The 144,179-nt window shown below is 41.8% G+C and overlaps 2 protein-coding genes and 1 non-coding gene across 6 annotated transcripts in view; all 3 read right to left on the bottom strand.

Annotated features, from left to right (window-relative positions):
- Positions 1–1,934: 1,934 nt before the first annotated feature.
- Positions 1,935–98,159, bottom strand: WDR19 (WD repeat domain 19). Of its 3 annotated transcripts, XM_089654041.1 has the most exons (37): positions 98,062–98,159; positions 92,244–92,335; positions 90,497–90,562; positions 89,094–89,219; positions 86,474–86,589; positions 85,843–85,958; positions 84,701–84,781; positions 83,139–83,251; positions 75,120–75,293; positions 73,771–73,841; positions 72,232–72,404; positions 71,352–71,466; positions 70,312–70,418; positions 69,115–69,237; positions 67,051–67,200; positions 62,341–62,488; positions 60,904–61,108; positions 56,424–56,583; positions 52,424–52,534; positions 51,961–52,070; positions 48,145–48,202; positions 45,141–45,287; positions 35,890–35,972; positions 35,292–35,375; positions 20,612–20,758; positions 20,269–20,393; positions 19,410–19,522; positions 18,817–18,885; positions 17,609–17,686; positions 17,395–17,491; positions 14,178–14,302; positions 12,724–12,805; positions 11,906–12,056; positions 11,707–11,830; positions 7,405–7,481; positions 4,587–4,702; positions 1,935–2,092 (listed from the first exon to the last, which is right to left on the bottom strand). In XM_089654041.1, exons 1-36 carry the CDS (start codon positions 98,065–98,067, stop codon positions 4,588–4,590), a joined length of 4,038 nt encoding a protein of 1,345 aa, XP_089510167.1. In that variant the 5' UTR covers positions 98,068–98,159; the 3' UTR covers positions 1,935–2,092; position 4,587. The 3 variants fall into 3 exon arrangements, with proteins under 3 accessions (XP_089510167.1, XP_089510168.1, XP_089510169.1); XM_089654042.1 differs by lacking the exon at positions 69,115–69,237; XM_089654043.1 differs by lacking the exons at positions 85,843–85,958; positions 86,474–86,589; positions 89,094–89,219; ... (1 more) ...; positions 92,244–92,335; positions 98,062–98,159 and adding an exon at positions 75,999–76,146.
- LOC149445266 (U2 spliceosomal RNA) lies at positions 47,416–47,615 on the bottom strand. Its single transcript, XR_016306426.1, has one exon. It is a non-coding gene; the product is annotated as a U2 spliceosomal RNA (small nuclear RNA).
- Positions 98,160–120,593: 22,434 nt separating the features above from the next.
- KLHL5 (kelch like family member 5) overlaps positions 120,594–144,179 on the bottom strand; it is a 122,945-nt gene continuing 99,359 nt past the window's right edge. For both annotated transcript variants that reach the window (XM_089654045.1, XM_089654044.1), the window contains exons 5-11: positions 136,037–136,249; positions 134,978–135,164; positions 134,321–134,545; positions 130,528–130,690; positions 128,000–128,212; positions 127,168–127,339; positions 120,594–125,488 (exon numbers count right to left, since the gene is read on the bottom strand). In XM_089654045.1, the coding sequence (XP_089510171.1) occupies positions 125,432–125,488; positions 127,168–127,339; positions 128,000–128,212; positions 130,528–130,690; positions 134,321–134,545; positions 134,978–135,164; positions 136,037–136,249 (1,230 nt within the window). In that variant the 3' untranslated portion in view covers positions 120,594–125,431. The remainder of the gene's footprint in view (positions 125,489–127,167; positions 127,340–127,999; positions 128,213–130,527; positions 130,691–134,320; positions 134,546–134,977; positions 135,165–136,036; positions 136,250–144,179) is intronic.

The following is a 144,179-nucleotide window of genomic DNA, read 5'->3' on the forward strand; positions in this document are numbered from 1 at the left end:
CAAGGCATTGAAGTTTCAATTGAAAGTCCCACTGGAAACTTAAGGAATGAATCCGAATGTTACGAAATAACTTATGAAAATACAAGCCGATTTGGAACAATGAATATAAAACAAATTTCAAAAACGAATTGCAGCAAAACAAATATGACGAAACAAAATGATTGACTTAATGGATGAATCTAAAATGAAACATTTTTTTCATCATGCACATCTCTAGTGCCTGGAGCCCATGCTGTGGGGATGGCTTGTAATGTTGCTTTGGATCATGCATGAGCGGTCACCTTGGCACCTGGTGCAACACATTGAGTAAGCTGCAGGGTGCTATGCAGGTCCATCAGTATGGAAAACCCAGTACACCACCAGAAATAGCTGTGTATGTGTTATACTTTTTTTTATTTTTTTTAAATATGCCCTTCATTTTCAAGTCCTCTGCTTTACTCTCATTGAAGGCTGTGAAAAATGCTGAGACGGGCCACTCCTCCTTGAGGTCGTGGAGGTGTTCACCTCAACTGTCATTTTGGTCTTACTGATATGGTTAATTGCAAGGACACTCCAAACAATATATAAAATGCTCAACTATGAGAGTTAAGTCCTTTTATTTCGGATTCCCTCCTTTTATTTCGGATTCCCTCCACATTGGTGAACAACTCCAATTGATCAGCAAAAGGACAGATCTAACAGAAAACCAAGGAGAACGTGGCTAACATCTTACCCTAGAAATAATGGTATGTTCTCTTGCAGGCACTAATATATTCAGACCGAAAGTATCCTTTGAGGGTATGCCCACCATGACAGGCGAAGCCTGGACTTTCTATACAGTCCAGTGTCATGGACAGGTAAGTCAGGTTCACCCTGTATCTCTGACCATTTGCTCTCTATAACAGCTATTACTGGTTTTTGTTCTATGACAGATTTTCAGATACCTTTATGCATCAATGATCACCTATGTATTATTTAAGGTGAACCATGCTTTACATATGCAGCACTGAGTTCACTGGTGTCCAAGCTCTAGCACTGTCACATGGGGAGAGGGTGATGCTCCTCCCTACATGAAAGTGCTGGAGTTTCACTTTGCTTCTCTGCCCATGCAAGTCAGAGCAGCAGATTCACTTTAATGCCAGCCTCATACATTTGTAAAGGGCAAAGTACTGCCTCATGTTAATGTGCCCTAAAATGATGGAAGCAGTATTAGGACAATCTCAGGATTTTACATCATTTGCAGTAACACAAATAAACATTTGGGGTTATTTACTAAAACTGGAGAGTGCATAATCTGGTGCAGCCCTGTGCAAAAACTAATCAGCTTCCAGGATTTATTGTCAACATTTAATTGAACAAGCTGAAGGTAGAAGCTGATTGGCTACCATGCACAGCTGTGCCAGATTCTGAGTGCTCCAGTTTTAGTAAATCCCCCCCCCACTTTCTGTAGGCAGAGTTAATGCAACATTTTCATATACAATTTTTCTCGGTTACTGTTGATACTAAATCTTATGTTTTTAGTATAGCCTTTTAGAGGCACTGAGGTGGGTTTGAAGCTTTCTGCTAAAAATGAAATGAGCTTTTGTGGGAGCTACTTTAGGTGAGGCTGTTTCTACTATTGCTTCACCTGTCTTGCTGCAGTATCTTACCCTATTACCTTTATACTCCTTTTATATTCACTCTTGTTCATCGGTATTCCAAGTATAATTCACACCAAGTCCACTGACTTGAGTTTATCCAGTGCAGAAAAATGGAAGTCCGTGCAGTCACAGAAAGCAATGCTACACCCATAAAAATGCATGCAAATGTGGCTTACTACATGTGCATTTTCAGTGTATTTGTTTTAGCGGTTTGATGTAAAAAGACCCTCGATGTACAGCTTGTCTGTCCCAACAAACTATGGAACGTACCATTTATTTGCAAGATGTCAAAGGAATGTGGATGCAAAATTGGGCTCATGTTTATTAGAAATCTTTATTTAAAATAAATGCCAAATCACAATAAGAAATATATACATTTCAAAGTTTTATACAAAGATGGAACAACTTTACAGTGGTTTTTTTATTTTTGTAGGTAAATGTTAACTCCATCATAAGTCAAAAAGCCGACATGCCTAGAACAGAAATAAAATATTTTAAAGTGCAGCAAATATGAATTGTTTTCAGTAACATATGTTATAGAACCTAAATTGGTGAGGCCAGAAAACATGGCCCCAAATGCAATTTGAAGTCAAACAGCCAAGAGAGGTGAGCTTTATTCCTTTTGAAATGGCTATTGGGCAGAACTGGGGCAGTTGGAGATTAAAGTGTATGTAAACCCTCACTTGGTAAAACAAACCATTCAGTTTAAAATAGAAATGAAGGCAAAACATTTCTGTATACAGTAATACCTCAGTTTATGAATTTAATTCGCTCTTCAGGACTTTTCGTATAGCGAAAAATTTGTAAACCGAAACGCCATTTCCCATAGGAACACATTGAAAACCAATTAATCTGTAACTGAGGTCAGAAAAAAGTAAACGCTAAAATACCACATGAGTTATTTTTATCAAGTCTTGCGGTATTTTAGTAGTGACAACCATGTGTTAATGTTTCAGCTGTCAGTGGGGTTCCCCACTGACAGCTGAATGTAAAAGAATAGCCGGCAATTAAAAAAAATTTAAACAACCGGTGTGGGGTCCCACCTCACATCCATAGTAAGCCCTTTAGGTCCGGTATGGATTTTGATGGGATCTCCCACTCCAAAATTTAAAAAAAAAAAAAAAAAAAGCGTGTGGGTCCCCCCCCAAATCCATACCAGACCCTTAGCTGAGCAGGCAGGTCAGGTAAGGGGGGGAAACGAGCAAGCGCCCCCCCCCTGAACCACATACGGGCCACATGCCCGTGTGAAAAAAGACAGGATATGGTCTTTGACAAGTCCTTTATTAAAAGAAAAAGCAAATAATGTCCCCCGCAGTAAATCCAATGTCAATCACGATGCCCACTGCCAACCCGAAAGAAGAAGAAAAAAAAAAGTTCCAGCCCTCTGCCCCTGAGCTGGCTTGACCATTCTTAAATATGTAAGGGGTGGGGCCAACCAAAGACATCACTTGAGTGACCCCGCCCCATGTGACATCATTGATATTAATTTCCTCTGCAGCTGAGCCTTTAAACTAGACCTTTATCATATTAAGAATGCACTCTAAAGGCAGTGTCTACTGCCCTCTGAAAAGTGATATGTGGTGGATGGCTTTTCAGAGGGTGGTAAAGCAGTAACTACCAGGCATTCGGGAGGCGATCCTGCAAGCAAGAGCCCATGAGTTTGGGGCTTGTACCCATTAACCTTAATGCCACATAGCAAACTCTGCAAGCTGAATTAAAATTGCCACAGCATTTGTACAATGCCAACGACAGAATTTAAGAAGGCTCACCTGCCTATTTTGCCACACCAAACATGAAAATAGTAAAAGTAAATTCTGATCACCCCACAGAACTTGTCACATGACTAGTCACACATCTCATATCTTGGAGGCTTCTGCTGACATCACAGGTTGCAGGAGATCTTTCACTACATGGAGACCTGCGTCACTCAAGCTGAGCACGGCTGTGTCAGGAAACAATCTACTGCCGCACACCAGTATGGTGCCCTGTATGTTCCAAAGAGGAGATGCAAACTGACCACGGATCTAGCGTCTAAGCTTGGTGTGGTCACAAACGGGCGGACTGCCAACTCATGGGGCTCCTATGTCCTCGCCCACACTCAAACCACACCCAAAAAAGCCTATGAAAGGTACCAGGGACATCTCATGGGGCCCACTACTGACCCCGGGCACTCAAGCAGTGCCCGGGCCCACTACTGACCCCGGGCACTCAAGCAGTGCCCATGTTCCCCAATGGTCAGTCCGCTCCTGGTCAGAAACATGCATGAAAGGTTTCTTTATCAAGCAGACAGGCTGCCATTTTAATATAAACTTTAAGACCTGGTCCACATATATGCAGTGCAGAAAAGGCAGCGAATCCTGAGCATTTTTGGTACTGCACTGAAACCACACTCCATGCATATGATCTGCCACGGGTGTCAATGTTAAATGAATGACACTCCAAAACAGGTCACAAACCACAGTGCGCTTGCAAGAATCGGATCACATGGGTGTAAACACCTATGCGATCTGATTCTGGTGAAGAAGAAAAAAAATGTCTGCACTTGTGATTTGAGCATGACTGCAGTGGGATTCCTGCCCAAATAACGTGACTTCCAGCACTGCTGTAATGTGAACCCAGGCTAAGGGAAACCTGTTATGAAGAAAACTGCACTGATTTCCTGGCTGTCATATTGATCCTCCTAGTTCAATATTTTAAATGAATGACCTTGAACAAATTTGCTGATAAGAACCTCCATACCAAGTCAGTGACTTCAAGTATTGAAGGCAGTGGGCATCACAACAGGCGGGTAAGCAAGTGGTTTTTACAAGTTGGTTAGTAATGGCAGCCCTTGTATTCCTCTCATGACAAGTTACTTTAACTACATAAGGGGAAAAATGGATATTCTGGCATTGCTTTCTTTAACATCCACATATCACAAACAGCTAATACACTATAATCACAGAGTAAAAGAACACGGCCCCTTACATTACTGATCATCCTGCTCCTGTCTGAGATACACAGAGCAGTCAGACACCTTCTTTAGCTGATCGGCTGTTACTCTTTCTGAACACATGGGACAGATGCTTTCTGATTCCAGCAGTCTGAAAGAAATAAGGAATTATGAAGGGCGTAAATAATCTCTTAGCAGCACATTTTCTCATAGCAATGCTAGTGATTACACCATCACACCAAAATGTCATGTACCAAAATAAATGCATGAATACTTTCAACATCTATATGAAATATACAAAATCATCAGCACCCAAATGTCCCTTCCCAAAAGTAATAGTCTATTTCTAAAGCTGCTTCACGTTATTGTTTCCAGTTTGCGCTTCAGCTTTGCCCTATTTCACTTATAGATCAATATGAAAATGGCAGAGTAAAGAAATGGTGCAAAAGAAAAAACACACTAAAAGTGTTACTAAACCTTGGACCCCGCATTCACTATATCTGGCCTCCCACAGTACACAGAACTGCAATTATTTTAGTAAATATAAAGTGCTAAATACCTTTTCTCATCAGCAGTATATAGCAGTCTCGTGACTTCTATCAGTGTCTGGCTGAATACTGGTTAAAGCTTGTAGGTGGAGTTCTCATTCTCCTCTGACTGTCCTATGAGGCAGCATGACCCCTGACCCTCTGGACAGTGCTGATTGGCCCTGTGCTGATTACATGCCCCCCCCCCCCCCAAAAAAAAACCTCTAGCAATACACACCATACTGAGCATGTGCAAAGTATCTCCTAGGGCTCTGCCCTATCAGTAGATGGATTGGGGACTATAGAAGAAGGGGAGGATCAGAGAGACAAGATCAAACATCCTTTTTACACAGTTCAGAGTAGTAACCCCTTAGGTTCCGCAGTGAGTATAACAAGCATGCTTTACTGCATATACAGACTGATTTTACTGTTGTGGGTTTAGTAACACTTTAACCGCTTGACCTCCAGAGGATTTACCCCCCTTAATGACCAGGCCTCTTTTTGCTACTCGGCGCTGCACTAATTCAACTGATAATTGCGCGGTCATGCAATGCTGCACCCAAACGAAAATTACGTCCTTTTTTTTTACACAAACAGAGCTTTCTTTCGGTGGTATTTGATCACCTGTGCGCTTTTTATTTTTCACGCTATAAACAAAAAAAGGCCAAAAATTTTGAAGAAAAACAATATTTTTTAATTTCAGCTATACAAAATATACAGTAAACTCAAAGTCAGTTATAAATTTAAGCCAAAATGTATTCTGCTCCATGTTTTTGGTAAAAAAAATCCCAATAAGTGTATATTGATTGCTTTGTGTGAAAGTTATAGCGTCTACAAACTATGGTATAGATACTGCAATTTACGCCATTTTTTTTGCTATACAGCGCTGCACTAGTTTAACGGACAATTGCGCGGTCATGCAATATGGTACATAAATTAAATTTACATCCTTTTTTTTCCCACAAATTGAGCTTTCTTTCTGTGGTATTTGATCGTCTGTGCGGTTTTTATTTTTTGCGCTATAAAAAAAAAGGCTGACAATTTTGAGTAAAAAAAAACAATATTTTGGACTTTTTGCTATAAAACATGTCCAGTAAAAAAAAAATGCAAAAATCAAATTTAGTCATAAATTTCTGCCAAAATGCGGCGATCAGTGACTTATGGCAGCGACCAGCGACTTATGGCGGGACTGTGGCGGACATTCTGACATTGGGGGGTACTGACTTGGGATCACTGACATCCCCAAAAACACTAATACAGTGATCAGTGCAAAAAAAAAAAAAAACACTGACACTGTACTAATGGCAATGGGGAGGAAGGGGTTAACTTTATTTTGCAGGGAAGGGTTATAGGAGTGAGGGGAGTGTTTTACTAGGGGGCGGGGGGGTGTACTGGACGGGACAAGGCTGATCGAGAAAGAGAAACTGTTCTTTCTCGATCAGCTCATCCTCGAGCTGACAGGGAAGTGACATAGACAGCACAGCTACTGCAGCTGTGCTGTCTGTCACTGTTTGTCGCCGATTGCCGGGAAACAGCCGCTAAGGAGCAGCTGTGACCCGGCGACTCAAATCTGCGGCGGTGATCGGCGGGACAGATAGGGCGGCGGCGCGCCCCCTATTTGTTTACAAAACACACGTTTTAAAATGTGGTTTTGCCTGCGAGTGCCGCCCTGCCGCCGTATATGTACAGTGACTGGGCAGCAAGTGGTTAATTTAGATTCCCACCTAATTCCCTTAACACCTTTTTAGTGCACCATCAGTGGTGAGTGCTCCTTACCACCACATTGGAGTATCTTTTTTTTTTTCTTCAAAAGATGGGGATTGGTAGGGCTTTTGGAATAAACACCTGATTCTAGAAGGATAAATATGGGGCCAATTCTTGTCAGATCTTGGATAAGGTACATCAGTTCGCTTTACTTAGTCCTGATTCCAGAGCCAGTTTATAAACCAGCAAAGCTGGTGAACTCCAACAGATGTGATCTATCGGTTTAGGGTCTACTGTATGCATTTACCATGGGTCAACCATTGTTTTATATGGTGCTATTTTACAGATGTGTGATGTGCTGACGTGTTATAGGGCACATTGTTGACTTTTATATAACTGTCACAGTTGCTTGTGCTCTCAACCAAATTGTCATTGGCTGCTGTTAAAACTGATCACATGTGCAGCACAATGGCAACTGCAGATAAGAGGCTTAGATGGCAGCTTCCTTGGCTGTAAAGGATAGGAGCGTTTAGTCCCCCTTTGTCAACTTAAAAGTGTTTTTGCAGCATCTGACATTAGCCAAAGCTCACAGGTTACTGCCCCCCGGACACACACAGCTTACATTTTAAACTCTGAACAAAGGGCTGGAAATTCACAATAGGGGCAGATACACCAGTCATCTTTCACCATGTGTCGGCCCTAAAAAAAAACAAAAACAAAATGTGAATTTAAATGCAGTAGCTGAAGTTTTACTGGCAAATATGTATAACAAATTCTGTACACTGAGACTTATTACATGTACTTAGATAGCGCCGTCAATTTACGCAGCACTTTACATATATATTGTACATTCACATCAGTCCCTAACCCTCCAGGGGCGTACAATCTAAGGTCCCTAACTTACATTCATATATGCACATACTAGGGTCAATCTAGACAGGAGCCAATTAACCTGTCTTTGAAGTGTGGGAGGAAACTGGAGTACCCGAAGGAAACCCACGCAAGCACAGGGAGAACATACAAACTCCAGGTAGGTGGTGCCATGGCTGAGATGCAAACCAACCTAATGCTGCCAGGCGGAAAGGCTAACCACTTATCCACAGCAGCTGAACCTCTAGTGTAGCGGTTCTCAACCTGGGGGTCGCGACCCCTTTGGGGGTCGAATGACACTTTCCCAGGGGTCACCTAAGACCATCGGAAAACACATATTTCCGATGGCCTTAGGAACCGAGACACCGCTCCTCTATCCGTCTCCAGGTGTGGGCGGGATGACATGCCGTCCCTGTCATCTGGACACACCCCCGGGATCAATCCTCGTCGGTGATTGGCCGCCGGAACTGTAGCTCAGGAGAGGCACACAGGCGGCCAATCACCGGCGAGGAGGTGGAGCTTGGAAAGGAGGAGCCGAGCGGCACCGCGAAGATCGAGCGAGTGAAGAGGAGGAGAGCGGCCGGAGAAGGAAGACATCTGACCGGTAAGTGTCTGTACCATGGGAGAGGGAGGGAGGGAGCGAGCCCAGGCTGGAGCAGGGGTCAGCAAGGTAAGTATCATTGGTGTCAGTGGGAGGAATAGTGCCCAATCATTGGTGTCACTAATACCAATGATGGGGCACTATTCCTCCCCCCACTGACACCAACGATGGGGCACTATTCCTCCCCCCACGGACACCAACAATGGGGCACTATTCCTCCCCCCACGGACACCAACGATGGGGCACTATTCCTCCCCCCACGGACACCAACGATGGGGCACTATTCCTCCCCCCACGGACACCAACGATGGGACACTATTCCTCCCCCCACTGACACCAACGATGGGACACTATTCCTCCCCCCACTGACACCAACGATGGGACACTATTCCTCCCCCCACTGACACCAACGATGGGGCACTATTCCTCCCCCCACTGACACCAACGATGGGGCACTATTCCTACCACTGACACCAATGATGGGGCACTATTCCTCCCACTGACACCAACGATGGGGCACTATTCCTCCCCCCACTGACACCAACGATGGGACACTATTCCTCCCACTGACACCAACGATGGGGCACTATTCCTACCACTGACACCAATGATGGGGCACTATTCCTCCACTGACACCTATGATGGGGCACTATTCCTCCCACTGACACCAATGATGGTGCACTATTCCTCCCCCCACTGACACCAACGATGGGGCACTATTCCTCCCCCCACGGACACCAACGATGGGGCACTATTCCTCCCCCCACTGACACCAACGATGGGACACTATTCCTCCCACTGACACCAACGATGGGGCACTATACTTCCCACTGACACCAACGATGGGGCACTATTCCTCCCACTGACACCAATGATGGGGCACTATTCCTCCACTGACACCAATGATGGGGCACTATTCCTACCACTGATACCAATGATGGGGCACTATTCCTCCCACTGATACCAATGATGGGGCACTATTCCTCCCACTGACACCAATGTTGGGGCACTATTGCTCCCCCTGATACCAATGATGGGGCACTATTCCTCCCACTGACACCAACGATGGGGCACTATACTTCCCACTGACACCAACGATGGGGCACTATTCCTCCCACTGACACCAACGATGGGGGCACTATTCCTCCCACTGATACCAACGATGGGGCACTATTCCTCCCACTGACACCAACGATGGGGCACTATTCCTCCCACTGACACCAACGATGGGGCACTATTCCTCCCACTGACACCAACGATGGGGCACTATTCCTCCCACTGACACCAACGATGGGGCACTATTCCTCCACTGACACCAATGATGGGGCACTATTCCTACCACTGATACCAATGATGGGGCACTATTCCTCCCATTGACATCAGTGATGGGACACTATTCCTCCCACTGACACCAATGATGTGGCACTACTCCTCCCACTGCAAAATTACAGTTATGAAGTAGCAACGAAAATAATGTTATGGTTGGGGGTCACCACAACATGAGGAACTGTATTAAGGGGTCGCGGCATTAGAAAGGTTGAGAACCACTGCTCTAGTGTTAATAACTCCATACAACTAGGTTATGTGAAATCTGTTACAAGAATTGCTTGGCTGTCATGTAAGATCTTTGTTTTCAGAGTCAGAATTGGAACAATTATGCAGGGGAGGAGTTCTGACTTCACTCTGAGTCACTAAGCTAGAATAAGTACAGTGAATGTTGTCAAACACTGAAACCATAGAGGCAAGCCTGGTAACTAGCTGGGAGGCTGTCAGAATGTTTGATACTGACAATTTGCAGTTACAAAGCAGGTATCTACTAAAATATATGTGAACATGCTATTAAAGTGCAATTACGGATCTTAAATCTGATCTACTCAGTGACGGGAGTAAATATCCACAGATCCCCTGAAACCGCCCTTTTCCAAACATTCCCTGATGTAGTTCCCAAGAGGTCAACGAAACGAATCGCATGTTTTTGGAAGCAAGAATTACTATTGCCAAGTATTGGAAGAAGCTGATGGTCCCCCTTGACTATGTGACGAGTAAACGTAACTGGATTATGGTCAATGACAGGCTCACCTGTATCCTTAATAACTACCCAGAGCTTTGATAAAACATACTCATGGGTCCCTTAAGGTTTACCCCAAAATATAATCAACAAAGTCTGCTGACTAAAATATCACATTAGTGTGACTTTAGTGTAGAGACCTGTATTGGAATAGTACATTTCACAGTGAACACGTGTTTTACTTTGGGAAAAATGTTTAGCTTAGTATTAAGGTAGGATTAGGTCTGATTATGCCACAAATTAGAACAGCAACTTTTTCACAGGCTTGTTATTAAAAACTTGGATGCTTGTGCAGTAAACACAAATGTTATGTAGATCAACCAACATCATTGTTCAAAGGCAATATTTTTAATATGTCTATGTGTGTGCGTGTGTGTGTGTGTATGTATATATATATATATATATATATATATATATATACACACACACATACATATATACACATACATACACACACATACTTTCCGTTTCTTCATGTAGGGTCTTGATTTCGTCAGTGGACACCAAATCCAGAACCCCCAAGCAGCTGATCACTTCTATAGCTATGTATTGCTGGTTGCAATTGGCCCTTTATCACCAATCTACTGCTGTAGGGAAAGGTTGGACAGAGCTGCAACACCTTTGCCCTGAGCCTCCAGTGACAGGGGAGTGCCATCACAATGCTCTCTCAATGTGGTAACATTGTGTTTGCAATCACCTCCACAGCACACTCCCTATTGAGCAATCTGTAGAAGTATCCGAAGCTCAGGAGATGATCTTTCATCGTTTAGTGCTGGATTCCAGCTGTCACTGACAGTCAGTGGTTCCAGTGCTTTGGGTACCAAGCTGAGTCTGATTGCTATTTTAAAATGGCGCCTGGGACAAACAGTTGCTGTCCCTGGCCTGTTTTGAAACAACACCTAGGAATCAAGTGGTTATCAGGTTCCAGTGATTTTAGTATTCTTTAAAACTCAGTCTTTTTCCAGACTAGTATTTGGATTATCTGCAATTTGTGCAGTGATGTCCTTAATCCCCAGAGGACTTTAATCTACATTCCTTATTTGATAGTCTGTTTGGTACCCAATTATGTGATCATCAGAGCAGACAATCGGAGTAGACAAGCTGTGTATGTGTTTTGCAAACACAATCACATTTTGTTTTTTTAACCATTCTCTGTTTTGTCAGCCTATAATATAAAACAAGTCCAAGGTACCTAATAAATCAGTGCACCAAATATAGGCCAGTTCAGTAAACACATTAGGTAGCTTAGTCACAGAGTAATTATGTTGACCGACATGTAGTAACACTGCTACATTTGGTGTTCAGTGACTTCTGGCCTTGAAAGGGGTAAAGATAATAATACTTTATTTGACATTGTAAGGCCCCATGAAGTTAGTTGTACTCACAGTGACTAGACAGTATGGTAGGTTATTCTTGCAGCCAGGGCAGAGAAGGTCACACTCTGGGAGTTTGAACTCACAAAATGGACAGGCAGTGCTCTCTTCTTCCACCTCAGAGGTGTCTGGACGCCTAACAGATAAACAAGTCACTAGTAAATATAAATGTTACAAATAAAACCACATACACAGCGTATCACCATATTACCTGACCATCGCTTCAATCTTTTTCTTGTATTTGACGTCTATTTTGTTGCGATACTCTGGTCGCATCAACATTGCAGCAAAACTGAAGGCAGAGTTCTTCAGACCAGCTCTATGACATTCAATCACTGTAGATGTCAAGATCGGGACTATGTCTACAAGGACAAAGAATGCGTTATCTCCACACAGCAGGAAATCAGAAGCCCCTGATTATTCTTGTTCTAAGGTTAACATAATATTGTCTAAATATAAAAGGCATGTGTATTATTATTTAAATCCAGGAGACCTTTGTGTATTTCTTCCAGACTAGTGCAGCAATCAAGCATGACACAACTGCACTGTCTCTGTCCAGAAGGTTCCTGTAATAAAGACCAGTTACAACTGCTCTCTCTCCTTGTGCAGAGTGACTGGTCTTGTATCCACCAGCCTGTAGTGGATGGGCCTGCTGGATCCCACCCATAGCTCTGCTCTTTGCACAGAAAATGTGCAGTGTGGTGGTGATGTCATCACTACATATACAAGGTAATCTCTCGGTATGTTAATGCATTTGGTATATACAAAGTGGATTTAATATCCTTTGTGGCTATTAGGAAATATATTTCAAATGAAGGGCTGTAATGGAGCTTCAAAGCACAACACTGTACAACAGCAAAAGTTTGCGGCTGAAAGCTGCATGGAGTCCAGAGCTTTTCAAAGCTTCAAGAAGTCCACACTTCACGCTACTCTGTCTGGACAAAGGAAATAAAGTTCAATGAACAGAAGAAAATACATACAATACAAACAGCTACCCCAATATCACAAAATTGCTCTCTTGGTACTTACGGGAAGGAAATTTACTAATGTTGTTAGCTACACGTATCAACATCCGGGCTCCTTTCATGTGGTCTCGACGTTTAACATGGATCTAAAATATATTTAAAAAGTACATTGTAATTAGGCTACATAATACAGTATTTATTTGTGTTACAACAGCTGGAGCCAAGACAGTCTGTCACCACATAGGGTCCACAAAGGTATTGGAAACCCTTGTCCCTGATATGAAATATTGAAAAAATGTAGGTAGAAAGATAAGGAAAATACGTGTAATCCAAAAGGGACTGTGTGGTGCAGCTAGGTGGAGATGTGCCAAGAGTAAAGTGGACCCCTTAGGAGCCACAGAAAACAGAACAGAAAAAAGCTATGATGTAACCGTTACATTGCTGGCTACTGAAAATAGGTATGTTAATTGTAAAGTCCTTGAGATTTCACATTTTAAAATGACGAGACTTTCAAAGAGGAATTTCAGTTTAATTTTTTTAAAAGTTAGCAGCTACAAATACTGTAGCTGCTGACTTTTAAAAATCAGGTACTCACCAGTGCCTGGGGTCTAGTGCTGTCTTCCTGCAGCCGGTTCTTCTTACCACTGCGGGTTGTCGTCCCCGCCATCTTGGATACAGGAGCCAGCTATGGCTCTCTGAGGAAGCACATCAAACTCCCCCCCTCCCACTGCACATGTGCGACCTTGCGCAGTGCTTTGTGTATGGGCTTAGGCGATGACTGTAGAAGTGGGAGAGGGGACTTGCTCTCCCCCCCCGAAAAAAAAACTATGACTCGGTAACCGGCTGAGGAGAGGGAGCAAATCAGCAGGACTTCACTTCTTGAGTGAAGTCCACTTTAAGGGCCACCAATTAATTTAAGTTTATGGCCAAAGTAATTATTTTTAAAAATCGCAGATATGATCTGTTTTTAATGCCCACAGACACTAATCAGTTTCAAATATTCCCCAAAAATAGCAATCTAGAAGTCTGAACTTGGTTGAGGGCAATGCAGATAAATTTAAAGGGGTTCTAAAGGCCGAAGGTTCTTTACCTTCGTGCATTCTATGCATGAAATTGAAAAACCTACAGTGTAAGAGTAGCAGCTCTCCCGGGTCTCTTCCAGCATATTGGCTTCTGCTGCTGTCAATCACAGCCAGTGAGGAGAGAGTGGGGGGCAGGGCCGAGTCACACTCTTGTGTGTTTAATAGACTCTGGAGCCAGCAAGCTAGAGTGCCCCAATACCAAGCGGCATGCTCTGGGGGAATTCAGCATTGTGGAAGGAGCCAGGAGCGTTGGCAGGGGACTGGAGAAGAGGAGGATCAGGGCTGCTTTGTGCAAAACAAGAGCACAGAGCAGGTAAGTATGACATGTTTGTTATTTTTAGAACAAAAAATCTGAAACTTTAGTATCACTTTCATTTAAGATGAGTATTCTAAATGAGAGTTGGTATTTGATGTGCAATAATATATGAAACAATACCTTAACCAGAATGTAGCTATGAAGTATCATTAAATTTGTAGCCATTTCTGCTGGGATCTTAATTTTCTGTGTTTTCAGTTCCATATACATGCTAAAGAGAACGTCATGTGCAGTCCGGTAGTTACCTTTCAATGTAAAAAAGAACAATGATAATACTTAGTAACTCCAGAAAATTAGACAAATATTTATTGTGTGAATGGACTTATTACAGCTGTTGGTGTAAAGAGTACTAACACTACCACTCACACTGCTGCCTTTCATGAAGTACTACAAAAGCATCTGAATCTGGTGCCCCTAGTGCTTGAGCATCGATCACTGTGTCCAACACACGGTCCGCAGTAAGCAGTGCGCCGAGAGTTTAGATCACTCTACTTACCAGCACTGATACAGTTGCAAGAAAAAGTATGTGAACCCCTTGGGATTACGTGGAGTTTTGCATGAATTGGGCATAAAATGTCCTCTGAACGTCATCTAAGTCACAACAATAGAAGAACACAGTCTGCTGAACATAATACTACACAAACATTAGATGTTGCCATGGTTTAATTGCACATAACATGTAAACATTCACAGTGCAGGGAGGAAAAAGTATGTGAACCTTTGGACTTAATAACTGGTTGACCCTCCTTTGGCAGCAATAACCTCAACCAAACGTTTCCTGTAGTTGCAGATCAGACCTTCACAACGATCTGTAATAATTTTGGACCACTCCTCTTCACAAAACTGTTTCAGTGTAGCAATATTCTTGGGATGTCTGGTGCGAATCGTTCTCTTAAGGTCATGCCACAGCATTTCAATTGGGTTGAGGTCAGGACTCTGACTGGGCCACTCCAGAAGGCGTATTCTGTGCTGTTGCAGCCATTGTTTTGTTGAATTACTTGTATGCTTTGGGTCATTGTCCTGTTGCATCACCCATCCTCTGCGGAGCTTCAGTTGGCGGACAGATGGTTGTACGTTTTCCTGCAAAATGTCTTGATAAACTCTGGAATTCATTTTCCCATCAATGACAACAATCCGTCCAGGCCCTGAGGCAACAAAGCAGCCCCAAACCATGATGCTCCCTCCACCATGTTTTAAAGTGGGGATGAGGTTTTGATGTTGGTGTGCTGTGCCTTTTTTTCTCACACATAGTGTTGTGTGTTCTTCCCAAACAACTCAATCTTGGTTTCATCTGTCCACAGTATATTTTGCCAGTAGCGCTGTGGAACATCTTTTGCAAACTTCAAACGTGCTGCAATATTATTTTTGGACAGCAATGGCTTCCTCCGTGGTGTCCTCCCGTGTACTTCATTCTTGTTTAATGTTTTTCTTATTGTAGATGTGTCAACAAAAATGTTAGCATGTGCCAGAGATTTCTGTAGGTCTTTAGCTGACACTCTGGGATTCTTCTTTACCTCATGCAGCATTCTGCGCTGTGCTCTTGCTTTCATTTTTACAGGACACCCACGCCTAGGGAGAGTAGCAACAGTGCTAAACTTTCTCCATTTGTAGACAGTCTGTCTTACCGTGGACACATGAACATCAAGGCTTTTGGAGATACTTTTGTAACCCTTTCCAACTTCATGCAAGTCAACAATTCTTGATCGTAGGTCTTTTGAGAGCTCTTTTCTGCGAGGCATGGTTCACATCAGACAGTCCTTCTTGAAACCAGTAAACCCAAAACAGGTGTGTGTTTTTTAAGGGCAGGACAGCTGTCAGCAACACATCCAATATCATCACACTGATTGGAGTCAAGGTTGGCTCACTCCTGGCTCCGATTAGCTCTGGGAGAAGTCATTAAGCTAGGGCCTCACATACTTTTTCCTCCCTGCACTGTGAATGTTTACATGTTATGTGCAATTAAACCATGGCAACATCTAATGTTTGTGTAGTATTATGTTCAGCAGACTGTGTTCTTCTATTGTTGTGACTTAAATGACATTCAGAGCACATTTTATGCCCAATTCATGCAAAACTCCACGTAATCCTAAGGGGTTCACATACTTTTTCTTGCAACTGTATAAAGACTATACTCCGCCCACAGTTAAAATCCCGACCTCAGGGAGGCACAGTGACATGGGAACGTATTATTAGGTACGTGATCACCAAAGCAAGGTGATCAAGTTGGGGTGGGGAGTGCTGTTGGGGAGCTGTTACAAATCAGCAGTGGGGTGGCTGGGGATCACTAATGTGGTGGAATTGGGGGGGGGTTAATAATGCTGACACCAATGTTGGGGGATATTTTGCAACCACTGATACCAATGCAGGGGATGATTATTGCAGTCTTTTACACCAATGCTGAGCTTTATAATTGCAATGTCTGACACTAATGAAGGGGGTTATTATTGCAGCTAATGACACCAATGCTGCAGGTTATTATTTCTGTCTCTGACACCAATGCTGAGGGTTATTACTGTGGTCTCTAACACCAATGCTGCAGGTTATTGCATCCACTGGCACCAACACTGGGGATTTTGATTGCGTGCACTGACATAAATGATGAGGCTTAATTTATTCCCAGTTACATCATTGTGCATTGTGATATGCTGCAAAAAATGAAGAGGCTGAAATTTCAAGGCCAGATTTTTAAGTGTCAAGGCGTGTTACAGCTCATTCATTTTGAAAAGGCTGCCTAACTTGACCCAATGCAGCTCAATGCACTACTATTGTGTGACCCTCTCAAAAGTGTCAGGGGCCACGCTTGAGGCCCTATAATTTTCAAGTTGACCATCACTAAGATTGTTTTGAGAAAAAAAATCTAAGACTACCCTATTGTTCTGAGATTTCACTTCAGAATAAACAGAATTATCAACCTGTTAAGAGAAGCTGGAAATAATGTACCCACTGGCAGGATCAACAGGCAGGAAAACTATGTTATGAGGAGCTCAGAAAAATGAAAACTGCTGTTATTGCTAATGACAATCGGGCCGGCATATATCATCAGACTGGTCACAATAGAAAGTCCATTATCACACAGAGTTTGAAACAATGTCACATTTTATAATATTTCAAATAACACAGATAAAGATAAATCCCTGGACACAGAAATATGCCTTTGGAGAGAAAGGCATCCTGAATAATGATTTATAAAGGTACTTGTATAAAAAAAGAAGGATATAGAAACCATATATTTTAGCAGTCATCTTTCTTCTCCAGGTTAGAATACCTAAGTAAGTACCTGACTGATAACTAAGAGTTTCAGTACTTTGCACCCTACATACAAAAAAACAGACATTACCTGCAGACTGTTCTTCCCTTGCAATAATGATTGCAGTGCGGGCAGCCTCTCGGTATTGATTTAGTGCCATGTACAAGCGGAACAAATATTGTGCATCCTGAAATAATAATAAATCATTTGCCATGTTATTCCACAAACTATTGCACATTTTCTTTGATGTGTCTAGTCATAAATGTTGGCCACTGATCATTTGTAACAGAATGGAAAACTCTACCTTAGGCATACCATCACTCTCCCCCATCAGATAGTCTATCAGCTGATTGGTCAAAAGCTCATCTTTGGCCTCTCCAACCTGTTCCGAGATTTAAAAAGTTGTGATGAGGAGATCAGCTAAAGATAAACATACCAATGAATAGGACAAGATAAAGAACACATATGTATCAAATAAAACCACAGTTGCTAATAGGAAACAAGATAAAGCTGATCTTCAGATTTTAATGAGGTTCAAATAGTTAATTTGAACAAAGCTGGTCCAAACAAACAATTTACTTCACTGCAGTGGCTCTCAGTATGGACTGTATGTAGCCTCAGCTACATACTGTATACAGTGTTGTGTTCTGGATGGTAACTTCTCTTCCTAATCCTGAAACAAGATTGAGTTGCTTTGTATTCTATGAATGAATACAATGCATTCTTCTGATTGGCTGAGGCAAAGATTTTTACATCATCTGCCTGCCTCTCTGATTCAGCCAATTAGAGGAAGCTTTGTATAAATTCCTATCCTATCCCATCCCACTGCTGCATACTGTATGTATCCAAGTCTACATACAGTCCATACAGCGCTGAGAGCCGCTGTATGTCTTAGTGAAGTAAAAAGTTTGTTTGGACCAGCTTGATCCAAACAGATATTTAAACTTCACAAAAAGCTGGGGATCAGCTTTAAAGCTGAACTCCAGCAAGGTAATAAAAAATACCAATGAATGCTTTATGTATTTATTTAAAAATGATTACATCTTCTTTGCATAAACTTGTATAGATGCCTAGACATGACTAGACTAGCCTGTACAGCAGCACTAGGAGAATAGGAGAAGTAGCAGCAGGACTTTGGCCAATCAAGTGTTCTGCATTCAGATGTGCTGACGAAGAACATGCTGAAAGGGAGGACCTCATCAATCCAATGCTGCTCCTTCAATATTTGGGATTTTCTTTTACTTTTACTTTAATTGATAATGGTAAACAAGACAAATAGATAAGGTGAATTTCACGAACAGGGACACGGATTGCAATATAAACTGACAGGGGTTCTAATCCTTCTCCACTCTATCCAACGCTACAAAAAAAGGTTTTTCCTTTAGTTATACTTTAAGTTAAATTTTGAAGAAAAAAAGAAAAGGGGCTATATAAGGCCATGTCAGATCTCATAACTTTCTGATGCTCTACTCATAGTCATATCCATTTTAACTATGTCCTGGATTTTCTTACCGTCTTGATGGCCATTTCTATAGCTGTGTTCTCATCTGCAGATGAGCATTTCAGGAAATGTTTCAGTGCCTAAAATATAAAATGAATAAACACAATTAGAAAAGTATTCACTAAGCTACAAATTAAGAAACATTAGGATAATATGAAAAAAAAAAATTTCAGTGAGCCGAAGAGAGCCAAATAAACTACAAATATCAACTCAATTTCCTGATGGCGTCAGTAAGTGGGTAGAGGTGATGCAGCAATAATATACAATGTGCAGATACCAAGGGGCATCAAACCAGCCCCAACTCCAATGGGAGGGAACTCCACTGCCTATGGCACAGTCCTGTGCCAATAAGTTTCAATTTCTTCAGCAAAATAAAGATGTAGGACATGGAATAGCAGATATTTTCATGCCCGCCCACAGACCTTTTTCCCTCTAGGTCCGGGGTGTTTATTGCTGCAAAAACCTTGGATTTGCTTCCTGCAGTAAGGATGAAAGCAGGCTGACAACTTACTCCGTTTTTTCTTTTGTGTTTAAATACATATTTTATGTATTTTTAAATTCATTACCTGTTTTTGATATAAACAATGTTATTTCATTGACCTACCCTTGCATGCTGACCACAAAGCAAGAAGAACTTCCCTGCTTGAAAGTGTTTCTTTTCCCCCTCAAAGTACAGAGCAATACTCTGATAATCTTCATTACTGGTGTTCTCAGATCCTGCAATATACAGATATTTTTCTGTGACGGACTGTTGGAGACATTAGTATTATGGGTAGCACATACATGAATACCTCTGTTATAAGACATCATTTGCAGTGAATAACTATGGGGAGAAGATTTCTAGCCCATGAGATCTACTACTTACTCAATATCTTTAATCCAGAAGAAAAAAATGACAGTGGATTTTTATGTAGATATGACATTTAAGAAGATTCAGATGTCTCAATCTGGCTCACTCCATCCCCATTCGTCATATATAAAAATACCCCTAGGCTGATTATTGGAGAAACAAGTGAATAAACCTATGTGCCTGGCTGCGGGACCAAGTAGAGGTATTTTGGGGAGGACCTGGACAGTAATCCAGCGGCTCCTATGGGAGTAGTGTTACACAAATACCAAATGCCTGCAGCTAATAGCAACTAAATAGAATTCATCTGTCACCTATACTGGCTTCAGTAAACAAAGCAGAACAGCTGTTGTGTGTTGCTGTACATTGGGGTTGATTTACTAAACTGGAGAGTGCAAAATCTGGTGCAGCTGTGCATGGAAACATTTCAGCTTCCAGTTTTTGTTTTTTTTGTCAAAGCTTAATTGAACAAAGCTGATTGGCTGCCATGCACAACTGCACCAGATTGCACTCTCCAGTTTTAGTAAATCAACCCCTATGTGTGCATTTATTGCTTATTGATTGTTTGTATTGAAGTATAGAAGTCTTTCAGTACATTGCGTTTGTCAGTATCTACCTATAACATCGGCATAGATTTCCATCTGGTTGTGTTGCTGGGCAAGCTGGAATGCTTCATTGTTACATTTAGACAGAACGAGGAACTGGATTGCTGATCCATAATCTCCAAGACGGAGAAAGAACCTACAAAGGAAAAATGTGTCTTATATCGTGACAATTAGAGTAACAATGAACATCAATCCATCAAAGATTGTTTCTAATATTACTAAACTTTTCTACAAAGATTCAGTTTGCAGTTTAGAGTTTACAGCCATTTAGGGAGTACTAATTTCCATTTTTTTCCCAAACCCCTTAGTTTTGAATATCTCTCAGAGCTGGATGCCCATAAAAAAAGAATTCACCTGGCTACCATCTTGGCTCCCTCCAGTGATTGTGTCTCTTTCACAATGGCAACAGCTTTTTCAGGGTTGTTTAGATGGTCCAGGTAGATGCGAATGACATTATCCCAGTCCTTGGCATTCTCATAGGCCAAAGCAGCATCTTTGTACCTGGAGTGAAGGAAATGTCAGCTAAAGAACACTGGAACACTTCACACTTCATTTAACAGCAGAAAATATTAACATCCTTTAAATTCCATATCCTAAAAAGCTATCTCCACCAAAAAACAATATTTTAGTCTTGCATGATTGCTTGCAATTTAACCACTTGCCTACCAGGCACTTATACCCCCTTATTTACCAGGCCAATTTTCAGCTTTCATCAATTTTGATCATTTTTTTCTCACAAATAGAGCTTTCTTTTGGTGGTATTTAATCACCACTGGGCACTTTACTTTTTGCGCTATAAATAAAAAATTGCCAAAAATTTGAAAAAAAAAAAAAGTTTCTTTGTTTCTATTATAAAATTTTTCAAACAGGTAATTTTTCTCCTTCACTGATGTGCGTTGATGAGGCAGCACTGATGGGCACTGATAGGCGGCACTCATGGGCACTGATAGGCAGCACTAAAGGGCACTGATAGGCAGTACTAATGAGGTGGCACGGATAGGCGGCACTGATAGACAGCACTAATGAGGTGTCACGGATAGGCGGCACTAATATGCAGCACTGATAGGTGACACTGATGATGGGTACTGATAGACGGCACTGACTGGCATCACTGCTGGGCACTGACTGGTGGCACTGACTGGCACAACCGCTGGGCACTAACTGGTGGCACTGACTGGCAGCACTGCTGGGCTGCACTGGTGGGTGGCACTGGTGGGCGGCACTGGTGGGTGGGCACAGGTGGGTGGCACTGGTGGGCACAGGTGGGTGGCACTGGTGGGCACAGGTGGGTGGCACTGCTGGGCACAGGTGGGTGGCACTTCTGGGCACAGGTGTGTGACATTGCAGAGTGGCACAGGTGGGTGCACTGCTGGGCACAGGTGGGTGATCTGCTGGGCACAGGTGGGCGGAGCTAGTGGGCGCACTGCTGGGCACAGGTGGGCGGAACTTGCGGGTGGCACTGCTGGGCACCGATCATCAGGGCACTGATCATCAGTGCCCTGATGATCGGTGCCGATCCCCGCTCTGACAACTGCCGGTTCTTGGCAGTACTTTCCTCACGATCTGACAGCGTGAGGAAAGTGCAGCCGAGAACCGGCACTTGCATTTCCCTCTGATCAGCGTGTCATTGGACACCGCTGATCAGGTGGTAAAAGGCCGCTGTGATTGGCCTTTTACCACATCACGTGATCAGCTGTGTCCGTAGGACACAGCGATCATGGAGATCACCGGGTGCGCGCCCCCTGGGGCGCGCAGGAGAGCGCGTTCTGGGGGGACGTCATATGACGTCCACTCAGAACTGGCCGGCCGCACTGCAGCCGTCATTCGGCTATCTGCGGTCGGCAACAAGTTAAGCAATGTTCTCTGTTCTTATATATCGCAGGTGCTGCAATTGGCACAATATCCACCATCCAACTCAGGAATCCTTAACATTTTTACAATTACAGACTCCTAATGAATTTCCCAGTATTTCCCCATACTCCTATTACCAGATTGTTGAAATTATCATCATCACCAGTTGTATGACTTTAAAAGATGTCAGTCTCTTGGTTTACTTTATATATACAGGTGAAACTCGAAAAATTTGAATATCGTGCAAAAGTTCATTTATTTCAGTAATGCAACTTAAAAGGTGAAACTAATATATGAGATAGACTCGTTACATGCAAAGCAAGATAGTTCAAGCCGTGATTTGTCATAATTGTGATGATTATGGCTTACAGCTCATGAAAACCCCAAATCCACAATCTCAGAAAATTAGAATATTACATGCAATCAATAAAACAAGGATTGTACATAGAACAATATCGGACCTCTGAAAAATATAAGCATGCATATGTACTCAGTACTTGGTTTGGGCCCCTTTTGCAGCAATTACTGCCTCAATGCGGCGGGGCATGGAAGCTATCAGCATGTGGCACTGCTGAGAGAGCACAGCTGAGAGAATCTATGGGGTTCAGATCAGGCGAGTTTTCTGACCAATCAAGCACAGTAATCCCACGGTTGTTGAACCAGGTTATGGTGCTTTTGGCAGTGTAGGCAGGTGCCAAGTCCTGCTGGAAAATTAAGTCCGCATCCCCATAAAGCATGTCTGTGGAAGGAAGCATGAAGTGCTCCAAAATCTCCTGGTAGTCGGCTGCGTTGACCCTGGACTTAATGAAGCACAGTGGACCAACACCAGAAGATGACATGGCTCCCCAAATAAACACAGACTGTGGAAACTTCACACTGGACTATAAGCATCTTGCAGTGTGTGCCTCTCCATTCTTCCTCCATACTCTGGATCCTTGGTTTCCAAATGAATTGCAAAAGTTGCTCTCATCAGAAAACAGGACTTTGGACCACTGAGCAACAGACCAGGTCTGTTTTTCTTTAGCCCAGGTAAGACACTTCTGACGTTTGTTGTTCAGGAGCGGCTTGACAAGAGGAATACGACATTTGAAGCCCATGTCCAGGATCCGTCTGTGTGTGGTGTCTCTTGATGCACTGACTCCAGCCTCAGTCCACTCCTTGTGAAAGTCCCCAACACTTTTGAATGGCCTTTTCCTGACAATCCTCTCCAGGCTGCGGTCATCCCTGCTGCTTGTGCATCTTTTTCTTCCACACTTTTCCCTTCCACATAACTTTCTATTAATGTGCTTTGATACAGCACTTTGGGAACATCCAACTTCTTTTGCAATTATCTTTTGAGGCTTTCCCTGCTTATGGGGGGTGTCAATGATGGTTTTCTGCACAACTGTCAGGTCAGCAGTCTTTCCCATGATTGTGATTCCTACTGAACCAGACTGAGAGACCATATAAAGGCTCAGGAACCCTTTGCAGGTGTTATGGCTTAATTAGCTGATTAGAGTGGGACACTTTGAGCCGAGAATATTGCACCTTTTCACAATATTCTAATTTTCTGAGACTGTGGATTTGGGGTTTTCATGAGCTGTAAGCCATAATCATCACAATTATGACAAATCACAGCTTGAACTATCTTGCTTTGCATGTAATGAGTCTATCTCATATATTAGTTTCACCTTTTAAGTTGCATTACTGAAATAAATGAACTTTTACACGATATTCTAATTTTTTGAGTTTCACCTGTAGATAGCTAGTAGAGATGAGCGAATCGAACATGACAAAGTGGAATTCGTTCCGAAGATTTGGAAAAATTCTATTCGCGACGAATCCGAACATTAGCAAACTTCGGATGCACAAATCGAATTTTCCCAAAAATGGCGGCGACATGTGTGGCCACGGAGAAAATGGACAGAGAAGATGGGGCGGGGATCTCTGGGAAGGCGCGCAGACAAGGCGCGCTGACCCATAATGCATTCATGACATGTGATCGCATTAGCCAATCAGCAGCCAGCCAGCACTATAAATCGCGGCCATCTTAGAATTCTCCATTAGCCCCCGGTCATTCAAGAGAGACAGACCTGTGTGTATTAAGGGACAGAGTTAGGGCCACAGAGACTTTAGGGCCACAGAATCGTTACTCAGGGACACAGAATCATTACTCAGGGACACAGAATCGTTACTCAGGGACACAGAATCGTTACTTAGGGCCACAGCTATCAAAGAATCGAAAATTTAAAGTGACATACACCCTTTTTTTTTTTGGTGGCTGTCGTGCACAGTTGGTGCTGCAGTTTGCCGATTGTGCAAAATAAACTGACTTTCTGCTTCACAACCACTACTGTACGTTCAAAGAGTTAAATCCATTTACACGCCGGGTGGCGGTAATATTTTTTGGGTGATTAGTGCATTCCAGTGACATAAACGTACAGTTTCCAGCCAGCGGCAAGCTGCAATTGACCGATTGTGCTAAATAAACTGACTTTCTGCTTCACAACCACTATTGTACGTTCAAAGAGTTAAATCCATTTACACGCCGGCTGGCGGTAATATTTTTTGGGTGATTAGTGCATTCCAGTGACATAAACGTACAGTTTCCAGCCAACGGCAAGCTGCAATTGACCGATTGTGCTAAATAAACTGACTTTCTGCTTCACAACCACTATTGTACGTTCAAAGAGTTAAATCCATATACACGCCGGGTGGCGGTAATATTTTTTGGGTGATTAGTGCATTCCAGTGACATAAACGTACAGTTTCCAGCCAACGGCAAGCTGCAATTGACCGATTGTGCTAAATAAACTGACTTTCTGCTTCACAACCACTATTGTACGTTCAAAGAGTTAGATCCATTTACACGCCGGGTGGCGGTAATATTTTTTGGGTGATTAGTGCATTCCAGTGACATAAACGTACAGTTTCCAGCCAACGGCAAGCTGCAATTGACCGATTGTGCTAAATAAACTGACTTTCTGCTTCACAACCACTATTGTACGTTCAAAGAGTTAAATCCATATACACGCCGGGTGGCGGTAATATTTTTTGGGTGATTAGTGCATTCCAGTGACATAAACGTACAGTTTCCAGCCAACGGCAAGCTGCAATTGACCGATTGTGCTAAATAAACTGACTTTCTGCTTCACAACCACTATTGTACGTTCAAAGAGTTAGATCCATTTACACGCCAGGTGGCGGTAATATTTTTTGGGTGATTAGTGCATTCCAGTGACATAAACGTACAGTTTCCAGCCAATGGCAAGCTGCAATTGACCGATTGTGCTAAATAAACTGACTTTCTGCTTCACAACCACTATTGTACGTTCAAAGAGTTAAATCCATTTACACGCCGGCTGGCGGTAATATTTTTTGGGTGATTAGTGCATTCCAGTGACATAAACGTACAGTTTCCAGCCAACGGCAAGCTGCAATTGACCGATTGTGCTAAATAAACTGACTTTCTGCTTCACAGCCACTATTGTACGTTCAAAGAGTTAAATCCATTTACACGCCGGCTGGCGGTAATATTTTTTGGGTGATTAGTGCATTCCAGTGACAGAAACGTACAGTTTCCAGCCAACGGCAAGCTGCAATTGACCGATTGTGTACAATAAACTGACTTTCTGCTTCACAACCACTATTGTACGTTCAAAGAGTTAAATCCATTTACACGCCGGCTGGCGGTAATATTTTTTGGGTGATTAGTGCATTCCAGTGACATAAACGTACAGTTTACAGCCAATGGCAAGCTGCAATTGACCGATTGTGTTCAATAAACTGACTTTCTGCTTCACAACCACTATTGTACGTTCAAAGAGTTAAATCCATTTACACGCCGGCTGGCGGTAATATTTTTTGGGTGATTAGTGCATTCCAGTGACCTAAACGTACAGTTTCCAGCCAACGGCAAGCTGCAATTGACCGATTGTGCTAAATAAACTGACTTTCTGCTTCACAACCACTATTGTACGTTCAAAGAGTTAAATCCATATACACGCCGGGTGGCGGTAATATTTTTTGGGTGATTAGTGCATTCCAGTGACATAAACGTACAGTTTACAGCCAACGGCAAGCTGCAATTGACCGATTGTGCTAAATAAACTGACTTTCTGCTTCACAACCACTATTGTACGTTCAAAGAGTTCAATCCGGTTTTATTTTTGGGGTCCTTATTGAATTAAAGAGTATGTCAGACAACACGCAGAGGAGTGGCAGAGGAGGCAATGTTTCAGGAGCGAGCAGACGTGGCAGCAGAGGAAGGGGTCGAGGCAGCACTAGTCGCAGCCAGAGGCCAGTGCTCCCGGTGTCATCCAGCGGTCGTGTCTCCACCGACAACCCTGCCATCATCGATTGGTTGACTCGGTCGTCTTCCTCTTCCCAGGTCTCCTCTGAAACCTACAGCCAACGGTGGGTGGGTACGTCAGACACAACCGTTAGTTGGCATGGCCCGGGAGCAAGCCCACTGAAATCACGTGTCCTCGACCTGCCCCTGTCCTTTGGTGTTCCCTCACCAAGCGAAGTATCGCATGCTGTGGGCTCAGCCCCACTGTACAGTGAGGAAGAGCTAACAGAGGGCGGTCAGGAACGGGGGGAGACATCCGCCTCTTCAGCAGCCAGGCGAAGAAGTACTGGCGAGGAGAGTGGCTCGGTAGCCGGTCTAGAGACAGGTCTGTCTCCTGACCCACACGCAGGCGAGGGGGCTAGTAGTGACGCGGAGACCCTAATTGATGATGATGAGGCTGATCGCACTTGGCAGCCTCGTCGTCATCAGGCTATTGCTTCCGCATCATCAGGAGAAGAGGGTGCCAGCTTGTCAGCGGGCAAAACAGTCGGTGGGTTGCCCAGGAGGCAGCAGGGTCGCAGCAGTGTCAGTGGAGCCAAACGGCCACGGAGTAGAGCACCAGCTCCACTGCAGCCTACCACCACGGCCAGTAGTGGTGCCGGTGTGCACGGAGGAAGTAGCAGTCAGCCAGTGAGGAGTAGCGGGGGCAAAGTTTCCTACTCGGCGGTGTGGCAATTTTTCGTCAAGCCGCCCGAGGAAGTAAACGTAGCCGTATGTCGACTATGTGGCCAGAAAGTCAAGCGTGGCCAGGGGGCCAATGTTGGGACTACAGCGTTGCGTCAGCATATGCAGCGTCGCCATTCGGTGGCCTGGGAAAACCGTGATAAAGATACAGCGGTTCTGCCTGCCCCAGCCCCCGCTCCATCACCCGCTCCGTTACTTGCTCCATCACCCGACGTCAATCGCCCTCTATCAGCCAGTCAAGGCTCCAACACCTCTGCTGAGGGGAGTTGTCGCTCGTTGGCATCTTCCGCTCGTTCAGATGCTCCTTCTCCTGCTACTCCTCTTCACGGATTCCGTCAGCAGTCTTTCTTGGAATCCGTTTCCAAGAGACAACAGTTTGCGAGCACGCACCCGACGGTGCAGAAGCTGAACGTCCTCCTGTCCAAGTTGCTGGTGCTGCAGTCCCTCCCTTTCCAAGTGGTGGACTCAGCACCTTTCCGAGAAATGATGGCTTGTGCCGAGCCGCGGTGGAGAGTGCCAAGCCGGCATTTCTTCGCCAAAAAAGCAGTGCCAGCCCTGCATTCACATGTAGAAGAGATGGTGGGCCAGTCTTTGAGCATGTCGGTCTCTGCCAAAGTGCACGGCAGCGCCGACGTGTGGAGCTGTAACTACGGTCAGGGACAGTACATGTCATTTACGGCCCACTGGGTGAACGTGGTGCCGGCACAGCCGCACCAGCAACTTGGACAGGTCACGCCGCTTTTGCCTCCACGTTTGCACGTCCTTGGTCCAGCAAAGATGTCCGCCTCTACCACCTCTTCTTCCGCCGTGTCCTCAGCCGCCACCCCCGTGCCAAGTCCCATTACCCGACCGACATATCACATGTGCAGGGCGCAACGGTGTCACGCTGTGCTGCACCTGGTATGCCTTGGCGAACGTAGTAACACAGGGGAGGAACTTGTGAGTGTAATGAACAGAGAAATTGACAGATGGCTGTCTCCGCGCAAACTGAAAATCGGAACCATGTTGACCGACAACGGGAAGAACATGGTGTCTGCTCTGCGTCAAGGAAGGTTGTGCCATGCGCCATGCATGGCTCACGTGTTCAATCTGGTTGTCAAGCGGTTCCTAAAATCCACCATCCCACTGCAAGACATCCTTAAAATGTCACGTAAACTTTGCATGCATTTCAGCCATTCCTACACCGCAAAGCACACCCTCCTTGAGCTGCAGCGGCAGAACGGAATTCCACAGCATAGCCTGATCTGCGACGTTGCAACAAGGTGGAATTCAACCCTACATATGTTAGACCGCCTTTACGAACAGCGAAAGGCCATCACCGATTTCCTGATGTTACAAGCGGATAAAGGTACTCCCCTGTGTAACTTAGATGTCAGCCATTGGCAGCTCATGCGTGACACCTGCCGCTTGCTCAGGCCCTTTGAGGAGGCCACGCTATTCGTGAGTCGGCAGGACTATGGGATGAACGACGTCATTCCTCTGTTGCACGTCCTGGAACAAATGCTGTTAACAATGGCTGGTCAGGGTGCGGTAGACGTGGCGCATAGATCTCAACGCCACATGACCCCTGTGGGGGCAGGACAGGAAGAAGAGGAGGAGGTAGAGGAGGACATTGGTGCTCAGGAATTATTGAGTGAAATGGGTGGTTTTTCCACTCAGCGGACAGGAGTGGAGGAGCAGGAGCATCTGGTAGAGGAGGAGGAGGAGACAGAGGACCCAGACGCACCGTGGCAGTATGCTGTGGAGATGGAGGCAGGGAGTCCCTCGCATTCCTTGGCACAAATGGCCCATAGCATGCTCGGTTGCTTGCGTAGCGACAGCCGAATAATAACCATCAGACAGAGGGATGACTTTTGGCTGTCCACCTTGTTGGACCCTCGCTACCGTTCAAAAATGGTGGCCTTTTTCACACCTGCTGAGAGGGAGGCCAAAATAAAGTACTATAAAAACCACCTATGTAGTCAGTTGGTCTCTGCCTTTCTGCGCCAACGTCCATCCTCAGACACTGTGGGCCCTGTGCGCTCGCGTTCCGCTGCCATGGCAGCAGGGGAGGGGTGGGGTGGTAGGAGCAGTGGCAGCTCCACCAGCAGCGGCTGCCTCAGTCTGCAGTCGATGATGAGTAGCTTTCTTCACCAGCGCAGTGAGGAAACTACTAACCAGCCGCAGCAGCAGCAGCATCAGGTGGACCTGGAGCAGGACCTCAAACAACAGGCTTGGGCCTACTTGGACAGCACCCTGCCAACAGAGGTAGACAATCCCCTTGACTACTGGGCAACGAAACTTGACCTTTGGCCCCAACTAGCTGAATTTGCCCTTGAAAGGCTGTCATGCCCGGCCAGTAGCGTGGCATCGGAGCGCGTGTTTAGTGCGGCAGGAGGTATTGTAACTCCGCGGAGGACACGACTGTCCACCCAAAGTGTGGAGAGACTCACGTTTGTGAAAATGAATCAGGCGTGGATTAGTCTGGATTTCAAACCACCAGTTCCTGACACAACTGACTAAATCCGCCATGAATCATGCCCCAAACATGTTATTAGTGACAAATGGAAGACCTCCACCTGATCCGTACATTTGTATATATATTTTATTGAGAGGCTGCTGGTCGGCCGACTCATGTTTTGCACATTTTTAATGACTTATACTCTGCAGGTCGGGCCCCTCATGAATTGGGGTTTTTAAATTATTTATACTTTGCTGGACGACCGTCACATGAATTGAACCTTTTTAATGACTTATACTCTGCTGGTCGGGCCCCTCATGAATTGGTGTTTTTAAATTATTTATACGTCGCTGGACGACTGTCACATGAATTTAAACTTTTTAATTATTTATAGTCGACCAGTTCCAGACCGATGGAATAGCAATTTTTTAAAATATTTATTTGACACGTGTTGTCCATCTCATCAATGAGGTGGACTGTTTATTTATTGGCCACGGTTTGGCCCCCTCCTGTTTCTTACATTGTTAACTTGTTGTATCGGTCACGGTTTGGCCACATGTTTGGTTGTCTTGTTAAGATTTCCTGTAATGTACACAGTTACGCTTGACTTGTCAACTTTCCACAATCTACTAAGGTATAGCATCGCATCAAAGTTTTTTGTTTTTTTTTTTGGTCTAAACCATTTCTTATAATGTCAATTTGTAGGATACGCCGCTGTAAGGCGACCTACTTTTTTGTCACTGTGTAGACATCTATTTATAGGCCGATGTTTGGCCAGAACAATATATTTAGTAATAACCTAGCCGTTCAAGCCGCTCACTGAACACCTCGGGAATTGCTTTGTATATCTGTCGCCTTAGGGGCCGCTGTCTGGCGACATAATTTTTTGTCACTGTGTAGACATCTATTTATAGGCCGATGTTTGGCCACAAAAATATATTTAGTAATAACCTAGCCGTTCAGGCCGCTCCCTGAACACCTCGGGAATTGCTTTGTATATCTGTCGCCTTAGAGGCCGCTGTCTGAACAGCTCATGAATTGCTTTCTATATGTGTCGCTTTTGAGGCCGCTGGCTGGACAGCTGATGAATTGATTTGTATATATGTACTTATTGTCCGCTGTCCGGACAGCTCATGAATTACTTTTTGTATATAGCCTTCCAAACCACTCTCAGAATAAGTCATGATATTCATGCTGTGTATAGCCTTATAGGCCAATGGTCAATCAAGTCATGATTGTTATAGTGTGTATAGCCTTATAGGCCGCTGTCTTTACAACTTTATAATTCCATGCAGTATATAGCCCTATCGGCCACTTTCTGGCATCCAGTTGCTGTAGCCCCCATCACCACACTGTGCCACGGGCCCCTGTACCGCCTTCTCATACTGCTGCCAGATCCATCCTCTGCCATGTGCGTCTTTGTCGTCTGCTCACGCTGCTGGGTTCCAGTTTTAAACCTAGGCCTGTGTATGGCTTCCGAATACTGCTGCCTCCACCGCCACCCTGCGCCATGTGCCTCTGTCGTCTGCTCACGCTGCTGACGGCTTCCGCTTTTTAACCTAGGCCTGTGTATGGCTTCCGAATACTGCTGCCTCCACCGCCACCCTGCGCCATGTGCCTCTGTCGTCTGCTCACGCTGCTGACGGCTTCCGCTTTTTAAACTAGTCCTGTGTATGTCTTCCGAATACTGCTGCCTCCACCGCCACCCTGCGCCATGTGCCACTTTCGGGTCTCCTCACACTGCTGCCAGGTCCATACTGATTCATGGCCCCCTGTACCGGCTCCTCATGAACGTGGTTCAGCGGGTTCATCACTTAACGGCAAATCGTTGACAAATGCTGGGACGTTCAGTGTTGTGCGCATTAAGCCAGACACCAAAGGGCAGCACAGACCTGTTATTACTCACTCAAGCATGGCTGAACAAAACCAGTCAATACCACAAATTGGACCCAGACCTGCCCAGGGTCTCGTAACTAGATTGCACGGAGGAGTAGAGTCCGTTATCGGAATTAAATAGACAAAACGCCACACCAAAAAGAATGGCTATTTCCAACACTTATTCCAGAAAGAGGAACAACCCGTTTCATATACGGCCCGTAGACGTTTCACGTCTGCCACATTCAGTCGATTTAAGACGCAAGCTCCACTTCCTGTGGTCTCGGACCGTCGATATACCTTTAAGTGTCAGCTTTGAAGCTATATTCCCTCCGAAGCACTGACACTGGTGCCCTTCCGTCAACATGCCTTTAAGTTTCAGTTTTCAACCATATTCCCCACAGAAGCCAAACTCTTGGGTATCCCAGAAGCTGCTCAGCGGGTCAGGGCAATAAAGCTCCCGGTTCGCAGGTTGTTCCGTCTTATGGATGGAAGTACGACGGTATATGATCTTCTTCGCACCCACGGCATTACCTCATAAAATTTCTGCATTGCATCTGCAATCACAACGCTGACTTCCCGGATCGCCACTCAGCCATTGGACTCTTGATAGTCGTCTCCCCACACTGCTGCTGGGGGGACTTTTTAACCTAGGCCTGTGTATGGCCTTCAATTGAAGCTGCTTCCGCTCCGCCACTCTGCCATTGGACTCTTGATAGTCGTCTCCCCACGCTGCTGCTGGGGGGACTTTTTAACATAGGCCTCTGTATGGCCTTTAATTGAAGCTGCTTATGCTCCGCCACTCTGCCATGGGCCTCTTGGGTATCCCAGAAGCTGCTCAGCGGGTCAGGGCAATAAAGCTCCCGGTTCGCAGGTTGTTCCGTCTTATGGATGGAAGTACGACGGTATATGATCTTCTTCGCACCCACGGCATCACCTCATAGAATCTCTGCATTGCATCTGCAATCACAACGCTGACTTCCCGGATCGCCACTCAGCCATTGGACTCTTGATAGTCGTCTCCCCACACTGCTGCTGGGGGGACTTTTTAACCTAGGCCTGTGTATGGCCTTCAATTGAAGCTGCTTCCGCTCCGCACTCTGCCATTGGACTCTTGATAGTCGTCTCCCCACGCTGCTGCTGGGGGGACTTTTTAACCTAGGCCTGTGTATGGCCTTCAATTGAAGCTGCTTCTGCTCCGCCACTCTGCCATTGGACTCTTGATAGTCGTCTCCCCACACTGCTGCTGGGGGGACTTTTTAACATAGGCCTCTGTATGGCCTTCAATTTAAGCTGCTTACGCTTCGCCACTCTGCCATGGGCCCCTGTACCGCCTCCTCTTGCTGCTGCCAGGTCCAGAGTGTGTCATGGGTCCCTGTACGGCCTCCCATTGCTGCTGACTTCATCGCCAGACTCTGCCATGTGCCACTTTCAGGTCTCCTTACACTGTTGGTGGGTTCCATTTTGTGATAGGGTGCTGTATGGCCTTCCATTGCTGCTGCCTCCACCGCCACCCTGCGCCATGTGCCTCTGTCGTCTGCTCACACTGCTGACGGCTTCCGCTTTTTAACCGAGGCCTGTGTTTGGCTTCCGAATACTGCTGCATCCACCGCCACCCTGCGCCATGTGTCTCTGTCGTCTGCTCACGCTGCTGACGGCTTCCGCTTTTTAACCTAGGCCTGTGTATGGCTTCAGAATAATGCTGCCTACACCGCCACCCTGCGCCATGTGCCTCTGTCGTCTGCTCACGCTGCTGCCAGGTCCATACTGATTCATGGCCCCCTGTACCGGCTCCTCATGAACGTGGTTCAGCGGGTTTGCATCACTTAACGGCAAATCGTTGACAAACACTGGGACGTTCAGTGTTGTGCGCATTAAGCCAGACACCAAAGGGCAGCACAGACCTGTTATTACTCGCTCAAGCATGGCTGAACAAAACCAGTCTCTACCACAAATTGGACCCAGACCTGCCCAGGGTCTCGTAAGTAGATTGCACGGAGGAGTAGAGTTCGGTATTGGAATTAACTGTGAGGGACTTTTAAACCTAGTCCTGTGTATGGCCTTCAGTTGAAGCTGCTTCTGCTCCGCCACTCTGCCATTGGACTCTTGATAGTCGTCTCCCCACGCTGCTGCTGGGGGGACTTTTTAACATAGGCCTCTGTATGGCCTTCAATTTTAGCTGCTTACGCTCCGCCACTCTGCCATGGGCCCCTGTACCGCCTCCTCATGCTGCTGCCAGGCCCGTAATCTGCCATGGGCCCCCGTACCGACTCCTCATGCTGCTGCCAGGCCCGTAATCTGTCATGGGCCCCTGTACCGCCTCCTCATGCTGCTGCCAGGTCCAGAGTGTGTCATGGGTCCCTGTACGGCCTCCCATTGCTGCTGTCTCCATCGCCACACTCTGCCATGTGCCACTTTCAGGTCTCCTCACACTGCTGGTGGGTTCCATTTTGTCATAGGGTGCTGTATGGCCTCCCATTGCTGCTGCCTCCACCGCCACACTGTGGCTCCACACTCTGGTTTTGGCCCCGTGACTGCCCAAATGAGTGAAGTGTGCGGTGATTCTAAGATCGACGGCACTCATCTGCATGTCATACTGACTGACAGTATTATTTCTCTTCCCCAGCAGACTCCAAGGGCATTTAAATTAAAGGTACAGTGTTCTGCACTAATATAAAGGCTCTCTGAAGCCTAGAAACACCCTTTTTATAAGTTAAATTCGCAGCGAATATATTCGGCTCGAAGTGAATTTATTCGGCGAATTCGGCGAATCAGCCGAACCGAATTTTTGAATAATTCGCTCATCTCTAATAGCTAGGGACAGAACAGCTGAAACAAATAGTCATAAGAATCGTACCATATTATTATATAAATTCTAAGTTCTACTTACACCTTGCAAATCAGCCTCTTCCTGATCATTCCCAGTGCCATCACACAAACTGGTCTTTCTCCAGTAAAATTCCACTTACAGTACACACATTGGTCTTTTCCCAGGGAGATGCCACCTCCAGCACACAAAACACATACTGTTCTTTCCCAAATATCCCTCCTCTAGCACACAATCTCCAGCTTTTCCAGCAGGAACTCTTCAGCATGCAGTTACACAATCCCCTCACACTAACTGCATAATGAACACTAGCTATATTCTCCCCATAGACATTTCTCAGAGTTCAAACACAGTTAAGCTCAGTTCAGCAGCAGTGTCTTGCCCTCCCTCCCCTGCAGAAGAAAAGTTGGCCATACCCTGGTATTTTTTTCCATTCGGCCAGCAGGCTAAACGAAAAAAAAAAAAACAGGATTCCTCCATCTACTCAAATGGGATGGAGGTCAAAGGGACCCCTCCCCTAACTGGGACATTGTATTCTGAGAGTTGATCTGCCACTGATCAACAGAAGTTTCCAACATGTCCCTTTGACAGAAGTTGATTGAAAAAACAAACAACTTCTGTCGAGTGGGGGAGCCCACACACTGGACGAAATGAGGCAGGTCCCTACTGGACTGGCCAAAGATCAGTGCATGGTCAGCTAAAGTTTCTCATTGCTTCTCATTGTGTGGTTCAGGATTGTATGTGTGTTTGTGTTAGGACACACATTGGTCTCTCACCTGAATCCTAACCCCAGCATATACACATCACTTCCCAGTATCCATACTAGACATGTAGCCATCACAATACTAAATAATGATATCAGGCTCTTAATGTAGAATATTCACATCAATTTGTAGCCCATATACAATTAACAAAGATTGACATCTTTGCTATGGCCTTGTGGGGGGTGCAGTAGACACAAACATTCGGAGACATCTTACCACTGAAGGTTTTAACAAAGTTAGGCTCTAAACATAAAACAACTCACTTCCCATCAGCTTCCTTGGCTTTTGCGTACTGTAAATGGATCTTGGGTGAAGTGACATTAGGAAGAAGCTCTCCAACTTTTGCCCTGAAATAAACAAAGCAAAACTCACAAAGAAGCCATTCTATAACAATGTCATACACCTAGATATGTTGAATTTGTCTATGTTCAATGAGAACTACAAATGGTAAAATTGTATAATATGAGCGACTTCTATTACCAAATCTAACTAGTCACCACAGTTTTATCTTTTTTTTTTGTGCTGCCAGAGGGTAATAATGTATACCTTGGAAAAACAAAAGTGCTTGTTGTTGCACAGGGTGATTCTTCAACTTGTGAGCATGTCCTGATCCAGCTGAGGATAAGCACATAGCCCCACCTATCATTCTCGGAGAGAGACTACTGCTTTCCATTGGCAGCCTATGATTTGCTGAGGAGTGCCCCCATACAAAGGTTCACATTCAAATGTGTGCACATGTATCTGGTGGTTTTAAGGTGAGAGACACCATTAAGAGCAAGTCTTTGTTTTTCACAAGGGTTCTTATAAGGAATTTGATTGTCACTTTACATACATTATTGGTTGGTGAAGTAGACTACTGACCAGTTTTTAGAGCGGATGTACACAGAGGCTGCTTTGTCATAGTACTGGCCCTTCTCATACAGCTGGGCTGCTTCTGAAAATTGCTAGGTTGGAAATAATAAACGAAAAGCATAAGCAACAGCGCAGATCAGATAATCAGTCCACCACAAACCAACATTTCAGTTTTTGGTAAATGCAGGAAAATTACATCATTTAAGGAGTTCTCTTATCTCTTTAACAGTGAGTTCTGTGCTTCTGTATTCCTGACAGTGCAGTTGTGAAAGAATCCCAACTTTTTTCTGTTTTATTTTAATTTTTTTTTTTCATTTTACATTGTGGAGAATACAAAAGGAGTAAGAATTCTTATGCATAAATCAAGAAATCTGTCATAAATGACTAAACAGTAGAAAGTTCATAAAATGGGTGACTTTAGTGCTCTCTTCTCCTATATATCCTCCTGATGGTCAGGCGTTTGTGCAGAATAGTGCTGAAGGGGTGCACACTCACCAGAACGCACAGATAAATGAGCGTTTATTATAGATTCCCCTTTAGGATCATCAACTGGACATGCTGTGGTATTACGACAAAACACCTTCCAGACCTCCTAGATGTTCCTGTATATTCCCTGGTTTAGATGACCTGCGTACTTCTCCTTAGGATCAGCATACGATTCGTACCCCACAGAGAGATGAGTGGCTAGAATGGGTACTCCCCAAGGGAGTCAGAACAAAACGCATCCATAGTGTAGTAGGTCATATGAAGATTTATTTAAAATTCAGCAACCCGTGTACACGGTATAAGGTAAACAAAATGGACTAACCGTCCAGTATTAAAAATGACCGCCGGAGCGCCACGATGCTCCGGCGGTATGACGTCACGGCGTTCTTGGCTCCTCCTACGCGTTTCGTGCACACGCACGTCGTCTGGGGGGATGTGCCACTGAACGCCGGGCCGTGCGACGTTCATTTATATGCTAGGCGCATGCGCTTTGGAAAGGCGCCATCATCCTGAAGTCTGACCACGAACGATCGGATCTTCATACCTGCGCCATTTTTCATTAGTTTTGCATACTAATAAGTGTACTCGGCTGGTTATCATTTTCAAGCATTATGCTTTTATCCTTCAAAACCTTCCAATCAATATTACTGACCACCAAGCCGATTAGTACACATTTTACTTTATATGGTGATAGGATAATTATATTTCCAATTAGCCAGAGATAGATTCCGAATCAAAAATGGTCTATTGTGTGTGGCACTAGCATATAAACTATATGCCAAAATATATTATACATTAAAATACAATTTTAATATGAGTCAAACATACCCAATGTAGTGCAATTAAAATAAAGGACTACCATAAGTCCTTACTAAAATATAGATTATAAATTATAAAATAGTATATAAAATACAGTATCTATCAATCAATACAAATGGATTTAAATAGATGGTCCAAAGGTTTACTAAAAGGGGACATAGATGTATTGAGCCAACAGCATCTTATCCTATTTTCTGAATATATAGTTTTAACTGTTATTGATGAAACAGTTAAGATCTATATCTATATTGTGACCTTTGGGCTGCAGCGTTTGGAGTTCATATATCCAGCGCGTTTCGAGCTGAGAGACTTTCCGTATTTTGTTTATCCCCCTCCAATGGGGTTGTACAGTATCTATCCCAACAAATTTCAGGGTTGATGGATCATTATTATGTTTACATTTGAAGTGATAAGACAATGAATGATCTTTATATCCCTTTTTAATATTACTGATATGTTCTCTCAGTCTATCACGTAGACGTCTGGTAGTACGCCCCACATACTGGAGTTTGCAAGAGCATTCAAGGAGATATACTACGTTCTTACTGTAGCAGGTTATACAATTGTCTATTTTATATGATCTTCCTGTAGTGCATGAAGAGAAGGTAAATAGTTTCTGTCTCCTTACGTTATTAATCTTACAAATAACGCACTTATTACACGGAAAGAAACCTTTTATATTTGGTGTAAAAGTAATCTTCTCTGGAGGATCAATGACGTTTGGTGCTAATCGATGTCTTAATGAAGTGGCTTTCTTGTAAATAACTTCAGGTTTTACTGGAAGAATTTTAGAAAGAATAGGGTCCGCCATCAACACATTCCAGTTTTTATTTATAATGTGTTTAATGGCTCTATGCTGTGTAGAATATGTGGTTAAAAACGGACAAGACAAAGACCTGTTGGTTATGCTTTTTCCCTCCAACAGTGTATTTCTATTTAGATTAGCCACTTGTTGTATGGTGTCATCCATATTCTGTTGGGAATAACCTTTTTCCACAAATTTCATTTTTAAGGTTTCAGCCTGTGTGTGATACATATCTAATTTGGTACAATTCCTACGTATTCTAGTGAATTGACCTTTGGGGATATTAGCTAACCATACGGGATGATGGCAACTGTCTAACGGGATGAAACTATTCCTGTCCGTTTTTTTAAAGAAGGATTTGGTAGTAATCATCCCATTGTCATTTGATAATGTCAAATCCAAAAAGTTTATCTCTGTGTTACTAAATACATAGCTGAATTCAATATTGCATGTATTGTCATTTAATGTTTTAAAAAAGTTATGTAGAGATTCCTCTTTCCCATTCCATAATAAGAACACGTCATCTATAAATCTTTTGTAGAATAATAGCTCCGGCCATTCTCTTGCGTAAATTAAAAACTCCTCCCAATACGCCATAAAAAGATTTGCTAGACTGGGGGCAAACTTTGCCCCCATTGCTACTCCTTTGGTTTGCAAAAAATATTTGTGGTCAAACCAGAAATAGTTGTTCTGCATTGCAAACTGCAGTAATGTTAAAATATACTCAATATGTAGGGGAGATAAAGTGCTTAGAGTGTCTAAAAAATATTTTGCAGCATCCAACCCATCTTCATGTGCAATGTTGCTGTATAAGGATGTGACATCCGCTGTGACTAAAAAAGTCTGAGATGAAACTTCAATATCTTTAATCTCCTTTAAAATATGCTTCGTATCTTTTAAAAAGATACAATCAAATAAGAGACATGAACCCATATATTCACAATACCAATCTCCTAATCATAACAGACAACTTAATCAGTATAATGTATCAACATCTAATAGATATGAACCCCTATTTGATCAAAATGTGGGTACACGGAATATGCAATGGCATCCAACTTATGACCAGCAATATCATCCCAATAATGGGCAAACCTCCCATAATAGGAACCAGAAACAATATCAACAAAGGGGAGGAGCATCCCCTAAGCAATACTACCAGAATTATTATCCCGGGTCTAACAACTACTCGCATCACCAGGGAGTAGCAACACCTCCTAGGCAGCATAATCAGAAGCCTGCGTATTTCAATAAACCACCTAATCCACAATACAATAGAGATCAATATGACAATCGGAATTACCAGCAAACACCGCCGAGAGCACCACATAATTATGTTTATAATAGAACACCCCAGGTTCATTTTTTAGGGGAGGAAGGATCCCGGAAAAGAAATGGTTCCGGAGAGGGAAAAGGGGTGGCAAAAGGGTCAACAGAAACAGGCAAAAGAAGGAAAATGTAGCTGGTCAAGGTATTTTCAATCTAAGCAACACAGCATTAACACAACCTGAATTAAAACTTCTTGATAAGGGGTTAAAATTTGCCCCTAAACAGAAGTTAAACAAGTTTCAAACTTATATTGATATTCATAGATTTTCACGACAGCTTGCATTAAAACGACATTTTTATTCTAATCCATACCATTATGACCAGAATAGTACTACTAATCATTCTACATTAAGGAACGCCTCAACTTTTAATCCCCCTCCCCAATCTAGATCCTATATTAATATTTTTAAAGAATTAATGTTGAATGATTTGGAGGAGTTAAATATTAAAAAGATCCCTGATATAGACACCAAGAAAGCGATTGATCTCCTATTAGAAAGGAAGGATTTGGTCATCAGACCTGCGGACAAGGGAGGAGGGGTAGTTATACTTAATAAACATGACTACCTAGAGGAATCCTACAATATTCTTAATGATACCACTACTTATACCCGCCTCCCTGGGAATCCTTTATTATCTCTTAAAAAAGGTTTGAAAAGTATTATAAGAAAGGGATTTGAGAGTGGTATACTAAATAAGAAGGAAAAGGAATTCCTATGTCCATCAGCTCCGAGACTTCCGGTGTTCTATATACTTCCAAAGGTGCATAAAAGCTTGACGAAACCACCAGGGCGACCTATCATAAGTGGAATAGGTTCACTATTCTCTAAAGCAGGAGAATATATAGATTACTTCCTGCAGCCGCTGGTCACGCAAACTCCATCATTTTTAAAAGATACGAAGCATATTTTAAATGAGATTAAAGATATTGAAGTTTCATCTCAGACTTTTTTAGTCACAGCGGATGTCACATCCTTATACAGCAACATTGCACATGAAGATGGGTTGGATGCTGCAAAATATTTTTTAGACACTCTAAGCACTTTATCTCCCCTACATATTGAGTATATTTTAACATTACTGCAGTTTGCAATGCAGAACAACTATTTCTGGTTTGACCACAAATATTTTTTGCAAACCAAAGGAGTAGCAATGGGGGCAAAGTTTGCCCCCAGTCTAGCAAATCTTTTTATGGCGTATTGGGAGGAGTTTTTAATTTACGCAAGAGAATGGCCGGAGCTATTATTCTACAAAAGATTTATAGATGACGTGTTCTTATTATGGAATGGGAAAGAGGAATCTCTACATAACTTTTTTAAAACATTAAATGACAATACATGCAATATTGAATTCAGCTATGTATTTAGTAACACAGAGATAAACTTTTTGGATTTGACATTATCAAATGACAATGGGATGATTACTACCAAATCCTTCTTTAAAAAAACGGACAGGAATAGTTTCATCCCGTTAGACAGTTGCCATCATCCCGTATGGTTAGCTAATATCCCCAAAGGTCAATTCACTAGAATACGTAGGAATTGTACCAAATTAGATATGTATCACACACAGGCTGAAACCTTAAAAATGAAATTTGTGGAAAAAGGTTATTCCCAACAGAATATGGATGACACCATACAACAAGTGGCTAATCTAAATAGAAATACACTGTTGGAGGGAAAAAGCATAACCAACAGGTATTTGTCTTGTCCGTTTTTAACCACATATTCTACACAGCATAGAGCCATTAAACACATTATAAATAAAAACTGGAATGTGTTGATGGCGGACCCTATTCTTTCTAAAATTCTTCCAGTAAAACCTGAAGTTATTTACAAGAAAGCCACTTCATTAAGACATCGATTAGCACCAAACGTCATTGATCCTCCAGAGAAGATTACTTTTACACCAAATATAAAAGGTTTCTTTCCGTGTAATAAGTGCGTTATTTGTAAGATTAATAACGTAAGGAGACAGAAACTATTTACCTTCTCTTCATGCACTACAGGAAGATCATATAAAATAGACAATTGTATAACCTGCTACAGTAAGAACGTAGTATATCTCCTTGAATGCTCTTGCAAACTCCAGTATGTGGGGCGTACTACCAGACGTCTACGTGATAGACTGAGAGAACATATCAGTAATATTAAAAAGGGATATAAAGATCATTCATTGTCTTATCACTTCAAATGTAAACATAATAATGATCCATCAACCCTGAAATTTGTTGGGATAGATACTGTACAACCCCATTGGAGGGGGATAAACAAAATACGGAAAGTCTCTCAGCTCGAAACGCGCTGGATATATGAACTCCAAACGCTGCAGCCCAAAGGTCACAATATAGATATAGATCTTAACTGTTTCATCAATAACAGTTAAAACTATATATTCAGAAAATAGGATAAGATGCTGTTGGCTCAATACATCTACAGTCATGGCCGAAATTGTTGGCACCCTTGATATTTCTCCAGGAAATCATGTATTTCTCACGAAACGTATTGCATTAACACATGTTTTGCTATACACATGTTTATTCCCTTTGTGTGTATTGGGACAAAACAAAAAAAGGGAGGAAAGAAAGCAAATTCGACATAATGTCACACAAACCTCCAAAAATGGGCTGGACAAAAGTATTGGCACCCTTTCACAACTGCGGATAAATAAGAATGTTACAAGCATGTGATGCTCCTGTAAACTCACCTGGGGCAAGTAACAGGTGTGGGCAATATAGAAATCACACCTGAAAGCAGATAAAAAGGAGAGACGTTCACTTAACCTTTGCATTGTGTGTCTGTCTGTGCCACACTAAGCATGGACAACAGAAAGAGGAGACGAGAACTGTCTGAGGACCTGAGAACCAAAATTGTGGCAAAATATCAACAATCTCAAGGTTACAAGTCCATCTCCAGAGAACTAGATTTGCCTTTGTCCACAGTGCGCAACATTATCAAGAAGTTTGCAACCCATGGCACTGTAGCTAATCTCCCTGGTCGTGGACGGATGAGGAAAATTGATGAAAGATTGCAACGCAGAATAGTCCGGATGGTGGATAAGCAGCCCCAAACATGTTCCAAAGACATTCAAGCTGTCCTGCAGGCTCAGGGAGCATCAGTGTCAGCGCGAACTATCCGTCGACATTTAAATGAAATGAAACGCTATGGCAGGAGACCCAGGAGGACCCCACTGCTGACACAGAGACATAAAAAGCAAGACTACAGTTTGCCAAAATGTACTTGAGTAAGCCAAAAGCCTTCTGGGAAAACGTCTTGTGGACAGATGAGACCAAGATAGAGCTTTTCGGTAAAGCACATCATTCTACTGTTTACCGAAAACGGAATGAGGCCTACAAAGAACAAAACACAGTACCTACGGTAAAATATGGTGGAGGTTCAATGATGTTTTGGGGTTGTTTTGCTGCCTCTGGCACTGGGTGCCTTGACTGTGTGCAAGGCATCATGAAATCTGAGGATTACCAAAGGATTTTGGGTCGCACTGTAGGGCCCAGTGTCAGAAAGCTGGGTTTGCGTCCAAGATCCTGGGTCTTCCAGCAGGGACAATGACCCCAAACATACGTCAAAAAGCACTCAGAAATGGATGGCAAAGAAGCGCTGGAGAGTTCTGAAGTGGCCAGCAATGAGCCCAGATCTAAATCCCATTGAACACCTGTGGAGAGATCTTAAAATTGCTGTTGGGAAAAGGTGTCCTTCCAATAAGAGAGACCTGGAGCTGTTTGCAAAGGAAGAGTGGTCCAAAATTCCGGGTGAGAGGTGTCAGAAGCTTATTGATGGTTATAGGAAGCGACTGATTTCAGTTATGTTTTCCAAAGGGTGTGCAACCAAATATTAAGTTAAGGGTGCCAATACTTTTGTCCAGCCCATTTTTGGGGTTTTGTGTGACATTATGTCATATTTGCTTTTCTGCCTCTGTTTTATATTTGTTCCAATACATACAAAGGGAATAAACATGTGTATAGCAAAACATGTGTTAATGCAATACCTTTTTTGTGTGAAATACTTGATTTTCAGGAAAAATATCAAGGGTGCCAACAATTTCGGCCATGACTGTATGTCCCCTTTTAGTAAACCTTTGGACCATCTATTTAAATCCATTTGTATTGATTGATAGATACTGTATTTTATATACTATTTTATAATTTATAATCTATATTTTAGTAAGGACTTATGGTAGTCCTTTATTTTAATTGCACTACATTGGGTATGTTTGACTCATATTAAAATTGTATTTTAATGTATAATATATTTTGGCATATAGTTTATATGCTAGTGCCACACACAATAGACCATTTTTGATTCGGAATCTATCTCTGGCTAATTGGAAATATAATTATCCTATCACCATATAAAGTAAAATGTGTACTAATCGGCTTGGTGGTCAGTAATATTGATTGGAAGGTTTTGAAGGATAAAAGCATAATGCTTGAAAATGATAACCAGCCGAGTACACTTATTAGTATGCAAAACTAATGAAAAATGGCGCAGGTATGAAGATCCGATCGTTCGTGGTCAGACTTCAGGATGATGGCGCCTTTCCAAAGCGCATGCGCCTAGCATATAAATGAACGTCGCACGGCCCGGCGTTCAGTGGCACATCCCCCCAGACGACGTGCGTGTGCACGAAACGCGTAGGAGGAGCCAAGAACGCCGTGACGTCATACCGCCGGAGCATCGTGGCGCTCCGGCGGTCATTTTTAATACTGGACGGTTAGTCCATTTTGTTTACCTTATACCGTGTACACGGGTTGCTGAATTTTAAATAAATCTTCATATGACCTACTACACTATGGATGCGTTTTGTTCTGACTCCCTTGGGGAGTACCCATTCTAGCCACTCATCTCTCTGTGGGGTACGAATCGTATGCTGATCCTAAGGAGAAGTACGCAGGTCATCTAAACCAGGGAATATACAGGAACATCTAGGAGGTCTGGAAGGTGTTTTGTCGTAATACCACAGCATGTCCAGTTGATGATCCTAAAGGGGAATCTATAATAAACGCTCATTTATCTGTGCGTTCTGGTGAGTGTGCACCCCTTCAGCACTATTCTGCACAAACGCCTGACCATCAGGAGGATATATAGGAGAAGAGAGCACTAAAGTCACCCATTTTATGAACTTTCTACTGTTTAGTCATTTATGACAGATTTCTTGATTTATGCATACATGTTATAGTCATTAGCGCTGCATCTTGTGATATATATTGTTTTGAGGGTGTTTGGTACCTTATGTTCAGCTGCTATATAGATGCGCTCGTATTTATTCTTTTTTGATTAGTAAGAATTCTTAAGCTAGCCATATGCTAACTATTTGTTCTGCGTACAGCCAGTTTAAGAGTTCTTACTCCTTTTATTCTTGATAAACTGGCCGAAATTTGCTCCACGAAGAACCATGTTGGCACCCGCCTGTCCAACATCCTGAAAATTGAAGGAGCTGGGCAGAACATTGTTGGTCGAACAGCGAATGCATCCAGTCAGGTGCCGCAATGTTTGGGTACTCCCTTCACAAATGCTGTTTAGCATGGATGGGGAAATCGATCGCTTTCTCGAGTTAAGCCTGTAGGGTTGAGCAAGAGAAATCTTACTACGTATGGCCAGATTTAGGATCAACCCTGCTTTATCAGAGTGAGATTGACTGTAGACTGGGTGGGAACAGAACCGGGAACTATGGTGAGGTGTTCCTACCTTTTGAGTAATCAAAAAAAAAAAAAGCCAGTGGCTTATTCAACCCACTAGACTTCATTTATAAAGGAAGTACTACTTTTGTGTGGCCTGACCATATAGCAGTCAAACAGATAACATACCTTCATACTTTCAAGAATGGCTCCACAATCTTTCTTCAGCAACCTGCTGGGGTGTTTGAGAGCCTGGTTAACTCCACGTCGGATGTCTCCCATTCGGATTGACATACGAGCTACTCCAGCAAGGCACGTTTCATCATGTTCTTGAAACTAAAAAGTGTATTTATATTACTTTGTGATCACTTTTAGCTAGTTAAAACACGTTTCTTAAAGAGACAGAGTCAAGTATTTTTGGCACAGTGGTGGTGAAGTGGGGCCTGGGTGGTTGGAGGCTCCTCCACAAGTAACTGTCAGCTATTACTCCAGATGAGTTCTCCCGGCTAGCAGCAGAGGTTGGGTGTTGGGTGGTAATTAGTGGTGTGAGTTGCAAGGCCAGGGATTACAGTGCCTGTGCAAGCCCTAGCAAAAGCTGGGCTACAGTACGGAGGTGATGTGAACGGACAGGGCCCGAAATTAGAATGTCATGTTCTAAGTTATTAGCAAAAGGAGACCTCCTGTACCAGGAGCTGATTGCTTGTATGTGAAGGAAATGCTTAAAGAAAAAGGATGGACACTGCATCAACCTCCCAAGTAAGGACAGCGGTGTTGGCCTCAGCCGCCGCTCCAGCCACACCCACTGACACATTTTGCCTCACCTACTAGGGCTTGGTCACAGAGGTGGGGAGGACTGACAGAGCTGCTGGTTAAGTCTGCATCATTGGCCGTGATCGGTGATACCCCATACACACACCTGATTGCAATCACAGATCATGGCCGGTGATGCGGACCTAACCAGCAGCTCTGTTTGTCCTCCCGCCTCTGAGACCAAGCCCCGGTGGGCGGGGTGAAACATGTCATTGCGTAACTGGAGCCACGAAGCCTGAACACCACTATCCTTACTGGAGAGGTTGATGCAATGTCCGTCCTTTTTCTTTCAAGTTAGAATCAATCATAAGACAATTTTATGTGTTTTGTAAAATACTGCATGTTGATTCTTTTACCAACAGAAGTGTCTAACTCCGAACCACTTTCAAACTTACTTATTAGGATCTAAAACATATAATACAGAAAGTGAAATTTACTAAGCTGGAAGAGTTATAGCATAACACATGGAAAGCACATACTACCTGCCATTTTGGGACACCCTCTCCCAAGTCCCCATAGTCCACACATCACACAGCCAGCAGTGCAGATCGAATTATTTAGGGCCCTTTCACATTATCCTGTTCCATTGCTGTGCAAGTTAATGTGTGTTGCATTAATGTGTGTTGTAATTAAATATGGGCTGCCAATACAAGGCAACATAGTTCTACTTGGGCATAGGGGTGCATTCTAAATGAACCGCTAATCACTGGTTTGAAGGAGGCCCAAAGGCTAACTATTCACTTCCCACTCCCCATGCATTCACCTTAGATAAGTAGGAAATGAGGTCTAGAAGCCTGCATCATATCTGGTGGCACTTTTGAATTAAGGCCTATGAAGAACCCAGTACCCCTGGCTCTCTACACACTGACATCTCCCTATCACCCAGCACCCCTACCACTGAAACTCCCTGCACCCCAGACTCTGAACCTCCCTGCTCTGATCCAACCTGCCTCCCACCACAGTCTTCCAGTCCCTGCTCTCTCTTGTCACCTTTGCACTGACATGCAAAGAGAAGGAGAGGCTGAGCCTGGAGTTTTTAGGTTCTCTGGCCACATTTTTCTCCTCCCTGTGGTGGCATCATCTTCTCCCAGTGCAGCCTCTGTAAGTCAAGTCAGACTTCCGACCCTGGTGGCTCTGTGTGTGCTCCTTGGGGGAGGGGGAGATGGAGCACATTTCTGGTGAGAGAAAGAAGAAGGACGCCAAACAGAGAGACACCCATCACTTCTATTACTACAGAACCCTTCCAAAGCAGCATCCATTTTCTAGAAGTCTGCCTTCCTTTTTTTTTCTTTATTTCTTTTACTTTCAGCATTTGAACCAGCCACTTCTATAGCCTTGTGATAGGTCAAAGACGATGCTAATGACTGTGATGGGCCAATGGCAAGGCATGGGAGTAGAGAGAAGATGGGGCCAATTGATCATTTCCAAATGTAAGTCATTGTTTATCTGATAAAGTACTGCAAGTTTACAGGCTTAAAAGTCACTTTTGGACATACCCTAGGAAACATGCCTGCCGCTGCTTATAAATCAATACAGAGTCTCTTGAAGGTAACTTTTATATTGATTGCTTGATTTACCAGCCCAATTCTAAGTTCCATTATAAATATACCAGACCTAAACCTTGGCATGGACACTCTTCTTTTAGTGATTTTTTTTTTTTTGCACCATTCCTGATAGTACTGAAGTACTGCAATACCCAGTTGATAGGTGGAGTGGACAGAGCAAGCTCTTCTTCCATCTCCCTGCTCTAAAAATCCATTTAATATATGGTCCCTAGATAGGGGACATATCAGATATTAAACTGATAAGAACAGATACTAAACTTGATCTTAGCCAAAAGGTCGAGAACAATATTTTTTTTAGCTACTCTATTGCCAAGTCTCCCTCCCAAGCGTCTATTTTCTTCTGCATATTGGTGGTCAAGCAGACCAAGTACAACACCATCCCCAATGCTTTCTATTAGATGGTTTAACAACAGAACCTGTTCACTGATCCTCATGTTATCTGTCACAGAGTAGCTCTAAACCAGAATTGCACAAAATCCCTTCTATATCTTTAGAACAGTTTCTACTGACTGACAACAGAGGAGAGATTGAACATCCAATTCCATTTGCTTAATAAAAATACATAGCTGAATTGTTGGGATTTTGCACGGTTTGGAAACAACATTCAAAAATATACATTTCTTTGCATAGTCCTTGCTTTAAAACTACCCTTGATTTTCTAGGAAAACTTAGGGTACATTCAACCACCTCTCAACGTAGCAAACTATCCACATGCCATCATTCGTGTGAATGTAGCTTGAGGCTTGTCTTTTATCTCCATCTTATCTGTCTTTCAGATAGGGCTCTTAATACCTAATTATTCATCCTGAAAAACATACCTTACTGTCTCCAGTCATTCCTTTCTCATAATGTGCAAGTGCATTGACATAGTCACCTCTGCAACATAAATATTTAATTATCGCACAAGAAAATACAGAAATAACCAGACATTTTGCACAATTATCTGCAATAATTATAACAGGAAAGGGACATAGAAAAGTTAAATATATAGAATTAAATATTTATTTTATATGGATGTCTATTATGCTAGTCAGCACAGTAAATATAACTGAAGACTACTGATTAATTACACTTTATAGTAGACAGGAATTATGACTGATTACGCAATTTGTGGAAGAAACAGAGCATGCAGTCTCTGATTACAGAATAACTGCCACTGTTAAGAACCTACCATATTTTAAAGTGTATCTATACCCAAATCTTTTTTGTGTTTTGTCTAGAATGGGGAAGGGTTAGAACCCCTGTTAGGGTTTACTGCTGCCTTGAACTCTGTTAGAGAGCCTTTGGGGACGTTTTAGCAGACAATGGTAAATATGCAACAGGGATAAGGACAACAACAAAAAGACAAAACTGACACAAAAGACAAAAAAAAAAGTCAGCAGCTACAAAAACGGTAGCTGCTGACTTTTAGAATACAGCCACTTACCTGTCTCTCGGTCCAGCGATGGCTTCACCACCACTGGTTTAATCGGCCATCTTCTCTCCCTGGCACTGGCATCTTCTGTGTGGGCAGCCGACTGTGACAGCTTGCGGCTTCACAGCTGGGTGCCCACTGCACATGCGTGAGAAGCGTTGCGCTTTGTGAATGGTCCCGTAGTCTTCTGGGACCTGTCACGTGTCCCTGAAGAGTACAGGGAGGGAGGGGGGAGGACAACTTCCACTTCCAATCGCCTAGGCGATTGCAGCGGAAGTGGGAGCGGGTACCTGTCAAATTTGGTTACCCGCTCCCTCCCTACCACTCCCCAAAGGTGCCAATCCTTAATGGGGAGCAGGGGACAAAGCCTTAAAGCAAAACTTCCCCTTTTGGGTGGAGCTCTGCTTTAACTTTACTAGACAAGAAGTGAAGAAACCTCTCCAACGGAGCCTCTGACAGCAGTTAAACCTGACAGGAATTGTAATACCTCAGCTTCTGGCTATAGATGCACTGTAAGTGAACATTCTCTGTACATTTAAAACATAACTTGTGAAAAGCTTCCTCAAACAATAGTAAGGTGAGGAAGGCAGTGAGTCGTAAGTGAACTAAACATGAAAGTAGAGAGCATGCTTCTATACAGATACTTACTCAAAAAAGTGAATTAACAATCACACACACAAAATTGTTGCAGTCTATTAGTCCTTAAAGGTGGTGGCTGCATTAGTCTTTTTCAGAATTTTTTCCTTTTATTTTCACTTGTTGATTCTGCCAATACCAGTTCTTGTCCTAAGGAGAGAATGCTCACTCATAGTATATCTATGTGTTGTCTCCTGTGACAGCTCTCCTGATTTGGACTTCAAACACCTCCTCATTCTTCAACACCATTACATAAGGAAGGAATTACTAGCTATTATTTTTTTTTCACAACAAAGTTTTATTGAATTATGAAAACCAGATACTTCAGATTACAATATACCTAGTACCAATGTATACAGAAATAAGAAAAGTAACTTTGGTACAGCAAAGTTTGATGTATAATGGCAATATGCAATCTAAACAAGGTATATGTCGCTTTGCTGTACACATGTAGGGTTATTGGGGTTGATTTACTAAAGGCAGATAGACTGTACACTTTGCAACATGCAATTACACTCTAAGTGCAGTTGCTCCAAACCTTAGTAAATGAGGTAAAGTTTCTCTTTGCAAAGTATAGCCAATCAGGTGCAAGGAACATAACAAAAACAGCATTTTTGCTTGCACATGATTGGATGATGGAAGTCAACAGAGCTTCTGCTCATTTACAAAGCACTGAAACACTTCCTCTTGCAGAGTGCATTGGCACTTTGCAAAGTGCACAGTCTATTTGCCTTTAGTATATCAATCCCATTGAATGAACAACACTCATACCAAGGAAAAAAGAAGAAAATAGTGGGTTAGAGTAATGGCCCAACAAATGTAGCCAAATGGATCCATTAATGTGTTTATAGAAATTGATGGGATAGCAATTTAAAGGAGAAATACAGCCAATCACAGGTTCGTTCCGCACTCCTGTGACCCGTTTTCAGCCAACAGCAGGCTAACGCCCACTGTCGGCTGACGTCACTCAGCCGGTCCAGGCTGGGGAAAGATACCAACTTCAAAGTCAGGATCCACTCCAGAGTCTGGAGCAGCACTTGGCTCAGCCTCTCAGCTAAGCACTGAGAGTCTGAACAGCCGCTCCTTCCCCGTCCACAGCCCAGCGTTTCAGTGAGTGCAGGGGGGCTGAGCAGAGAGCAGTGACTGACAATCCCACTCTGCTCACAGCGGCTGTGAGAAGTCAGTGATCAGCGGTCATGTGATTGCCGAGTTCTTACCCTTAGTGCCGGCGGGGGACAGATGCAGCATAGCTAGGGTTTCCTCCATGTTATAAATGGAATCAACCGTTATTAACCATTCCTTAATGGCTGGCACATAAGTACATTTCCAAGGATATGGGATAAGTGATTTCGCTGCATTTAACAGATGTCTTGTGAGAGAATTTTGTATCTTTTGAGGTATGCGGGTATATGCAGTGGGCAACAAGCTACATTTAATGCTAATTTAGTGTTTGTGATATGTATAATCCATTTTTTAATGTGGTGCCAAAATGGAGGACATGACCACTACAAAAAAAAAAGAACTTTTGTCTGATTTGCATCGCCAACATAGATCATTGGCAAAAGTAGACCAACTCTTAACTTTAATCGGTGTAATATACCATTGTTTGAGAATTTTAAAGGAGATTTCTTGCATTCATGTACTCAGAGAGCATTTATGGGTAAAAACGCAAGCTTTCTGCTGCCATTGGTTGTCTGAGATTTGTATTTGCAAGTATTTCTCCCAAGTCTGTTTGGATTTGTCATATGTCTCACTGTCTGAATGTGAGAGCCAAGCATATAACAGGGTTGTGACTTTATAAACAGGCTTTCTTTTGAAACATATATTTTCAAAGTTCATAAGTGATCTGGACAATGAATCCTTATGCTTACTATTTTTCAGAAAATCATGCAGTTGGATATAAAACCAAAAATTAAGAGGTGATTCTTTGTGTTCTGCTTGTAATGTTTCAATTCACCCCTATGAAAACAATGAATGGCAAGTAAGGGCATGTGTTGATCTACATAGGGAACAGCCTTGTTTCGAAGTCTGGGTGGAAAATCTGGATCATTTGGGATTGCTAATAAAGGGCTCGGTGTAGTGGAAAGTAGATAAATGTTATTTTTATATTTAAATTAAAGTTCACAGATGATAGCTGGGAAGGCTGATTACATTGTTTGAGATTTCAGTTCAGTGCACAGAAAATTACTACTACACCAAATTTCTGGCAGGATCAACAAGATTTTTCTGTACTTTCAGAAAATGTACATATCCTTAAAAAAAAAAACAATGAATGCAGCAACCACATCTAAGGACTTGTAAGCTGCAGTACATTCCGTTTTGTATGTGAGTTTAGATATACTTTAAGAGAATAAACTACTACAAGGGCCTCTTCAGTCCAGTTCATTTTTGCGCACTATATGATCTCTCATAGTGCCATGAGATAATGTAATTTTAAAATTGGTGTAACAATATTTTTACTTTACATAGGTATACTGTCCACTGCAGAGGCCATTCTGATGGCCTATATACACAAATCAGCCCACAATACTCTAACATGCACCAAACTAAAGCTAAAATGAAAGAATCCAGGAGGAGGACTCACGTGAATTCCAGCTGTATTGCGTATTCCTTTGATATGAATGGTATCTGGTTGGGAGCCAGGCGTTTTGCAAGTTGTAGGGCACTATCCCAATGCTGCAAGTCTCGTCTTACCTAAAGTCAACACACATAAGTGTTATATATGAAGTCTTGTATGCAAACAGGAAAGGCCTCACTGCCAGAATCCTGGGCAACTTTACATATCTGAGTGAGGGACCAGACCCTGCCCCACACAACACAAAACAAAAAGCAATGGACGAATAGAAATCTGGGGGGGGCTTGACTTAACAGCAAGTTCTGACATTACCTGGAGTGTCAGAGGTTTCCCTGTCAGAACAGCCTGGCACTCCAGGTAATGGCACTGAGGCATTGAGCCACGACTGGAGGCATTTTGAGCACTTTATACCTGGGGTAGGTTTGGTTTTAGAGACAAAGGCCCTTCGAGACTTATTCAGTATTGAACTTACTTCAAGTGCACATATAGGACTGCTAGAAGCTAGGTACAGGTCCTGTGCTAAGTTGAAGTCATTGGTGAACATGGCAAGATGACCAGCCAGGAGATTGTGATCCTCTATCCCCTGCAAGAAAAATACATAACATTTATAAAACAAGAATGCAGTTTGCTTACATTTCAATGACTGCTGTACTTTTACCTTGTATTAGGCTCTTCATCTTATAAACTAATCTGTATATACTATACCTATACACATAGAAAAGAAAACCATGGACCTGATGGTGTACCATGTGGTGAGTATTCTAAAAATAATTAATGTATTGATTGGGCCCAAAAAACTTTTACTAATGTATATTCTACAGGAGTTTATCATCTATGGCAGGATCCACACCATAGATACAAAGTAAGGCAGATTAAGTACATGAAATGGATTCCAGTGGCAAGAATCTGCACATCAATCAGTTGGTTAGGGGTGGATGAGCCACCCTGGGTGCAGACGGATGCTCATCCATCCTTAACTGCAGGCAACCACTCAATGTGTGGATACATGTGAACAGTGACAGCTCCTTTTAGCCTGTCATTGCTTTGTACAGGCTAAGCGGCTGCAGTCTACATACACCTGTAATCCCAGCCTCAAGAATCTGCTAATATTGTGCAGCTGAAACCTACTTTATACACCTAACCATCCATGTAAAAGAGGCCTAAGTCTGCGTAGAAATGTCCAATGTATTAATATTACAATATACAGAGCACAAAAGGCTCAATTCACAAAGATAACAAAGATAACAGACCAGTATAAGGAAACCCAGGGCTTTTTTCTCAGAGAATAGGCGCCGGAACTCCTCCCTTCTGAGTCACTTCTTATCTCTGCCCCCTACCCACCTTTGAGCATAGTTCCTTGGTTCCACCCCTTACCCACCTCCCAGTACTACGCCTTATAGAGAATATAGAGCCAAGTATCATTTTGTGGCAATAAGCAACTTGTATGAAATATGTTAATGATAACAATAAAAGCAATAAACCCCTCAGCAACAATGGACCCCCACAACAAAATACTGCCCCTGCAACAATAGACCCCCAGCAGCAACAACAGATCTCCCAGCAGCCAGCAACAACAGACTTCTCCCTCAACAGTAGATCCCTTTAAGCAACAATCAGGGATGTTCAGTTTGTATCACCCAATGCCCGGGACATGTAGTTCTGGGTGCCAGGCAGGTAGTTTCTTTAAACCTTTAGCACTGCTGCGGGCAAGCAGCAGGGCTCACCTGTCAGGTGGAAGCATTTGGGCGGCAGCGCTGCTGCCGATTGCTTCCACACAGCCCACAGTGCCAGACTCCACCCCGCGTACCTCCAGCTTGCCCGCTATGTCTCCTGGGCCCTGCTTGCCTATCTGCGGGTCCGGGACCATTTCAGCAGGTGCCAGTATGTAGATGGGATGGAGGAGAGTGGACACGTCCGATCCCCTCCTCTTCTTCTCCTGACCAGGAAGTGACGTTATGACGTCATTTCCGGGCCCCCGTTGACAGATTTCACAGCCATCGAGGCCGAGAAAGAATGTAATGTAGTGTGATGTACACTCCATTACATCCAGTTGAGTACAGGGGAGGCATGCATGGTCTCTCAAACCCTGCATGTCTCAATAAAGAGAACCTGTCACCAAAAATAATCACATAGGGGACTTTTTGCCCTCTATATGATAAAAAAAAGTTAAGTAAAGAAATTTATTTTTTTAATTGTAAAAAATTAAAGTTACACCCAAGCACATAATACCCCCCCCCCAAAAAAAAAATTGTGAAGGCCCCCCACCCACATATAAATGTAAAAGCACATGTCAGAGCACCTACGCATGAAAACATCAATTGCGAAACTCATGTTACATATATGTTACACATACGCCAGAGTGAGAGCAATAATTCTAGCACCAGACCTCCTCTGTAACACTAAACTGGTGACCTATAAGGGGCTTTAAAAGTGTCACCTATAGAAAATATAGGGTGCTAACGTTTGTTAAACTCAGTGCAACCTCATCAAAATTTATTGCTGTTCTGTGCCCTAAAATTACGTGTATTTTTTATTGAAATTTTGTGTTTCCTAGACCTTTGTGGTAATATCGTGTGACATAAATTTGAACCACCACTATGTTATTCTCGAACGTCACTGCTTTCAGAAAATATACTGTATAATGTTTTGGGAGTTTAAATATGGTTTTGGTTAAAAAAAAAAATTTTTGTCAGGACAAGTAGAATATCATGAGGGACAAGCAGATTTGGACCACGATTTAGTCACTGGAGAAGTATTTTTTTTTTTTTTAATTTCTAAACCCCTGAACAATTGACCCCCGCAGCAACAATAGACTGCCACACAAAAATAGATCCCCTCCAGTGAAAATAGATCCCCCAGCAGCCAACAGAACAGAGCTTCCAGCACACCCCAGCACCCCTTGCCATTACATACATTCAGTGCTGGAGGTACCGAAACTGCGTTCCATAGTTACACAGTCTGGCTGTAAAAAGACAAAAGTCCATCCAGTTCAACCATAAAAAAAAAAAAATTATAATCCTATACCCACAGTTGATCCAGAGGAAGGCAAAAAACCCAGTAAAGCATGATCCAATTTGCTCCTGCTGGGAAAAAAATTCCTTCCTGATCCCTCAAGAGGCAATCAGATATTCCCTGGATCAACTACCTATAAATGTTAATAACCAGTTATATTCTGTGTATCTAAGAAACAATCCAGGCCTTTTTTGAAGCAATCCACTGAACTGGCCAGAACCAACTCTTGAGGGAATCTATTCCACATTTTCACAGCTCTCACTGTGAAGAAACCTTTCTGAGTTTGGAGATTACATTTCTTTTCCTCCAGATGTAAAGAGTGCCCCCTTGTCCTCTGTGATGACCTCAAGGTGAATAGCTCTACACCGAGTTCACTATATGAACCACTGATGTATTTATACATGTTCATCATATCCCCCCTTAATCTCCTCTTCTCAAGAGAGAATAAATTCAGTTCCTCTAATCTTTCCTCATAGCTGAGCTCCTCCATGCCTCTTATCAGTTTGGTTGCTGTACTTTCTCAAGTTCCCCAATGTTCTTTTTGTGAATTGGTGCCCAAAACTGAACTGCATATTCAGTTCCGTCGGGTTCTCACTGAAAAAATGCCCTGAGGAAACCTATTTTCAGAAAGTGTCCAATGTCCAATGGAATTTAAAGATTAGTCACATGGCTGAAAAAATGGAGAGTGTTAGAGCTCTGTGAAATCAGCCTTGAAAGAGAAAGAATTCTTCTAGAAACAGTGCTGTAGCGCAGTCACTTTGGGGTACTGGCAAATACCTGTGTTAGTCTTCAAACTGATCCCTGGGTCCAGATCAAGCCCTGCACTCCCCTCTAGCTAGGATACCTCAATCAGACAATGGAAACATTTTAGTGGGCAGTAAAGGCTATGGCATTTCATAGTAGAATGGCAGGGTTTTAGACATATTCATGCAGATATCAAAGTCCCATACATGGTCAATAACGTGTTAAGAAAATCCTGTGGATTCATCTGTGTTGGAGACTTCTCATATGATGAGTGTCCTAACGTGTGCAAAAGCACTATTAGGATATCATATTCTGACATAAAAATAATTGAGATATTCTTGTTAATGCAAGACACTCTCAGACCCTTACTTGAATTATTTAATTAGCTTTATTAGTTAGGCAGATGTTCAGAAATTGAAACCTGTCATAAGAATAATTTGGTACTTTCCATTGTAGCTCTCCTTCTAAAAATGCTAGTTGTCTGGCTTTTTAGATGACGTACTGCCTTTCACATTTTCACTGTCACTGACCGTGGTTATCAGAAAATGTAAAATAAAATCAGACATCCTCACCTGCACATTTGTCATGGGCAGTGAAGCAAGACAGTAAAAGTGACAGTCAAGCAGGTAGAATTTTTAGAAGAAACCGTCAGGGGCAGATTTTGTATTTCTCTCCTGACAAATTTCCTTTACTGCAGTGACATTTTAATAATATACCTTTATCTGTTCTAGTGACATCACCATGCCCACATTTCCAATCTTCCTATATACACGTATTGCAAATTCCACCTCCATGTGGTGCAGACAGGCCCGGGCAAGCTCATTCCAGTTCTCTTCTGCATTCAGTGAACTGCAGACATCCCAGGAATCTGAAAACCTAACCAGGCAGCAGGCAGAAAGAACAGAACAACAGAGAATATATGCATTATATTTACAAATAATATACACCAATCGTCCATAACATTATGACTGAACGTGGGTGGGATATATTAAATAGCAAGTGAATATGTTGTCCCTGGAGTTGATGTGTTTGAAGCAGTAAAAAAAATGGGCAAGCATAAGCATTTGAATAACTTTGAGGGCCAAATTGTAATGGCTAGACTACTGGGTCAGAGGAACTCCAAAACTGCAACTCTTGTAGGATGTTCCCAGTCTGCAGTGGTCAGGGTCTACCAAAAGAGATCCAAGGAAGGAAAATTGAGGAACTGCGAAACAGTCATGGATGGTCAAGATTTATTGATACCCATGGGGAGCAAAGGCTGGCTGTGTAGTCTGATCCAATAGAAGAACACTAGCTTAAATTGCTGAAAAAGTGTTCGTTATTCCTGATAAACAGGTGTCAAAACACACATGGCATTGCAGTTTGTTGCGTATAGGGCTGCGTAGTCATAGACCAGTTGGTGCCTGTTCTGACCAGTGTGCACAGCCAAAATTGCCAACAATGGGCATGTGAGCATCAGAATCAGAGGGAGAGGGGGAGAGGGAGAGGGAGAGAGAGAGAGAGAGGGGGGGGGAAGAGAGGGGAGAGGGAGAGAGAGAGAGAGAGGGGGGGAGAGAGAGGGGAGAGGAGAGAGAGGGGGGGAGAGAGAGGGCAGAGGGGAGAGAGAAGGGAGAGGGGGAGAGAGATAAAGGGGGAGGGGAGAGAGAGAGGGGAAGGGGGAGGGGGAGAGAGGGGGAGGGGACGGAGAGAAAGAGAGAGAGGGGGGGAGGGGGGAGAGAAAGAGAGAGGGGGAGGGAGGACGAGAGAGGGAGGGAGAGAGAGAGAGGGAGGGAGAGAGAGGGAGGGAGGGAGAGAGAGAGGGAGGGAGGGAGAGGGAGGGAGGAGGGAGAGAGGGGGGGAGAGAGAGGGAAAGGGGGGGAGGGGGAGAGAGGGGGGAAGAGAGAGGGAGAGAGAGGTGGGGGGGGAGAGAGGAGGGAGAGAGGGAGGGGAGAGAGAGAGATAGGGGGGAGAGAGGAGGGAGGGAGAAAGTGGGGGGAGAGGGAGAGAGAGGGGGAGGGAGAGAAAAAAGGGGGAGAGAGAGAGTACATTCAGAAGCATCACAGAGCTGCTGGCTGATCTGGACAGGGAAGGCAGAGCAGATCCTCTCTCTTCTATGCTCTGCTGTGGAGGATGGGGGGGAGGAGCTGGACACTGCCAGAGAAGACGAGGCATCAGGGACATGTGGGGGGGAGCCCAGGAGGGAAATCCGATGCACAGTCAGGGATGATCAGTGCAGTGGAGGGACAGTGACAGCAACGATCTCCCTGCATGGATTTCAACAAGGCAACTGGAAGTCTCTCCCTCCCACAGCCGCTTCACTGAAATCCATACAGGGAGATCGGTGCTGTCACTGTCCCTCCACTGCACCGATCACCTCTGACTTTGTTCCAGATACATATCATCGTTGGGGGGTGTAGGGTGTGTGCGGTGAACACCCCGTACCCATGGATGATATGCCTCTCACCTTCCCACTGCCCACCAGCTCCATCACCAGCACAGTGTCCGGACCCGTCACCCGACTCACTGCCACCGCGTGAAGTGACAGGTGAGCTGCTTCTGGGTCGGGATCTGAGACTACCTCCTCCTCGGCTCCCCACACTTGTCACTGGACAGAGATCCTCTCACGGTCCTCGGGCAATGCCCGTATGGTCAGTCCGCCCCTGACCAAAATTATGATCATAACACAGAGGAGGGCACCTGTGTCCTGTTCCTTGTCTATTGAGGGACACAGGAAATACTATACTTTCAGTATGTCCAAAAGTAGTCCAAATGAAGAGTGGGCAACACAGAAAACTGGTAATAAGCACAACCTAAACAACTGAAACTGGGTACTCCCTGTAGAACAAAGCGCCACCTGAAGCTTACATCTAAAAACATGGCTTTAGAAGAGACTGCAACACTGACCTAGAAAATTTTGGAAAACATGTGAGCTGAAGTCCAGGTATCAAAATGTACAAACCTGGAAGACAGAGGCCTTATGCCAAAACACCCAAGAAGCACTCATAGCCCTGTTGGAATGACCCTTGACTGGAAAATGGAGAACCTGATCCTTGAGACCACAGACTTACACAATGGCCTATCTGAGCCCCTTAAAAATTGGGAAACTAGACGTTGGGGCACCCTTCATGAGCCCATCTGGAACTGACAAAAAAAGAATCTGTCTTGTGATAGAAAGAAGTGGCATACACAGAATGATACACTAGAACAGTCCAAGTAGAAATAAATCTCCTTCTGTGAACTCAAACTGGATTCAAAAAGGGAAAGACAATGTCCTGATTAAGGTTAAATTCTGAAACTACCTTGGGAAGAAAGGACTAGGTTAGCTTACAGTTAGGATACCTCAAGAGCACCAGAGGGCCAACACTAGTGCAGGCAGGCAGCAGAAACAGAACAGGGATCAATGTTCCTCATGGCTCTTGTATTAGCAGCAACAGAGAGATGATTCCTCAAAACCGTCTGGTGGGAAAGAGGCCACAGAGTGTGCATGCATAACACTCTATCCAGTGGAATTACAACAGCACTCAGCCCCACTTTGTTAAAACCTTCCATGACAAGCCAGTGGGAAAAGGAGAATTCAAAATAGGCACCCAGTGGGCTTGATGTACAGCCTAATGGACCCATTTACAGAAGTGAGTATCAGAAACAGCACAAAATCAATGCTAACAGCTCTGCACCTGGAAAGCACTCCACAGCTAACTTGGCCAGAACTAGTCTGGAAAGTGCTCAAGTGGTGTCCATCGCCCAGCGTCACTTCAAGGCTCACTCCACAATGTCAAAGGAGTGAGACCTGGTCACAGAAAGACCAAAAGTCGAGACTGAGGACAACAGTGCCAGGTAGCTGCAAGAAAGCAGAGATACCTCCTGCAGCTATTTTGACATAAATCTTGATTGAAGAGCGCAAAAAGTTGCTACAAAACAGTAGGTTAAGTCTTAAAATCAGCTGAGCTGAAAAAAAGATGTCCATCCTCCTGGGACACCAGCAAAAAACTGAGATATGCTGGCAGTGGGAGGGCTTACAGTTCTTTTTTTGTTTGTCAGTATCCAGTCCTCCTATATGCAGCAGTATAGCCTGAAGGTTTAAGACTTTCCGTGTACCTCAATGGAGGATAAGAAATCATCTCCTTCATGTTTCCAGTAACATTTTAAAGCAGCTGGTTGCTGTTGTGTCTAACTCAATTTTTACCGCAGCTTGTGATGTTCCTACTGCATTTTCCCCATTCTCTACCTCAGTGTTTCTCAACCTTTTTACCTTGGAGGAACACTTCGCAAAAAGTTCGGGATCTGGGGGAACCCCCGAAAAAAAATTTCAGATCTACAGCTCACGGAACATTGGATCTGATCAACAAGCTGTAGATATAACAACAATTAACAAACAAATGCAGAGCAGTGCAGGGAAGCTGTTTTAACATGCCTTTTCTCCTTGATCTCCACTAGCCCTCCTCTCGTCCATCCCAGGTGATATTACATTTAACAGCCTGAGACAGACAGAAGAGGAGGACCTGTGGGGAACAGTGCAGTAAATAACAGTATGTTTCCCTGCACAGCTCTGCAAATCCATAACACAGGGTTTCTCACATGGGGTTAAGAACACTACTGAAAATAACACTGGGTGGTATACATCTGCCACAATGTTGATTTGCAGCAGAACCCCTGGGGAACTCTTGCAGAACCCCTGTTGAGAAACACTGCTCTACCTTATGACTGTCTTATACTGTACTGTTTTCTGCAAAAAGGATAACAGGACACATAGCGACTGAAAGGCGTAAATGGTGTAAATATGGGTTCTAAGTGAAAAACACACATCTTTCCATATTTTACTAGGTGGTCTAGGTATTTTACAGGCTCCTAATTGTGATCATTGTGATTGTCAGTCTGTTTCTGACCACCTTATGAAACTAATGGGCCCCTTCAAAGGTTGCAGGCCCCTATTTTAAAAAGGAACATTTCCAAACCTAGTGAAGAACAGGCTACTACTAAGCAGAAGTAAATAAATGTGAAGCTTTGTAAGTGTTCATTTACTAGAGTACTGGCAGACACCTCCCTTCCCCTCATTTTGGTCATCCTCAGCAGTCTCTTAAGTGTGTTTATATTTTGCCAAAACAGCCCCTTTAACCAGGGTTTTCTGTATCAATTTGCCCTTCTCGGAACAACAAACTTTCCAGTGGTTATATCTGACAACCATTATGAAGGATAAAGGTTGAGAAGCTGTGGTCCTACCTTCTCAACATTAAAGTCTGTGTTAGCATCTTTGTAAGCTCTTTGGCATCTGTATCCTTTACACTGCTCAGGAAATTGTGTGTACTTAAATAGATGTTGTTTAGCATTCCGCTCTGAGTCTGACAGGTCAGCTCTCCATTGTGTAAGAGAACAGGTTTATGAGCATAAGGTAGCTTAGTTCCTCCTGCTAGGATAACCTTGGAACCTGAAAAATATGACACATGCTAAAGTCAAATGATTAAAAACCAAATGCTAACTTGTGTACATGCATTGATAGGTAACATAAGGGGTGGAGAAAATAGATCTATTCAAGATAAATATAAAGGATATAATTTGTGACTTCTCCTGAATATCTTAGTTACCTGCCTGTCAAGCAGATCCAGTGAATTCAACAGTCACTGACCTAGCACAAGTATACAGATCAGGAATTCTGTCTTCACTTTCTGCACACTTGTATTGGTTCAGTAACTCAGACACAATCAGCCAGGGGATCAGCATGGCAGCCAGGTTTCAGTACTTTCTTTCACTAGCCTAGAACATATATGTGATCAGGAGTTCAAACCTTAGTCTGGCTTTCCTGGCTGTATACGAATACCAGGTCAGTGGCTTTAAAAGCACCAAGGTCATTGGATTACAACTAGGCAACTAGATTTTTCTAAAAGTGGTCAGCAATGGCAGCCTCCATATTTTTCTCAACATATGTTATTCTGAAACTGCTAAGGTATGTGTACATTTTAGCTTCTCATAGTGTCTACTGAAGTTTCTTTAATCATTAAAGAAGAATTCCGGGCAAAAATGTTGTCTCATGCAGTGGGGCTGTGCCCACACTGCATGGGCTAAATGCTCATTGTTGTCTAGGGGTTCGGTAAGCAGAGGTATACTTACCTAATCCGCCAATCCTGAGCGGAGGACCGGTCCCCTAGCCAGCATCGGACGTGAGGATGGCAGGAACAGTCCACCACTGGATATGGGGGAGGTCGGTTTTCCAGAGGATCAGAGGATGGGGTAAGTATAGCGTTTCCCTAAGCTCCTGGACAAAATAAGCAGTTAACCCATGGCGTACAGGCACAGCCCCACTGCATGGGAAAATAAATAATTTTCACTGGAGTTCTGCTTTAAACTAATACTTTTTAAACTCATTTTACATCAGCTTTATAATTCTTACTTCAAATGTGTGAACATAATTCATTTTGCAGGCAAGTCTTCACTAAGATATTATGGCTGATTGATGGAAACTATAAAAAAATAATATAAGTACAAAAGTGAAGACCAATCATGGCTCTAGTTTTATTTTTTTTTCTAAAATCAAAGATGAAGAGTGGCTTTTTGATACTTTTCAACATCTCCACTTTTCGGCTCATTTTGTTTCCTCAAGTTTTAATAGATTGGTACCAGTATTTAATACCTTTATGGAAAAAAGAATAGCTAAGGATGTACCTTGTATAGTGTCCTTGTGAAAAACGTATGTAAACACCTTGTCATCATCAAAGGCACAGAAGACCCCTTTATCCATTGCCCAGTTTTCCCAAAGTATGCCTTTGATAGTTGGGGAAAAGTTCGGAATCTCATACAAATTATCATTTTGCTGAAAAATGCAAAAAACATACAGAAAATTACACAGTTTGGGAAATTAGAACTTTACACCAGAAATGTTCATTTTTTTAACTTTTAAATAAAGGTATCACTATGCTATTGGCCTAAAATACATACCATCAGCTTGTCATTGTCTTGGATTCCAAGTAAAACCTGGCATATACAGCTGGTAAAATAAGTATTGAACACGTCACCATTTTTCTCAGTAAATATATTTCTAAAGGTGCTGTTGACATGCAATTCTCACCACATCTCGGTAACAGCCCATGCAATCCATACATACAAAGAAACCAAAACAAATAAGTTCAGGATTAAGTTATGTGCAATAAAATGAAATGACACAGGGAAAAAGTATTGAACACGCAAACTGAAATGTATTTAATACTTCGTACAAAATCCTTTGTTGGTAATGACAGCTTCAAGAGAAACTAGTTGCACACATTGCTCAAGTGTGATTTTGGCCCATTCTTCCACTCAGTCTTCAAATCTTGAAGGTTCCATGGGCCTCTTCTATGAACTCTGATCTTTAGTTCTTTCAATAGATCTTCTACTGGATTCAAGTCAGGTGATTGGCAGGGACATTCTAGTAGCTTTATTTTCTTTCCTTCTTTGAAACCAATTGAGCATTTCCTTGGCTTTGTGTATGGGATCATTGTCTTGCTGAAATTTTCAGCCTTGTTTCATCTTCATCACTCTGGTAGATGACAGCAGATTCCTGTCTTGGTACATTTTTCCATTCATCCTTCCTTCAACGATATGAACTTTGCCAGTACCGTATGCTGAAAAACAACCCCACACCATGATGTTCCCACCTCCAAACGTCACTGTTAGGATAGCATTTTGGGGGTTATGTGCAGTTCTATTTGACCTCCAAACATGGTGTGTTATGGCATCCAAAGAGTTAAATTTTGGTCTCATCTGACCAGACCATATTCTTCCAGTATTTCACAGGCTTGTCCAAATGTACAGAAAACTTTAAACGCGCTTCAACATGCTTTTTCTTCAGCAATGGAGTCTTGCGTGGTGAGCGTGCATACAGGCCAAGGCAGTTGAGTGCATTACTTACTGTTTTCTTTCAAACAATTGTACCTGCTAATTTCAGGTCTTTCTGAGGCTCTCCACTAATGGTCCTTGGCTCTTGGAGAACTCTTCTGATAATTCTTTTCACTCCTCTGTCAGAAATCTTGCGAGACGCATCTGGTCATGGACGGTTTATGATGAAATGATGTTCTTTCCACTTCTGGATTAAGGTCCCAAGAGTGCTCACTGGAACATTCAGAAGTTTACAAATCCTTCTGTAACCAATGCCATCAGTATGTTTTGCAACAATAAGGTTGCGAAGGTCTTGAGAGAGCTCTTTGCTTTTACCCATCATGAGCTGTTTTTCGTGTGACACCTTGGTAATGAGACACCTTTTTATATGCCATCATTTGAGACTGAACCAGCTGATATTAATTTGCACTGCCAAGGAGCAAGATTGCTTTCTAATTACTGATAGATTTCAGCTGGTTTCAGTGCCTTTTTGCACCTCCCTTTCTTCAGGTTTTCAATACTTTTTTCCTTGTGTCATTCCATTTTATTACACATAACTTAATTTCTGAACTTATTTGTTTTGGTTTCTTTGTATGTATGGATTGCATGTGTTGTTACTGACATGTGGTGAAAATTTCATGTCAAATAGCACCTTTAGAAATATATTTACTGAGAAAAATGGTGACGTGTTCAATACTTAATTTACCCGCTGTAAATGGAATGTCTGATAACTTTGGAACCCCAAACATATTCTTCATTCATCGGAATATTCTTTATTTCATGATGCAATTGTCAGCATTTATAACCGATAAACAGTTGCTTTTTTTCTATTATTTTATCTACGCGCATATATATTTCTTAGTTGAGATAATGAGTCCAAGAGAATGATCCTTTTAAGTTATCAAAATAGGTTCAGGCAACGTAATACTTAACTGCGCTCATCACCTTACATAAGAATGACAGATAATTCAGGAATAAAATGTTTTATACTTATTTTTGTGCTTAAAGCTGAATTCCAGGCAGATAAAAAAACTAAATGTCACCATTTCATTAGGGATAGGTTTGGGTTCATAGCACATCCTCAGGATTCTCAAAGTTTGCAAATCTTGGCTAAAAACTTTTCAGGTTTGCCACCAGAAGTAAAACAACCTATATTGCAGTGCACAGCCTTAACCCCTGGTCCACAGAGTTACTAATTTGAAGAGTCAATAATTTGGAGAAAGAGATAACCCAGACCCCTTCTAAAAAAAGTGTGGTATCACAGAAGCCATATTGTTAATGTATGTTGGATCTAACATTCCTGTTTAGAGAGAAATACTATTTTTGTCAGTTTGGGCATTGGTTAATGCCCCCCCCCCCCCCCCCATGGTAGTGCTGACTCCCCTAGCTTGCCCAATAAGCCCAACTTATTATCCAAAAGGCTATAACAAGATTATCCCTACAAAGACTTCAATGGGGCAAAGTTTGTGAACATCAAGGAAGGTGCGAGTAAAAGAAATGTATTGTTAGGGTTTACATACAGTACACTTGAACTGAATAACAGAGAAGTGTTATCACCGATTTGGGTACGCTCTCTTCCAGGGGTTTCTGGCTCAAAAGACCAGCTCAACATAATTACAGTTACTTAGCAGGTTAATACCTTTCATGAATATTTAGTTCAACAAGGTATTAATCTTTTTGACTTGAGTTCAGCTTTACAGAGTAACTTCACGTTTGCTAGGAAAAAAAAAACAATCCCCTCTGTGTGGGTAATGTATATTGTAAGGATTTTAACAAACTTTGTTTCAGAGTTCTACCTGTTTCTGCTGTGAAGGAATAGCTCTTTGTGCTATTCCTTGTTTTGTGCAATTTTAATTTTTTGGATGAAAATATTTTCGTCAGCGGCATGTTTCCAGTGAAGAAGACTAAACAAAAATTACTCTGAATTTTCATCAACTGATGAAAACTATGACGAAAATCAATCCCAGTTTTTTGCCAATGAACGAAAATGGAACAAAATATGAGGGAGGAACGTTTTACTTATAAAGATATTATAGAACGGCTAAATCTGTGTCTGTGTAGTTTGTTCAGACCTTAATACCATAAATAATAACATGGTATTAGTTTTTTTTTTACTCCAGGAGTATATAATAAGTTTGGAAATTCTAGAGAAATGCTTAAAGTGCAGTTCCACCCAAAAGTGGAAGCTCCATTTGTTTGCCTCTTACCCCCCTCCACTGGCATATTTGGCACCTTTTCAGGGGGAGCAGATACCTGGTTTTGACAAGTACCCGCTTCCACGTCCGGCTCAGTTCGCCGTCACAGGTTACAGAAGACTGCCGGATCAATTGGAATGCGCAGCGCGACTTGCACATATGAAGTGGGCACCCGACTGTGAAGCTGCAAGCTGTCACACAGCCTGGTGCCAACAGTTGAGATGCCAGCACCGGGCGGAGAAGAGGGAGAGAAGAGATGGTTCGGGTGAGCATGTCGCTGGACCCTGGGACAGGTGAGTGTGTGTTTATTAAAAGTCAGCCGCTAGTTTTTGTAACTGCTGACTTTTAATAAACACAAAAATGGCTGAAGCTCCGCTTTAAATAATGCATTACAATTGAACTAAACCCACTGGATTTTAACTAAAATATACTGGAGCTTTTAATCAACTAAAATACGACTAAAACAATTCAAATGCCTAAAATACGACTTAAACTAAAAAGGCATTTTAGTCAAAAGACCATGAAAAAAAAAAATGAAATCGAAACTTGACGTCTAAATTAACACTGGTTTTGTGCAGGACTGAATCTCAATGGGAGAGACTCTCACTTCTGATCAGCTGATGCACTTGCAGAGCTCTAAGGCGCCATTCACATCGGCAATTTAGGCCGGTGCGAATTGTAGTGGCAGGAATCTTCTGATTCCCGCTGTGGCTGTGAGCGACTAGTTTGCCAGCAGGTTGCCAGCAGCCGCAGCTATTTGCAGCTCGCTGCACAGCCAATGGCTACCTGCAGTGATTGCTGGTGGATGCACTTTGTGTGAATCCAGCAGTGATCCCCACACAGAAGATTCCTGACGCTAACAATTCACACCGGACTACATTGCCAGTGTGAATGTAGACTTATGAGGAGTGTGGCAATGTTTGCATCCCTTTAAAAGAGATGAACCCTTTTAAAGCATCTCAACTAAATAGATTTTTTTTTTTTGAAGAGGATGCCTAAAATCTGACTTGTATCCTAGTGGGAAAATCATTGAGCCAATCACATAAGCAGGAAATTATATCTCTGAAGCGTTCCGTACACCAACTGTATACGGTACACCTCCAGGTTGTCAAATTGCATTGAAGTTTGCAGAAAATGTCAGTGTTGCAGATTGAAAAGGCAATATAATTTTTAAGAACAATACATTACAATATGGCTTGTGTCGCAATTGTATATGCTATATTATTATTTTTTTTTATTTTGATATTTTTAACCACAAAAATTGAGTTACCCTTTAGGTATTATTCTATACGCTACCTGAATTAAATCATGTTACATGTTAACTTACTGGGCAATACACAAATCCTTCTGTCTTTTCATCGATTAAAACTAATCTTGTTCCAGATGCATCAGGAAAGATCTTTCGTATGCTGACTGGGTGTCGGTATTCATTAACGTATTGCCAATCTTCAAGGTAAAAGTACTTCACAAGCCCAGTCTATATAAAAGGAAAGAAACCAGGTTTGACGCCTGTGAAAATTTGGAAAATTGCACTGTCATTCATTTTGCTATATTTTAAAAAAGACATTAGATGTGCATCTCATGCAATACCAAAATGAAGTACTTAGGAATCCTTCCTTAGCACAATTTAACATATTAGGAGTGGGTGTAATCTCATACATTGGGAGTTTAAAGAAAACTGATCATAAATGGGCTCAAATCGCACCACACAGAATCGCATGGGAATTGCACAGGAATGCGGTGTGATTTACATGAGAGCTGTAGTGTGAACCACTAAAAAAGAGCTTATTTGTTCATTCTCAGCATCACAACAGTGCATGTCTCTTTCTCAAAAGTAGGCACATATAGACTGCATGCTCTATTTCCTTGCATGAGTGCGGCGCACTCTCTCCAGTGGCTTTTAAGGGTTAACAAATAAGGTTTTTCTGACTAATGAAGGAAACATCAGGCACCTTGTAGTAGCTGTTCTTAAGCAGAATTTTTACTTTTAAAAATTTAAAATGACACAAGGTTTACATACAATGCATGCACTTATCCAATTTTGGGGCAGTGCATGTGGATATTTTAAAGGCAATGTATAGTGGTTTTGTATATGTTTTCTATTTGTTTTCATTATCTAATATGAAAGATATTAGGACTAAAAAACTATTTAAAAATATACATTTTTTTGTTAGGTTAAAGCGGAGCTCCACCCAAAAGGGGAAGTTCCACTTTAAGCTTTTGTTCCCCACTCCCCATTAAGGATTGGCACCTTTGGGGAGCGGGGGAGCAGGTACCTGAATTTGACAGGTACCCGCTCCCACTTCCGCTGCGTTCACCTAGGTGATCGGAAGTGGAAGTTGTCTTCCCCCCCTCCCTCCCTGTAGTCTTCTGGGACACATGACAGGTCCCAGAAGACTACGGGGCCATTTACAAAGCGCAGCACTTCTTGTTTATGCGCAGTGAGCCGAGTGCCCACACTGAAGATGCCGGCGCCAGGGAGAGAAGGCGGCCGGTGAAACCAGTGGTGGTGAGGACACCGATGGACCGAGGGACAGGTAAGTGTCGGTATTTTAAAAGTCAGCAGCTACAGTTTTTGTAGCTGCTGAATTTTCTTATTTTTCAGGTGGAACTCCACTTTAATACAAAATCATGCATTTTATATTCAGCTGAGATGAAGGCCTCATGCAACACTTGGTGTTTACCTGGTGCATGGGACTCTGGCATTTAGCTGCTGGTGGAGGGCACAAATGCCCCGTCCAGCCCCACTGCTGGCAGCTTGTCAAACTCTATGAGAGGCTGGCAGTTGCTGTTGCTGAACAGTGCACCTAGCGGTACAAATGTTTAGGACAGTATGCAGGGATGAATGCCTGGAACAAATCTCTGGAATCCCTGGGTGCATACTGCCCTAAAAATTCGTATTGCTAGGTGCGCCATCCAGCCGCGGCAGCTGTCAACCTCTCATGGAGTCTGACAGTCCCATGCACCAGGGAAACACCAAGTGTTGCACAAGGTCTTCATCGCAGCTGAATATAAAATGCACAATTTCATATTAACCTGACAAAAATATATGTATATTTTTAAATAGTTTTTTTAGTCCAAATCATAATAGATAATGAAAAAAATAGAAAACATACGAGGGGTTTTTTTCCCAAAAAATGTAATCAAAGGGTCTGTGATGCCCATAACCAAATTACAACCAGCCATTTTTCTAGTGTGGTTTGAAAATTAAGACATTGGTAGCTGTTTGGCTGGGATAAGCCACACATGCATTCATCTCCACCACTGTGTGAGGATCTTACTACCCTTTTTATTTTATATGTATATGTGTTAGAAATATTTAACTTCTTAGTTAGAACCATTTCAGCAAAAACACACATGGACTGTATTAAATAAAGAAAAAGAAAATTACATTAGTTCCGTAAATAAGGAAATCTCCAGTCAATGAATGGCACAGTATTCTATACTTTTCATCAGCAGATGGGAACAGACGAGTCTCCCGTTCCTCCTGAGCTTCTGCTGATTCACCTTCAATCTGGGGAGATTCAGAAATAACCGTTTTGAATTAAATATTTTGCTTTGCACAAGGAGGAAATATAATTGGTTTGCAGACTTAACTTTGAATCCCAGTGTACATGCCTCAGTAGACATCATAGATTCTGTCAGGCATATCTAGCAATGCACGTAACAATTCAAACAGCTCACCTGTTTTCAAACTGGCCAATTTCTCAGGCATGCACAATGCTCCCCACTTAAAGATCTCAATCAAAAAATCTCCAAGGTCAAAAGGAATAGCTATCATCCATATTTTGCATATTGGTTCACAGCCAAATACTGGCAGTAATATGCAGTTACAAACACATATTATGCTGATATTAACTTTGGAGATAATAAGATAAAAACCGATAATTTTTTAATAATATGCTAAGTGCTGTTTACATTTTTTGATATGTAGCACCACAATATTTGACATGCGGATTCCCCACTGCTTTGTAGCTACAAAGGGACAAACTCAAAGTTTTAGCTGAGAAGTGTGAGTAAAAGGGGGGTGAGGCCAGGTGGCGAAACTATGCTTGTACTTGTGTAACACCTATTACAAGGAAAACTGGAATATTTCTATAATTTAGCCAATCACACAGAAGCAGACCCAATGGGCATCATTTTCTAAAATTGCATTGTGCAAAATCTGATGCAGCTCTGTATAGAGACCAATCAGCTTCCAGGTTTTATTGTCAAAGCTTAATTGAACAAGCTGACATAAGAATCTAATTGGCTACCATGCACTGCTGCACCAGATTATTAGTGCTCCAGTTTTAGTAAATCCCCCCAATCAGTTTCTGAAAAGAAGCAGTGCATGCAGGGAAGTTTTTATGTTAAGCTCTGTCTATGTAATACTAGCACTGGGAAAAGAGGTAGTTACAAATCAATAAAGATATTTTAATCAATTAAAGTTTTTGGTTGCTTTAAAATTAAGTATCTATCTACTGTTTTTGGGCTATACTCTTAGGAATTACACTGTCTGAAAGCACTTAATAAAAAAACTTTATTTTATTAACATCATTTTAGTTTCCGTCTGCCTAATCATGAGATAATTAGATGATATTCTCACCATATGAAGCTGTACTTTGCCCTCGAACAAAGCAGCAGCATAATCAGAATTTAGGCTCATGCTTGCAACAGTTCCCAGGTATTCCATGTCCTTCAGCTTCTCTACACCTGCACAGGACAAAAAAATGAATTCATTATGTTAAGATATACAGTATATTAAAAAAGACATTTCAGACTACAGAAGTCAAAGTCTGATTTAAAAAAAAATTGAATAAAGGACATTTTTTTGCACTTTTATTTGGACATTATTTTATTTATTATTTAATATTTTTGCTTTTATTTACTCATATGTATATATTTTTTGTGCTGTGTTTTTTATTTTTATTTATTTTGTTTGATGGTTTGTCAAACAAAGTTTTTTTGGTTAACAAGGGGCATTGATAACATAAAGAGGGCTATCTGTACAATAAAAAACAGAAGCACACAAGGAGTATTTTTTAAGAGGGACAACATGCAGGCAGTTAAATACCATAAACGGAAACTATTTTACCTTATTCTTTTCAGCCATCCCAGTCAGGCAGCACAGAAAGGTCATCTACCTCTACTGTAACAGCAGCAAAGCTTAGTCAAGAATCTCCCACCCCAACTCAAATCTGCTGATTGACAAAGAGGGGCAGCAGTACACTGATGTGGTCATGCTTCTGCTTTCTCCTCCAGCATGATCACTGTAAGAATACCACAGCAGGGGCTGAGTGGCTCTTAGTACTGCCCCCCTCTAAGTCTGATTCCTTTAGTGTAGGGCATAAAAAGAGCCTGATGTATGGGCATTATTAGTTACTCACACTGGTTCCATTTAAAATCGTATTTACTTTTTCATTAATACATAAACTATGCTTTTAATTTTCTTGTATGGAGGAAAAATTATCATTATATGAAGCCTCTGTGATGTGTATGGCTTTATGTAATAAAAATATATATCGGAGATACCCCAGGCATGCACTCTGTACAGTCTATCACTATTAAACAATGAGAAATAATGGATGAGCAGAGGACAGTGTCAAAGTCATATTATAAGACAATGTGATAGAGACAGACTCATACCATTCTCGGTCAGAGCATAGAACCAGGCCCGGTTGTTCATTCCTACAGCAACATGGTAAGAACCCACAGCCACAAAATTAGGTTCCACCTCAACAGAAACTGTGATTGGCAACTCCTAACCAACAAATTATGGAAAAGAAAGTTAAACAGCATATGAGACTATCAACATTTTATAGCAGTTTAAAGCCACATTAGCCCTATGATTCTGTTGCTGTATCAGCCAGCAATGAAACAACAGCAAGCACATGAATGTCAGAAGTGTTAATTGCATTTTTAAGGGGTCTTCTGTTTTTTGCAACTGATATGTTGTCAGGAAATAGAATATTAATTTCTCCAACTGCATACTGAATTGGAATTTCACCTTAGTCAGAGAGAAAAGGGGCAAGTGTCTGATATGAAACAAAAGAATCATATTATCAAACCTATTCTGGCCAAGAGATCTGATATGGGCAGCCTGAGGCTTGCTATATAGCTGCAGACCGGGTAGCCTAACACTTCTCCTTCCTGTCATCCATAATGCTTGCAAATTCTGAATGATATACCATGTATATGAGGGACAATCAAATCAGAAGAGAACCTTTAATATGCACCAATATGATGTAAGATATTTTAGTGACTCAGTCTCAACCTAGGTCAGTTATTAATAATAAAAAAAACATCTTTTGTAGGTTCATTACTAGTCCGTGCATTGGCTTCTGAAGACCTTCAGAAATATTAAGACATGTGAGAGCACCAAACTAACCAAAAATGACTGTTGTATTAAGGTATTTTCAGTGGCATTTGAAGAGTTTAGTAAAATTACACAGGTGAAAATGAAAAAAAAAAATTAAAGTCAAACTTAGCGTAATGTCAGAAAACAAATTAAAACAATTTTTCTTACCCCTTCTGCCAGATTGCACACAGTGACCTCCAGCAGGGATGTGAGATAGGCAATCTTGGTGCCACTTGTATCTCCCAAGATAGGAAGTTTGGTTAAGAAGACACTGAGTGACCCTCGCTGAGTGGATACTGCCAACAACTGTCCATCATCTGTCCAGGAAAGTCTATCTAAACCTTTAGTAAAAAAAAATGGGTGTTGTTATCCTGTTGATATATATTTTTCTGTATATTTTTTATCTCTTAATGCCCAACTCCAAGCAAAGCTTTTTTATAGTGCCAACAGTTTGTGCAGAGCTTTGCAATATAAAAGGATGGCTCTGTTCGAGCTTACAATCTAAAGGGAGGAGAGGTGATACAAAAGGTGACAGCTGCAGGGGATGATCTGATGGATGTGACTCAATTATAGCTCTTAGGCGGAGGTGGGGTAGGCTTCCCCGAATAAGTGAGTTTTCAAAGATCGCCTAAAGGAGGACGGGGTGGCGGCTGACTAGACATACTGGGGTAGGGAGTTCCAGAGGATGGGAGAGGTTCTGGAGAAGTCCTGGAGGCAAGCATGGAAGGAAGTGACAAGGGAGCTAGAGAGCAAGATGTCTTGGAAGGAGCGGATGATTTGGACAATATTTATGGATAACGTTGGTGATGTAGCTAGGGGCAATGTTGTGGATGGGTTTGTATGTTGTGGTTAGTATTCTGAATTATACATTGGGCTAGTGGAAGCCAGTGAAGAGATTGGCAGAGAGGGGCAGCAGTCGCTGATCGGTTGGTAAGGTGTATGAGTCTAGCAGCAGCATTCATAATAGACTGAAGAGAGGATAGCCTGTGTAAAGGCAGGCCAGTGAGGAAGGAGCTTCAGTAATTGAGGCGGGATATAACCAAGGTGTGGATAAGTTGTTTTGTGGTGTCATTATTCAGGAAGAGATAAATTGTGGAAATGTTGCGGAGGTTGAGGCTGCAGGATTTAGCCAGTGATTGGATATGGGGCCCAAAGGAGAGGTCAGAGTCTAGGATTACACCTAGCTCCCTGGCATGTGGTAGTTTTTTCTATTCATATGGGAATCTCCAACAGTGAAAATATGATTCTTATCCTTTCCCAGTCTACCTAAAGGAATTGAAAAGATTGTTTATTCTCTTAATTCTAACAAGCTCTAGACTCCTCCCCCTAATTCAACCCCTGCTCTGTACAACCAGCTCTATACAGAAGGAAAGAAGGATGCACCCTGTACTAAATATTTATATGTAAAATAATGACTGCAAAAAAGATTTAAATCATCAGTTTATAAACATTTAAATGTTAAATAAAACAGAACCAAATATGTTGCGGTTTCCTTTAAAAAAAATAATTTTATTGCTTTTTGTGTCTCTCAAAATCTTCTGCTGACTTCCTGCTCTGGTCTAATGATGTTAGGGGAAATCTCCCAAATGGGAGCACAGGCAACTGGTAGAACATCTAACCTTTTCCCACTCTATCAAAAACTGGAAAAAAAAAGTTGTTGCTTATGTGAGTTGAACTAAGTAAATAACCTTTATGTTGGTTGGTTACCTTTAGTTTCATCATCCAGGGTGATGATCGCATACATTTCTTTTAGCTCACTCAAGTCATGGATTTTAATACTAAAACAGAATATAAATGTTACAGTGAGGAGAAAAAAATAAAAAACAGGAATAATAACAGACAATAATAAAGTAAAGTGTCTATTACAACTGAGTTAGAGTTTTGTAAAATGAATGTACACAATTTAAATTATTTTTTGTTGTTAAAGTAGGACATTTTTTGATGTGGGAGTACAACCCAGAATTTAAAGCGGAGTGCCACCCAAAAGGGAAAGTTCCGCTTTAAAGATTGGTCCCCCGATCCCCATTAGGGATTGGCACCTTTGGGGAGCAGGGGGGGGGAACGAGTACCCGAATTTGACAGGTACCCGCTTCCACTTGCTGCGATCACCTAGGCGATCGGAAGTGGAAGTTGTACTCCTACCCTCCTTCCCCGAAGTCTTGTGGGACACGTGACAGGTCTCAGAAGACTTTGGGCCATTCGGGAAGAGCAGCGCTACCCAGGTGCCCACACTGAAGATGGCAGTGCCTGGAATACAGGATGGCCTGTGAAACGGGCTGCGGCGGGGGCAACGCGGATCGTGGGACAGGTAAGTAGCTGTTTTTTAAAAAGTCAGCAGCTACAGTTTTTGTAGCTGCTGACTTTTATTTTTTTTACAGAGTGAGTGGAACACCGCTTTAAGAGCTTATTTTAGGGGTTGCAAAATGATGTCAGGACATAATCATTATTGTGTATCATGGCAAACTATGGGGCATAGAAGGAAATGGCATATAAGAGCATTATATACCAGAGATCAGTGTAAACAGGTCCAGGCTGGCACTATGGCAACTCAGACATCTGTAAAATGATATAAACTGCAAAAAAGTATCATTGAGTAGTACCAGTGAACTGATGCAAAGCTCTGTGGGCCATTCAGTGTTAGGCCGTCACTAAATAAGCAGAAAAGGGTCATATACATATAATATAGTTTTATATTTTGATTTGCCCATTTATGAGACAGGGGTTTGTGCTGTAGCAGCTACCGATATCACTCTTGTTTTAATAATTACATTTTTTGATTCATAGTAGCGCGTAAGGTTTTTGTCACATTGCGGAAAAGGGTCATCGTTGTCTAAGTACTTTTCAGTCAGCAGTGATAAAAAATGTAAAGAATTTATTTTTCTATCACACTTGGTAAAAGTTCCAGTGAATACCCAAATTTCAGCCCCAATGTGTTATACTCCAGGGCTGATTTTGACAGCCAGCTTAGTCCTGAGTGTGAACATGGAATGATGCTGGTACCAGCAATCAATGCACATAAGGATAAATGGCTGGTTTGTAAAAAATCTTTCACTTACTTGTTGTCACCACAAGATGCAGCTTTGTTCAACGACTGTGAAATGGCGATACTGGTTAGATTATCTTTGTGGTTGCTTGCCTGGAACAGCTCTTGACCAATCTCACTCATGTGTGTGGAAATCACCACAAAGAAGCCAAGGGAGAAGCCAATCATGATGTAGCCATCACCATACCTGGCCAAATACAAAGAACAAACCCTGAATACAGCAATCAAACTCTTCTTCATTATTCCATAAAAACATACCCACAGTTTTCAGTTATACACACCTTACTTGATCTTGTGGGAAAAACTACACAGATACAAACTAAATAAATGATAAATACCTTTTCGCATCAGCAGCTAGAGCCGTCTTGTCACTTCATTCAGTGTCCAGCTGAACACTGGTTAAAGCTTGTAGGAGGAGTTTTCATTCTCCTCTCACTGCCCTATGAGATTGCATAAACCTTGACCCTCTGTCTGGACAGTGCTGATAGGCCCTGTGCTGATCACATGCACCCTCCCAAGAAAAAGAAAAAACTTTCTAGCAGAACACACCAAACTGAGCATGTGCAGAGTGTCCCCAGGTGTTCTATCAGGAGATGAAATGGGGAATGTGGAAGAGGGGAATGATCAGAGAAGACAGGATCAAACATCCTTTTCACATATTGCAGAGGATTAACCCCTTGTGAGTATAACAAGCATGCTTTACTGCATATACAGACTGATTTTATTGTTGTGGGTTTAGTAACACTTTAGGCTGGCCATACACTATAAGTGTCTTCTTATTCAGCTCTGCAGGGCTGGATAATAGAATCTATTGATTCCTCTTACATCTTAAACAGCATGCACAGAGGAATCACCCCTTCTGGATATTGTATTCTGACAGATGTCAAAATACCTGAACAGTGCCTTCGTCTGACTGGATGCAAGTACTGTTTGGCCAAGAATTTTACTCCCAACTCCTCTGATTTTCAGATCGAAGAATGTCAGGAGGAAGCATGCTGACAGAGCCACCCACGGCTTGAATTTCATAATATGTAACACAGCTGTGGAAAACCGAAAGAAAGGGTATGAATACAGACAATGAATGTATAGAGAAGAGAGATTTTATGAAAAGAAATACACAGTACAGATTTCATACAAAAATACCTGTAGCTGTATTATTGTACTTGCAACAAAAATACTTGACTACTGTCTGTGATACTTTTTTTTTATTTTTACTAACATCCAGATTTTCAAAACAAGCTTTTGGGTTGTACCCACTTCTTCAAGGTCCAAGCAGTACCGCACCCCCGGTCACATCGGGTGTGACTTGTCATGCGATTTTCATGCCAGGCGACTTGCAAATCGTATGCCAAGTCGCACCCTATTGTCCACTATTAGAGCAGTCATATCGATTTCTAAAGTAGTACATGCACTACTTTTGTTGTGATTTGCATAGACATCTGTGTCCGAATCGCAAATCGCAAGGAAATCGGCAGGTCACCCGATTTTGAAATCGTGCGACTTCACAGCATATCGCACAATTTTAAAATCGGCTTTGATGTGACTGTGGGGGGGGGGGGGGGGGGGGGGGGTAATACACAAAGTTTTAGCACACCGTTAAAGTATAACTAAAGACAAAACTTTTTTTCTAGCTTTGGTCAGAGTGGAAACCTGTCAGGTGTTTATTTCTGCCTGTGCCCCGTTAGAGAGAATCACTCTCTCTGTTTGTCCTGTTTACCATTATCATTGAAAGTGAAAGTAAAAGAAAATCCCACATTTTGGGTTGTCCCCAGAAAAGTAAAAGAGGGCAAATCTTCCAATGGAGACACTGGTTCTGGAGACCTGGGGGGGGGCAAAGGATTCCTTTAGTGTATAGGGATTTTCTCTCATTTCCTAGTTTGGCTATTGGACAGGAAGTGAAAGTATATCTCTCCAATGGGACAAAACAGATGGCGAAAATCTTGACAAGGGTTCTAACTTTCTCTTACTTTATTCAAAATGAAGAAACAGTTTTGCCTATAGTTCTATTGTAATAAGACAATCTCTGAGGAAAAAACACATAGACAAACATACACAGCAATGATAATTAACCACTTGCCTACCAGGCACTTTTCCTCCAAGAGACTAATTTCTGAGCAGACAAAATCCACAAACTTTCTAACAAATATTTTCCAATAGCCCAGCCTCTAAATCTAAGAGAACAAATATACTCGACCTCTCCGCGGCCTTCGACACAGTCGACCACCCCCTCCTCCTTACTAAACTGCACTCCTTTGGCATCAGGGACGCTGTTCTCCTCCTACCTATCCCAACGCTCCTTCAGCGTTACCTATAACGCTGCCACCTCACCCTCCCTCCCTGTTGGTGTCCCCCAAGGCTCTGTCCTCGGACCCCTCCTCTTCTCCATCTACACCTCCTCCCTTGGCAAACTGATACACTCTCACGGCTTCAACTATCACCTCTATGCGGACGACACACAAATTTACCTCTCCACCCCTCAACTCACCCCCTCACTCTCCGCCCGCATCGCCCACCTTCTGATTGACATATCAGACTGGATGTCGCTCCATTTCCTCAAGTTAAACCTGTCAAAAACCGAGCTCCTAGTCTTCCCCCCAGCCCGCCCCCCCCCCCCCATCCTCTCCATCACGACTAGCAACGCCACCATCAATCCCACCCCACATGCCAAAGTCCTGGGTGTCACCCTGGACTCAAACCTTTCCTTCCAACCTCATGTCCAATCACTATCAAAGTCATGCAGGCTCTACCTCCACAACATCTCCAAGATACGTACATTCCTCACCCCAGACACTACTAAACAACTCGTACATTCCCTTATTATCTCACGCCTGGACTACTGCAACTCCCTTCTCACTGGCCTACCCAAACAAATGCTATCCCCACTCCAGTCTATTCTGAACTCAGTGGCTAGACTCATCCACCTCACCAACCGCTCCACATCTGCCACCCCCTCTGCCTTCACTGGCTCCCGATTGCCCAACGCATTAAATTCAAACTACTAACTCTGACATACAAAGCCATTCACAACACTGCCCCAAACTACATAACCGACCTGATACCCAAATACCACCCTACCCGTAATCTTCGCTCCTCACAGGACCTCCTACTCTCCAGCTCCCTGGTCTCCTCCTCCCACGCCCGACTGCAGGACTTCTCCAGGACTTCCCCCATCCTCTTGAACTCCCTACCCCAATACATCATACTATCACCTACCCTCCTCACCTTCAGGTGCACCTTGAAAACCCACCTCTTCAGGGAAGCCTACCCCACCCTCACCTAACAACCGATCTCTTCCACTCCTCCTACCACTCCATCCCCCACAGCCACTTCCTCCTGTACCACTATCCCCTCCCTCCTAGATTGTAAGCTCGAAAGAGCAGGGCCCTCGAACCCCTCGTGTATTGTATTGTACTGTTTTGTCTCATGTTCTGTCCCCCCCACTATTGTACAGCGCTGAGCAAACCCTTTGGCGCTATATAAATACTGTATAATAATAATAATATCCTCATACCTAAATCCCTTCTCTGACAACTCCTCAATGAATACAGAGATTAGGAAGGCAGGTTCCTGCTCCTGAAAGGCAAACCATACTCCCATACATTTACTCTTGCAAATTTGTACCTTCCCAATACGAACCGATATCAGGCTCTTAAGGCCTTTCTGACCTCCTTAGAAGCCTTTCTTGAAGGTATCCTTATTTTGGGGGGTGACTTTAATTTTACCTTGAACCCTCACAAGGACTTCCTGTCCAGGAGGGTCTGGCTCCACCTTAAAGGCCTTTTGCATGCCCACCAATTGGTCGATATTTGTGGAATCTTCCATACACAAGACTGAAATTAAACTTTCAACTCTTCTGCTCATGTCTCCTACTCCAGAATAGACTTTTTCTTATTGAAACATATGATGATCTCCATGGTCTCTAAAACAGATGTAGGCCAAATTACATTTTCTGACCATGCCCCAATCTTTTTGGAACTGGATCTCTCCAACCCGTGCCCCAAGACGCCAACATGTTGCTGACTGAGCCACTCCTCAAGGATCCCGAAGTAGCTGCAGACAAACTCAGAGAACTTACCTCCTATTTTACTATCAATGCCGGCAACGTGAGCAACCCACTGTCTGTATGGTCTTCTTACAAGTGCTATATTAGGGGGATCTTAATAAAACATGGCCATGCAGCCAAGAGTCGGAGAACAAAAACCTTATATAACCTTTGACTAGATTCCACATGCTACAATGCCAACATAAATCTCAGCCAGATCATGCGACCGAGCTGGCTTGACTCTGTGAGGCCATTAGGAACAGTCTTTATATCAGGCAAAGCATACGTCACTTATTTTATGAGTACAGCAACAAGTGTGGCCGGATGTTGGCAAATGCTTTGCGCACAAAACGACCCCAGTCCTAAATCCCTGCCTTGCTTACCCCATCAGGATCCAAAATTCAGGCTTCCCCTGATATAGCAGGGGCTTTCCATGATTTATATTCTCGCCTCTATAATTTAGATCAGACACTCACCAAGAGTTGTCCCAGCCTATTACGGTAGAGGAAATTGCATCCGCTATTTAAGAAACCCAATCTGGGAAAGCACATGGGCCTGATGGATTCACCCTCCTTTATTACAAATCGTACCACACCCTGTTAGCGTCCCATTTTACCTCAGCCTTCAATGCTGACTTAGACGGACACAGTAATCCTCCAGACATGTTGCTACATCTTTCTCTGTACACCCAAAACTGGGCAAAGACCCACTGCTATGTGCTAGTTACAGGCCTATTTCTATTCTAAACTGTGATGTCAAACTTTTCACAAAAATTCTAGCCTCCACAACGAACGTCCTGTTGCGGCGTTTAGTTGCAATGGACCAAGTTGGCTTCAACCAGACCAGGGAGGCAAGAGACAACACCATCCGGACACTGATCATCATAGAGATGGCGCAAAGATCACACACCTCCCTTCTACTTTTGTCCTCCGACACAGAAAAAGCCTTTGATAAGGTAGATTAGGTATTCCTCTTGGAAACACTTCAATCGGTAGGGATGCCGAAGTCTATCCTGACATGGATTTCAAGTCTATACACCAACCCCACTGCTACGGTACGGGTGAATGGGTTTGACTCTGGAACCTTTTCTCCAACACATCAAGGGTGATCCCAATATTAGAGGTATTCAGGCAGGCAAACACCAACACAAGGTGGCAGCCTACGCCGATGACTTCTTGTTCTACATAGCTGCCCCTCTTAATTCTCTACCATCATTGTAGCAGGAGTTGAAATGGTATGGCGCCGTATCCAAGCTTAAAGTCAATGTCCGAAAATCAGAGGCGCTGAACATCTCTCTAACAGACTATAACGTAGCAGGTCTTGACCCTTTTTTCCCGTTCAAGTGGGCTACTCGATTGATCCTATACTTTGGAACTAACATTTCTGCATCCTTGAATGACATTCTTCATTTAAACTTCCAACCTTCTCTGACAGTAATAACTGTTGATCTTGAAAAATGGGATTCCCCTGCTCTTTCTTGATTTGGCCACTGTAACATACTCAAGATGAATGCGATACCCAGACTTTTATATTTGTTACAGGCTCTGCCTCTTAAAATTCCCCAGACCTTTTTTTCATGCAGTATGTTCAACATTTATCAACTTCATCTGGTGGGGCAAACATCCACGCCTTGGCAGGGCATTGTTGTTGATGCCGAAACTCAGAGGTGGTATAGGTTTTCCTGATCCTACTCTAAATTACACGGGACACATATGACCCAGGTTGTGGTTTGGTGCCACCATGGTGATTTGAAACTTGGGGTGGTGTTGAAACAAAAAGCAGCACGTGCACCACTGGCCAGTCTACCTTGGGCAGGAAAACCCCCAGTTTCCCACTTAGCTACCCACCCACTGATCGGACCCATCCGATCTATCCTTTCTCCTATGACACAGATTGTCAGTCATCAGGAAATTACGCCGGGTCCTACAGATGCTATCTTTATATCGCAGGTCCCACAGGGGCTCCTAAGGGCCTCCCATTTTCTGCAGCCTTCAGAATGGATCCCTAGTAAGACTATACTAACTAGCCATACACCCCTAGCAATATATCATTGGAGAGCTGTCCAGCTTTCACATTTTATAGGCTCCTTGCCCAAACCTACGCTCTTTCCCCATAGGCTTCACTCCTCACTGCTTCAAGAAGCTCTGCATGGGTGAGGGTCCGATTTGTGGGTCATTCTCTACCTTCTACAAAACTCTTTTGGATTTCCATGTCACCGGAGACCCACTTTTCCTAGCAAGGTGGGAGAGAGACCTGCGAGTCACCTTCACTGAACCCCAAAAGGAAAGCATACTTTTCTTTGCACAGAAGTCCTCCCTCTGTAGCAAGTACCAAGAAACCACCTACAAAATAATCACACGCTGATACAGAACCCTGTCGATTCTAGCAAAAGCTTTTCCCTAGCCAATCCGATAGCTGTTGGTGTTGCAAACACACTGGCACCATTTTACATATCTTTTGGGATTGCCCCAAGCTCCAAACTTTCTGGCAGCTGGTGCTTCAACTCATTCACAAATTTACGGACATTTCTTTGCAAGACAAGCTGGTGGCAGTTCTACTTAACCTTACCCCCTATCAAGGAAAAGGTACCACAAATGCCTTCTCAAACACCTCCTTAATGTGATTATAAAAAAAAAATAACAAATATGTCTATACTTGCCTGCTGTGTGCACTGGTTTTGCACAGAGTAGCCCGGATCCTTCTCGAGTCCCTTGCAGGGGCTCCTGGCCCCTCCCTCCAGTTGGGTGCCCCCACAGCAAGCAGTTTGCTACCGGGGGTACCTGCTGCTCTATATGTGGACTGTGACTTGGCCCCGCCCCTTCTCATTGGCTCACTGGCTGTGATTGACAACGGGGGGGGGGGGGGGGTATATGGCTCCTGCTGCTGCCTAAGCCAACGAGGAGAGGGAATCCCAGGCTAGCCAAGGCTCCAGTGCACATTGCTGGATCTAGTGGGGGCTTAGGTGGTTATAAGGGGGGCTGGGAGGACTGCACAGAGAAGGTTTTCTTTACCTTCATGCATAAAATGTATGAAGGTAAAAAAAACCTTTAGCCTTTAGAACCACTTTAATGCTGCTAGGGCATGTATACCAAGTCAATGGAACCATAAGTCTGCACCTACGCTAACCCAATAGCTTGCAAGAGTAGATGACATTGAACAGATGGAGGACCTGACTGCTGCTCTTCAGGATTAATCGCAGGAACATAAGATCAGGTGGTGCTATTGGGATCTTTTCCACTTCTCTGAAGAATCCACCCAATGCACACAGCCCTTGCAATGCGCCCTTGAATTGCACTGCTTTATTTGCACTGACACACTCTGCTCCATGGGAGGTACTCCCTGCTTCCTCCCAGCCCCCCCCCTCTCTGCCCTCCGGTCCCCCTTTCCACCCTCTCCCCCCCCCCCCCACCTTTTTACTCCTCATCCCTCTTCCATTTACTTTTTTTTTTCCATCTGCCCTCCTTTCATTCATACTTCTTAATAATTGACATGCTCAGACCCCAGTTGGACACCCCACATTAGACTTTCCCCCATATGCCAGTAGCTCTTTATGGACATAAGGAGACCCCTTCTCTCAAAACAGGTTGGTGTTCATTTGGCCAGCCCAGAGAGGTCCCTAAACCTTGATACATTGATATTGCTTACTACATACATATCGTTATACCCTTCTACTACTGCTTCAAGTGACTTTTTACTGGCAATATGTACCAGTATTCTAGTTAGCATATGCCACCTTATATTGCCTATAAAAAAGAATTAAAAAAATAAAAAAGAAGGAGCTGGGATAAGTAGTATGAGTGGCCCAATGAAGTCTACCAAATGAGCACAGAGAGATCTTTGACAGTGACTTTGACATAACTACTCCTGGATTTTTCCCCCCCCCCACTGCTCATTCATTTTTATTGTGCTCCACCAGCTCCAAACTCCCAGGTTATGTTTGATCTGCAGTATTCCAGTGGAGAGCTGTAAACACATTTTTATATTGTTTACCATTTGTGGGACACAATGGCTCCATAGCGCTGCTGAAAAGCTAGCTCTATAGGATTGTCTGGATCATTCAGATTGAACAGGAACAAGGTTTTCTTTCCAACAACAACGCTTACCTGAGAACAAGCAGAAAAGATGACATTGGATAAAAAGAGGAAAATAAGGACAAAAATAATCAAAAACCGTGTACAGCTGTTAACGTTCTCTGTTCCAGCATGAATGTGTGCCCTGTGCACATAACTAGGTCCATATAGACCAAGTATGATGAGTTTGGTGTACAAAAGCTCAAGTCGCCTACACACAGCCCTAGCTTAAACCCCACTGATGAACTGGAACTATTACAGAGGTCACACAAAAAGACATGGCTCAGTCTAACATCAGTATCAGACATCACAAATGCTCTTTTGGTACACTCCAAATCTTGCAGAAAGCCTTCCAACAAGCTCATACAGGTATGCTAGTCGTGTCCACAAGGTTTTGTGCATTTGGTTTATATTAATGTAGAATGTGCCTTTGTATGACATAATAATCACAGAAAGATTAAAAAATATGAAGTGAAAAAAATTGTATTTCCAAATTAGGAACTATACAAAATAGAACAGAATACATACAAATCACTAAGCTTCATCCACTAAACCAATGTCTGTTTAAATAAAGAGCTGCCCTTCTGATAATGCTTTATCCTCATTAAAGGCATTGAAAATCCATTCAGTAGGGGTGGAACGTAAGCTTAAGAAAAAAGACCTTAAGCATCTATTAAAAAAACAGCTTCTGGCAACAGCTGTCAGTAAAAATCTCTTTCTCTGCCCAATACACAGTGCTGAGACTATGCACAGGAAAACCTATGAAGAGTTTATGTTCAGCAGTTTGCACAAATTATCCTGAGTAGAAAAAGTGCTGTCTGAAAAACTCTCTGTTACTAACCTTACATTAGATGCTTGGATACTGAAGAAAACAGCTAAAAGATGAAGTAAAGAAAAAATATACTGATACTTCTACCACTCAACACAGAGCTTATCATACAGGCTACTAGAAAGTGAAACCATACTACAATAATCTATAATTAGATGTCAGCTGAATGAGGTCCTATAAATAGAAAAAATTACAAACAAAATATGCAGATGTATATAATTTATATATTTAATTGCAATATGTTTTACGAATAAATCTGGGTTCACACTTATGCGGTGTCCATTGCATTTTGCAGAAACACACAGCAGTCCATTTAACATGATTTCCTATGCGACACGTTCACATCTACGCGTTTTCACCCGATGCGTTTTTTGGAAAGGGTCAGGGACTTTTTTAAACGCAAAACGTTGTGTTTTTGGTTCAATATACTTCAATGGAGATGCAGCAAAAAAGCATGTAGTGCATTTTTGATGCATTTTTGATGCACTTTTGATGAGTTTTGCATTTTAATCTGCCCAGCAACAAGTTAAAAAAAAAAACTCTGTCAAAAACGTACCGCAAAAAGCACTGCAGAAGCGGATCAAATGCAAACTGCATATGTGTGAACCTAGCCTTATGAAGATTCAATGAAAAAATGTCACTTTAAATCTTACTGTGCTTTCGCCTTGTGATGATCGTTCATCTGTCTTCATAACAGAGAATTGGATGTCGCTTGGCTCCATTCTCACTGAGGTCTGTAAACCAAGAATACCATTTATTAACTCAACAGTATTTTTTACAGTGGTTATCTTTCTGTTAACTTCTGTAGGTGGTCCTTAAAGTAAAAGCATACTTTGCCCAGGCAGGGCAAAGCAACTGGTACACTTTAATGGATATCTACCTCCAGCTCATACTTACCCTCTCTTTGCTCCCCCACAGCCACCAGGAGCACAGAGAGATAGCCTGCATAAGCTCTATGACCTGACTTGAAGTTTACACAAGGTTGAGATGTAACTGCTCTCCTGATTGCTGACTCTAGCCAGCCACCTCCCATGCATCACGACTGGCCCACCATTATAATAGGCATCATTGACAGCCAAATCCCACTAAGCTGTTAATGGCCAATGTGCACTGGAAAATGGCAGTGGAAGCCAGATTTGTTGTTATGGGAAATACAAACCTTTTGGACTGCATTATTAAAACTGGAGAAAAGAACATGCTGGGAAGAGAATATGAGAATAAGAGTAGAATTGATGTCCAATGCAACCATCTCCTAGGATAATCAAGTATGGCCCCCCCATTCCACTTCCCATACCTCACTACCAGGCCACCATTATGATGGGGGACCTTATTAACTTATATTAATGTGCGGGAGGAAAAACGGGGTGTGGCCCCAAATAACTGACTAAGGGAAATTGACTTTATCTGCATGTCACAGTGCCCCGGGTTTCTGCACTCCTGAAGAACTCTCTAATAAAAAAAACAAAACAAAAAAAAAGATGTGCAGGCACATGGTGGTACAATGCAAAGGTCATTTGAACTGAAGTGCCCACAAATAGTCAGGGACAGTACATTACTTCATCTGTAAATAAAATATCTGACTGGAAATTGTCAGCATTATCTGAAAACATAATATTCAGGTTTCTAACTTTTTCTAAATCTGATTTGTTGTTATAGGCACATTTGGGACAAGTGAATGGAAGATTCATTAATTTCAGTTCCTAATGATTGTCTACTACACCTATTATTAACGGGTTCTACATGTGTACTATATAAAGGCTGAATGAGTAGAATATGACTGTTAACTGTAACATACCTGTCTGATTGTGTCTCCTTCCTGATTGCTGATAGTGATCATTTTATCTTCCCCACCAAGTGCAAGCAAATTCTGAGAGCTCCAACACCCACACGTGATGCGTCTAGTGTGTTTACCTGCAGAGAATCAAGTCAGCAATTCAGATTACCGGTAAGAACTGCAAGACCCACATAATTTTTTTTTACAAACAATCTATAACATTTATGTCCAATAACATCAATATACGGTGATAAAACAATGATTATGGCCTCATAGCAGTCATTTCTTTACATTTTAATCATATCCATTTACAGTTATTGTGAGCATAATCAACACAACCTCTCCCCCGATTCAGCATCCTATGTGACGTTTGGGTGAGGATCACCCAATTAGGACTACCTAACTCTAGGGGGGTGACAGAAAACACTTGCAACTTGGACAGAAATTATTCTCTTCAAGATCTGTCAACCAGGAGTGTGCAAGTACCTACAGACAATCCTGTTGTTGTTTATTCCCGTGAAAATGTCAGCAACAATGGAAAACATTTTCTACCATCTATGTGTACTTTTGGTACAGAAGTTTCCTGACACAATATGACAAGACTAAGGCACGATACATCTATCATAAAGCCACAAGTATTTTGCTGTCTTACCGAGCACAGGTACCTTCCGAGATGTCTGCAGGTTATAAATCAGTAAATTCCCTTTGGATGTCCCTACAGATAACAATGAGCCAGCCTTGGACCATAGAAGATAAGACATCTGATCTCTAAAGTAAGAGGAACAACATTAATATATGGCTGTGCACGAAAATAAACTATAATGGTTTGGGGTCAATTTTAGATTGTTTATTTTTCTAAGTTTGTAAGTTTTTTAATTGTTATTATTATATATATATACACACACACACACACACACATATACATACATACAGTGCTCAGCATAAATGAGTACACCCTTTTTGAAAAGTAAGATTTGAATCTCAATGAACACAAGAACAATTTCCAAAATTTTGACAAAACTGAGTTTTATAGAACATCTGTTTAGCTCATTACATAAAAGTAAGTTAAATAATATAACTTACATTACAAAATCTTCAGTTTTACTCAAATTAGTTGCTGCAAAAACGAATACACTCCACAACAAAAACTACTACATCTAGTAATTTGTATGACCTCCATGATTTGTAAGGACAGCACCAAGTCTTCTAGGCATGCAATTAACAATGTTGGCGACATATTGCAACATCGATCTATTTCCATTCTTCAAGAACGACCACTTTTAGAGCCTGGATGCTGGATGGAGAGTGATGATCAACTTGTCTCTTCAGAATTCCCCATAGGTGTTCGATTGGGTTCAGATCAGGAGACATACTTGGCCACTGAATCACTTTCACCCTGCTCTTCTTCAGAAATGTAACAGTGGCCTTAGATGTGTGTTTTGGGTCATTGTCATGTTGGAAAAGTGCACGACGAACTAGAGCATGAAGTGATGGTAGCATCTTCTCTCAATATAGAGCAGTACATCTGTGAATTCATGATAACATCAATGAAATGCAGCTCCCCGACACCAGCAGTACTCATGTAGCCCCACAGAAGAACACTGCCACCACGTTTCACTGTAGGCACCATGCATTTTTCTTTGTACTCCTCACCTTTGCGACGCCATACAGTTTTGAAGCCATCCGTTCCAAAAACTGTTATCTTGGTCTCATCACTCCAGAGTACAGAGTCCCAGTAGTCTTTTTCAGCACGGGCCCTAGCAAATTCTAGGTGGGATTTTTCGTGCATAGGCTTTAGGAGAGGCTTCCTTTGTGAACAACACCCATGCATGCTATTCCTCTGCAGTGTACGCCATATTGGGTCATGGGGAAAAAAAACACCACAGTTTGGCTTTCTACTTCTTTAGCTAACTGCAGTGAACTTGCATCGTGATTTTCTTCAACCCTTCTCATCAGAAAACGCACCTGTTGAGGTGTGAATTTCCACGGACAGCCTAGGCGTCTCTGTGAGATGGTTGCAGTCCCATCTTTGTTAAATTTCTGTATCACTTTTGCTACAGTATTCTGACTGGAAAGTAAAGCTTTGCTGATCTTCATGTAGCCTACACCTTTCTTTTTTAATGAAATTATTTTCTTTCTCAGGCCTTGTGACATTTCTCCTCCATATGGTGCTGACAGCATGAAATGGGAAGGGGTTTTCTTTGTTAAGTTAAGCCTTTTTATAATAAACTGTCTGCTGGACACCTTTTTAATAAAATAATTACTCGACTGTAGTTGAATTCTTGTTAATTAGGATTTTGTTGTCTAAAATTTAGCTATGTTCCTAGGACTTTCATTGGGGTGTATTCATTTTCGCAACATGGTCTTGAATGAATTTGTTAGGAGAAATACTTTTTGTGTGTGCAAATTAACAAATCTTGTTTGCAATCAATGGCCAGCATTTGTTGGAGTATTTTGCAGTATAGTGTCCCATAGAAAATGTTGATTCTGAAAGAAAAGTAAAGGTTTTCTGACAAATCTGTTGGGGTGTACTCATTTATGCTGAGCAATGTGTATATATATATATATATATATATATATATATATACACACACACACACGCACAATCTGTGTTTTTGCATATTTATAGTGTATCTAAAGCCAAAATGTCTTGTTCTGTTTAAATAAAGTAGGGAATGGTTAGAACCCCTGTCCACTTTTTATTGTTGTGTGACTTTCTTGGGGAGGTTCACTCTCTCAGTGACAGTGGGACTGAAAGTGAATGAAAATCCCAAATTTTGAGTTGTCACCAGAACAGGATTAGAGGGGAAATCTTCCAATGGGACACTTTTTCCAGTGACAACAGTTGGAGAAATATCCTGTCACTTTCTGTTGATTCTCCCCAATGGAACACAGATGGCAAAAAATCCAACAGAGGTTTTAATCATTCCATACTCTATTCAAGATATTTAAAAATATTTTGGATTTAGACACATTTTGGATTTAGACACACTTTACTGTGCAACAAAGGATTCCCAAATCACTACGGGAGATGTGACAATTTGTATTTTTTATTACCCCTGACCATAATGATTATAAATGTGTGTCTAAAACCTATGAAATGTAAATTTCCTTTAAAGCCTTAAAATTATGATCAAACTAGAAAATTTTCTCCTATATGGTCGGCACATTCTGCAGCATTTGGTAGCCATTTTGCTAAAGCATTTTTAAATAATAAGAGAATTATACACACAAAAACAAGAAATCAGAGATATAAAACAAGTCTGACTTACCTCATGCCACTGTCTAACTGGCTGGTTTTACACGTATTAGGATCCCACATGTATATGGAACTAGACTTATCAGCAACAACAGCCAAGGCATTTCCATCCTTGTCCCAGTCCATAGACACACATGAGCTAAGTAAAGATGAAATTCAGATTATAAGGCTTATAGTGGTTCTAAAGGCTTAAAATTTTTTACCTTAAAGCAATATTAAACCAAAAAATTTAATATATTGCAGCTTACTAATCATTAGATGTGGTGGCTATGTCAGCTTTCCTTTTAACCAGCTTTCCTTTTTTAGATTTTTTTTCCCTCTGCCTTCACCTGGTAATCTGGTCAGTAATACACCTACTGTATTAGAGTGTCTCCACTCTGGAAGAATGGGCACGTTTGGACAGCAGCATTGTTAGTCCGGGGGAAGGGAAGAGTTAGCAGATTTAAATACACTAACAAACTGAGCCCAACTCCAGCTAATAATTTATAACCAGTTACAACAAACTGTTTTTTTCTTTTGGGATAATGGTTATACATAAATAAAAGCTGACCATTGTAAGTACCCCTGTCAGTGTTCAATGGTTTGTCTCATCCCTGTAAACTAAAATATCTGCAAGAGAGCTTGTGCTTTTGAAAAACAGCAGGCTTACTGGCTGGATCATAAGATCAAAAGAAAACCTAAAAAAGAAAATGAATGCAGCCACCACATCTAAGAATTGGTAAGATGCAATATAATTAATATGTGCTTTTGGTTTTAATACTGTTTTAATGCATTCTCTGCATCAAGGTAAAAAACCTTCCATAGTCAGCTTCCCCAAGCTCCAACCTAAATATGTACCTGAGCCCAATCTTGATCCAGCGCTGTGCCCAAGAGCAGAGGTGCTGCTCTCTCTCCTCACGGCACATTGAGCTCCTGTTGCTGGTAATCAGATCCAGTGAGGAGGAAGCAGGAGAGGGGCAGAGCTGTGCTGTGTGTTTCAATAGATGCATGCGGTCTGGCTCGGGATCAAACCCACAAGTGTGTCCCCATAGCAAGCGGCTTGCTATGAGTGCACTTGGAAGAGAGGAGGAGCTTAGAGCACCAGAGGAGGACCCCAGAAGAGGAGGTTCGGGCCATTCGGTGCAAAACCATTGCACAGAGAATTTAAGCATAACATGTTTGGTTTTAGAAAAAAAAAAAACTTAAAATCAATTTATTACAACACAGAATGGCATGACATATAACATTTATTAAAACTGCATATCCCTATCATCTTCTCTTGTATTATAAAAATGCACAGTAAAACATATATAGCATAAACAAGCTATAAAGGGAGACGGACGGACGGACAGACAGACAGATAGATAGATAGATAGATAAAATGATAATACAAATATATTAAGTAAAAAGATGATAAAAATATAAAGATCCATTTACCCGGGTAAGTTGATTTCATCTTTCTTTTGACCATGTCGATCATAGATTTTCACTGTATGATCAGCTCTAGAGATACAGTATATAATAAAATGCATAAAGACAGCAACATTGTTAACATTCTTGATTCATAAAGTTGCTGGGTGTTTAAATTTTGGGTAGATGTCGGCTGAAATCATTCCACTACCTTCTTATATCTGCTAAGAGTCTAAGTAATAGGATTTCTCAACCTACATTCACCCACCAGGCCCTCGAATTACTCCCTGTCGCTGTTGGAATAGGTACATTGGAAGAGTAATGCAGGCCATAGATGGGTCGAAAATCGGCCGATTTTTTGGCCGAAAATAAAATCGGCCGATTTTCGGATCGTTAGTGGGTTAATTGGTCGGCCATTTTTCGGTATTTTGGCAGATTTTTTTCATCAGTAAAATTGGAAAAAAATCGGCCGATTTTGCCGATCGGCCGATTTTCGTGGCAATTATGGGCAAATCAGCCGATCTTTTTACCGATAAAAAAATCTGCGCATGAGCCGTGACCTGCAAGAGGAAGACAAAAAGAAGAAGAGGATGAAGAAGAAGAAGAGGAAGAGGAAGAAGAAGAGGATGAAGAAGAGGATGAAGAAGAGGAAGAAGAAGAAGAGGATGAAGAAGAAGAAGAGGAAGAAGAAGAAGAGGAAGAAGAAGAGGATGAAGAAGAGGAAGAGGAAGAAGAGGAAGAAGAGGAAGAGGATGAAGAAGAGGATCAAGAAGAAGAAGAGGAAGATGAAGAGGATGAAGAAGAAGAAGAAGAGGAAGAAGAAGAAGAGGATGAAGAAGAAGAGGAATTCCAGTCCGGAAAAAAGTGTCCCTGCAGAGAGCTCCGCTATTTCTTTGACAGTTCCTTGACATTTATAGCGGTTGCAACAATGTATCTATTTGTTTCCGAATAAAAACATCTGTATTCTAAATGGATACAAATAGCTACATTGTTGCAACCGCTATAAATGTCAAAGAGCTGTCAAAGAAAAAGCGGAGCTCTCTGCAGGGACACTTTTTGCCGGCTGTAGACGGGATGAAAATCGGCCAATTTTTTTACTGTTCCTGGTAACGTCGGCCGCTTGAACGACCGATTTTTCGTTTTTTTAAAGAAAAATAGGCCGGTTTTCTCCCCATCTATGGCCTGCATTAGACTTCACTCAGAATTTCTCAGTCTCTCAGGACTCTCTGGGCAAATATAACAAACCTTTGGCATATAAAAAAGCTCCTATATATATATATATATATATATTAATCATGTGTTTAGCCGTTTGCTCGGAGTTACCATTTAATATGAATGAATAGAATTTCCCTATATTATTTATTATATTATTAAAAGTTTTGACTTTTCAAATTTCTTTTTAGTCAGTAAACTGAATGTGTCAACTAATTGTGCCGTCCCCTCCGTCTCTCCAAGCAATGATAGTAGATTGTAGTTCTAGGTGTTTGACTTTTTTATAGAAACTCCAGCCTGCACAATTAATAAAACTACATATGCAAAATAACTATTTATAAAAGTTAAATCAAATGCACCACAGCTTCTATAGTTTCTCCTTTATTTCCTAATAAAAGATAAACTTGGACATGCTGTCATGCAGAACAAACACCAACAATCTGCACGTATGTATGTATAGTATCCAAACAGATCTCAGTGAACGTCAACTTCTGATGGCTTGTCTGGGTCACTACCCTTAGCACATTAAAGCCAGGCAGTTGTATGAAAATGATATGCTTACCCTGTAACCATAATGTAATTTCCTAATGTCTTCTGCCAGACATACTGAATGGGATGTCCAATCAAGCCTTTTTCAGTCAAAGAAAATACCCGCTGGAAAACACAAACACAATTCTTTGAAAATCTATTTTACAAAATATGTACAGATCAAAGAATCCATCTAAAAGATCAGGACTCAAAGTTTCATATCAAATTAACAAAAACCTAACCCTCAAAATATTGTCACCATTAAAAGTAACAGCAACATTTTTTTTAAGATTCTTTTTTTACAAAACAAAATGTAACCAAAATATATCAGAGCACACACACACAAAAAAAAAGGAACAATCAAAGACTAGACTGCTTGTTTTTAGTGCTCCCTGCTCACCACTATCACTTGTAAACACAGAAGTCGGCTTCTCTGTTTACTAATGACAGCTTATCTCCCAACAGCTCCCACAGATCTGATCTCCTGAGCACCTCCCACTGAGTGCAGGATGGGGACAAGGGAGATGCTGATGTCTGGGGTGCAGTGTGGATGCCGACACCCCACTGGATGATCTCCCTGCAAGTGATATTGGAGGAGCCACCTACAGTGATTGGGGAGGTACAAGAGCCGGCTGGGTGCTTCAGCTTAATACGGCAACAAAAGTAATGCAGGCCATAGACGGCTCGAAAACCGGGTGTTTTTTCATTCGATAAACAAAACATCAGTCGTTCGTTAAACCGACGTAACCACCAATTATTACGAAAATCGGCCAACCAAGTCATGAAAATCATGACATATAACAGGAAATGATGTAATTTTTCAGATCACGGCTCATGCGCAAATTTTTTGAAAAAGATCGTACGATTTGGCCATCATTGACGTGAAAATCAGTCATTTTCCACAAATTTTCCAACATGACCGATAATCCAAAAGTGTAAAAAACGCAAAAACCGGCCGACGAATTAACCCACTAACTGCAAAAATCGGCCGATTAATCTTTTGGACGAAAAATCGGCCGATTTTCGAACTGTCTATGGCCCGCATAAGACATGTGGAAGATGATGGCGCTTTTAGGGAGGGGGAGAAGATAAGGGCAGTGGGGGGAGGTTTATGCAGAGGTCAGAGCTAAAGAGGGGTGAAAGTGAGATGTTGATGGGGGATGCAGATGTAAGCAGGTGTGGATGAGGACTGAACTCTGCACTGTGTGTGTATCGCACCCCTGAACTCTACACTCTGTATGTAGTGCACCCCTGAACTCTGCACGCTGTATGCAGTGCATCCCTGAACTCTGCAGTCTGTGAGTATCGCACCCCTGAACTCTACACTCTGTATGTAGTGCATCCCTGAACTCTGCACTCTGTATGTAATGCACCCCTGAACTCTGCACTCTGTGTGTATCGCACCCCTGAACTCTGCAGTCTGTGAGTATCGCACCCCTGAACTCTACACTCTGTATGTAGTGCATCCCTGAACTCTGCACTCTGTATGTAATGCACCCCTGAACTCTGCACTCTGTGTGTATCGCACCCCTGAACTCCGCACTCTGTAGTGTACCCCTGAACTCTGCACTCTGTGTGTAGCGCACCCCTGAACTCCGCACTCTGTAGTGTACCCCTGAACTCTGCACTCTGTGTGTATCGCACCCCTGAACTCCGCACTCTGTAGTGTACCCCTGAACTCTGCACTCTGTATGTAATGCACCCCTGAACTCTGCACTCTGTGTGTAGCGCACCCCTGAACTCTGCACTCTGTGTGTAGCGCACCCCTGAACTCTGCACTCTGTGTGTAGCGCACCCCTGAACTCTGCACTCTGTGTGTAGCGCACCCCTGAAATCTGCACTCTGTGTGTAGCGCACCCCTGAACTCTGCACTCTGTGTGTAGCGCACCCCTGAACTCTGCACTCTGTATGCAGCGCACCCCTGAACTCTGCACTCTGTATGCAGCGCACCACTGAACTCTGCACTCTGTATGCAGCGCACCACTGAACTCTGCACTCTGTATGCAGCGCACCACTGAACTCTGCACTCTGTATGCAGCGCACCACTGAACTCTGCACTCTGTATGCAGCGCACCACTGAACTCTGCACTCTGTATGCAGCGCACCACTGAACTCTGCACTCTGTATGCAGCGCACCACTGAACTCTGCACTCTGTATGCAGCGCACCACTGAACTCTGCACTCTGTATGCAGCGCACCACTGAACTCTGCATTCTGTATGCAGCGCACCACTGAACTCTGCACTCTGTATACAGTGCACCACTGAACTCTGCACTGTGTGTATCACACCCCTAAACTCTGCACTCTGTGTATAAACCCCTCCCCCCCATCCCAAACTCAGCACTCTGTACGTAATGCATTTCTGGTATTTCATGGCCCATTAAGATCCTAACAAAAATAATAGAAAAAAGCCTTCTGCGCTGCTACAGATATAGATAGGACTACTGAAAAAAGTTGCAAACACCTGGACCTAGACACCACTAGCACAAGGCAACAAAACAAATAAAATGGTGTTGCTTTAATATCAATAGTACTAAGGACACAATAATTCAAAGAGTGGGGAGATGGAAAAAAAACCCAAAACAGAGGTGATAAGTATAAAGGCCTGAGTCCAGAGCTAATTGGATGCAATATGAACTGTGACAAAGACAACGTGAGTAATAATCAGCAAGTGAACAAAAATAATACATAAAAATGTAAAGGCCTGAACCCAGACCAAACTAACTGGCATCAATCCTGATTATAAGGTGCATTTATAGTTTCATGTACTTTGTATGATTAGTTTTGCACATATATTTCTTTGTTTTTTGATTGTTACAGTTTTCTTTGCATGGCGCTTTTTGTGCCACTTTTATTTAGGGCGTGTTAATCCTATTATGTTGATACATCATTTATGTTCACTTTTTGATTATTGTGCACGTTGTTTTCATCACAATCTATATTGCACTTAGTTTGGTCTGGTTTCAGGCCTTTACATTTTTATGTATTATTTATGATGCATTTATAGTTTCATGCACCTTGTATGATTAGTTTGGCACATATTTTTTGCCATTTGATTTTGGCCCAGTTTTCTTGGCACTGTGTTTTTTGTGCACTTTTAATTAGGACGTGTTAGTCCTATTATGTTGAATGCATTATTTATGTTCACTTGGTGACTATCTATTGTTCACGTTGTATTTCATCACAATCTATATTGCACTTAGTTTGGTCTGGGTTCAGGCTTTTACATTTTTATGTATTATTTATGTTCACTTGCTGATTATTACTCACATTGTATTTGTCACAGTTCATATTGCACCTAATTAGGTCTGGATTCAGACCTTTATACTTATCACCTCTGTTTTGGGGTTATTTTTTCTGTCTCCCCACTCTTTGAATTATTGTGTCCTTAGTACTATTGATATTAACGCAACACCAGTTTTGTTCCCTTTAAGACCCTACCACTGTAAGTAAAGTTGGACTACACCCATTGTTTTATGCGGTTTGGAGGGTGTGTGCAGGGGGGAGGAAAATAAGCCCTAGCAAAGCCCACAAAACTCAGAACATGTGTGGTAATATGGACAGTGCATAGGTATCATTGTACACGTTTAAAGGGAGCAAGGAAGTCATTGTAAGTGGGGAGGAAATCCAGGATTTGCGAGGGTGGGTTCTGCAGCACTGTAAACCCACCCTCCCGATTGGGCTGCTGTAAAGCCACCCAATCACTTTTACAGAAACAGTACCAGGATCAGGGTTGTAGTTGTGGCCATGATTTAGGTTTAACCACTTGCTGCCCAGGACATTCATATATGTACAATGGTCAGCAAGCAGTTAAAGTAATGTTTAAAACGTATTTTCTTTTATCGAAAAATGTGGGAGATTTCTTTTCACTTCCTGTTCCTGAGACACAGCAGAGGAAGTCACCACCCCGCCATCTCGAACAATCAGAGAATGCCTTGCATTCATTGAGAAAATGCAAAGCGCTTTCTGAATAGTGCTTGTTCCATGAGGACAGCTTCCTGTGTTCAGAATGTAGCAGGCCAGCTGCTTAACAAGGGACATGGAAGCTAGTGCAGATCACTGGTGTAGAGATTTCTTCTTCAGTGATTTCCAGCTTCTATAGGGATCCCACAGGTTTGGTATGTGTATAGTTACATTGTTCCAAGCTGGAACCATGTACCTATGTATAAAATGCCATTCCTGGAATTCATCTTTAAATATATCATTGAAATTGTTTACATCAGAGCCTTCAGTACCTCCCATGGCAATATGTGGGTGGGAGGCAGAGATGGTCTAAACCAGAAGTCTCCAAACTTTCTAAACATAGGGCCAGTTTACTGCCCATGAGACTTTTGGGGCCCAAACTATTTCCATTGGGAGTAGAAATTGTCCCGGCATCAGTGAGATTAAACAATGCATCTTTATTATCAGGGGGAGGAATAGCGCCCTTTCATTGTGTAAGTGGGAGGAATAGTGCCAAATTGTTGGTGTCAGTAGGAGGAATAGTGCCCAGTTGTGTCAGTGGGAGGAATAGTGCTGCATCATTGGTGTCAGTTTGAGGAATAGTGTCCTATTGTTGGTGTCACTGGGGGGGAAATAGTGCCCCATCATTGGTGTCGGTGGGAGGAATAGTATCCTATTGTTGGTGTCAGTGGTGGGAAATAGTGCCCCATCATTGGTGTCAGTGGGAGGAATAGTGCCCCATCATTGGTGTCAGTGGGAGGAACAGTGCCCCATCAATGGTGTCAGTGGGAGGAATATTGCCCCATCAATGGTGTCAGTGGAATAGTGCCCAATCGTTGGTGTCAATGGGAGAAATAGTGCCTCACTGTTGATGTCAGTAGCAGTAATTATGCCCCATTGTTGGCGGAAGGAAATAAATACTGTCTTGTATCAGTGGGAGGAAAAGTGCCCCGAGGGACGGATAAAGGCAAGCAAAGGGCCACATCCGCCCCCCCCCCCCCTCCGCAGTTTGGAGACTACTGGTCTAAACAGAAGCAGACTTCTATCCCCTTCTACATACTGGCCCTGCATGCCAACCATCCTGATGTAAAAGACGGTGGGGGACTCTGATGTGAAGGGGGACTCCACTTTGGACTGGGGTGCCTCAAGTTTTTGCATAAATTCAAAGGGTGCCATGAATGAAAACTGTCTGAGGAACCCTGCTCTAGGATACGGTTTTCCCATCGTCATTGTTTACATAGAGATGCAGCTGATGAATAAACATTAGACCAAATGGCCAGACTATGATCAGGTGAAGAGAACTGGACCTGTCATCCAGTGAAAGGAATCACATGACCTTTCCAGGGACCACTGCTCTGAGGCAGGGATGGGGGTAGGGTGGCACCCAGGGGAGGACTGACCATTGGGAAACTCGGGCACTGCCCGAGGACCCGGGGTCAGTAAGGGGCCCCATGAGATGCCCCTAGTACCTTTCATAGGCTTTTTTGGGTCTGGTTTGAGTGTGGGCGAGGACACATGGGCCCCATGATCCCCTATTGCCCGGGGGCCCCACGAGTCGTCAGTCCGCCCCTGGTGGCACCTCATCCCTTTAAACCCATATTAATGACAGGTTCTGGGGCCGATTACGGTGGTAATTAAACACACCTACTGCCGTATCTGCATGGAATCAGCCTCAGAATCGGTGTCATTAATATGTGTTCGGGATTAAAGGGCTGCAGTGGCCACCCTACCCTAGATGGGGTCCAATGATCAGACCTGTAAACAAAGCTTGCTGACATTCCGTCTGTACGTCGCTGTGCACACACAGCACATCATCTCGGTGGGAGGTGTGAGCCCAGCCTCCAGAACACAGGGTATGAGCGCAGTGTATATACCGACCCCCGTACCCCAACTTCCCCAGGCCTTCTTACCTTCATCCTGCAACAAGCCCCTTCAGTAGCGCAGTGCGCATGCGTGTACCCAGGGCAACCACAGGCGGCAAGGTACGGAGCGTCAATACATTCCCATAGTAACCTCTTAGCCAATCAGCAGACAAACAGCAAGTGAAGCAATCTACTCCGAAGTCCGTCCTCCTGAATGTGTCTCCAGACTCTGCCATTTTACTGAAGACTTGTTTAATGTGATCTTATTAGTAAGGCGCCGAGAAAATGGCTGCGAGCCATAGAGGTAAATTAAACTAGCGTGCAGACCTTCTTAGATCAAGGCTGACTGGGATTAGAGCCCTTTTTATTTGCATCTTCAGCTGCCTGCAGTGTCTAAATGTAAGTTCATCTATGTGCCTAAATATAAATATAAAACTAAATAAAAAAAGCAGAGGTAAAACTAAATAAAAGCAGAGGTAAAACTAAATAATAAGAAGCAGAGGTAAAAATAAAAAGAAGCAGAGGTAAAACTAAATAAAAAGAAGCAGAGGTAAAAATAAATAAAAGAAGCAGAGGTAAAACTAAATAAAAGAAGCAGAGGTAAAAATAAATAAAAAGAAGCAGAGGTAAAAATAAATAAAAAGAAGCAGAGGTAAAACTAAATAAAAGAAGTAGAGCCAAAACTAAATAAAAGAAGCAGAGGTACAACTAAATAAAAGAAGCAGAGGTAAAACTAAACAAAAGAAGCAGAGGTAAAACTAAATAAAAGAAGCAGAGGTAAAACTAAATAAAAGAAGCAGAGGTAAAACTAAATAAAATGAAGCAGAGGTAAAAATAAATAAAAAGAAGCAGAGGTAAAACTAAATAAAAGAAGCAGAGACAAAACTAAATAAAAGAAACAGAGGTAAAACTAAATAAAAGAAGCAGAGGTACAACTAAATAAAAGAAGCAGAGGTAAAACTAAACAAAAGAAGCAGAGGTAAAACTAAATAAAAGAAGCAGAGGCAAAACTAAATAAAAGAAGCAGAGCCAAAACTAAATAAAAGAAGCAGAGGCAAAACTAAGTAAAAGAAGCAGAGGCAAAACTAAGTAAAAGAAGCAGAGGCAAAACTAAGTAAAAGAAGCAGAGGCAAAACTAAGTAAAAGAAGCAGAGGCAAAACTAAATAAAAGAAGCAGAGGCAAAACTAAATAAAAGTAGCAGAGGTAAAACTAAATAAAAGAAGCAGAGGCAAAGCTAAATAAAAGAAGCAGAGATAAAACTAAATAAAAGAAGCAGAAGTAAAGCTAAATAAAAGAAGCAGAGGTAAAACTAAATATAAGTAGCAGAGGTAAAACTAAATAAAAAGAAGCAGAGGTAAAACTAAGTAAAAGAAGCAGAGGTAAAACTAAATAAAAGTGTAGTAGTAATTTTGGCAAACCAGAGAACTCCGGACACGAATACAAATGATTTATTAAAAACAGCGCTGTTTTGACTCAACAGATGGCTTATGCTCTCATCTGCTGAGTTATAGAAAATTTCTTACAAGCGTATATACCAATGGTTACGTCACAAGGCATATATTTCTTCTTTCACCTTCTATTACTATCAACAGACTTCCTAAACTCTGCAGAATAACCTTGGACAGCAGCTGCAGATAAGAATACCAGCTATGAACCTGTACAACATAATACTCACAGGAAATAAGGGAGGGGGGAAGATGAGCCATAAACCTTGCTTTTATAAACATAGGCTGCTAGAAGTGTTAGATTTTAAAGGGGAACTCTGCCATATCTGGGTGCTACCACAAAAGAAGCAGAGGTAAAACTAAATAAAAGAAGCAGAGGTAAAACTAAATAAAAGAAGCAGAGGTAAAACTTAAAGCAGAGCTACACTGCAGCTCAACACCACAAACTGAAAGAATAATTAATTCTTGTTTTACTATTCAAAGCAAACTCTCCCATCCATCCATGTCTCCATGATTAATTTTGCTAAGAATCACTTTGAAAAACATCCCCTAGCATTTCTAGCAATGACCATCTTAAAAAAGGGCAGATGATTCTGCAATCCATCTGCGCTTAGCTCAGGTATGCAGGCAGGAGGGTGTTATTAGCTGAGAAAGCCCCTGCTGTATCAATAAGCAAACTCTATCAGTAATGTTAGAAGAAAGTTCTCAGACATGCGTGTCACCCTGTCTTAAAGTGGAGTTCCACCCAGCAGTGGAAGCTCCACTTTTCTGCCTCCCCCGCCACATTTGGCACCTTTTGGGGTGGAGTAGGTACCTGGTTTAGACAGGCACCCGCTCCCATTTCTGGCTCAGTTTGCCGTGGCAAACTGAGCCAGAGGTTTGGCCCCTCCACAGCTCTCCGGAACACTTCCAAGATCACAGAGGACTGCAGCCTATTCACAAAACACAATGCGCTTAGCACATGTGCAGTAGGGAACCACCGGAGAAGCTGCAAGGCTTCATCGCCCATTTCCCTTAGTCAAGATGGTGACACCAGCACACGACAGCCGATTGAAGAATCAGCTTGGAGTGAGGACACCTCTGGATGTATGGACAGGTAAGTGCCCTAATATTAAAAGTCAGCAGCTACAGTATTTGTAGCTGCTGACTTTAATTTTTTTTTTGGGGGGGGGGGGGTAGCAGGGGCTAGAACTCCACTTTAAATAGGGGCTGTTGGCCTAAAATTAGTTTTTGGCTTGGTGGTAGTTAGCCTGGACTGATTATATAGTTTTTCACTTGGTCTTTCCCTAAACTCAGTTAGGTTGTGATTTCTCACTCCTGCCAGTAGGTGTCACTGGTACCACTGGTAGTAGTATGAGACTTCATAACAAGACTGAGTTATTAATATTTCTATTTCCTTCAGCCAGCCCAGTAGGAGGTTCATGGTCACTGATGCATGCATGGGGAGGATATAAGTATTTGGGGCAGGCTTTATGCTCACTCTCTTTCCCTGGGCTTTTGGAGGTGTTGCTGGATTGAGCTCTATTATTAGGTCCTGCAGCCTTTGTGGGGCTTAAAATGCTGAATATGGACCTAGGCCTGAAGTGGTCTTGGAGCTGTCCTAACTATAGATGGAGGAAGCTGTGCCAAGAAGGAGACTCAGGGGATGACCCTTGTTGTCACAAGGGCCTGGTGACTTGCTTGGAGGAGGATGCACTGAGCCAAGGAAATAGAGAGATAAGTCTGTGAACCAGCTATGATAGTGCCTACAGCAGCGGTCACCAACCGATGGTCCGTGGACCACTGGTGGTCTGCGAGAAAATTTTGGTGGCCCGCAGAAAAATCTGGACATTTTTTGCACTTTTTATGTTTTATTGATAATAAAACAAAAATAATATTCTAAGAATTTCCTATATTCTGAGTGACAATGTTCTCCTTTATATTGCACTAAATTCAAGAACTGTACTAGAGAGGAGGAAACAAGAGGGGCGCAGAGTGACGTCTTAAGTTGTATGAGGCAACCGTTGTTGGTACCGGTCTCGGCTTGAAGTAAAAAAGGGCTCTCCGTCTTGCAGTATTATCATTGGAGCCAAAAATCCATAAACGTATTTCAAACAAGCAGGAACAATTATCACACTAAAAATGTGTAATACTTAAATAAGCTTCAATTATTTTGTAATATTTAAACTAACTTTAATAAGTTTGTTATAATTAAACAACCTTTAAAGATTTTGTTATGATTAAATAAGCATTTATAATTCTGTTATATTAACTGCCTCCCGCCCTCTATATAAGGTAAGGACGGGCGGGCGGCGGCTCTCTCGTTCTGGGAGGACGCCATATGACGTCCTCCCACTCTAACTACGCATGTGTGTGCTCAGGGGCGTGCGGCGTGGTGATCGGTTTTGCGCTGTGTCCCTGGGACACAGCAGATAACCGATCACTGTAAAGAGCCTATGACGTCGGCTCTATCATGTGATCAGCTGTGTCCAATCACAGCTGATCACATAAATAGGAAATGCTGGTTATTGGCAGTCCTATCCTCCCGCTGACATCTCGTAAGGAGAAGGGAGCCGGTAATCGGCATTCCTCAGAGGGGACATGTACACTGATTACCAGGGCACTGATGATCAGTGTAGCCCCATCAACGCCACCTGTCAGTGCATATCAATACCAACTGTAAGTGCCCATCAATGCCACATACCAGTGCCCATCAATGCCACATAGTGCCTACCAGTGCACATCAATGCCACATATCAGTGCCCATCAGAGCTGCCTTTCAGTGCCAGTCAGTGTCGCCAGTCAGTGCCACCTATCAGTTCCAATCAGTGCCACCTATCAGTGCCAGTCAGTGCTGCCTATAGGTGCCATATATGAGTGCTGCCTTTCAGTGCCCATCCGTGATGCCTGTCAATGCCCACAAGTGATGCCTGTCAATGTCCATCAGTGCCACCTATCAGTGCATGTAATGCCTATGAAATGTGTTGGCCTTGGGCTCTTGGTATCCTTGGGGATTTTTAATGTAAAGCATCGCTGCCCATATGCCAGAAGCACGGGGAGTGACAACGTAATTCCTTAAGGCTAAAGGAAACTTACAGAGTCAGAAGACATTAGACTGCTTAAATTAGATAAGACTTGTTTGTGCAATTAGAAATGTTTACTTGTTTGTGAAATTAGAATTAGGTGTAATAAATAAGACTTGTTTGTGCAGTTAGGTGACTGGGTGTGACTCCGTTACCTCACAGAACCTTTCGGTATTTTTTGGCAAAGACACTTCTTGGAATGGGTAAAGGTGCCGCCCGCTCTGGGAATGTGGTCACAGGCACTGAACCAGGATATTTAAGAGGGGCCTGGAGATGATGAGATCAGAGGCCATCCCATGCATGTGGGGGACGCTCAGACGCTTGGACTTTTGCCGAAGTTGAATTGAAATTGATGGTACCCATCCACTCTAATAATCTTTTATGGAATGCAGATGCGGAGGTAACTTCTACTAACCTACTTGGGACAATGAGTCAGCTTCACAATTTGTGGCGGGCAACATCTGGAAAGCATACTCTGATGTCAGAAGCTTCTCTAATGACTGCTTTTCTATATAATCCCAAAGTACCAGATAACGACGTTTCCAATGTCTTCCCCTTGGTCGACAAGGAATCTTTTTCATTTTGGCTACCTGATTGACCCCAGGACCCGTAGACTCTTACCTTTTGACGTGCCTAAATATAAGTTTGATTTACCACACCAGGTATTTTAGGGGTACTTACAGATCCGCCACCATGCCCAGTCAATTACTCCATCACTGCAATTTTCTTCCCTGGCCCCTTTTAAGCGGATGATTTTTGCAGGTTCCTCTCAAAAGGGCTTAATATCTGGTATCTATAAAATCTTGAATGCTTATCCCATGCAGACTCAAGGTAGCATTCCTATATGTTTACGTGGGAGAAAGCCTTGGGCGTGGAACTTTCCTTGCAGGCATGGCAGGTGATCTAGTCCCAGGCAGCCAAGAGCTCTCTTTCTACCCTCTATAAAGAAAACTCCTACAAAATACTCTGCTCCTGGTATCCGACTCCAGATGTCCTCCATGCTATATATCTAGCTTGCACGGACTGCTGTTGGAGGTATCATCGAGATAGTTTTTTCTTTGGGGCTTGAATCCTCTTGATTTTCCCAAGGCATATCAGAAACTTTCACGCCACGTATTAATGGAAGCACCCCGCCTTATAGCACTTAATTGGAAGAAAAATTACCCACCCTCATGACACCTTGGAGTCTCACAATAAGACGTGGGAATTGTGGCATCTCAAGGAAGACCCACCCTAATTAACCCGCCTTACAATGGAGAGCTGTGCTTGGTGGCTAGCTGCAGTGCGACATTCATTATCTATTCTCTTTCCTTTTTTTTTTTTTTTTTTCCATTCAATCACCACGGCATACTATTCATCCATCTCTTAACGTCTACTATTTGTATTTGGCTGTATATACTCATGACCCTCGGAAGTTTGCACGGTTATTTGCCTCAAATGTGACCATTGTTGGAGAGTACCTCTCTTCTGTGTTGATGAGCTTCGCTTACTACTTTGGTTATATGTGTTTTTTTCTTTATTCCACTACTGTATGCTTGGACTGTAGGCTGCGAGCTTTGCATACCATGATTGTAATTTTTGTTAAAATTCCTTTAATAAAATGTTAATTATACAAAAATAAGAAAGAAAGAAAAATGGGTGCCAATCATTTTTGCCTTTTTAAAGATTTACTGTATAACAGTCACAGAGGTTAAGGTTCCCAGATATAAAGCAGGACACTAAGGGTTCATTCACACCATACATATGAATGAACCCTTGTCTGCATAATGAGGGGGATTTACTAAGGCTAAGTTCACACCTATGCAGTTTGCGTTTGATCCGTTTCTGCAGTGCTTTTTGCGGCGCACATAACACAAACACATAAAAAATGCATCAAAAACGTTTTGCGGTTAAAAAATTCCTTGACCCTTTCCAAAAAATGCACTGGGTGAAAACGCGGAGATGTGAACCTGTCTCATTGGAAATCATGTTAAATGAACTGCTGTGAGTTTCTGCAAAACACAACGGAAAACGCATAAGTGTGAAGCTAGACTAAAACTGGAGCAGCTTGGCAATCAATCAGCTTCCAAGTTTTATTGTCAAAGCTTCATTGATCAAGATGAAGTTCGAAGCTGATTGGTTACTATCTACAGCTGCACCAGACTCTGCCTGCTCCAGTTTTAGTAAATCCTCCCTAATGTGTGAATAAAAGATGTCCTTTTTTTCTCATTTCAGAAAGTGCGGAGGTATGCTCATAGTTAGCAGTCCCGTGTTATGGCGACCCTGTCCCTGTTCCAAATGTGTTCTGCCAAGAACGATCTGTAAGGCCTAATTTACACTTGCATTGATCTCTGAAAAGCAATCCACAGAGATGCCTTTTTACCAGGTCATTTTTTGAACAGCAATACTGTAACATTTGTCTCACAGTTGTGGTGAGTCACATTTAGTGACAGTACTGTCTGCCAAACATGACAGAGAATATGACTTTTTCGGTGCCCATGAAGTACAGCATCGTGGCTGCACCATGTGTAAAACTCCATCTGGCCACTGTGTTGAGTTAAAGTGGGCTGTAATACTGTGGCTCAAGCACTTATATTTCTTGCTCTCCTCCAACTCCCATTGTAAGCAGGCCCTAACAGAATAGCGTAAGTACCTTTCCTGCTGCCTGAGATGCTGAACACTGCTCCCCCAATGTGTGCTAAGACAGTGACACTTCCTGGAGGATTCAGTTCATGGGTTTTCTCACTGTAATAACCTTTTTTCTGGTGACGAAGCACCAGTAAGTAATACAGGCGTACCTCAGTTTGCAAATTTAATGTGTTCTGCGGGACTTTTCGGATTGCAAAAAAATTGAAAATGAAACACGGTTTCCCATAGGAGTGCATTGAAAACCAATTAATCCGTTATGGAGGTCAGAAAAAAGTAAAAAAAAAGTCTTTTATCTGTTCAAAACTCTTTATAAAGTACACTTTAAAGGCATAAATACTGTACAGGGACATGATTAAAATTAATTCGTAAATGCATTGAAAACCAATTAATCTGTTCCGGAGGTCAGAAAAAAGTAAAAAAAAAAAGTCTTATCTGTTCATAACTCTTTATAAAGTGCACTTTAACCGCGTGCCGCCCAGCCACTGTAGAAATACGGCGGCATGGCGGCACTGGCAGGCAAAACCACATTTTAAAACGTGTGTTTTGTAAACAAATAGGGGACGCGCGCGAGGCGCGCCGTCACCCTATCTGTCCCGCCAATCACCGCCGCAGATGTCAGTCGCCGGGTCACAGCCGGTCCTTAGTGGCTGTTTCCCGGCGATTGGCGGTAAACAGTGACAAAGAGCACAGCTGCAGTAGCTGTGCTGTCTGCCACTTCCTTGTCAGCTCGAGGACGAGCTGATCGAGACAGAAGAGTTTCTCTCGATCAGCGGTGTCCCGTGCAGTACACACCCCCGCCCCCTAGTAAAACACTCCCCTCACTCCTATAACCCTTCCCTGCAAAATAAAGTTAACCCCTTCCTCCCCAGTGCCATTAGTACAGTGTCAGTGTTTTTCTTTTTGCACTGATCACTGTATTAGTGTTTTTGGGGATGTCAGTGACCCCAAGTCAGTACCCCCCAATGTCAGAATGTCCGCCGCAGTCCCGCAGTCCCGCCATAAGTAGCTGGTCGCTGCCATAAGTCACTGATCGCCGCCATTATTAGTATAAAAAAACTCTAAAAATCCCAGTATCTTTCCCGCCATTTGTAAACGCTATAACTTTCACGTAAACCAATTAATTTACAGGTATTGTTTGTTTTTTTAGCAAAGACATGTCGCAGAATGCATTTTGGCAGAAATATATGACTAAATTTGATTTTTGCATTTTTTTTTACTGGACATATTTTATAGCAAAAAGTCCAAAATATTGCTTTTTTTTCCCTCAAAATTGTCAGCCTTTTTTTTTATAGCGCAAAAAATAAAAACAGCACAGGCGATCAAATACCACCAAAAGAAAGCTCAATTTGTGGGGAAAAAAAGGATGTAAATTTAATTTATGTACCGTATTGCATGACCGTGCAATTGTCCGTTAAACTAGTGCAGCGCTGTATAGCAGAAAAATGGCGTAAATTGCACTATTTATACCATAGTTTGTAGACGCTATAACTTCCACACAAAGCAATCAATATACACTCATTGGGATTTTTTTTACCAAAAACATGTAGCAGAATACATTTTGGTCTAAATTTATAACCAACTTTGAGTTTACTATATATTTTTTATAGCTGAAAGTAAAAAATATTGTTTTTCTTCAAAATGTTTGGCCTTTTTTTGTTTATAGCGTAAAAAATGAAAAGCGCACAGATGATCAAATACCACCGAAAGAAAGCTCTATTTATGTGAAAAAAAGGACGTAAATTTTGTTTGGGTGCAGCATTGCACGACCGCGCAATTATCAGTTGAATTAGTGCAGCGCCGAGTAGCAAAAAGAGGCCTGGTCATTAAGGGGGGTAAATCCTCTGGAGCTCAAGTGGTTAAAGGCATAAATACTGTACAGACACATGATTTAAAAAAAAAAATCAAATGCATTGAAAACCAATTAATCCGTTCTGGAGGTCAGAAAACAGTAAAAAAGTCTTATCTCTTCAAAACTGTTTATAAAGTGCACTTTAAATGCATAGTACTGTGCAGGGACATGATTAAAAAAAAAAATCGAAAATGCATTGAGAACCAATTAATCTGTTCCGGAGGTCAGAAAAAAGTAAAAAAATGTCTTATCTGTCCAAAACGGTTTATAAAGTGCACTTTAAATGCATAGTACTGTGCAGGGACATGATTAAAAAAAAAATCTTAAATGCATTGAGAACCAATTAATCCATTCCGGAGGTCAAAAGTAAAAAAAAAAGTCTCATCTGTTCAAAACTCTTTATAAAGTGCACTTTAAAGGCATAGTACTGTACAGGGACATGGTTAAAAAAAAAATTGGAAATGCATTGAAAACCATTTAACCGTTCGTATTGCGAAAACAATTAGTGAACCGAGGCATTATTTTCAATGGATTTTCTTTCATAAACCAAAAATTACGTTAATTGAGGCGTTTGTAAACCGAGGTACGCCCGTATGTTTTTTTCACTGTTAGGATTGCAGTTAGGTGCTTGCTGCAACTCTGGCATATGTAGGGTTATTGGCAGAACAGGAGGATTTTTTCATATATAGAATAATAAGATCCATTTGCAATAAAATGTATGTGACTGCTTCCTAACCAAAAGCTCTGATGCTTCAGTCTCTTGAAGAACAACTCTCACCAGAATATAAAAGGCATGTTAAATCTTCCAAGAAACCAGTACACATAGCACTTGTCCCTGTTAAAATATGTGTTGGAGTTTAGAAATAAAATGTTATTTTAATTTCACCAGTGCCATCTGTAGCTCCACTCCAGGCAGACGCCCACGTTTTGGCCATTCCTTTTGAGGGTGGCACAGGCAGAACTAAAGCCACAGCCCCTTCCCTGTTTTGCAGCCCTCCTTGCTGTGCATCCCTCTCCCAACTATGGTCCTTTGTATTGTGAAAAGACCAAACCCACAATCTCCTGCTGCTGCCAGTTTGGAGATTACTACATTAGTGGCTGGCAGCTTGTGTTGAGAATGACTGCGGCTGCTGTTATTTACATTAAACCACAAGCCAACAGCAACACACGTCAGCAGCTATTACACTAGTCTCTCTTAGACAAATATAGTAGCTGCTGGATTGTGCTCCTGTTCATTTCTTTGAATGACAGCACTGCTCTCTAGCCTCCATCATTCACAACATAAGATATTACTGTAGTCATCTCCTCCAAACTAGCTGGAAACTTGTGTTGTGAATGACTGTGGTTGAAGAGCAGCACTGTTATCCACAAAAACACAAGCCGACAACTTTTACACTAGTCTCTCTCAGACAAATGTAGTAGCTGCTGGATTGTGCTCCTGTTCATTTCTCTGAATGACAGCACTGCTCTCTAGCCTCTATCATTCACAACATAAGATATTACTGTATTCATCGCCTCCAAACTAGCTGGAAACTTGCGTTGTGAATGACTGTGGTTGAAGAGCAGCACTGTTATCCACAAAAACACAAGCCGACAACTTTTACACTAGTCTCTCTCAGACAAATGTAGTAGCTGCTGGATTGTGCTCCTGTTCATTTCTCTGAATGACAGCACTGCTCTCTAGCCTCTATCATTCACAACATAAGATATTACTGTATTCATCGCCTCCAAACTAGCTGGAACTTGCGTTGTGAATGACTGTGGTTGAAGAGCAGCACTGTTATCCACAAAAACACAAGCCAACAACTTTTACACTAGTCTCTCTCAGACAAATGTAGTAGCTGCAGGATTGTGTTGCTTACTGCTTCTGTTTCTGTGAATGACAGCTCTGCTCTTCAGCCTCCATCATTCACAACACAAGCTGCCTGCTGTAAATGGAAGTGGCTGTAGAGTGGTCCATAGTTATACTTTAAAGGAGAAGCTCACCTTTTTACAAAAAATGATAAATGCACATTTTTTTGCAGGTAAAAAAAAATGTGCATTTATTTATTTTTTTTAGGCGCCTGTAAAGCTTTGAACCAGAAATCAGCAGATCACTGATGCCATGGAGGACTCCTGCACGCCAGTGTGTCTGTGTGCTCGTACCTCACATGAGCAAGCAGTTGCTTACTGACAGAAAGAACGAATGAACTACCACAACGCTCAGCAGCACTGTGGGAGTTTAATAAAAACTACAAGCCAACAGCCGCTAAAGCTGTCGGGACTTGTAGTTTTCCATTCACAGAATAGGGGGTGGAGCCCCGCACAGCCACATTTTTTTTAAATTTTGACAGAAGATCCCCCGCTAGCTTTGAAGGCGAGGGATCGGAGGGGAGGTGGGAGCGGGGGCCGGTCTTTTCCTAACATGTTACACCCTGAATATGTACTTTTTTTTTTTTTAACGTTACAAAAGGTGAACTTATCCTTTAACCACTTGCCTTCTAGAGGATTTACCCCCCTTCCTGACCAGGCCATTTTTTTTGCCATATGGCGCTGCGTTACTTTAACTGATAATTGCGCGGTCATGCAACACTGAACCCAAATTAAATTTATGTCCTTTTTTTCCCACAAATGGAGCTTTTTTTCGGTGGTATTTGATCGCCTGGGCATTTTTAATTGTTGGTGTTATAAACAAAAAAAGACCGACAATTTAAAAAAAACAACAATTTTTTAAAATTTTTGCCAGAAAACATATCCAGTAAAAAACTAAATTTTGTCATAAATTTAGCCAAAATGTAGTCTGCTACATGCTAAAGAAAAATCCCAATATGTGTATATTATCTGGCTAACGTGAAAGTTATAGCGTCTACAAATGGCGATTTATACTGGAATTTTTTTTATACTAGTAATGGCGGCAATCAGCGACTTATAGCGGGACTGCAGAACTGCGGCGGGCATTCTGACACTGGGGAGGAACTGACTGTCACTGACATCCCCAGTGACACTAATATAGTGATCAGTGCTAATAAGAAGCACTGGCACTGTACTAATGACACTGGGCAGGAAGGGGTTAACATCTGGGGCGATCAGAGGTCGTGTGTGCTGTGTGTGTTTTACAGTGTAAGCACGCTGCTTTGTATTGCTCTTCTATGCAGAGCAATACATAGCAGCATGCAGGAGCTGACAGTGGAGAGATCTGTATTGTTTACATAAAGACTTCTCCCCGTCAGTGTTCCTTGGCGATGGCAGGGTGCTGGCGGGGAATCACTGGCTGGGACCCAGTGATCAACAGCTGTAGCCGCCAATGGTGGCTTGGGTAGGGCGCGCGCGCACCCCCTACCCGAAAATACATCATATATATATATATATATATATATATATATATATATATATATATACACACATGATTTTGCGCAGCCCTGCTGTCCTGCAGCCGTAGTTCTGCTATAGGGCGGTCAGGAAGTGATTAACTGAACTAAAGGCAAAAATACTTACCTTGGTTCCAGCAACCCGACCCCTGCGAGGTCTGTCCTGGGGCCAGCATGTTCTCCCTGGCTTCTTTCGAGTGTCCATCTTGAGCTGCCTCAGTTGGCTGGTGCAGGATGACATCACTCCTGTGCATGTGCAGGAACCCTGGAACATAGGATGTGTGCTGAAACTGAGCTGAGTATGCACCGCTCATTGTTATTGTAATGAAGATTGCAAACAGGCAGGTAGGTGTATTTTATTGCGGAAGAGACATTGCATTGTATTCCAGGGACATTACACTGCTGATCTCTGTGGGGTTGTACAGCATTTACATAATTGCATTCAGTATTTAACTGTTTATTTCCAGGGACACTGGACTGCTGATCTGTGTGGGAATGAGTAAAGCAGATACATAATTGTAGAAAAAAACAAAACAGGGCGCACTCTCCTCATGCATTAATGCAAAAACCAAAAATGTATTAAAAAGATGCAAAAACATACTCACAAGCCATAAAGGTCATAGTGACAAGAACTCAAAGGTGCCAATCGTGGACAGCATGCATCCTCAGATAAAGCGCTAATGTGTTTCGGGAGTTGAACTCCCTTCCTCAGAGCAATAGATGAAGGTGCAATGCATTGGAAGGATGCTTATATATAGAACTAAATGGCAGTGGGAGCTGTGGCCACTCCCCCTCTGTTCACCAATTGCATTGGTGTTTTCATGAATTCACTAGCTAAGGACGCCATGACAGACCACTACTCCAAGTGCTTGAAAATATCTGTTTTTCATCATTTAAAGCGGCCGATCGATTTTTGTGCATTTCACATGAACAGACCTATAGTTACATTTATGCCCATCCATAACACAGCATTTCTTATACGGTCTCAATCAGTCCACCTGGTAAGCACTTTTCATCACTATTGGTTATCAATTCTATGGCCATCTTCTGTTATTACCATCACTGTTGCGATTCTCAGTCTAGTGTTGATGTATTGATTGCCGTAACACAGAGATTATCTTTCACCCGCACAGTCACTTACCACATGTTTAGGGACCTTTTATTTTTTTTTTGTGGGTATCATTTGGGGTGGTTTCATCGCTTTATCCCCACCCCCTTTGCTGCACAGAGGGGGAGTGGCCACAGCTCCCGCTGCCATTTAGTTCCATATATAAGCATCCTTCCAATGCATTGCACCTTCATCTGTTGCTCTGAGGAATGGAGTTCGATTCCCGAAACACGTTAGAACTTTATTCGAGGACACATGATGTCCATGATTGTCACCTTTGACTTCTTGTCTCTGTTTTTATGACCTTTATGGCTTGTGCGTATGTTTTTGCATCTTTTTAATACATTTTTGGCTTTTGCGTTAATGCACGAGGAGAGTGTGCCATTTTGTTTTTTTGCTGCTAGTATCAAGATTCCCCAATCTATCAAGGGCCGCACCTGATCAAGAGCACTATTCTATTTTGAGTGCAGCAAGAGAGATTTGAACACCAGTTTCTGGTTACTGTTGGAGATACATAATTGTGTAAAGTGTTTAATAAATGTTTCTTTTTGATTGTGGTCAGTGGAGGGGGGGGGGGGTGAGTACAACAGTTAAATAAATGTATACAGTGATGCTGAAAAGGAAGCTGCAGCAGCCAAAGTTGCATCCATCACTTACTTATGGAAGGGTCGTTGAGTACAAACAGATGCATCTTCCGTGATGAAGTAAAGTCTGTATGCTGAAGTGGTGAGCTGTGTTGTGCAAAAAAAAGAGGACCTATAACCCTTATTAGCGCTGTTTTATTTCCTCATAGACTCTGGATAGATGTGTTTGTGCTCTATTCAGTATGCCTGTGAAGATCAGCCATGTGGCCTTCCCCTGGTGCACTGCTTCTAGCAGGATCTTAGCACTGACCACATCTACTATAGTTATTTCAACATTTACCTGAAAACCAATATTTTGTGTGACCCATCTTTTTTTCTTGTTTTGTTTCATATTTTGATCATATTTCACACTGAGATGAGATTCTTGCTCCAGCTGTTGTGTGTACATCATGGAGTATGGCCTGCATTCCTGCTTAAATCTACTTAGATAATTCATCAAGCCCCACGTAGAATGTCCAGATATCAGTTTAGGGGAAATAACAATAAAAAAAAAGATCCTAGTACCTTGTGTAATTTTTCCCCAGGTGCATGCTTCTCAAAGATTTAAAGGTGTTTAACATTCAAACCATTCCTGTAGATTTAGGCTTTGTTTACACGGGGCATACTATATCATATGCCACGGGCCATGTTTACTGCACGGCCATGCACTTGTGTCCCGTGCATCTCTGCAGGCAATCCCATTGGTGCCTATTGGTACAGAGCATGGACACAGCTGCTGTTCCCAATATGAAATCCATGTGGGTGTGTCATATTAGGAGCAATGTTTCTGTCCGTGCAGCTGTTGTGTCTCAGTAGACATCAATGGGACTGCCCGCAAGAAGATGCACAGAACACCTGTGCACCTCCCTGTGGGTAAAAACAGCCCTGTAATGTTTGTGCGCATTATTGACATGGAAGCTGTAGGCAACAGCCATCTTGTCAGGTCTCAGCCATTTTATCTTCATGACCACAGTGATCTTACCCCTCCCTCCTCCTTTAATATATGGAATTCATTCAAGTTTTAACACACTTCAAAAGAGCCTGTTATCTCAACTTAGGGACAGCAGACACCAGCACACAGGCCTTGGTTAGAGTTGTAAACAGCGAATTGAGTACTGGCAGGATGCTTGTTTCTAAGGACCATTAAAACACTACAGATTAACACTTCCCTCTGACCTATCGTAAAACAATGACAAAATCTGTCTGTTCCGTCACACATGATGTGTAGGGCAATTAAAGCACTAGGGACACACAGCATGCCATAAAATGTCTACACAGAAAGCAGCCAGGCATAGGCAACATCTTTGAGACATCTGCCCATTTCAAAACTTAACAAAATCCACACAAAATTCATAAAATCCAACAGGACTAGGATACATTAATAATTAGCATATATTTGAAAGGGGAAAATCATACTGAACAAATCAAGGACATACATGATTAAGTTAGCACATACAAAAGGGGAGAAAGCAGTGTCTTCCCTCCTGGGTGATATACCCATCCAAAATACTCTGTGTTTGGTATCCCTGGACACAAAATATAATGCTGAACAATAATCTACCAGTTTCCAGAATGCAACTTGTACATAGTGGAAGATATTAATATTAGTATAAAACTGTGTGTAAGGGAGGGCTGCGATACAGTCATAAACATAGTGACCTCCTAGCCATGACCTCTTAAACCGGATAATTGGTCAGAGGGTCTCTGTCAACACCCCTTTGATACAACAGAAAAAGGAAGTGTCAGGACCCTCTGACAGCTCTTGTTTAACATCAACCAAGGAACACCTAACCGGACTTGAGAGAGTCACTGCACCATTTTTGCTTGAACAATTGGACTCTGCTAAAACCAAGGACTTTGCAAGTATTCTTCATTTTCAACTCCTTTTCAATTATCTGATGCTTTACTGTCTCTTTGCAACACCTTTTTTCTGTAAATATTTTATTTGCATCATTTTGACCTTTTCATTATTAAAACCTATTTAGAAAAGTGTTGAAATTGTCCCTAAGGCTTTTAATGCAAACTAAAAGAATCCCTGTCTGTTGAAAAGTGTTACTGTATATGACAAATCTGTGAACGTACCTGGCTGTTAGAGCAGAGCATGTTGCAGACATTTACTCTAAAATCATAGTTATTATTGCTAAGATTATGAGTTTTCTCCTTCTCAGTCAAAAGGTGATGTTGGTAACTTAAAGAGTTAATTACTTAGTAACTTAAACCAGTGACAATCGCTCTCAGGCTGCGGCACCTAGATTGTAGTCCCACTCACTGGAAAATCTTTGCGCAGGGTGCAGCTGAGAGTGGCATTGCTACGTAAGTGACAGCACAGTGTGAGATTGGCCAGTCCTTTGTCACGAGTCGTGAGAAGGGCTGGGGTTGGGCACCGCATTCGTCACAGGTCCTGCACAGGCTTACGGTATAGTACGCCCCGTGTGAATGAGGCCTTACCTAAAAACTAAAGTTTTTTGGGAAATTACATTACCATAAAACCTTTCGCTGTCTTGATTTACTATCCCAAAAATTATATAGTGAATCAAGCTGTAAAAATATGACAACAGGATAGTGTGGGGTTGATTTACTAAAGGCAAATAGGCTATTCACTTTGCAAGAGAATTGTCCCTTACCTTAGCGAACGTGGTGAAAATTCACTTTGCAAAGAATATCCAATTATGTGTAAAAAAAAAAACAACAGAATTTTTGTTTGCTAGCTTGCACATGATTAGATGATAAACATCATCAAAGCTTGCTAACACATCCCTTTACATGGGAAAATACCCTTGCAAAGTGAACAGCTCATTTGCCTTTAGCAAATCAACCTGCTTATCCATTTACTGTCCACTTAAGGAAAGAGTTTAGATAGCACAAGTGATGGAGTACACTCATATGATCACTTATGATATACTGTGCATTTGTTTCTATAAAATACCTTACATAATCAGTTCACATCCCAGAACATATCCATAAATTGTTTTTCAATTCCACATCAGGAGTTATTGATGCTGATATTGATGTATTATCGCATACATTATTGGCATTTGTTAATAACTGCAGACACAGGCGAAAGGAAAATGCTCAGGGTTGGTTTTTCCATCTACTTTCCCTTCTCAGTATATGTAAAGGTTATTTGGAGTTCAGTAGGAGTCATGAAATATTTATATGTTTCTTTAATATAGTTATATAACTTTTGTAGCTTAATATTTTTGCAATTCATATATTTTAATTTCTAAAATTTTTTTTATTAGAGATGAACCGAAAGGTACAAAAATACAACATCCATCTCTAAATCAACTGTAACATATATGGCTGATAGTATGTACATTTCATAAGTCAGAATCCATATACTGCTTAGTCAGATAACATGGCGATAACCAGCAAGAGACCTAAGCACAATTGAGATGGCAAGAACATCAACAATAAAATGGTATTATATTGGTTCGATTAGTACCGTTAGTGTATTATAGCCCATACAAATCTGTGAGCTTCTACCAGCAAATCTCGAACTCAAATAAATGAGAAGTTTCACAGAGCCAAAAAAAAGGTATGAAGATTAGGATAAGGTGTAGAAGAAGGAAAAATAAGTAAGAAGAAGAGAGAGAAAGAAAAAGAAAGTGTGCACCCTCTAACGACTAGGTACATCCCTCCATTCAATTCAAGAGTGTCCTGAGAGATAATTTATCCAGGGATCCCATGTTTTTGAGCAGACCAACCTGTCATGGAGAATGTCATACGTTGTTTGTTCATAATCCATGTCAGTTTGGCCTTTAGGAGTTTCAAGGAGATCATAGAGTATTTCCAGGATCTCGCTATTGAAATTCTGGCTGCTGAACGTGATCAGGCATCTCACCATATCCTGGTATCCCATCCACCAACCTCCCCAAAAGAGCCTGCTGTGGAGTCTTTGTTAGGATCACCTGAGTGAGGGAATAAATAAAATTATATGTGCAGATCCAAAACTGCTTACTGTGTCTTCCTGGCCACAGCCACGGAAATCTGTTCTCATCTTTCAATATAGGATAATGTATTAGAACTCTCATGTAAGATTGTATATATCTTAGATATATGGCTAGTGTGCTTGTCAAAAGCACTACATGAAAATAGTCAATTGGAGTGGAGGATGTCAGGTCACTGGTGTGTTTTAGGGTATTCAAGAGATGTGTAATTTGAAAGTATCGAAATACCTCCCTTGGGGGAAGATGATGCTTCTACCGTAGGACTGGTTTTTACAAGATTCTATATGGTCACAAAGACCTGCAAGGTGGATAAATCCCTTATTAGTTCACCATGCAAAAGTGGAAGGACTGAGACCCAGGGGGGAACATTGGATTGCCCAGCAAAGTGGCCACAGGGGTATGGGAATAGTATACCAGGTCTGTCTCTGGCCTTTAGCCACATCAGATGGTCAATTGGCATAGATGGGAGAATTCCATCTGCATCCACAAAGGACTGGCATGTCAGGAATAGAAACAAATCAACTGAGCTAAATGTGTGGAATAAAAATATTTGGTCAAATCTGGTACTCTCAGGCCACCTTTCAGTTTTGGGGTGAAAAGCGTACGTCTGTTCACCCTGGGTCTCTTGTCCCCCAAAATGAAATTCAAAAACTTTTGTTGGATGAGCCGTAGATCTAACATGTTTATTGAGATCAGTAGGGTGCAAAACATGTGTAAGAGTCTGGATAAGATGTTCATTTTTATAGAGTACAGTCTACCAAACCACAAGGGGAGGGCTAGACGTTCACCAGGTGAGGGCGTCCAGTAATTTCTTATATAGAGGAGGACAGATTACTCAGTATAGGGTATCTATAGAAGAGGTTAAATATATGCAAAATAATGGAGTGCTTCCTACTGCCATTTAAAAGTAAAATTGAGGGCTAGCAATTCATACATTTTCATATGCATATCATTTGAGTATGTATTATTAATATTTACTATCATATATAGTCTAATTCTGTTTTAGGTAAAGCACCTACTGAACAGTTATGAATTATCAATTAACATGGTAACTTGCTAGTATTGTTTTGGTTAGGCAGCACAGACTAGTATGCACTTAATCCCTATCATTTATTTTTATACAATTATTATATATTATCCTCGTTTGAATTTTTTTTTTTTATGAATGATTAGCAGTGAAGTTAAAAGTCATATGATGGAACCATGGCATGCAGGGATAGTCAGTGGACACTCCTGGAAGTGTTGAATTCTGGAATCTACAGAGATTGCAGTGCTGGAATAGAAGGAAGACAGGCTTCCAAAAGGGAAAGTATAACATCTCTTCTATTACAGGGATGTTTGTCAACCTGACATTGCTGCATTAAAGACAGACTGTACGGTATCTGTTGGTTATGTAGGATGGGCCTCAGAGTTTAGGATGTGAAGAACTCTACACAATATACTCATTCAATCTCAGCAGTGCTCAGACTAGTTCAGGACTTTTTTTTTTCCTGCAGCCTCCCTTGTTAAAAACAACTGTTCGCGTTAGTGTTTAACATAAATCAGTTTATTATCAGTTCATAAATCAGCAATTATCTCCAATTCTTAGCTCCTATGGATGCTGACATGATAAAAGGATTATCAGAAATATGGAAAATTGTCTCCTCTCCATTTGAAGGACCAACAGTTGTGATTCAAGATTCCCCAAATCAGAGAACTCTTCAACTGTTCATGTGTAAATATCTTATAATAGCAATCTAAGGTGTTTGCTTCTTTTATTTTGCATCCTTATTTACCACATTTCCCCATTTTAAAGCTGAACATATAACTTTAAATAGTTTGAGCCAAGCTGTTCCAAGTGATCTATTTCCCTGACTAACATACTGTATGATCCCACTGGGAGCATTGTATTGACTGTATGAAACATTAGCTACATATAGTATACAGTGCTGTGTTCTGTCAACAGGACAGGGTCTTCTCATCCTGATCCTGGAACAAAATTGAGTTGGGCTGAGTGCTGCTCAGCCCCTCCTAGGAAGTCTTTTATTTCATGAATGAATACAAGAATTTCTTTAATTGGCTGAGGTGGAGACCATAACATCATCTACTTGCCTCTCCACCTCAGTCAGATGACGCTTTGTATTCATTCATAAAATAAAAGACTCCCTATGAATGGCTGAGTGGGAAAGAGATATGGTTGCGGTGTTAGACGAGGATAAACAGAAAAAGATATTTAGATTGATACACGAGAACGTTATTAATTAAATAAGTGTTTGACATGATGGCATATTACACCGAGTATTGAGCATAAGATGAGGGGGGAAAATTCAAAAATGTGTTGGAGAGGATGTGGGGAGATGGGCACGGTGTTTCACATATGGTGGGAATGTCCGAAAATTCAAGCTTTTTGGAAGACAATAGTTAAATTGATAGAAATAATAACTGGAAATGACATAGGGTTAGACCCAACGATGTGTCTCCTACATAATGTTGAGACATCAGTAAATAAATATAAAGAATCAGGTGTATGGTACTATTTAAATGCTGCAAAACGTTTGATACCCAAGTTTTGGCAGAAAACAGAGGTGCCGAAGGAGGAAGACTGGATCAATAGAGTAAACCAGATTAGTAGAATGGAAAAATGTTACCATATGCAGGAAGATAGGATGGGAGTATACTATACGAGATGGGAAAAATGGGAAAAATCAGGATTGAAAGAGAAATATAGAAAACTATAAACTAGGACGTTACTTAAAGTTATTAGGCCTCGAGAGATTAGAGTGGGAGAGAACCTGCAGAGGGGAGGGAGGGGGAAGGGGGGTGGGAATGGGTTGGGAGGGGTGGGAAAGAAAAGAGTTATTAGAAGGGTTAAAGTAGAAATGTAATGAATATTTATATGTATTGTGTCTCCTTTTATGGATTTTTTGTAATAACATGAAAAACTAATAAATATTTAAATTAAAATAAAAAAAAAAAAGAATGGCTGAGCAGCTTTCAGCCCGACTCAATTTTGTTTCAGGAGTGTGACGGGAAGTCCCCATCCTGCTGCTGGAACACAACACTGTATATGGTATGTAGTTGATGCTACATATAGTTAATACAGCACTCCCGGAGGTATAATAGCCAGGGAAACAGATCATTTGGACCACCTTGGCCCAAGCAAAGTATTTAACCACTTCAATACTGGGAACTTATACCCCCTTCCTTCCCAGGCCAATTTTCAGCTTTCAGCGCTGTCGCACTTTGAATGACAATTGCGCGGTCATGCAACACTGTACCCATATGAAATTTTTTTCACACAAATAGAGCTTTCTTTTTGTGGTATTTAATCACCGCTGAGTTTTTTTATTTTTTTGCTACATAAAACAAAAAACACCTGAAACTTTTGAATAAAAATGCACTTGTTTTCATTTCTGTTATAAAATTTTGCAAATAAATAATATTTCTTTATAAATTTAGGTCAAAATGTATTCTGCTACATTTCTTTGGTGAAAGTAATAATTTAATTTGTATTTTTTTTTCAAATGTTTCTATTAATTTTTATTACATTTTTTCTTTTTTTTTTACGATTTTATTTTTCAGCACACCAAAGCAATACAATGTTAACATAGTAACTAGTAACATTGAACTATTCTTGGAAAGTGATCAGGATTTTTTTTTCCACATTATGACTGCTAATTCCAATGTATTTCATTGATATTTGCAATGTGCTTAGCTGTGATTGGGCAAAGCTGATCACATGATATAGATGGGCTGTGATTGGCCCTGTCTGTATCATGTGACTGCCTTGACCAGTCACAGCTAACAACATAATTGTATACAATGGATGGCATGGCAGGAAGCCATCCATTGTTATACAATTGACATGTGATCTGCTGTGATTGGTCACAGCGGTCACATGACTGGCAACGAGCCAGTGTAGTGATATGTCATCGGCTGTGTCCCGTTTTGACAGGACATCATATGATGCCCAGTCACAATGGCAAGTGTCCCGCCTGGCCGTCAATCTTCTATAGGCCAGGTGGGAAGGTGTTAAAGTTATAGTAACCTGGAGTTTAGCTTTACAGAATACATTGCCTGATTTCAAATTCTGGCCACGGTTACTTCCAGCTTCTTAGAACATCATTATACAGTACATCTCCGACAAATGCAGCCCCTGAAGATAGTCTCTACACATTTTTGTTTGTACAGTAGCACAGTGGAGATTTCTTAAAATAGAAGGTTTCTGTCTCACAAACACAAAAAAAAAAAAAAAAGGATGTGGAGTCTATATTTTAGGATAGTAGGCAGAATCATGCAAGTCATTAATTTTGCCCTTGGGCCAACTGTGCATTCAGACCTAATGGTTTACAGCACAAATATGTAGGTTTTTTTTTATATTTTTGAAAAATAAATTTATGATATACAATGAATGGTGGCGGTGCCCAGCGAGTGACCTCCTGTAGCCAGTGTGCAGTGGGGCAGGCATTTGCATAGAACTTGAGGAAGACCCAGAAGAACGCAGCTATCACAGTAGTCTCACAAAGCTGGACATTATATTTCAAGTGACTTTGTGTTGTTGTGTACAAATATAATAAACACATTAAGCTCAAAGTGCATAAATGTTTATTACATATTTTATAATAAAAATGTTCATAAACAGTATATGTATAATATAAAAGGGATATAACAAGAAGTGAATAAGCACAGATCAGGCGGTATTGCACATGAATAAATAAAGCTGATGAATTACAAAGAAAAAAAAATAAAAAATCAGCGGCACAGCCATGATAGCATGTAAGGCTGCTATTACAAATTGACATTCAGGTTGCAGTAATAATAGTAAAGTATCAGTAAGAATAGAAGCCCAGTGCTGTGTGTAATGACAGAGGAAGGCACACAGTGGAAAGTATTTTTGTCACACAGAATATGAAACAAATATATGTTTATTTAAAATAAATAGTCACGTATTGCTAGTAATCAGTTGCTACATTTTAAAAAATACATCCAAGAAGAAATAAAAAAATAACCACTAATCGAGTGTGATTACAAGCAAAAAACTCCTTGGAATGACTCAAGAGCGTGACAAAGATTGACAACAGACTCATTTGGGTCCTAAAGCCTTTTCCTCTCTTTGCCCGTTGACCTTTTTTTTTTTCACGGAAATGTCGCCGCACCTTATGAATTTTATCAATTGTAGTCTACCTCAGTATACATCAGGTTTTTGTCCCAGCATAGAGGTTTTCTTTTTTTAAATTATATTGAGATCTCTACAGCAGGACTGCAAGCCCAGGAGCTAATCAAATCAGCTTCAGAGCTAAGTGCTGGACCAGGACTGTCACTGACAGAGGACAATACCAGTACTGAACCCATCAGGTACTGGCTGGAGATGCTAAGACCAAAATGTTTGAACTTCAACCGAAATTGAAGTTCCGTTGTAAGAAACAGCAGGCAGGCTTTTATTACAGAGGGACATGCACTGTCTCTTTTGCAATAAAAAGCCCTGACCTGCCTGCTCGCTGTCTTCACCAGCACTGTAAGTTTATAGTGCCGAGTTGGTCTCTGAGTGACTAGCTCCTGTGCATGCACAGATGTGATATCAACCCCCTTAGGCCAATAAGGAGGTCCTCAAAGCAGCACTCAGAAGAAGATGCTGGTACTTGGCAAGGAACCATTGGAAAGGTAGGCATTCACCCTTTTGTTCCGCTTTAAATTGCCATTGGGACAATAAGCTGCATTTGGGACTCAATTGGTTAAGGAAACCTATTTTATTAGAGGACCCCAAGGTTGATTTTGGATACAGTACAAATGAGGTCTATATAACATTTATTTACCTTAATATCAGTGTCCCCTATAAACCAAATTTGAAGCAGCAGTATGTGCAGCGAGGGAATTGCAGGGGGGCATGCCAGGAATGGCCTCCATGATTTGGCTGCAGGGAAGTTTACCCTTATGCCCATCCCTGCCATCCTAAAGCTTTTGTTTAATGGAATCACAAAACATTCACATTAGCGAAGCTCGATCGTATCAACATTCCATAAGAACACTCTCACTCCCTGCATCAGTGAGGGGAAAAAAGCTTTTTAATTAAATTAAAATTACTTACTAAAGCTGGCCACAGATGGATCGAAATTCAGCCAGTTCCTGCGGAACTGGCCAAATTTCAATTCATCTATGGTAATTTATGCTTGAGAGGAATCAACTTCATGATCAACTCCTCTTGAACAAAACTGTTGGTAAATTTTTGTTCGATCAGCGCTGCAATGCTGATCAGTGTATTCTGACACTGGAGGAGTGCCACTGTCAGAATACCATAGTGCAGTGGGGAGAATTCTCCCATCCACATTGAATCATCTATGGCTAGTAACTTAAGATCTATTTTATTCCATGTTAAAAGGGACCTGTCAGACAGCCTCATAAATGTCTCACCCAAGGCTCTTTATTCTGATGCTGTCATCTGTTATCCAGGACTAATGCAGTGCCTTGAAAAAGCATTCATACCCCTTGACATTTTCCACATTTTGCCATGTTACATCCCAAAACGTAAATGTATGTTATTAGGATTTTATGTGATAGCCAACACAAAGTGGCACACAATTGTGAAGTGGAAAGAAAATGTTAAATGACTTTCAAATTTTTTTACAAATAAATATCTGAAACGTGTGGCGTGCATTTGTATTCAGCCCCCGAGTCAATACTTTGCAGAACCACCCAATAAAATACATCTACGTTTTTGGTTGTAACATGACAAAATGTGGAAAATCTCAAGGGGTATGAATACTTTTTTAAGGCACTGTATAAGTTCTGGGACAGCGATCATCAGGGCAGCTTCACGAACAGTTACTCACCAGCCCTATAACAATACCAGTCCTGAGAGATGGATAATGGCAGCCTCGAACATTGGATAAGGACCTCAGCTGAGACACAAAGCTTGGGACATGCTCTCTCCTTAAACATTATTTGTAATAATGTTATCTCATGCAAAGCTGGCAACTAATCTAAACGGTCAAAATACTTCTTTCTAGACACTTACTTTACCCTATTACTGTTCACTCTTTGTACTCTAGAACAAACCATAACTATCTAGGGTGTAGAGGTCTGTTTCCACATTTCCTGAAAAACATGGATATTATTGAACAAAAAAAGCAACACAAATAGTAATCACATTTGTAAATATCTTACCATATATATGATGGCGGTTATCAATATACAAGTTTGGAGTAATGTTTGGTATTAAAATCAAGATCCAAGATCATTTCTGCTGGCAGAGCCAATCTATTTTTATTACATTCTCCGCTTATCAACACTGCCTATTGTTGTCCTACCTATCCTCTTTACAAAATGTAAAATTTTCTTAACAAGCACCTTTACTTCAGTAACTAACACAATTCTCCGAAGGCAGAGAACAGGGCAATGTAGAAACTGATTTAACAAAACTGATTTTGGTGTATAGTGTATCACATGTAAGGCCTTCTGTAGTCAACCATATCTGCAAAGTGTGGAAGAGTATTGAGAGACAGGCTAAGCTGTCAATTAACCATTCAGAACATTACTTCCACAACCTCAAGTCCCTTACAGCAGCCAACAAATGAAGCTTAGCAGAAAACGGGAATAAATATTAGTGGAGGCTGGACTTCATGGCTTTCACACCCTCCCCATATCCCTGGTCCCACCAGCATATATCTGTGGATAATAAGCTTTCATTGTCCACATAGTCGGTCCAGGGATTTTAAAAGGCTGTCTTCTTCCTCTTTGTTCCTTTGGGAAACTGGGACAGATCAGAGTAATTCTGATTGGTCAGCACTGTCACATGACTGTTCTGACCAATCAGAATGGCTCTGGTACTGTGGAACCCTGCTCTCTGGTGACAGCAATCCTGCTGCGTTTGTGTAATTAACAGCACCTGCACGCATCTCACATTCTAAAAGTAACTTTTAATGTGAGGTCTATTAAGTTTTGGAAAATATGTTAAAAAAAAAAAGTGTGTATGTATGTACACACACATACATATATATATATATATATATATATATTCACGCACACACTGTGTATACTTGTGTTTCAAGGAACACGTTAATTATATCGAATTACCACTAAGTCTCCTGATTCTATACAAGATCTAAACCTCTTATTCAGATTTGGTTTTGTTAAAGCTGAAGTTTATCTGAAAAAAAACAAAAAAACAAAACCCTCTACAGTGGCATTGCTCATCAGTAATGATGTAAGTCACGCAGGCAGCTGGATCCTGTAGAAATCATCTTTGCAGGTATGCTCTTCCTGTTTCTGAAAGTCCAGCACTGTGATGGTTATTCGCTCTGGATCATGGAGCAGAAATGCAGTGAAGATGGACCTGAGGGGGACCCGCCCTCTCCCTCACTGAGAAAAGTGCTTTCATTGTTTACACTGCACTGACAATCAACAAAAAAAAAATAGGAGAGAGAATCATGTCATTCATCTGACTCTCCCCCACTCTGAGACTGTGTTTCATGCAGTATAAACAAGGAAATACATTTTCTCAAAGGATGGGGGGGGGGGCATCAGAGTATTGTTGCTGCAGTACTACCTGAAGACGCAAAACTATTAAGCATCACAGCGCTGGATGTTCAGACACCGAGGACTTGAATCTCTGCAGAGACGATTCCCACAGGACTGAGCTGCCTGCACAGATAGGACATACTTTATCACCGAAAAGGAATGACACTAAAGATGCAGATTATAATTTCTTTTTTCAGTTAAACTTCAGCTTTAAGAAAACGAAATTTGTTTAAGAAGTAATGTTTTTGTATACATATTCAGGAGTCCATGTTCCATGAAACAAAAGTGTGTGTGTATAATAAATATATATTTAAACACAAGAAAATAGTGAGCATATTACAGGTCACACTGCTAAAGAATAAACATAAAAGCTAGCTATTTTTCCCCTTTAGTTCTCTGCAAGTTATTTTCCTATACTTTCTTCATACAAATGTTTCTGCATTGTGTTCCTCTTCTGCACATACTGTGCCAAATACAATGGCAGGTACAACAATTTTCCACCCATAATCTGGACTCCTGCCAACTTCCATATTGCACTTGCAGTGACATACAGACACCTAGTGACAGCTTTGCATGAGATTACAGGGAGATAGCAGCTAAATAATACTGAAACATTCTCTGTGGATTGTAAACTGTTACCTGTTTTGCCCTGCAAACCATCCAGTAACATATTCAAATAAAGTCTCTCTATTCTACATGTGTGTTTTATGTTGGTCCAATATAATATGTTAAAAACTTTTTTCTTAGATAAATGATCAACATCTATAAAGTGTGCATTTAGATACAATGTGATAAATAGTAGTAGCATTTTATTTAAAACATTCACCAAAAAAAAAGCGTATTGTATCAATAAATATGCCATGGATCAGCTCTTTGGAAAGGTTTGTGCAGATGATATATAAAACTTGCAGGCTAAAGTTTCACTGTAACCAAACATGCTCCGGCTCTTCCAAGGCACAATGGGGCAACCTAAAACACACAAAAAAAGAAAAGAAAACCATTGTATTTTCAATGCAGTCACAAATTAACTGAAATAACTGTGTAAATGTAACTGCTTAGGGCTTGGCTTGAATTTTTAACATGTTCTGCATTTTTTTAAATCCTTTTTGAAACTTTTGTTTTAGAGCACCACAAAATGCTGCCTAGAAATGCCACCTGTCCTATAATTTTTTTCAGCACCCACCAGCACAGTGCATTGGTGTAAATGAAAATCTTGCGATATGTGTTTCTTGCCTTGTTCTTTATGTTGGGACTGCAATGGGCAACAATGCTGGTATGAAGAACCCCTAAAAGGAGAAATATGGGATTCTAAAAAAACAAACATACATATTCACCTCCATGCTGCAGCATTGGTTTGATGCTGCAGCTGCCCCCCTGCTGGCTCTAAGCCCGAGAACAGAGCAATCACATGGCCACTGATTGCTCAATTCTTGGTCCACTTTGTACTCTGCTCCTCCAACACGTCCCACGGTGGGTAGGGGGCGGGTTTGGCTGGCTCAAGGCTTTCAGGGGCACACTGAGAGGCTAAGCCAGCTGCCGATCAGGCATTTGGGTGGATCCCATTATTACTGTTGGGATCCTTCCACAGCCTGAAGGGGCTCTGTGACGTCTATCGACAGCAGGCTTTAGCCCACTTTTTGCTGATTCCGAGTCACAGGAGAGTACAAGTGCACTCCTGTGACCCAGAAGAGAAGTATGGCCATAAAAGCTTTGGTCATACTTCTCTCTTAAGGAATACTACTGTTATAGCTGTATATAGAAGTCACCCTTTGCAATACACAAAAGTAGCAATTCTGCAAGGGCACAACAGAGGGTGCACCCAGGCTGTGATTCAGCCAGTACTTTTGATGCTTAGAATGAACTTAAAAGATTATCTGATGAGCAGATTATCTGCTGATCTTAAACTGCTCAAAGATTTTGATGGGTGCTTCTGAGTTCAAAAAGGCAAGGGAGGGGAATAATATATTGTTTTATCTAGCAGCTGTTTTCAAGAGCTGCTTTTCCTGTAGGCAAAAATCCTGCTTAAGTTTTTGTTGCAAATGTTCCACCATTCACAAAATTTTTTCAACAAAATTGATCAATCACATGTATTTCTCTTTTTTGAGAAATAGAGTCCTTTGCACCTCCCTGGTTGGTAGATCCTTTGCCGGTTAAATCATGCTGGCATATCCAACCATCTTCCAATGTCTATGGGTTGCTGTAGACTTGCCGCCATTAAGTGACTAATGATGGCCATACACCAGTATATATGCATACGAACGAACATTCTCATTAGTACATTCAATGACTTGATAAATGTTGAAAGTAGTTCAAAATTGAATGTTAAAAACAAATGTTTTACAGAGTGAATGGATTTTCCTGAATAAAAACGATAATCACTGTTACAAATTCACTTGAGAAAAAATTCCCATCCTGCTCCTTTGAATTTTCTTGTCACTGCGAAAACAAACATCAATTTGAGCCCACTAACAATTAGAAAATTTTCATTTTCAGAAAGTTTGTTCCATTTACTAACAAAATTCTACTAGTATATGGCCAGCCTAAATGTAAGGGAGGTGGAACTGATGATCCTTCCTATTTGAAAATGTTGGTGAAATCATTAAAAATAAATATATTTATCAACAAATATTGCTGCTAAAGCTACTGACCTGGCTCCATTCATTTGACTGTGGATCGTAGGCTTCCACATTATTAAGGTAACTTTGTCCATCATAACCACCAACAGCATAAAGCTTGTCACCCAACAGGCAGACTCCTACTGCATCCCTGCTAATGCTCATGGAGGCCACTGAAGTCCACATGTCTGTTTTGGGGTCATATCTATAAAAAAAGTAATATATTACTAATGTAAGTAGAACTCACATATCAACACAGCAGATGTAGCCCTGTTTAACATGATTACATGAAACCTGTACTGTTAGAGTAAGTTGCCTGGCTGTGGTATTACAGGCATTGGTCAGGGTGAAAGATTCAGGAAAAATTGCTCTGCCTAGTACATGATCTGCAAAATGGAATGTCTTTGTGGATGGAAGACTGGAGCATAGCAATTGTTCCACACAGTTCTAAATCTTCTGTACAGAGGTCACAGACATTCCTCATCTGCCCTACCTGAAGTGTCAAGAGAAAACTGTGAATGATTTTAAATACAGTGCCTTGGAATTTACAAGAAATACAATTCTCAACATAAACAGGTGTCAGAAAAATGTATATAGATTGTATTAACACATTGATTTACCAAACATAACATACCGCAGAAAATCTTCCAATAAATCACCTTTTCGACACCTGTTAAACCCTGCTGTAACTGCACAAAAATCATTAAATGTAGCAGTACTTCAGCAAATTTTGTGTTAATTTATAACTGGCTAGTGTTTCAAATTACAGAAAGCCTGGGATAACATTGATTTTATAAAAAAGAAAAAAAAATCTTGTTATCAGCTTTGCCAGTTTATTTCTCCAACAGTGGAAATGAAATGTTACCTTTCTACACAGTCTGAAAGGCGAGATGTTAAATTAGAAGCTGGAGCGTCATGTCCTCCAATTGCATAGAGGAAACCATTCCATGTGGTGACCCCAACTCCACCCCTCCTCTTGGACATCTGCGCACACAGGGTCCACTTATTGGTGTGAGGATCAAAGCATTCTACAGACTTGAGGCAAGAACTTCCATCTCGACCACCCACTGCATAAAGCCTGGAAGACAATCAAACCAAAATGTGCCAGTTTATTCAGTGGATCTCACTTGTGGGCAGATGGCCCAAGATTTTATGTTTTTAAAAGATGAGAAATGTGTACATAAATTCACATCTGTCAGAAATTAATTTCATTGCCAGTACACTTCTTCACTGTAAGGGTGGTCATACGCTGGAATTCTCTCACATAAAAGGCTGTAACTACCACCTGCATTAAAGTCTAAATTCAGCCAAAACTTATTTTATTGCTTTGGATAGTGTAGGGAAGAGCTACAATTTCTACCAAGTTTTAATTTCTATCTGTAACCCAGCTGAGACGACTTTCACTGGTTTTCTATGCTTCGGAAGCTCTACAAGAAATGGGGGAGTAATTGTAAAATGTCCAGGAAAGCACAGACTGAAATGTTTTTAAAAGTTCTAACCCTTCCCCGCTCTACTAAAAATGTATTTTTGTCCAAGTCCCTGTTGGAAATATTTCCCAATTGCTGTCCCAAGAGTAAGCAAGGGGATTCTATCCAACAGGGACATAGGAAAAAAATAAACAATTGGCAGAGGTTCTAACCATTCCCTACTATAGCTAAACCACAATAAGCTTTGCCTGGAGTTGGGATTTAATTTAAATGCAGTGAAGCAATTTCTTGCTAGAAATGGCATTCCTTCCCAGCAATAATTAGGAATAACGGTGACAAGGGTTTTACAGAAGCTGGAAACTAATTTGACATAAAAAGAGAAGTATGGGAATTTAAATAAAACAATCACTCTCACCTAGGCATTTGACACCTGCCGGCTCTAAGACTGAGAACTAAGCGATTAAACTCTGCTGATGGCTCATTTCTTGGTCTTCAGTCTGCAGAGAGCTGGCAATTGTTAGTCACCGGCTTTCTGCTCAGCCCCTCCAGTGCTCACTGGAGCACTGCACTGTGGAGAGGGCAGAAGCAGCTGGCTCAGGCTCTCAGTGGCTCACTGAAAAGCTGAACCAGCTACCGGCCCAGGCATCTGGGTGGATCCCAACTGCAAAGTTGGTGTCCATCCCCAGCTTGGACCACTGAGTGACGCTGATGCCCGCTGTCAGCTGAAAACAGGTCACAGGAGTGAAAAACGAAGTGCACTCCTGTGACTCATAGGAGAAGTATAGCTAAAAGAGCTTTGGCTATACTTCTCCTGTAATGTGGAATAGAGAGAATGTCGTTTTTTCTATGGCAAGGAACCAATTTTCACCAGTAATTTACTCTTAATGATTTGATTTAGAAGAAATCATTTAACCACTTGAGTCTCCCGTGCAGTTTTAAAACCGTGCTAGTACAATGGCTGTTATAGCGTGGTTTTAATATATATCCTTGGCTTCTGACTCTACTACACACCAGTTCGTAAGAGTGGCAGAGAATGTAAAAACAATACTTCTACATCGTATTTGTATAGGAATTGACTTGACATCAAGGCATTTCCTGTTGGTATGAAGCTGAAGCTGCTCTTTCAAGCCTCTCCCTGCAGCTATAGATAACGGTTATAGTGAACGGTTATTACTGGCTGCCTTATTGTTATGAGACTTATATGGTGAGAATATCTAAACAAAAAAAAAAGGAATAATTTTGACTTGCCTGTACAATCCATATCAAGGAGTACAGTACAGGACACAGGCTACTTATTCCCAAAGCAATGAATACATGGGTGGGCAACAACTAGGCAACAGAACAAAAACAAAATGGGTAAAAATACCAGGTTTAGAGTGCTGCTGCAAAAAAACTTGCAGCCAAAAATCAGAATAGGATTGAATGTGCACCTGGTAAAATGTTTAAAAAGTATGAACATGGTGGCCTTACAGAGTTGGGTGACAGAGGCTTTGTGCGTAAAGGTCCAGGATGCTTCAACAGATATGTGACATGCACAGGTAAGAGCGCAGGAGGAGGTGTGTGTTTTAGAGCATAAATTCTTGCAACTAAATGTCTTAAACACCTAGCAATTGTAGATTTTGAAGTGGGGTGCCCCTTGAAAGGACCCAAGGAGAGGAAAAACAGGTAATCTGTTTCTTTAATGGAAGCAGTAGCTTTTAGGTGCACTCTAATGACAATGTCCAGGCTATGTAGAGAGACCTCATTTGGATTCTTAGGAGATAATACCTACACCTTCTTACTTACATTTAATTATATCCTCTCTTTTTCTAAATCTGATCCTCACATACATTGGGAGAATGGGCAAATTGATTTGCATTGGAAATACTGGCATGCAAAACCTTTTTTACTTAATTTTCTCCCCAGAAAATACAGCTGAACCACAATATTGCCAATAACAAATAGAACATAGCACTCATTTACTTACTTTCCACCAAGGACAGCTACACCAACTGTGCTTCTTGGTGTAGACATGCTAGCTACAAAATTCCACTGCCTGGCTTGAGGATCCCACCTCTCCACTGTGTTCAAATAACTCCAGCCATCGTGACCACCAACAGCATACATGGGACCTTCTAAAACCGCCACACCTATTAAAACACAGATTCAAATTATATATTTTGTGGCTAATAGTGATGAAAGTTATAGCTTTGCTCTTTAAAGCAGGGGCTATGGCATGAGTAATACAAATCTTTTTTTTATTGAAAAGAAAATGTAAACTAACATTGCATCATTCAAGGTTTCCATGGTTTTAAGGAGTTCAAAGCATGCTCAGACATGACCACACACTCTAGTTTCTTACCCAGAGATGCCTTATGCTAGCCATACAAGCATAGAATTCTCTTGTTCAGCCTGAAATACCTGAACAGTGACTCCATCTGATGGAATGCAGTCATTCACTGTGTAGTCCAGGATTGTGTTTGTGTATGTTGGGACTTACATTTGTCTTTCCAGATATCCTTTCCCCTAGCACACACACCTCACAGCTTAGTGTTTATACCTAAAAGTAGATAGCCCCTCCAGTAGATATTCTCATTAGCCAGTTTAACCACAAAAGGCAGTTGTTGGTACTTGAAAAGGCAGGAGCTGAGGATGTACACATGCGACAGCAGGAATTATACCCGCTGCCGCATTCAGGGTGGCTGAAAAACGTCAATGCCTGCCAAACTCTGCAGACAGTATTATTTCTGCCTCACTGCAATGCGAAGCAACGCTAACGCTGCACTGTGTACACCTCCATCATTTTGAGTGGCATTAATAGACAGTTGGGAAACTCATGGGGCATTTGAGAAGCATTCACTTGAATGCCTATGCAACACATCCAAAATGCTCATTAATGTTATAGTTGCATTAATGCGTGTTAAAGGCTACTTTAGAATTCAACACCTGTTCAGATTGCTCTTCAGAGAGCAGTGAGAAGGCATTGTGTCGTTTCCTCCCCACCTGCTTTAACACCTTGAAACCTGCACTAGCAGCTGCAACTGTACACATTGCATGCAGTCGCAGGATGCATGCACAGCAGCCCCATACACTTGAGTGGGTCACCTATGGAGGGTACTATGCCTGCCGAATGACAGGGGGTGTGAATTGTTGGCTCTGGTGCCATTGAATAACTATTGAGCAGTTGTGCTATACTAATGCACATGAGTTAAAGTGGTTGTAAAGTGTAACAGAGGTCAGAATATTAGATTTTTGAGAAATAGGGAAAGAAAACAAACCTCTAAAAGAACACTTGTTACACAAAACTAAATGAAAAGCAGTACGTAAATAAGTTACCTGATCTGCATAATTGATTAGTGAGTTCCTGTGACCAGAGGGTCTGGAGGTAAAGAGTATTTCTCATCAGGGAGTACAGAATTCACTGAATTTTGTACCAAAATGACCAGAGACCTTGGCACCGACAGATTGTATGTGAGATCTCTGGCTGCATTCAAAGTACCAGATAACAAAGAAGACAGTCAGAGATTTCTTCAGTGATGGCTGCAGTTCTCCCTATAAGGAGACTAGAAAATGAATGGAAATGCTGAGACAGACTTTGCTTTCTGCACTGCTGGGTTCCCCACTGACAGCTGAATGTAAAAGAACTGCTGGAAATTAAAAAAAAATTAAACGGTGTGGGATCCCCCCCTTCAGGTCTGGTGTGAATTTTGATGGGAATTCCCAGGGACATCACCAGACTGACCCTGCCGCACGTGACATCATTGATGTCACATGGGGTGGGGTCACAAGCGTGATGTCCCTGGGTGGCCCTGTCCCTTACATATTTAAGAACTGTCAAACCACTGGAGCAGGCAGACAGCTGGGGGCCATCGTCAGAAGCGGAGCCTTTTTTTAAAATTCCTTTTTCGGGTCGGGGGCGGACATCATGATTGACGTTGGATCTACTGCGGGGGACATTCTTTTATTTTTTTCTTTTAATAAAGGACTTGTCAAAGACCGTGTCCTGTCCATTTTCACACTACACTTTTTGATTTTTGTGAATTTTTGTGAATGAGTAGTGGTACCCCATACTCATTTACATGGGGGGGGGGGCAGGATCTGTGGGCTACCTTGTTAAAAGGGGCTTCCAGATTGCAATAGGCCCACTGCCCGCAGACCCCCACAAGCACCGGCCAGGGTTGTGGGGAAGAGGCCCTTGTCCCCATAAACGTGGGGACAAAGTGCTTTGGGGGGGGAGCCCCAAAGCACCCCCCCTATGTTGAGGGTGTGGGAGTTCCCCTCAAAATCTATACCAGACCCGAAGGGCTTGGTATGGATGGGAGTGGGGACCCCATGCCTTTTTTTTATTTATTATGGTGCCGGTTTTTAAATGTAATTACTGATTTTTTTTTTTCTTCACTATTCAACTGTCACTTTCCCCCCAGCTAAAAGAAAGAAAGCTTCCTTCTAGTTTATTTCCCTGAGTTAAAAGAACCAATGTTTCCTTTTAGTTTCTTAACTTCGGGCGAACTGACTGCTAGTTCTGTGAGCTATAGTGAAGAAAAAAAAGCCGGCAATTGTATTCAAAATCGTCACCGACATATACTTTGTATTGCAAAAAAAATTAGTAAACCGAGGCATTATTTTCAATGGATTTTTATTCGTAAACTGAAAATTACATTAACCGAGGCACACCTGTACATGTAAATGAATTGGTTTACGTGAAAGTTATAGCGTTTACAAATGGTGGTATAGATACTGGATTTTTTTTTATTTTTACTAGTAATGGCGGCGATTAGTGGCTTATAGCGGGACTGTGGCGGGCAATCTGACACTGGGGGGAACTGACCTGGTGTCAGTGACATCCCCAGTGACACCAATACAATGATCAGTGCTAAAAAAAAAAGCACTGACACTGTACTAATGGCACTGGGCAGGAAGGGGTTAAAATGAGAGGCGACCAAAGGGTTAACTGTGCGCTGTTTTGCATAGTGGACTGTGTTAGTGCTTCATTGTAATCACACTGCTTTGCATGGCTGTGTTGTGCACAGCCATCCAAAGCAGTGTGTACGAGCTGACAGGGAGGAGAACTGTATTGTTTATATACAGTTCTCCTCCCCGTCGGAGATCCTCGGCAATCACCGGGCACCAGCGGGTAATAACCGTCCGGGACTCGGTGATTGACAGCCATGGCAGGGAATGGCAGCCTGGGGAGGGTGCCTGTGCCCCATACCCAGAAATACAAAATCACGTATATGTACACGTGATTTTGCGCACCTGTGCCACCCTGTAGCAGTATATCTGCTATAGGGCGGTCGAGAAGCGGTTAAAATAAAAAACATGTTATACGTACCTGCTCTGTGCAATGCTTTTGCACAGAGCAGCCTTGATCCTACTCTTCTCGGGTCCCCCACCAACACCTTGGGCCGGTATGTAGTGTGGTATTTTGCAGATTGAATTTTGGGCTATCCACACACCACAGTATGTTTTAACAGACCTCATCTGTGCATTGTGGTGTGCTAAAGGAAGAGAACACTGATAGTATTACAACTAGCAACTCCATGCTGTTTATCTGCAAACCAGACTTCGATAACTAACACAGAATGCAACACTAACCATGTTAGGTGTAGCTATATGTAGGCATATACTGTATATTGAGCAAATGTGGCTGCCTTTGTACATATAGAATACAAATTATAAGTTACATTTTAAAAAAAAAAGTAAATAAAAGTTTAAGATTCTTTGATAGAATTATTTACATTTAGCGGACTAGATGAGTGGCATTGGGCATGCTAACTTACCCAGACCATGCCGATGTGTGGACATAGGTGGCATGACACTCCATGTTTTTGTTTTGGGGTTATAACACTCCACAGTGTTTAGTGTTTTCAGCCCATCTCGCCCTCCAACTACATATAGCTTTTCATCCAACACGGCAACACCAAACTGGAGCCTTCGTCCATTCATGTTGGCTACTGGGGTCCATGTGTTGGTACGCAGATCATACTTTTCAATGCTTGTAGCTCCTAAAACAGTTTATTGAACAGAGCTATTTATTTGCATTCAGTGATTAACAAAACCATTAAAAGTAAAATTCAAAATATTAACATTTTGCATTTAATTCAACTAAAAGAACATAGTATACGCTTTGTGTTTCATTATTTTCAACCTTCTCTGTGGACCCCAGCTATCCAGCTTATGGACTGCTGCCCAGCTTCCCCAGAATTTCTGCAGCTGAACACTATACCTAAAGTACATATTGATTTGATTTTAATTTTATCTGTGTTCCATATGAATGATTTGTTTAACTTGACTTGGGGCACTAGGGGTCCTTAATAAAAAACAAGTTAAAAAAAAAACAATATTCTATGTTACACTATATTAACATTTGTTCTAATGCACTATATTACCATTTTTTTACTGCAGTGATAGATTACTGGGTGATAGAGATAAATTACCTTTGGTTGCATCCATACCCCCAACAGCAAAAAGCATGCCCACCGTTGACTTTCTAGGCTTTGTACGAGGGCTCTGTAACATTGGTCTCCTCTCAGGCAACAAATGATACTTCATAGCTTCCATAATGAGCTTCTGACATTCAATGTCATCTCTAAACAGTGCATTATTCTCCATGTCTGCAAGAAACTAATAATAGGATGCTTGATTAGTGTTTCACGAAAGCTTTTAAATCTGAAATTGTGAGGCCTGATTTGTAAATATCTGTAGTCTGCAAACTTTTAAAAGTCCATCAATACCCCAACTACTCAACTGATCAAACATTTTGTAGATCAGACATTTTATTTATATTTTTTAAAAGCATGTACTACAAGTTTCTATTCTATAAACCTAAACACATGTATGTATTCTGTAAAACATTTCAGTTTAAAAATAAAATTCCATGTGTGCAACTCAGAAAATGGATATAAAACATTTATTTTTTATTTCCAATATAGTTATTTCATCTAACTGAATTTTTAAATGATGTATTCTTAGAGTGATCCTGTGCCCAGATAATGCACGCCAAAGTATTTACATATTTTGGCATGTAGTAAAAGCACTTTAAAACAAGTCCTTATTCACCTTTGCATCTGTAAGCATTATGGAGAAATTTGAAGCAGACCTCCAGCACATTTTGTTTTAATTAGTTGTACATACAACAGTTGTCTTCAGAGGTGTATCACAGTGTTATGTCCTTCAAAATCAAAGTTTGAGCTGAAGCTGAAAAATACAGTTATGGCTGTACTTCTGACCCAGTGGGGTTATGAAAGCTATGACTCTCAGGGAAGCAATCGTGTTATTTAGCCGACCCTCTTTCCCATTGTCAATTCACAGAATGCTGTTTAACACTCCAAAGGTTGTATGCTTGAAGTTATATAAACCCAAATTCGAGTATAGATCTTTGGTGAATTAACTCATAATGTTGTGCCCAAAACATAGAAGACAAACATTTACATGCAGTATATATGGTACGTTATTGAATTTCATACTGGTTCTGACAACCTGAAGAACCATAATACCTGTGGTGCCAACAGGGGTAAACGGATAAAAGCCAGTAGTTTGCTAAGGTCCATTCTCCTTTGTTCTACATCATGCCGTACCCAGGTGAGCAAGGCATTCAAGATGGTTTCTTCATTAGGAATGTTCATATCATCACTTGCTAAAAGTTTAGAAATTTCAGCAGCTGGCAATAATAGAAACTCCTGATTTCTTATTACTTCCATGAAATGTTCCTATAAGCAATAAAAAAAACAATATCAATGTATCAGTCTGGTTCCTGCATACTATATTAGTTAGATCATTAGCACCTATTAGTGAAACAGCATCCCATGGTAACAATGGATTGAGGCCGATTTTCTTAAAAACCAAAGCACAAGAGACATTACTTACAATGTGTCACTTGTGCTCCTGGCTATAGGATTACTATAAATTTTCATCCTCAGATTTCCCACTTTGCCCCCATTCCCTTCCCATCGTAATATTATGGTGCAGCAGGGGAAAACAGAAGGACCTGTGACAGACACTCATCGAGACTGGACAACTATGCTGCCCTTTATGTCCACCTTCTCAATTCACAGAATCCGTACTATGGATTCTATGAGCAAAACATGAGGAGTGGAGGAGGACGACGACTTTTCATTCATCAGCCCGTTCTCCATTCATAGATCACATTTCATCCGTAGAAGATGTAATACTACTTTTATGGATGGAGTAGGTGGGGGCCAAGGGCGGAAATAGTCGACACTCTTGATGAGTGCCTGTCACAGGTCCATCTGCGTTATTAACCCCAGCCAAACTGGAAGATTACGATGGTGGGGGTAGATGGGGAATAGAGAAGAAAGATTTAAAGTAATCTTGCAGCCAGCAACACAAGGAACACTTCAGATTCACTGTATGTAATGTCCCTTGTGCTGATTTTTTTTATAGGCCTTAAAGCAGTGGTACTCAACCTTCCTAATGCCGCGACCCTTTAATACAGTTCCTCATGTTGTGGTGACCCCCAACCATAAAATTATTTATCCAGTAATTATAATTCATGAAGTGTCGTTTTACCTCCAATACTGCTGCTTTCAACAGAGTAGCTGCTTTTAACAGAGTAGCTGATTTCAACACAGCAGCTGCTTTTTATACATTGGAAATATGTGTTTTCCGATGGTCTTAGGCAACCCCTGTGAAAGGGTTGTTCGACCCCCAAAGGGGTCGCGACCCACAGGTTGAGAACCACTGCCTTAAAGGAACTGAGAACATTCACACAAAAGCAAGAGATTGTGTGAATATTTACTTATTATCAAATCATGTGAAAAGCAAATCTCTGTTTATTTCATCTGTGCATCTCTCTCTCATCTCTTACCTTCACTTTTCTTTTACAACAATGGAACAGAATGGCTAAATATGACTGTGGAGTCCAGTAAGCAACAGAAAAGACCCAATGCTCTCAGTAACTTACACAGAACTGGTCAAACATGCCCTCTTCTCTTCTCTGCAGTTCAAGTCTGTATTTTTGATGTAGTGTGTGGCCATTACTCAGCTCTGCCAGCACAGACCACTGCAGTGTGAGGGCAGGAGTTGGCCTTTTCACGAAGAGAAAGGTTAAAAAGGCATTTCTGCTACAAAATCATGATATGGAGGGGTACAGGATTATAAAGTGATAAAAATGTTTGAGATTTCCAACTGGGCTTTAAAAAAAAAGGAATATTGCTCAGGCTACAACACAAGCAATGAGCAAGTACAAGTTTTCAACCCAACAATGGCTTGCAGGTGGAGCAGTTTTTTCAGCCTTATCACTGCTGATTTATAAAAAGTGCCAAGCAGCATCGGGGGTCTGTATCTCACTCACAAGGAATAATGGCCATCCTGATGTAGGCTGAGAGGCTGAAAAGATGTATTGCAAGCTTTAAATGGTACCAATGTATTATTTGGGTGGTAGCCCACAGTCTGCTCTGTTTCTGAATCAACCTCTGCTGGTTTCCTGGTGATTACAAAGAGCCTGCTAAACTGTGGGATTATTTTTTTTACCTTCAGTGTAGTTAAAAAGGATATATAATTATTGTACCTCTTTGTTAATAAAACTAAATGTACAAAATTGTGCTGCAAGTTTAAATATCAGACAGCACTACTGTACATAGCTTGTATTTGTAGCACTGCAGTAAGGCTCCACTGAGAATATGTTGCAAATTCTGTAGTAGTTGTGCACCAAATACTATTTACAGAAATAAGAGTTTATAAAAACTCCCTGCCTGCTAGCAGAAGCCCTGCGAACTCTGATCAAAAAGTGATCTGTGTGCGCTTTAACACATTTGCAGTGTTTACTAGACACATAGGCTGTTTTGCATTCAAAATACATCAGCATCCACTAGCTTGTAATCTTTTTAATACAGAAGAATAAAAGAAAGGGTTACTTCATGAAAGTGTTTCAGAGTGAAATGTGTCAAATGGAACCAAGGGGTCTTCTATTCCTGCCTTCATCGCCTGTGCTCCTTTTTTCCTGTGTACAATCCAGTGATAATGGAACATTGTTTTCTCATCATGGCATTGCTACAATTGTGCACAGCCTGTTCTAGCAGATGGATGAAAGATGTACGCCAGGAGCACAGTGTTCCATATGATCTGAATTCTTTCCACACATATTTCTGTAACACTTTCTCTCAGAAATCCTGCCACTATAACACATATTTTGGACTGTCTAAATGCTTGCCCAAGTCTGATAACGTTAAACACATAATAAAAAAAGGTATATACATTCAATTAAGCTTTCTGTTGTGTAAACAGAGGAGAAAACCTGAAATATAATACTTTTATGTAAGATCCACTATAATTCATTAGTACTTGGGGTATAAAATTACAAAGACGGAAATTAGTATGATGAGGGGTAAACTAACCTCATGTACACTCTCTGGCCACTTTATTAGGTACATGTGCTCTAGGTAGTTCATTGATGGTTCCTGTCATTGTACAACTGTCTGCCTGCAAGGTACATGCTGACAGTTTACAATGACAGTCTGCGTATATATTTAAGATGAACTTATCCTTTAAAGTTTAACTATAGGCAAAACTTTTTTTTTCATTTTGGGTAAAGTAAGGGGGGGGGGGGGGGGTATAACGCCTGAAAGGTTTATGTTCACGCTCTGTCTGATTGGGGAGATTTACCTTAACTTCCTGCCCCATAGCCAAAACAGGAAGTGAAAGGAAATCCCTGCAAATTAATAGAATCTCTTGGGAACCCCCAGGTCACTGGAACTAGTGTCCCCATTGGACGATTTCCCCTCTATCAACTCTCTGGGGACAACTCAGAATTTAGAATTTTCTTTTACTTTCAAGGATAATGGTAAACAAGACAAATAGCGAGGACGAACCTCCCTCACACAGACAGGGATTAGAACACTTGTTAGGTTTTTATTGCTCTCTCCTCTATCAAAAACAAAACAAAAAAAAGTCAGAAAAGTACCTTCTATTTCTCCCTATTGCCAGACAGGAGGTGAGTGGAAATCTGATGTTCTAACCCTTCCCAGTTTTTCAGAGTTTGGCTTTAAAACCCATGTTATAATTCTCAGCCTCCTTCAAACTCTTTTTGTTGCTGCTGTGATCAGACTTCCTATTGTAGGGTGGCTATGTTCACTCTAAATCAGGGGTGGGCAAACTTTTTGACTTGAGGGCCGCAACGAGTTCATATATTGGACCCGGGGGCCGGACCAAGAGTAGATGAATGATGTGTATGTGTCATCCATAGTAAGTATAGTAATATTCCCCCATAGTAAGCATAGTAATTAATCCCCCATATAGTAATTCATCCCCCATAGTAATTCATCCCCCATAGTAATTCATCCCCCATATAGTAATTCATCACCCATAGTAATTAATCCCCCATATAGTAATTCATCCCCCATAGTAATTCATCCCCCATATAGTAATTCATCCCCCATAGTAATTCATCCCCCATATAGTAATTCATCCCCCATAGTAATTCATCCCCCATATAGTAATTCATCCCCCATAGTAATTCATCCCCCATATAGTAATTCATCCCCCATAGTAATTCATCCCCCATAGTAATTCATCCCCCGTATAGTAATTCATCCCCCCTATAGTAATTCATTCCCCATATTAATTCATCCCCCATATTAAGTCCCCAAGTCCCCCCTGTGTCAATTTACTTACCTTTGCTCCGCGCGTTCCTCTCGCCGTGTTCCCGCGCCGTTCCGGTCTTCAGGGCGGACTGTGAGAGGAGCCTAGCTCCCCTCACGTTCGTCACGCTGCCCCGCCTACACACATCCTGTCAGCCATCCTGACAGTATCACGCTCCACGGGCCGGATTAAAAGGTCCGCGGGGCCGTACACGGCCCGCGGGCCGTAGTTTGCCCATTGCTGCTCTAAATGGTCCTATGGCATGTAGGAACATAACCACACTTCTGCTTGCTCCCAAGATGGGCTATGGGAATTGTCGTGTACATAGAGCAGTGCACATGATCCCAACTACCGTGCACTTTCCATTCCAAACAAACAGAAGTGATTCGGAATGGAGAGAGTTCTGAAGCTCACCGAGGACATTACAAGGAGGAAAAAAAAAACCACAGAAACAATTTCATGAAAAATAGGTTACAGGGCCATTAAGTAGTGGACGTTTATGGATTATTTTTGTAGAATATGGATATCATTTAGTGTTACTTTCAGCCTAGGTTCACACTATGGATTGCATGTGATTTGTGCAGGAACCGCACCGCATTCCTGTGCAATTCACATGCGATTCTGTGAGGTGCAATTTGAACTTATTCATTTTGAATTGCTCAAATGGCACTGCATCCACACCAAAAAAGCGCAGGCACCTGTTTTATTAGATGCACTGGAACCATTTTGCAGGATTGTCTATACCCATGGGATCCGGTTCAGACACTGCGTTTGCGACCTGCTTTTGGGGTGTCTTTAACTCTCAATTGACACCTGAAGCAGATCGCAGAACACAGTGCGATTGTGATGTGGGAAATGCACAGGTATCGCTGCATTTCCCATAGCACATATGTGTGAACTGTGGCTCAAAGGTATTGTAGCGTGGGATATTCACTGGCAAAACAAGTTTGATTGGTTTGCTAATCCATACTTATTAATAGCTACAGGAATATCAGTCTGGTCCATCTAAAAATGGGATGTACATTTAACCTGAATGTATGTTCATTAAAAAAATCCCAATCAGTAAATAATTGACTATGAAGCGATGATATTTAGGAGGGGTACACATCAAATAAAATAGGTCTCTGTTAGAACACTAAAAAGTAGCCACAGCGAGAAACAAGTTCATGGCAGTCAGCACTTAGGATGCAGAACACAGGAATGATTTAGCTGCACTGGACCTATATATATCCCCCAAATTACAGCTGGTGGCAGAATGAGTAAGACAACTATATTACCATCTATAATTATCCGGTTGTTGTTTTTTTTTTCTTTAAATACTACTCATAAATGTCAGGAGCTAAAGAGCAGCAATAATATATACATTTGAGAAGCACATTATGGTTCCCATAGAAACTTCAGCTTTAATGCAGGAGTGTTACTCATAGCAATATTTATAACTTGCATTTTCATAAAACTCATTATTAAGATTCAGTTTCTGTATACCAGCTAAACAATATCAAAATAGACCTGGGGGAAGAATTTCATCTCAACAGAATATTACTTTTCAAACTGCCCTTTGTCTTTTGCTTTCTCATACTGTGCTCATAATATGTACACAGGAATAGCTACAAATATATATCACTCCTCAGGCAGCAAACACAAACCCAAGATGAATCAGCGGATTCACATGGCAAGCCATTTAAAGCTGAACTCCAGGCAGATATAAAAGGCACAAGTTTTGTAATTTAATCATTAATACATCATTATATTTTAATGCAGTGTAAGCACCAGAATTTGACTCTGTATCAGTCTTACATTCAGTGGAGTACAGGGGAGACATGCAGGGTCTTTTAGATCCTGGATGTCTCAATAAAGAGACCATGTCACCAAAAATCATCACATAGGGAACTTTTTGTCCTCCTGTGATGGGGAAAAAAAAAATAAAGTAAAAGAAAAAAAAATGTTTTTTTTTTAAATTGTAAAAAAATTAAAGTTACAGCCAAGCGCATAGCATCACCTAAAAAAAAAAATTGACGCCTCTCGACATATACGCATGTACAAACGTAAAAGCACACACTGGGGCGCCTACGCATGAAGACATTGATTGCGATACACGTTACATAGCACCATGCATGCCAGGATGAGAGCAATAATTCTAGCACGAGACATCCTCTGTAACACTATACTGATGACCTATAAAGGGGCTTTAAAAGTGTCTTCTATAGAGAATATAGGGTACCAAAGATATGACATGTTGGATATCTATTTACTCGCTGCAACCTCATTTTACAAAAAAAAAAAAAAATAGGGTAATTTATAATAAAGTGGAAACAACTGCAACTCAGCCACAAAGTGGTAGGCCACGTAAAATGATGGAGCAGGGTCAGCGCATGCTGAAGCGCACAGTGCGCAAAAGTCACCAACTGTCTGCAGAGTCAATAGCTGAAGACCTCCAAAGTTCGTGTGGCCTTCAGATTAGCACAACAGTGCGTAGAGAGCTTCATGGAATGGGTTTCCATGGCTGAGCAGCTGTATCCAAGCCTTACATCACCAAGTGCAATGCAAAGCGTCGGATACAGTGGTGTAAAGCATGCCGCCACTGGACTCTAGAGCAGTGGAGGCAAGAAGTAACCAGGGAGTAAATTAGCAGCTGTGTGGTGTCATTGTTGAATCACGCTTCTCTCTCTGGCAATCCAATGGATGTGTCTAGGTTTGGCAGTTGCCAGCAGACCGGTACATGCCTGACTGCATTGTGCCAAGTGTAAAGTTTGGTGGAGGGGGGACTATGGTGTGGGGTTGTTTTTCAGAGGTTGACCTTGGCTCTTTAGTTCCAGTGAAGGGAACTCTTAAGGCATCAGCATACCAAGACATTATGGACAATTTCATGCTCCCAACTTTGTGGGAAGAGTTTGGGGATGGCCCCTTCCGGTTCCAACATGACTGCACACCAGTGCACAAAGCAAGGTCCATAAAGACATGGATGAGCGAGTTTGGGGTGGAGGAACTTGACTGGCCTGCACAGAGTCTTGGCCTCAACCCGATAGAACACCTTCGGGATGAATTAGAGCGGAGACTGCGAGCCAGGCCTTCTCATCCGACATCAGTGCCTGACCTAACAAATGTGCTTCTGGAAGAATAGTAAAACATTCCCATAGACACACTCCTAAACCTTGTGGACAGCCTTCCCAGAAGAGTTGAAGCTGTTATAGCTGCAAAGGGTCGGCCAACTCAATATTGAACCCTACGGACTAAGAGTAGGATGACATTAAAGTTCATGTGTGTGTAAAGGCAGGCGTCACAATACGTTTGGCAATATAGTGTGTGTGTATGTATATATATATATATATATATATACACACATATATACATATATATATATATATATATATATATATATATATATATACACATATATATATACACATATATATATACACATATATATATACACACATATATATACACACATATATACATATACACATACACACACACATAATACACATATACATACATTAAGCATAGCAGAAATTAAGCACCAATGGATTCAACAAAACCCTAACGCAAATAGTATCAAAGCCTAACAACAGTAGATCAGATGCGCAGCAAATATTTCTACATTTCTAATATTCAACAGCCAACATCAAGCTCAGTGAAGAATAGAGTATCTAAAGCAGATGAAAACTCTGCCTCACTTACACACTACAAACCATGGACATAGCTAGTACATAGCTGATAACTTCATCCTTTCTGAAGAATCACAAACTAGATTCTGCTTCTGAACAACTTAAACTGTCCTTAAAGTGTTACTAAACTCACAACAGTAAAATCAGTCTGTATATGCAGTAAAGCATGCTTGTTATACTCACTGTGGAACCTAAATGGGTAATCCTCTGCATTGTGTAAAAAGGTTGTTTGATCCTTTCTTCTCTGCCCCTCCTCTTGTTGAAATGACCACCTGATACAGACTGAATCCGTGGTCACATACACATGCTTAGTTTGGTGTGAGAGGTTTTTTTTTTCTTTGGAGAGTGCATGTGATCAGCACAGGGCCAATCA

The sequence above is a fragment of the Staurois parvus genome, unplaced genomic scaffold (genome assembly GCF_062004578.1).
Source record: "Staurois parvus isolate SC_StPar_1 unplaced genomic scaffold, SC_StPar_1.0 ptg000734l, whole genome shotgun sequence".
In the NCBI taxonomy this organism is placed as follows: domain Eukaryota; kingdom Metazoa; phylum Chordata; class Amphibia; order Anura; family Ranidae; genus Staurois; species Staurois parvus.

Excerpts from the sequence above, each read along its gene's own strand:
- WDR19 (XM_089654041.1), bottom strand. Across the intron at positions 69,238-70,311 it reads GCAAAGTACAGCTTCATATG|ATTGAAGGTGAATCAGCAGA; the intron begins GTGAGAATATCA and ends GAATCTCCCCAG. Across the intron at positions 52,535-56,423 it reads TGTCACTAGAACAGATAAAG|GGGATAGAGGATCACAATCT; the intron begins GTATATTATTAA and ends TTTTTCTTGCAG.